The sequence below is a fragment of the Papio anubis genome, chromosome 16 (genome assembly GCF_008728515.1).
Source record: "Papio anubis isolate 15944 chromosome 16, Panubis1.0, whole genome shotgun sequence".
In the NCBI taxonomy this organism is placed as follows: domain Eukaryota; kingdom Metazoa; phylum Chordata; class Mammalia; order Primates; family Cercopithecidae; genus Papio; species Papio anubis.
In genome coordinates, this window is record NC_044991.1 from 5,812,075 (window position 1) to 5,954,064 (window position 141,990).

At 52.0% G+C, this 141,990-nt stretch overlaps 2 protein-coding genes across 9 annotated transcripts in view; both read right to left on the reverse strand.

Annotated features, from left to right (window-relative positions):
- Positions 1-15,560: 15,560 nt before the first annotated feature.
- Positions 15,561-109,770, reverse strand: ARHGAP8 (Rho GTPase activating protein 8). Of its 5 annotated transcripts, XM_009217478.4 has the most exons (13): positions 86,994-87,791; positions 86,774-86,882; positions 81,051-81,197; positions 67,185-67,272; positions 61,101-61,232; positions 57,233-57,319; positions 49,649-49,747; positions 46,555-46,665; positions 28,374-28,447; positions 25,686-25,763; positions 24,719-24,847; positions 18,176-18,279; positions 15,561-16,019 (listed from the first exon to the last, which is right to left on the reverse strand). In XM_009217478.4, the coding sequence occupies exons 3-13, from the start codon at positions 81,127-81,129 to the stop codon at positions 15,699-15,701; spliced, it is 1,302 nt and encodes a 433-aa protein (XP_009215742.2). In that variant the 5' UTR covers positions 81,130-81,197; positions 86,774-86,882; positions 86,994-87,791; the 3' UTR covers positions 15,561-15,698. The 5 variants fall into 5 exon arrangements, with proteins under 5 accessions (XP_009215742.2, XP_009215743.2, XP_021777354.2 ...); XM_009217479.3 differs by lacking the exons at positions 86,774-86,882; positions 86,994-87,791 and adding an exon at positions 108,757-109,770; XM_021921662.2 differs by lacking the exon at positions 49,649-49,747 and having other exon boundaries at positions 86,994-87,792.
- Positions 109,771-124,282: 14,512 nt separating this feature from the next.
- PRR5 (proline rich 5) overlaps positions 124,283-141,990 on the reverse strand; it is a 67,296-nt gene continuing 49,588 nt past the window's right edge. For all 4 annotated transcript variants that reach the window (XM_031656213.1, XM_009217474.3, XM_009217475.3 and 1 more), the window contains 6 exons: positions 137,624-137,672; positions 134,626-134,683; positions 129,603-129,694; positions 129,027-129,167; positions 126,803-126,938; positions 124,283-125,198 (listed from right to left, as the gene is read on the reverse strand). In XM_031656213.1, the coding sequence (XP_031512073.1) occupies positions 124,723-125,198; positions 126,803-126,938; positions 129,027-129,167; positions 129,603-129,694; positions 134,626-134,683; positions 137,624-137,672 (952 nt within the window). In that variant the 3' untranslated portion in view covers positions 124,283-124,722. The remainder of the gene's footprint in view (positions 125,199-126,802; positions 126,939-129,026; positions 129,168-129,602; positions 129,695-134,625; positions 134,684-137,623; positions 137,673-141,990) is intronic.

The window sequence follows — 141,990 nt, forward strand, 5'->3', positions numbered from 1 at the left end:
TTTTAATAAGCTCCTGCTCTAAACCTTGCCTCCTCGGTCCTCAGTCTCCCACTTATCCTTACGCCCCTCAGTTGAACTCATTCTTTTCCTTTTTTTTTTTTTTTTTGAGACAGAGTCTCGCTCTGTTGCCAGGCTGGAGTGCAGTGGCGCCACCTCGGCTCACCGCAACCTCTGCCTCCCGGGTTCACGCCATTCTCCTGCCTTGGCCTCCTGACTGGGTGGTGTCATGCGCGTCCGTGTGAAGAGACCACCAAACAGGCTGGGTGTGAGCAATAAAGCTTTTTCATCACCTGGGTGCAGGCGGGCTGAGTCGGAAAAGAGTGGGCGAAGGGAGATAAGGGTGGGGCGGTTTTATAGGATTTGGGTAGGTAAAGGAAAATTCTAGTCAAAGGGGGGTTGTTCTCCGGCGGGCAGGAGTGGAAGTCACAAGGTGCTCAGTGGGGGAGCTTTTTGAGCCAGGATGAGCCAGGCACAAGACAACGTCATCGCTTAAGGCAAGGACCGGCCATTTTCACTTCTTTTGTGGTGGAATGTTAAGGCGGGGCAGGGCATTTTCACTTCTTTTGTGATTCTTCAGTTAGTCCATCTGGGCATATACATGCAAGTCACAGGGGATGCGATGGCTTGGCTTGGGCTCAGAGGCCTGACATTCTTGCCGCCTTATATTAATAAGAAAAATAAAACAGTGAAGTGTTGGGGCGGTGAAAATTTTTGGGGGGTGGTATGGAGAGAGAGAATGGACGATGTTTCTCAGGGCTGCTTCAAGCGGGATTAGGGGTGGCGTGGGAACCTAGAGTGAGAGGAAAACTAAACGGAGGACACAAGGTCTGTATAAGAGAAGGAGAAAAAACAGGTATTAAAAGACTAAGAATTGGGAGGACCTAGGACATCTAATTAGAGCCCAAGGGGGTTCAGCATCATTACTTGCTTGGTTGGTGGGTTTCTAGGCTCTAAGTTTTTGGGGTGCAGTTCAAGTTGGTCTGGTGTCTGGAATGAGACTGGGACCTAATAAAAAGGAGTGTCCGCACAGGAGCTCAAATGGGCTGTAACCTGTAGCATTCCGAGGACAGGCCTGAATTCTGAGAAGGGAAAGTGGTAAAAGTATTGTCTAGTCCTTTAAGTTGGTGGCTGAGCTTGGTGAGGTGTGTTTTTAAAAGACCATTAGTCCGTTCTGCCTTTCCTGAAGATTGAGGACGGTAAAGAATATAAAGGTGTCACTGAATACCAAGAGCCTGAGAAACTGCTTGGGTGATTTGACTAATAAAGGCCGGTCTGATATCAGACTGTATAGTGTTAGGAAGGCCAAACCGAGGAATTATGGCTGACAGAAGGGAAGAAATGACCGCGGTGGCCTTCTCAGACCCTGTGGGAAAGGCCTCTGCTTATCCAGTGAAAGTGTGTACCTAGACCAAGAGGTATTTTAGTTTTCTGACATGTGAGTAAAGTCAATTTGCAAGTCCTGGGCTGGGGCAAGTCCTTGAGCTTGATATGTAGGAAAGGGAGGGGCCTGCACAATCCCTGAGGGGTAGGAGAATAGCAGATGAACACTGAGAAGTGATCTTGAGGATAGATTTCTAGGATGGAAAGAAAATGAGAGGTTCTAAGAGACAGGCTAGCAGTTTGTAACCTACATGGAAGAGGTTATGAAATGACGACAGAATAGAATGGGCCTGTGAGGCTGGAAGGAGATATTTGCCTTGGTCTAAGAACCATTTGCCTTGTGTGGGAAGAGATTGACAGGGGGAAGTTTCAGCGGGGGAGGAGGTGGGAGTGGCCAATGTGAAGGAGGAAAACTGCCGTGAGGGATAGAAGTTGGAAGCTAGCTGCTTTTTTAGCTAACTCATCAGCATAAGCATTGTCCTGAGTGATGGTTGGGAGAGGAAAATAGATTTTGGAAGTTAGGAAACTGTAGAGAGTTGAGCATAGTTTGTGATTTTTAGGGCCTCTAACAGTATTAAAGCGGTGGCAGCTGCTGCCCGCAGACATGAGGGCTCAGCTAAAACAGTAAAGTCATTAGGACAGAAAGGCTACAGGACGTGGTCCTGGCCCTTGTATAAGAATTCTGTCCGCACTAACCATGCCTAGGAAGGAAAGGAGTTGTTGTTTTGTAGAAGGGATTGGGATTTGGGAGATTAGCCGAACACGATCAGCAGGGAGAGTAAGTGTGTATTTATGAGAATTATGCTGAGATAGGTAACAGATGAGGAAGAAATTTGGGCTTGACTGAAGTAATGGGGGCTGTCCGTGAGGCCTTGCAGCAGTACAGCCTAGGTAATTTGCTGAGCCTGATGGGTGTCAGGGTCAGTCCAAGTGAATGCGAAGAGAGGCTGGGATGAAGGATGTAAAGGAATAGTAAAGAAAGTATGTTTGAGATCCAGAACAGAATACTGGGTTGTGGAGGGAGGTATTGAGGATAGGAGAGTACATGGGTTTGGCACTACGGGGTGGATAGGCAAGACAATTTGGTAGATAAGGTGCAGATCTTGAACTAACCTATAAGCCTTGTCTCGTTTTAGGACAGGTGAAATGGGGGAATTGTAAGGGGAGTTTACAGGCTTTACAAGGCCATGCTGTAGCAGGTGAGTGATAACAGGCTTTAATCCTTTTAAAGCATGCTGCGGGATGGGATATTGGTGTTGAGTGGGGTAAGGGTGATTAGGTTTTAATGAGATGGTAAGGGGTGCATGATCAGTCGCCAAGGAAGGGAGTAGAGGTATCCTATACTTGTGGGTTAAGGTGGGGGGATACGAGGGGAGGATGTGAAGGAGGCTTTGAACTGGGGAAAAGGCGGCAATGAGGTGTGGCTGTAGCCTAGGAATAGTCAGGGAAGCAGATAATTTAGTTAAAATATCTTGGCCTAATAAGGGAACTGGGCAGGTGGGGATAACGAAAAAGGAGTGCATAAAAGAATGTTGTCCAAATTGGCACCAGAGTTCGGCAGTTTTAAGAGGTTTAGAAGCCTGGCCATCAGGCTGGGCGCGACGGCTCACGCCTGTAATCCCAGCACGTTGGGAGGCCGAGGTGGGTGGATCACCTGAGGTCAGGAGTTCGAGACCAGCCTGGCCAACATGGTAAAACCCTGTCTCTACCAAAAATACAAAAAAATAAGCCAAGCGTGGTACCACGTGCCTGTAATCCCAGCTACTCGGAAAGCTGAAGCAGGAGAATAGCTTGAACCTGGGAGGCGGAGGTTGCAGTGAGCTGAGATCTTGCCATTGCACTCCAGCCTGGGCAACAAGAGTGAAACTCCATCTCAAAAAAAAAAAAAAAAAAAAAAAAAAAAGGCCTGGCCATCAATACCCACAACAGTTAAGGAGGCAAGGGAAACAGGCCCTTGAAAAGAAGGTAATGTGGAGTGGGTAGCATCCATATTGATTAAGAAGGGGACAGACTTACCCTCCACTGTAAGAGTTAACCAAAGTGATGGTCCAGGAGGCTTCCGAGGCAATGGAGCAGCGTCAGTCTTCAGCCGCTAAGCCGAGATGATCTGGGAAGGAGTCAGAGAGCCCTGGGCCACAGCTCCAGGGGCTCTGGGAGTGGCTGCTGGGCAAGTTGGACAGTCCGATTTCCAGTGGGGTCCCGCACAGGTGGGACATGGCTTAGGAGGAATCCCGGGCTGCGGGCATTCCTTGGCCCAGTGGCCAGATTTCCAGCACTTGTAGCAAGCTCCTTGGAGAGGAGGTTCTGGAGGAACTCCTGGCAGCTGCGGTTCAGGCGTTTGGAGTTATGTGCTGGAGATGTGGCTGGGGTTTGTCTCACAGTGGAGGCAAGGAATTCCAACTCAGAAATAAGTTGCTACTTGGCTGCCTTTACTCTATTATTGTACACCTTGAAGGTGACGTTCATTAAGTCCTCTCGTGGGGTTTGAGGGCCGGAATTTAATTTTTGGAGCTTTATTTAATGTTGGGAGCAGATTGGGTAATAAAATAAAATGCATATTAAGAATAAGATGGCCTTCTGACCTTTCAGGGTCTAGGGCTGAAAAGCGTCTCAGGGTTGCTGCTAAACGGGCCATGAATTGGGCTGGGTTTTTCATATTTGATGAAAAAGAGCCTAAACACTAACTGATTTGGGAGAGTCGGATAAAGGAAAAGGAGCATTAACCTTGACTATGCCTTTAGTTCTAGCTACTTTAAGAGGAAATTGCTGGGCAGGTGGGGGAGGGCTAGTCGCTGAACGAAACGTAAGCCAGACCGGGTGTGAGGAGGGGAGATGATAAAAGGATTAGAGGGTGGGGGAGCGGAGGCTGAGGAAAATTGGGACCTAGCTTGGCCTGGCCAGGAGGACAGAGGTCAGATGGATCTGTAGAAAGGAAGATTAGAAAGACTCAGCGACGCTTGGGGTTGGGACTGATGGGGACAGGCAGGAGGGAAAGAAGGAAGATTTGGAATGATTGGGAACAGAGACTAGGGAGGGACCGATATGTAAAAGAATGCCTGGACATCAGGCACCTCAGACTGTTTGCCCATTTTACGACAATTTTTAGGTCTTGTAAGATGAAGAAAGCAAAAGTGCTGTTTTCTGGCCATTTAGAGCCACTGTCAAGTTTGTATTGAGGCCAAGCGGTGTTGCAGAAGATAAGGCGTTTAGGTTTTAGGTCAGGTGTGAGTTGAAGAGGTTTTAAGTTCTTGAGCACACAGGCTAAGGGAGATGGAGGAATGGAGGGTGGAAGGTTGCCTACAGGGAAGGAGGCAAGCCCAGAGAAAAGAGAGAGTTAGAGATACAGAGAGAAGGAGTTCGGGGGTTCTTGCCCTCCAGAAAAGCGGGAAAGGGGTCGGGGTGTGGAAATACGGGATTGGGGCACAAAAATAAGAGGTTGGGGTGCAAAAATAAGAGGTCAGGATTCTTGCCCCTCCCCCAGAAAAGCAGAAAAGGGGTAGAGACAAGGAGAGAAGGGGTCAGGGTGCTTGCCTCTTCCCCAGAAAAGTGGGACTTGCCGCTAAGGGTGACGGACCAAGGCAGGCGTCCCTGCAGCGTGGTCAGTCACCTCTGAAACGTGGGTGAGTAACCAGAGAGGCATCCCTGCAATGATTAAACACAGAGGGAAGGCTGCCTTCCCCAGTCCGTGACCGGCGCCAGCATTTTGGGTCCACGGATAAAATGTGTCTCCTTTGTCTCTACCAGAAAATGAAAGGAATTGAAATTAAGAGAAGGGAGAGATTGAAGGGTGGCGCCAAGATTGAAAGGAGAAAGACGTTGAGGGATAGTGAGAGAGGCTGAAGAAGAGAGTAAAAGGAGGCCGCTTACCCAATTTAATATTGGTGAGATGTTCGCGAGATGTTCCTTGGGCTGGTCGGTCTGAGGACCTGAGGTCGTAGGTGGATCTTTCTCACGGAGCAAAGAGCAGGAGGACAGGGGATTGATCTCCCAAGGGAGGTCCTCCAAGCCAAGTCACTGGGATTACAGGTGCGCTCCACCACGCTTGGCTAATTTTTTGTATTTTTAGTAGAGACAGGGTTTCACCATGTTGGCCAGGCTGGTCTCGAACTCCTGACCTCAGGTTGTAGCAGGACAAGCGGCAGACAAAACTCCTCAGACACCGAGTTACAGAAGGAAAGGGGTTTATTTGGCCAGGGGCATCGGCAAGACTTCTGTCTCAAGAACCGAGCTCCCCGAGTGAGCAATTCCTGTCCCTTTTAAGGGCTCACAGCTCTAAGGGGGTGCGTGTGGGAGGGTCGTGATTGAGCAAGCAGGGGGTATGTGACTGGGGGGCTGCATGCACCGGTAATTAGATCAGAACAAAACAAGATAGGGATTTTCACAGTGCATTCCTATACAGTGTCTGTAATCTACAGATAACAGAACCGATTAGGTCAGGGGTCGATCTTTACCAGGCCCAGGGTGTGGCTATGGGCTGTCTGCCTGTGGATTTCGTTTCTGCCTTTTAGTTTTTACTTCCTTTCTTTGGAGGCAGAAATAGGGCATAAGACAATATGAGGGGTGGTCTCCTCCCTTATTCCCCTCGTTTGAGACTCTCATTTTATTAGTGGGAGTTCCCACTTTTATTTCACTACCCATGTCTTCTTGCAAGACAGATCGATAGTGATTTATATAGTACATTTGTGCAGAGGCATTTTGGTGAACTAAGGTAGCGATGAAGCTTTCTGTCATTCGAAGAAGTACAGGCAGCAAACAAGGGAGCAGTAGGCAGGTTCCTATTATTATTATAACTCCTATTATAAGAGTTTTAAATCCTCCTAGCACTAGGAACCATTTTCCAAACATGGGCCCAGGATCAAATCCATGCCACACTTGCATGGGCACATGTGCCAGTTTTGTCATATCTTTGTCTTTAACTACTTGCCCTTGATCATCTATGTGTAAACAGCAATTAGTAAGGTTAAGTTTTCCATAGACTCCTCCTTCAGCTGCTAGCAAGTAGTCAAGAGCCAATCTATTTTGATAGATAGCATTTCTCATCTGAATTTCTTGCCGGGCCAGAATAGTCAAGGCTGTGCCGGTTTTATTAGTGATTATTTCTAAGACAGCTTGTAACCATATGATTCGGTTGATCATGTAAATGGGGGTCTGGTATCCCCATAGCCATCTTGTGCCCGAGTAGCAGGCCCATAATATTGTATGATTCAGGGGGCCATCCACCATCTTCCCAATTTCCTATAGTTGTACTTCTCTTTTTACGGGAAGCATAGACAGGGAAGCCCAGGAGTTCGCCTGTTTTTATGGGCAATAGGAAGAAAGATGGTTTAATAGTGCCAGTAACAAGCTGGGCGCGGTGGCTCATGCCTGTAATCCCAGCACTTTGGGAGGCCGAGGCGGGCGGATCACAAGGTCAGGAGTTCGAGACCACGGTGAAACCCCGTCTCTACTAAAAATACAAAAAAATTAGCCGGGCGCAGTGGCGGGCGCCTGTAGTCCCAGCTACTTGGGAGGCTGAGGCAGGAGAATGGCAGGAACCCGGGAGGCGGAGCTTGCAGTGAGCCGAGAACGCGCCACTGCACTCCAGCCAGGGGAACAGAGCGAGACTCCGTCTCAAAAAAAAAAAAAAAAAATCGTGCCAGTAACACAACTACCTGCCCACTGCTCAGGTAATTTGGCATAAGCTGTATGCCCACATATCCAGTACAATCCAGTGAGGACTGTCCAGTCCCGGTGGGACTCCGGGTGGGTCCACACGGTTTGTAACTTTGGGAATTTGCGAAATGGATTCCTCTCTGTGTGATTTGAACTCTACCAAGTGACTGTTTTTGTGGTACCGTTATACAGTTTCTGTCCCAGACAGCTAAGTCGTCCTACAGGGTGAGTGAATTCTTTTCCTTCTCTAGCAATGCAATATTGTCCAATAATTGAGGCTTTTAGGACCCAGAAATTAGGGTGATTCTTTGGAGCTGGGAATTCATCAGGAGCTGGGTCTATAGGCACTAATTCTCGGGCTTCCTATGGCCATTGATCTCCCGTTACAATTCCTCTACATACATAACATGAAGTGACATTGAGAGACTGGGCTACATGCTCGGCTAATTGCAAAACAAATTTCTTGTATTTCCTGGAATTTCTGGTACTGGTACATTTAGTTCATCATAGAAAGTTTGAAACACTGGCTCAGGTAAGCATTTGTAAACTTCTTCTCAAACCAAGATACTTATTCGAGGATCCAGTCTGGCCCTGTCAATTCCTAAGGTCACACACTCCTCTTTTTTTCCAGCAAGGATCAAGGGGATTGGTTATTACTAGCTCTAAGGGGTCACATTGTCCCTTAGTACAGGAAGCGCCATTTTTTCCTTTCTGAAGGTGGACTGGATCCTTTTCATCTTTTTTTTTTTTCTTTTTTAAATCCAAGTGGCCTAAATGACACAAAACCAATATTTACATTTATTTCCACACAGTCCTAATTTATGACAGATATACTTATTTTCTGCCATATAGCCTCTTTTCTAATTAAGAGAACCACACCTTATTCCTAACTTCTTACTATTAATGACAGCACAGGCATCAAATTTTAAGGTGACCTGTTTGGGCACCCTTTTTTTCTTCTGTTTTAGCTAACACTTTACTCATATCATTTATGAGCTCCCACCAGTCCTTTGTTCTTAATTTTATTTTAAGAACTGTGGTCATGGGAGGCTCAGATGGGTCACAATACACATCAGGTTGGTCATTTCCTGGGCTACATACCTTGTATAGAATAACATTATACAAACAAGTTCTTTTTAGAGTTCCAATATACTTACAATAACCGTAAAATAATAGGACCTTAGCAACCTTTTGTCCTACCTCAGTGACTTGATGTATACACTGGGAACAGCCCTCAGTCTGAGGAAGGTCAGTGGAAGTCCTTACTGTACAAGTCCAAATTTTAAGGAAAATGAGTCCCGCGATGAGTTTCCTCATGCTTCAGCCGTGCGTGGACCAGTCAGCTTCCGGGTGTGACTGAAGCAGGGCTTGTCATCTTCTTCAGAGTCACTTTGCAGGGGTTGGCGAAGTGCTCCCATCCATGTACCGCTTACAGTCTACTGATGTTTAAGGATGGTCTCGGAGGTAGGGCCTGCTGGAATAAACTGAGTCCAACACCTCTACACAGTTATGTTCAACTGGACTGTCTGAGACTGGGAACAAGGTGGTGGGGTTTAGGGTTTTGCAAACTTCAGTGGTTATGTGGGGATTTTCACACAGCAAGCTTTGGTACTTGGTTATTCCAGCATTTGTTAACCATTGATGTCCTTTGGTATTTATTAAAGTTCCCACAGCATGGGGGGCCTTTATATTCAGGTTTTGCCTAAGGGTTAGTTTACCTGCTTCTTGTGCTAACAGGGCCTTTGCTGTTAGGGCCATTAGACCTGGGGGCCGGCCTTTGGAAACCCTGTCTAGTTGTTTTGAGAGATAGGCCACTGGCCTTGGCCAGGACCCCACAGTCTGGGTTTAAACTCCAACTGCCATTTTTTCTCTTTCTGACACACAGAGTGTAAAGAGTTTTGTCAGGTCAGGTAGCCTCAGGGCTCGGGCCAACATGAGTTTTTCTTTTAACTCATGAAAAGCTCATTGCTGTTGGTTGTAATAGATGTAGTTTATCTAATCTACATTTTTATTAACTGTCACCTACTAAGACATTGACTTAAATCCTGCAGCTATTTGATTTCAAGCTTTAAATGGATCTGGTATTCCTCGTGGGACTCCAGTTGCGTCTAAATAGACATGAGAGTCAACTCATAAGGGGCTTCTCTCACTTTATGATGTCTTATTTTTTTTCCTTCTGGTGGATGAAATGCCAGGGTGAAAGGGATAGCCAATTGGACTAAAGTACAAGTGCCACTCCAGTTATTCAGCAGAGAGCCCAGTAAAGGTCCACCATAATACTACCACACATTCGCTCAGGGATGAACAAGGGCTGACTGATTGATAAGCTCTTGAAAATTTTTTATTTTATTATTTTTATTATTTTTTATTTTTTTGAGATGGAGTCTCGCTCTGTCGCCCAGGCTGGAGTGCAGTGGCCGGATCTCAGCTCACTGCAAACTCCGCCTCCCAGGTTTATGCCATTCTCCTGCCTCAGCCTCCCGAGTAGCTGGGACTACAGGCGCCTGCCACCTCGCCCGGCTAGTTTTTGTATTTTTTTTTAGTAGAGACGGGGTTTCACCGTGTTAGCCAGGATGGTCTCGATCTCCTGACCTCGTGATCCACCCGTCTCGGCCTCCCAAAGTGCTGGGATTACAGGCTTGAGCCACCACGACCGGCCAAGCTCTTGAAAATTCTTAAACTCACTGCATACTTTCAGGTCTCCAAGGAATGCTAATGCTAAGTTTCCTCCCTGCGGTGAGAGATACGAAGTGAACTTAGCGTTGGGAGACAGAAGCTGGATAGCCCTCGGGGGTTGACCCGCAGGGACTTTGGGATATAGCAGAGAGAGCTTGGCATGACTTATTACTCCAGGCTGTAGAATCCTGGAAAAGAGCTGTCATGCAGCCTACGCCTGGTCGACTGGAGGACCACCTTAGTGGAAGGGGGACAGTCTGGGCCTCTGGCCTGCCATGTGTAAAGCATAACAATTGCTTTTGTTTAATGTGCAGATGGAATATTTGATCCATTTTAACCAGGCATTTGCAGCTTGGTATCCTGTCTTAATTGCTAAAGTTTGTTTTAAGTCTTTAACTTCTATGATCCTCTAGTAAAATGAATGTGTGGTTTTAGGGAAATTACAAAACCAGTTGGGGCAGTCCATTTGCTCTTCAGTGGTCCACAGAACGTTGGACCAACTATGGCATGAAAGCTCTACGTCGGGGGGCAAGACTTCTGGTTGGCACTGGGGTCTTTATCGAAATCTCCCAGGATTAAATGGTCCTAGTTTACTAATGCCCAGTCTGAGGAGTCAGGAGGGACAGAAGTACTTTTCTGAAGTAGAGAGCTGTCTTTGACTTGGCAAGTCCTCACAGGGTATAACAAGGCAAGCATTAAATGCAATAGTTTGAGGCGAAATTGAGTTGGTTATATTAATAACTAGATGGTCAGCAATAGAATGAGGAAAGAAGAAAGAGTAATAGAATAGGTTAAAAGAGTTCAATTTTTCTTAACTTTAGTTTGGTAGGGGTTTCCCCTGGGACTATGGCCCACAATTCTGGAGTGGGTGGCACTTTTCTTGACTCAGGTGTGGCGAGTCCATCCTTTTTTTTTTTGCTGTACGAACAGCAGTCTTGGTGGTTAGCAGCACAAGGTAGGGTCCTTCCCAGGTTGGCTCAAGTTTTTCTTCTTTCCACCTTTCGATGAGAACGTGATCTTCAGGCTGGTGCTGGTTTACCGGAAATTCTAGGGGTGGTACATGTGCTCAAAGACTTTGGTTTTGTTTTGTTTTGTTTCTTTTGCGAGAAAGGAAAGTGGAAGATAAACCACGTATAGAATTTTTTAAAAAATTGACCTTTTGTTTTAAATGTGGGGACCTTGGCAGTGGACTTTATAGTCCTTAGTGCCTTTTTACTGAGAAATTTCCTTTTGCACCTATTTTATTAGTTTTTAAACCAAAGAAAGCCAAATACCATTTTACATTTAACAATGCTTCTCGTATGATTTTTATACCAGATAAGCTAAACTTTATATTAGTGTGTTATTAATGTTAAACCTAATTTTAATAAAACCTTGTAGACATATTTAATTTTTAATGTTTGACCATAAGGTAAGATTTTATAGACTCTTTTTAACCTTTTATAATTTTTGCTGAAGAGCAGTTTGGTGCTTTAAGAAAAACCTGTTATGCTTTTACTTGAATGTCCATTTCACAGAAAAACTGGATGATAACTTCAACTTTAGCTAATATGTTTACACACAGAATGTTCTTTACAATTAACATTTTAAACCTTGCTTAAACCTTCAAAACAGTAATTTGTAACTTTTTAATGTAGGTAAGAATGTACATTCTTATGCTTCTTTATAATCCTTTTACCAAAGGTATATTTTGCTTTTCTTATACACCTTGCACGTAAACTGTTTTTGTTTTTGTTTTCAATAGTTTTACATTCAGGAGGACTAGTTGCTTTTTTTTTTTTTTGAGACGGAGTCTCGCTCTGTCGCCCAGGCTGGAGTGCAGTGGCCGGATCTCTACTCACTGCAAGCTCCGCCTCCCGGGTTCACGCCATTCTCCTGCCTCAGCCTCCCGAGTAGCTGGGACTACAGGCGCCGCCACCACGCCCGGCTAATTTTTGTATTTTTAGTAGAGACAGGGTTTCACTGTGTTAGCCAGGATGGTCTCGATCTCCTGACCTCGTGATCTGCCCGTCTCGGCCTCCCAAAGTGCTGGGATTACAGGCTTGAGCCACCATGCCAGGCCTAGGCCTAGTTACTTTTAAATTATACAACATTTTTTGCATACATTCTTTTTTTTAACAAACTTTTTTTATAACCTTTTTTTCTTTCACGACTTTTACAGGCAATTTTTTTTGACATGCCTTAACTTTCTGACTTATTACAAACATTTCTTTCTTTAAACAACCAGTTAATTTATTTCAGGACAAGAATTTACCATATAACACTCTTTTTATATAAATTCCGCCCCCCCTTTTTTTTTCTTTTTTTTTTCCCAAAGATCATAACCATTCTTTTCCAAAGCGAATCTTTTCTTTTTTTTTTTTTTAAATGCCTGTGGACTAGAATGTCTAAGGCCACAAGATTAGAAGTTACTATAATACATGTTACACTGTTAACTTTTAGCAAACTTTACTTTTGTTGAAAACCTTGTAAGTTTGGGATTTTAATTATCGTTTGCTATTAATAAGACCTTGTTTTGTCCAAATTAGAATTGGTATGATGGCTTTTAAAGGAACAGGGTACACTTTTTTTTTCCTTAACTACTTGTATATCTCTTTCTTTATCTCTTTGACTTTGTCTCTCTCTCTCTCTCTCTGACTTTGCTTTTGCCTCTGTTTCTTCCTCTGTCTCTCTGCCTCTCTCTCTCCTTGACTCCCTCTTTGTCTCTTCTTCTGTCTCTTCCTCTCTCTCTCTTTGCCTCTTTTCCTCCCTGTCTCTTTCCTTTCTCTCTCTCTGCTGGTCTTTCCTTGCCTCTGCCAGCCGCTTATGCTGCTGTTCTCTCAACCACCGTGTGTGGCCGGGGGGAACTAAAACAAGCTGGTCTGGGTTCCCTCGCTTACAGGTTACCTCATGCCATACCTTTGAAACAAGGGACCTGTCAAGGCTTCCTTCTAATGGCCAACCTACCTCTAATGCTGGCCAGTCTATCTTACACAAACTTTTAAGTTTTCCTGCTGTCATAGTACTCCATAGTCTCCCTTAAATCCCCCCCTTTTTTTTTTTTGAAAATTTTCAGCATAGTTCCTAGTGGGGTGGGCTTACTTTGTGCCTCACCCATGTTTCCTCAAGACAAAACACCACGCTCACACCACACGCACACCACAAAACAAAGAACAGGTAAAAAGGGCACACACACACACTTTTGTAGTTTACACCAAACCAAAATCAAAACCAAAATCAGAGTACCCAGAAATCCAAGCCAGGTCAAAAGCAAAACCAAAGTATCAAGCAATGCAAGTCAAGTTAAAAACAGAAACCAAAGTGCTGATGCAGGCACACCGTGGGTGATCAGGCCACGCTTCCACTCAAACAGACTGGGCAAGTTTCAAAGACTAGTCTTAACAAGTTTTAGATGTTCAGACTCCGAGTGCCCGTTCCTTCCCGGTGTTCAGCCACTGCGTTGATCCTGCCACACACTGCTCTGGCGAGGCTTCCCACTGGGGCAAATGCCTACCCGGGAGCGCTCTCAGGATCCACGTCGCTCGGGCTGGTCGGCGTCCCGGCAGGGATGTTCCACAGGGCAGGCTTAAGCCGCCTAAGGAGCTGCCTTGACCATCACCAATCACCTCGCTTCCCGGTCAGAGAACCAAGGAATGTAGCAGGACGAGCAGCCGACAAAACTCCTCAGACACCGAGTTATAGAAGGAAGGGGTTTATAAGTGCCAAGCTCCCCAAGTGAGCAATTCCTGTCCTTTTAAGGGCTCACAGCTTTAAGGGGGTGCGTGTGGGAGGGTCGTGATTGAGCAAGCAGAAGGTACGTGACTGGGGGCTGCATGCACCAGTAATTAGATCGGAACAAAACAGGATAGGGATTTTCACAGTGCATTTCTATACAATGTCTGTAATCTATAGATAACAGAACCGATTAGGTCAGGGGTCGATCTTTAACTACCAGGCCCAGGGTGCGGCGCCGGGCTGTCTGCCTGTGGATTTCATTTCTGCCTTTTAGTTTTTACTTCTTTGGAGACAAATTGGGCATTAGACAATATGAGGGGTAGTCTCCTCCCTTAAGGTGATGCACCTGCCTTGGCCTCCCAAAGTGCTGGGATTATAGGCATGAGTCATCGAGCCCGGCCCAGTGGAACGCTTTCTTCTGAGGAGGCAAAGATAGAGGCTGCTGCAGAACACAGGGATTTGCCATCGGTAACATACCGTGTGACTCACGTGGGTTATGAGCTTGGGCAAAGAGGGGTGTCATTTGGGGACTCCATCCCTAGCTGGGATGGCATGAGGCTTACCGGGGGCGTGACAGGCACTCTGCAACCCTCCCTATCCCCGTCCCCATGCCCGTGACCCTGCACCATCCATGTTCTGAAGGCAGGGCCAGCTCAGCACCCCCCCCCAGCACGGAGCTGCCACTGAGCCTTCCTCTCCCAGAAGAAAAATGGATTCAGCCAGTGGCTCCCACCAGCCTGGTACCCTCGTGACTCAGCCCCATCTCCTCTGCCCAGAAGCAGCTTCAAGAAACTGTAATAGGATCCACGCCCTTGGTAAAGGAATGGCCGGGCCTCAGGGGCGTGGTGCTGCCACCCGGACATCAGACGGAATCGGGGTCGGAGGCTGGTTGGAAGAAGGTTGAACCCTGTCTGGCTTGCAGGCCCAGCTTGCCCTGGAGGGCGAGGTTCCCGCCGTGCACCGAAAGGCGTGGGGGGTCGCTCGGCAGCCACACAGGCCCCTCCTTAAGGATAGCAAGCACTAGCAGGGTAGAAAACACAGCGGCAGACAAGGGGCTGGAGAATAATAGGAAGATGCAAGTGAAAAGGGAGGAGGCCAGTGAGGAGACCTCACCCTCCAAGTTCAGAGCAGAGCCCTGGGCGTGGGTTTGGCCTGGGGCTGCCAGTGATTCCCCCAACCATCTGAACGGGTACGGGGGTCCCCGCGCAACTAGGTCAACACCCCATGCAGGCACGGGGGGGCCGCCACGGGGGCTCTGCGGAGGGGACTCTTGTTTGCTCCCCAGAACCTCCCCCGCTTCTCCCTGCAGCAAGAGCTGGGGAGACGGCAGCGTGGGGCTCGAGGGTAATCCCCTGCAGAGGCTGTCACTCCTCCTCCACTGCCAGGTCTCGGTGGGGCTTCATCCCGGCCCCAGGGTGGGGGGCACAGGACTCAGGCCTAAACTAATCAGAGCTTTCCCTGGCTGCAGCGATGGGTCCAAGGTGAGCATGTGACCTAACCTTGTCCAATCAGGGTAAATCCGGGGCTTTTTTGCGGGGAAGGTGACACTAAGACGTTGTATCCTCTGCCATATTTGATGGACGCACAGGACCCATCTTGCCAGCCCGAGGAGTCAGCCTGCCTGAGATTTGCAGAGTCCTGTCGCACCCCAGAGCCCTTGGGCAGCTTGGCTGCTTTATTCCCAATTCTTCACCCTCCCCATGTCCACCTCTTTGCAGGGTCCTCCCACAGTGACTCTGGCCTTGGCCCCCAGGCTTGCTTTAGCCAGTGGGATGTGAGCATACAGGACGCCAGTCAAAGCATGAAAACTGCAGTAGCGCTTGTGTGTGTGCCTGGGCCTATGTTATGAGAATGTGCCCTTGTTTAGCCATTGGAAGGACTTGGCACACCTGCAGGAGAACAGACCCACCCAGCTGACCCACTGACACATGGGCAATAATGAGGAGCAGCTGCTTTCAGTGACTGGGCTGGGGCGGTGTGTTACCCAGCAGCGTGGCGGCAGCAGCAGGGTGAGCCCCTAGCCCCTCCATTCCCGTTTTCAGTTAAACCGCATTGGGTTACGATTCAAAACATCCATCCTAACAAATGCATTACTCTAGCCCGGTCCACAGCTCAGGAACCATGGAGGAGTCCAGGGACCAGAGGCATGGAGTTTTCATTAGAAGGTTGTGAGTTCATCTAAGGCCGGGTTATTTTTTACAGATGGCAAGTTTACAAAACACAAGTGCACAGACAGGGGTGGGAGGTAGCTTGAAATACACAGAATGTTTGCAACACTAGAGACGTCTTCTGGCCGCCGTCAGGGGACTCGGAGGTAGGGTAGGCGTGGTGAGGCCGGTGGCTCGTGTCCGCGGCACAGCCTCCTGCAAAGGGGCTGCCCTGCTCCCCTGTTGCCGCGGTGCCAGGCTGTGCTCCCCAGATGCCTCCGGGGCGCTGAATATCTTTTCATAGTACTCGATCAGCAGCTCTGTGAACAGGTTCAGGGGCACAAGGGCACTCAGGGACGAGGACCCCTGGGACGGCCAGATCAAATTCAGCCCAAAGACACAGGCCAGGTTAGAGCTGTTCATTTTGTTGAAGAGGCTCTCCTGGGACACCTGGAGGAAACCACAAATGAGAAAAGGGGAGTGAACACCAAGGGCCGTGGGGACCTAGAACTCCCTCCTGAACTTTGGGAGGGGCAGATGTAGAGAGAGAAACACTGGACTGGGAGCCAGCAGCCAGTACAGGGACCCTGTACGGCCACCTGCCCACTCAGAGTTTCAGTTACCCTATCTATGAAAGGAAGGCTTGGCCGCAAGGTCCTGGAGGACCCTCTGGCTGTTGACTTTGTGTGACAGCCTCAACACCCCACCATCTCCTCTTCCACTGCACCATCTGGGGAGATGCACTCTTGGGGACGGGCTGTAGCACAGACGGTGGGAACTAGGGGACCTCTCCGGCCCTCTGCTCTGTAGGTGGCGAACTGGGCATGATGGGGACCAGCCAGCACGTAGGGGCGGCAAGAGTACAAAGAGCTTGCCTCCCCTAAGGGCTCCCTATCCGTCTCGGCCAACACTTATAGCACCCCCAGGAGCGGGAGTCCTTTCTCCAGCTTACAGATGAGGAACCTGGGGTCTGCAGGGCACAGGAGACTTGCCCAAGGTCTTGTGGCCAGCCAGGGGCAGGGGGCCACGTGGGCCAAGGTGCGGCCAGGGTCTGTTCTCTTCTCCTTGCCACCCTCCAAGCTTTGAGATGGGGGGAACCTCAGAGTCAGAAACAGGGGTCATGAGGCTGTGAGTGCCAGGGCAGAGCAGAGAACGGGAGGGGGGCACGGCCAGGGGTCACGCTCACAGATCTGGTGAGAATGCCCAGACTTGCCCAAGCCCTGCTTCAGTGAGACAGCCGGAAGCCTAGGAGGCTTTGCCTGCCTGCCAGTCCCCACAGCCCCTTGCAGGTGTGCACCAGCCAGGCCCACTGCAGGCCACCCCTCCTCCAGCCGAGACTGCAGAGTCCTGATGAGGTCCTTGGATGAGGTCTTTGGTGGCCAGGGAGTGGTATTCCAAGGCCCAAGCAGGGCATGATCCCCCGAGTGCCACTGGGGGGATAACATGCAACACCACGCCTCACCAGGTGCATTCACATCGGTGCCCGTGGAGGAGGCAGCTAGAAAGAGAAATCGGTCTCTCCCAATGAAAAAACTAGGCCAGGTGCGGTGGCTCGCGCCTATAATCCTAGCACTTTTAAGAGGCCGAGGCAGGTGGACCACCTGGGGTCAGGAGTTCAAGATCAGTCTGGCCAACGTGGAGAAATCCCATCTCTACTAAAATTACAAAAATGAGCTGGGCACGGTGGCACTCACCTGTAATCCCAGCTAGTCAGGAGGCTGAAGCAGGAGAGTGCTTGAACCCAGGAGGCGGAGCTTGCAGTGAGCCGAGATCTGGCCACTGCACTCCAGCCTGGGCGACAGAGCAAGACTCCGTCTCAAAAAAGTAAAATTTTGAAAGGAGAGTAAATTTTAGTTTTGGGCTTCTGAGAAATTATATCACACGATAGGGAGAAAAAAAAATTGTTTGCTGTAAAACCAAGAGGTGGCAGGCATTCTCTGACAGACACTGGGATGTGATGGCTGCTCTGCCCAGGCCCTCTCCCCTACAGTGGCCAGTGCCTGCACCCTGCACGGTCTGAGGCAAAGGCCTGGGGAGATGGAGAGGGATAAACATTCAGGGCCGTGGGTCTGGGGGTTGGGGGTGGACCCAGTGGGCCACGTGGAGGCAGAGACTGGAGTGACCAGGAGCTGGGAGAGGCCAGGAAGGGATCCTCCTCTAGAGCCTCCAGTCCACCTTTAGTTCGGACTTCTGGCCTCCAGAAGAGTGACATGGTAAACTCTATTGTTTTAAGCCACCCACTGTGTGGTCACAGGAACCTAATGTACACGGTTCGGGGTGTGTCCCTTCCACAGGAATGGTCAGTTCAGTCCACAGTGAGGGGCTCAGGCTCTGTGCCAGTGGTGGATGCAGCTGCCACCTCCCAGAGACACATGACATGGGGGCAAAGGACTCCAATAAGGAAGGCAATGGCCAAGGGACAGCATGTATGGGAGTGGGTGCCTGACCGGGCCTTAGATGAAGTCCTTGGTGGCCAGGGGAGTGGTCAGGCCCAAGCAGGGCATGACCCCAGACCTGGGGCAAGGAGGGGACTGGTCCAGGCAGGCCTAGCATGGCAGGAGATGCCACTGGGCCTCACCCCAAGCACCCCCCCCTTGCCCACTCACCGTGTGCAGGAAGCCCATCAGGTAACGGAGGACAACGTAGTTGTGCTCTGGAAGGCTCCGTAGGATCTGGCGGCAGCAGGTGACGCGCAGGCTGCTCTCCACACCTGGAACGGCAAGGGGCAACACTACGTCCCGGCCCAGGAGGAGGGCAGCTCTGAGGATGGACTGTCCCACATTTGGGCCTGGGCCCCCCACTTACGTTCCGGCTGTGTGGCTCTACTCAGCAAACCCTCTGTGTGTTTGGCTGTTCTTGCATTGCTATAAAGAAATTCCTGAGATAGGGTCTTTTATAAGAAAAGACGTTTAACTGGCTCATGGTTCTGCAGGCTGTACAAGCATGGTACCAGTCCCTGTTCAGCTTCTGGGGAAGCCTCAGGAGGCTTCCAATTATGGCAGAAGGCAAAAGGGAAGGAGGCGCATCACATGGCAAAAACAGGAGCAAGAGAGTCTGGGGCAGAGGTGCCATATGCTTTTTAAACCAGATCTGGTGAGAACTCACTATCTCGAGGACAGCACCAACCCGTGAGGGATCCGCCCTCATGATCCAGTCCCCACCGCCAATGGTGAGCATTTCAATTCAACATGAGACGTGCTGGGGCCTCAGATCCAAGCCCTATCACTTGAATTCTGCAAGCTCCATTCCGCTGCTTTATCACCCAGTAGCACCACCTTCCAGGAAGCTGCTAAAGCCGAATCACTTTATAAATGGGCGTGATCTAGACCAGGGGTTGGCAAACTACTACAGGTACAGACTCTGTTGCAACTACTCGGCTCTGCCCTGATGAGGCAAAAGCAGCCACAGGTAATGTATAAAGTGGCCGTGGCTGTGTTCCAAGGAAACTTTATTGGCAAATACAGGCAATGGGCCAGATCTAAGCTGAGTAGTTGCAACAGAGACTGCGTCTCCACCCTCCAGGGGCCTGATGCAACTGGCCCACACTCTGAGACCCCCCAGTTACCCTGTCTGTCTTTTGGCTATCTATCTGTGGGGTAACTTGGGATCCTGCAGGACTCTGAGAACATCTCTCGTATCCATGGCCACAAAAAGGCTTATTGGTTCCGAGTCACATTGAATTAGGTACACCTTTGGTTAAAAACAAAACAAAACAAAAAAACAAGGTAAAAAGGACTATTTGGAAATAATCTGGGCAAAGAAAAAAATCTTTAGGGCCTTCTCCTGAAATATTGATAACAACTTTCACCCTCAACAGGTAACCTTAACTTGTATGAAACTATGTATGAAAGTTCTAAGATCGGGCCGGGCGCGGTGGCTCACACCTGTAATCCCAGCACTTTGGGAGGCCGAGACGGGCGGATCATGAGGTCAGGAGATCGAGACCATCCTGGCGAACACAGTGAAACCCCATCTCTACTAAAAATTACAAAAAACTAGCCGGGGGCGGTGGCGGGCGCCTGTAGTCCCAGCTACTCGGGAGGCTGAGGCAGGAGAATGGCGTGAACCCGGGAGGCGGAGCTTGCAGTGAGCCGAGATTGCGCCACTGCGCTCCAGCCTGGGCTACAGAGCGAGACTCCGTCTCAAAAAAAAAAAAAGGAAGTTCTAAGATCTTGGTTTGCGGTCCGGAATAGTGGCTCACGCCTGTCATCCCAGCAATTTGGGAGGCTGAGGTGGGGAGATCACTTGAGTCCAGGAGTTTGAAACCAGCCTGGGCAACATGGTGAGACCCTGTCTTTACAAAAAAATATTTAAAAATTAGCTGGGTGTGGTAGTGTATGCCTCAGCTACTTGAGAGGCTGAGGTGGGAGGATTGCTTGAGCCCAGAGGTCAAGGATGTAGTGAGCCAAGATCAAGCCACTGCACTCCAGCCTGAGTGACAGGAGGAGACCCTGTCTTAAAATTTTTGTTTGTTTATAGATCTACATGTTATGTCTATGCATGCATGTTATGTATACATTAAAATTTTCTCCCTCTGATGGTATTACCAAGTTAATTTATAAAATCCCTTAAAGGAGTTCTATTCAAATTGGCTTAGAGAGACATGAGCATTTAAATAAAATATTTCTAAAATGCTCAGAAATATAGAAACTAAGCCAAATATTCTTTTCAAGTTCATGTGACTTGACTAACTCTGACAAGATTAGTCTGATATCGTTCGTTTATTAAAAACAGCTGTATAGGTTGGGCACGGTGGCTCACGCCCATAATCCCAGCACTTTGGGAGGCCAAGGAGGGCAGATCACCTGAGGTCAGGAGCTCAAGACAAGCCTGGCCAACATGGTGAAACCCCGTCTCTACAAAAATACAAAAATTAGCCAGGCAAGATGGCCGGTGCCTATAATCCCAGCTACTCGGGAGGCAGAGGTGGGAGAATCGCTTGAGGTGGGAGGATTGCTTGAACTCGGGAGTCGGAGGTTGCAGTGAGCTGAGATGGTGCCATTGCACGCTAGCCTGGGTGACAGAGCGAGACTCTGTCTCAAAACAAAAACAAAAACAAAAAAACCAGCTGCATCTTCTGAATTATTCATATTAAGTATAATCCAAGCATACATCTTTATGTAGCTGGGTTTACTAGTGAAGTAGGGTTAAAAATAGATAATAAGGGCCGGGTACAGTGGCTCATGCCTATAATCCCAGCACTTTGCGAGGTTGAGGTGGGCAGATCATTTGAGGTCAGAGTTCGAGACCAGCCTGGATGACATGGTGAAATCCTGTCTCTACTAAAAATATAACAATTAGCTGGGTGTGGCGGCACACACCTGTAATCCCCGCTATTCGGGAGGCTAAGGTAGATGGATTGCTTGAGCATGGGAGGCAGAGGTTGTAATAAGCTGAGATCAGGCCACTGCACTCCAGCCTGGGCCACAAAGCAAGATTCCATCTTGAAAAAAAAAATGAGGGAAATTCCTTGAAATGATGACTAGCCTTATTCAGTGTTATGTATGGCATTACAGTGAGTAAGGAAGGCCACTTCCTGGCAGGCCCAGGAAACTTAAAATATATTGATTGAGAACCTGGAGAAGAGAGAAATTCACTCAAATCTAAGGATACTACAGGCAAAGTCTGATGGCAATTTTTTTTTCTTTTTTCTTTTTTTTTTTTTTTTTGAGATGGAGTCTCGCTGTTGCCCAGGCTGGAGTGCAATGGCGAGATCTCGGCTCACTGCAACCTCCACCTCCCGGGTTTCAAGCGATTCTCCTGCCTCAGCCTCCTGAATAGCTGGGATTATAGGTGTATGCCACCACGCCCGGCTAATTTTGTATTTTTAGTAGAGATGGGATTTCTCCATGTTGGTCAGGCTGGTCTCAAACTCCCGACCTCAGGTGATCCGCCCGCCTCGGTCTCCCAAAGTGCTGGGATTACAGGACTGAGCCACCACACCTGGCCCTGATGGCAAATTTTTGGCTTGGCTTTCTAGCCTCAAGAGGCTTTTAAAAAGTGAATCTGAGATGCCTTATTAAAAGTTCTAACAAGGTAGACTTAAAAAGAGCCTACATACATCAATTCTCATTCTTGCTGCCCTTATGTAAATAATCAGGCCAAATCTAGTGAGACCAGACTTATTTTGTAATTGAGAATCAAAAGAGAAGCAGCTGTACAGAGAAATGATGCTCCAGTGGAAAACTATGGTGCACGCTTGCGAGTTCTCAGTTCCTCTCATTTCCTCCAATATCTGGCTACAATGCTCCAAGCTAACATTTCCAGTTTTGCTCCTGCCCCCTCAGTTGGCATGACAAAGACCTAAAACCTGCCACTTCCCCAAAGCCCGAAAGCTGACGCTGGAAGACTTGATACAAACTTCAAAGAAATCATCACAGCAGACGATGTACAGATAATCCTTGTGCCTCCTGCTGTACAGGCCGCTCAGAAAGTTCACCGGAACACCCAGTGCCATCACCAAAGACATCTAAATTGCACACTATGAAATTCACTGGCCGGCTGCTGCCACTCTCACTCTACCATGAAAAGATACTTCAAGCCAACATCTAGGAATCTTCTCAACTAAATGTTCTCTTGACTGAAAAAACAGAGTTTAGGCCAGACACGGTGGCTCACGCCTGTAATCCCAGCAGTTTGGGAGGCCAAGGCGGGCGGATCACGAGGTCAGGAGCTTGAGACCATCCTGGCTAACACGGTGAAACCCTCTCTCTCCTAAAAATACAAAAATTTAGCTGGGCATGATGCCACACACCTGTAGTCCCAGCTACTCGGGAGGCTGAGGCAGGAGAATTGCTTGAACCTGGGAGGTGGAGGTTGCAGTGAGCCGAGATTGTGCCACTGAACTGCAGCCTGGGTGACAGAGACTCCATCTCAAAAACAAAACAAACAAAAAACAACAACAAAAACCCCGAGAGTTTATGGTTTGTTCAAACCACTGAACTTCACGTTTGTTGACATAGAAAGGCCCCTTATTAACAGGCTGACTTAGGTAGTCACCCTACTCCCACCTCCACCACTACCTTCTGAAATGAGACACAACTGTTTACCTGGAGTGATCTAGTCACAGCACTGACAGAAGGATTCATGCAGCATGAGACAATCTACCAACTATGTTTCTGGACTGTAAAACTTCCTGGGGAAAGTTTCAAACGGGGGAATGCTGGGGTCCAGAACACCATTCCAAATATGGCCCAGCCTCTCAAAGTGCTGGGATTACAGGCATGAGCCACTGTGCCTGGCCCACAACTGCAAGCTTTCTAAAGGAACTGCTGCTCACAGAGGGGTTCCAGGGCCTATCTCCCTGTCACCAGGTTGTGGCTGGAAGAAAAAGTAAGTTCTCCTGGTAGCATTGAGTTTTCTCAAACAGGAACCTACAGAGGCTGGAGTCATCATCCCTCTGCAGGGGCTAATGAAATCAGGAAGCTTCTGGAAGTTTCTCTCTAGGACAGAGCCTGGCACATTCAGGTGATAGAGCATTGTCCATCTTGCCTGCCCTGGGCCCAGCTGGTGGGAGGATGCTGAACGGAGTGCCTCCTTCTCTGTCACCACCAGATAGCTACCTCTACACACATGATCAAATTTGTCTCCATGAGGCTCAGCCTGGCTCTGAACTCTCCCAGGCTTCCCATCCACTAGCCAAAGTCAGTCAGCCCTCAACATCTTTCACAGTCTTCCAGGCTGTAGGAGAGACCTTCTCCATCTCAGACAGGGCCTGGCATCTGGCAGGCACTTAGGAGCACTGCTGAGTAAATGGGTGTACACTTGCCTTTGAGGGGAGTTTGGCGTCCAGTGACCTTGGAGGGATACCTTGTGATTGAAATCAATCTCCAGCCCCCTGCCCTCCGCAGAGGTCAGGCTGGTCTCCCGTGTCTCAAAGCCTGCACCCTCTAACTGTGTAATTGACCTTTCTGGAGTGGCCACCCCCTATCCTGAGTCACCATAAACTATCAGGGCCCCCGAAAAGTAACACAGATAATCCCTGTCCCTTGGGAAACTCCAAGGTTCAGAAGTCACCCCCCAGGGGCCAGGACAAAGGCCAGGCTGCCCTTTGGGTAAAGGTGATTCTTGAATACGTGAATACCCAGTGGGGTAAAAATTTTTTTTTTTTTTTTGAGACAGAGTTTCGCTCTTGTTGCCCAGGCTAGAGTGTAATGGCGCGATCTTGGCTCACAACCTCTGCCTCCCAGGTTCAAGCAATTCTGCTGCCTCAGCCTCCCAAGTAGCTGGGATTACAGGCATGCACCACCACGCCCAGCTAATTTTATATTTTTATAGAGACGGGGTTTCTCCACGTTGAGGCTGGTCTCGAACTCCTGACCTCAGGTGATCCGCCTGCCTCAGCCTCCCAAAGTGCTGGGATAACAGGCGTGAGCCACCACGCCTGGTCAGAAACATTGATTTTAAGATTCAAGATTTGTCTTTAAAATATCTTAACCCAGCTGCTTTAGAATTAACACCAAAACCAGGTTTCCCCCTTTGACTGATAGTGCTCCAAGAAGAAAGGTGGGGGCCGGAGGTAGTCCCATTTGAAAAGACGGTGTTTGATGACTGAGATGAAGGCCTGAGTGGTTTTATGGTGCTTTGGAGGCATCACTTTCCTTAGCATTCGCCAGTATTTTGAGATACTATTATGGAGTTGTTCACGAGTCATCTGTGCTCAGCCACACTGAGCATGTGACCGATCACAAAGCATCTGTAGGATCAGATCCTATAGCTGCTCAGTTCCTATCACATATGCCTGGCATCCTACAATGACTGGGGGAGAAATGCCGAGAGCCCCTTTCTAGATGAGAGAGCTGAGGGTTTGGGGGCTGGGAGGTGGTATAGGCAGGACTTTGACCAGGATGATGAGCCCCAAATCTAGAAAGCCCCCCATCACCCTGCCTCCCGGCCCAGCTGCGCCTGAGAGACGGGCCTGGACAACCCTGACTGACCACACCTGCTCTGCCTTTGGACAGTGTGGCCTGGCTGTCCACGGTGGGGCAGCCCCAACGACCCCCTCTCTTGCCCTGCAGTGCCAGGTGGCAACAGGATGAGGGTGGGGACACACCACCTAGGCCACCCCAGAGCCTGACCCTGGGCCAGCAGCAGGGGGACAGCATCTGAGGACCAAGCCCCCCCACTCCCGCCCCAGGGCAGCTACGCACAAGTGATCCCGAGAATCTGCTCGTAGGCCTGGAAGGTCAGAAGCGGCTGCGGCAGCTCTCGCAGGAAGGTCTTCAGGATCACCGCAGGGATGTGAATGTCCCCGTAGTCGTCAAAGTTCACGGGCTTCCCTGCACACAGAACATGGCACTGCTGAGGTCTGCACCCCGGCCTGGGCACTGCGGCTATAGAACAAGCTCTGAGACAGGGCGTGAGATGTCCGGATGGGAAGTGCCTGATGCTGTCCCCACCTACAAATGGGGTGCTCTGGCCCCATCAGCCCCTACACCGCCCTCACTGCCTCCTCCTGGGCTCCCAGTGGAGGATGGGGTGGGCTGCTGGCTTCTCTGTGGTGTGCTGTTGCTCCCAGCTACAATGCCAGCTCTCTGAGGTCAGGGCCATGGCAGAGATGACACTGCAGGCCCTGGGCCTGAGACAGGCAGTCCTGAGCTCAGCCCAGTGCGGACCCAATGCTCCATTTTTGTGTGATGCACAGCTGGTCGCGGGAGCGAGTGGGATCGAGGGCAAGTCTTGTCAGCGGCTTAGTATCAGTGCGATGCATCCTCAGCTCAGAGGCCACTGCCCCTGCCTGCAGGTTACACATGGCAGTTAAGGAAGCTGTGCTGAGCCAGTTTGGGGGAGCTGCCAGATAAAAAACCAGCTGCCCTGCACTGCAGGGTGTCTCCTGAAAGCACGTGCCCACCTGGTGCAGATGGAGAGCCCCTAAAGGCAAAATGGCATCGTGCGGCCACCATGTCCCAGCAGGGTTGGGGGTCTGGACAAAGGGTCCCTACTCTGGACTACCAGTGGGCCCCTCGATGGCTCCTGGGCAGCTGCCCCCACCCTGAGTGTTTTCTGGGAGTTGGATGGGTTGTGGGGGCGGTGCTTCCCTGCCTCTGCTCTGAGGCCCAGGAGCGCTGTGCTCGCTGGCCAGGCAGCTCGGGGCTCAGGACTGTGGGACAGCCTCACCTTGGTTGTAGAGCCTCTGGATCTCGCGGACGGTCTGCACGCTGGCGGATCTCCGGAACAGGCCCTCGGTGCGCAGGCCTGCAGGAGAGGAGCTTCCAGGCGTCTCACAGGTCCCAGCCCACTGGGCTTCCAGGACGTTATACGACACCCCCTTGCCTATGGCATCACCCACCTGTGGCTGGCCTCCACAAATTCATTTGTTCCTCAGATCTTTCCCATATTCCCCAACCCGCCCGATTTCCCACCTCTGTGGTCCGTGGAAAGGGAAAGCAGAAACAGATTCTAAACTCAGACAGACCTAGGCTCTAGTCCAGCTCTGCCTACCAGCTGTGTGACCTCAGAGAAAACACTCAGCCTCTCTGAGCCTATCTGCCTTGTTTGTCTACAGAGTAAGGCCATGAGCTCCTGTCTCCAAGGGCTGCAGAGAGGACTGGACACGCTGATGCCCAGCACGTGGCCTGGCACCCGGGAGGCCTCCAGACATGTGGCTTCCCACAAGGGCTAGGGCTGAGCTGTCCAGCACGGCAGCCAGTAGCTGCACATGGGGATTGAACTTTAATTAAAATTAAATAAAATTAAAAATCTAGTCACTCAATTGCATGAACCTCATATGACCTGCCCTATTGGGCTACTGCCACAGGGGCTGGTGGCTGCTGTTTAGACAGTGAAGATACAGATGATGTCCAAGTTCGATTAGGCGATTCTGCTAAAGAGGTGATTGCAATCAAAGAAGAAAACTTGTCTCCATGGCCGGTTTATAAAGAGGGTTTTCAGCACTTGTAACTGGTTTATGAAAGCAGCCCTGGGGTGGAGGGAAGGGTTTCCTCCGGCCAGGCCCCTGCTGGCTCCAGAGCCAGGAAGAGAAACAGGCCTGAGCCTACCCTTGGGGGGCCTGCAGTGGATGACAGGGGTACCCCGGAACACCAGGACCTAGGACTGTGGCGCAGGCATCTGGAGATGCAAGTCTTCTTGGGACTTGCAAGGCCTGACCTCCCCTTCTCCTCTCAGCTTCCTCCAAGCCCCACACGCTCCTGCACTCCCACAGCCATGGGCCCCTGCACCTGCTCTCCTCTCTGGGGCCTGTCCCCCGGCATGGCCAGCTTCTCCCCATCCTCAGACGTCAGCTCTACTGCCCTCCCTCAGGGAAGCCCCCCAACAAGGTCAAACCCCCTAACAGGGACCCCGGTCTGGCAGGGCCTCCTCCCTGACGGAGTCAGCATCTGGGTAGCTCTTGGAGGAACAGCTGGTTCTTCCACGTTCCATGTGCTCACTTTCATATGCCCAGAGTCAGGCACGAGGGAGGCACCCAGCAAATGTCTCCTGAGTAAGGGACTGAATGATGGGGCGCGTGAAGAAGGCAGTTCTGTCCGTCAGAGGGGCAGAATTGGAGAGGGCTTACAGAAAGCAGGACCTAACCGGCAGAGGGCAAGGAGGGGCCGTCCAGGCCGGGGACAGGCGGGCCTCTTGGGGTCCCAGTGTGGGGTGCCCCCTGTACCTGCTCACCTGCCAGCTGAGCATCGTGGCTCAGGGAAATACTGGGGCCACAAGGTCTGGCGTGTGAAGGAGATGGCCCCCCATGCCCCCGCCCAGCACACCTGCTCACTGATGCCATCCCCGTGTGCACAGACTCTCGTGCCAAAGCGCATTTCCTGGGCACCCTGTCCTACAGGTGAGGATGGGCTCTCCAGGCCCCGCCTGTCTGAAGCAGGTTTTTCAAAGACCACCCACTGGGCCTGCTCCAAAGAGGAAACCAACCCACTCGCAACCAGAAGGTGCAGGGCCGAGGTGGTGGCTTTCAGAGCCGCTGCATGGGAACTCCCCGCTGGATGGAACATGAGACACGGACCACAGGGTGGTGGGGTCTCGGGGCCCACGGTGCTGCGTCCGTGGCAGAGCTGGGGTCTGCTTTAGGGGCTTTGGCCATGTTGGGGGAATTCCCTGAGGAAGCAACCATTGAGCTGAGCTCTGGAGGCTGGAGGGAGCCAGCCCTGCCTGGGTGGTGGGGATGCGGGAGGCGCTCACTTCCTGTGTGACACCCACAGCTGCACTGCAGCACCCAGGCTGGAGACCACCTGGCCCACCGAGCACACCTGCACCCCTGGTGCCAGATAAGCCTCCCTGGTGCCTGCTCCTCCGTGGGAACCTCTTTACTCCCATTAAGGTAGGAAAGCAGCCTCCACACACCTTCTCCACGGACCTCAGTTCTAGCCTCAGGAGCTGTGGAGAGCCCACAAGGCTCACCCGACTCCAAGTTCCTGACTGCACCCATCCCATTGGCAATGGTGTCTGCAAATCAAAGTTGATCCCATCAGAGGAGCCCCCATTTCCATAGGGCTTCCTACAGACCAGCACTACCCGAAGTGCTTTGCAGCGCTGTCTCATTTAGGGGTCACAACAATCCTGCAAGTCAGGTACTGTTTGTTATTAACCTTACTGGACAGACAAGGGAATGGAGGCCCAGAGACGGTGAGTAACTGGCCCCAGATCACACAGCTAGTACACAGGGGAGACAGAATTCAAACCCAGACCATCCAAGACCAGAGCCCAGACCTGGAGCCACTATGCTTGAGCCCCTCCCTTCCTGGTCACACCCCCTGGCTTATGGGTGCTCAGGATCCAAGACAAACCACCCAGAGAGGTGCACCCAGCAGTCCTCATGTCACCCAGCTGGAGCCAGCCCTGTCTCACCTTTCTCTCTCAGGTATGTCACTGTGAACCTCAGCACGGGGGGGATGAGTTCGCCTTGATTTTTGTCTTTGAGGCTGAGAAAAGAGAAAAGGGGCAGTTTTTACCTGAATTTGATGGGTGATCATAATGAGAAGAGGCGCTGGTCCTCTCCACACCCCTGTGAAAACACAGGACCCAGGCACCATCCAGGAAGACAGAGGCAGGCTCAGCCCTCAGGAAGCAGAAAGTCTGGAGGCCAAATAATAAAATGATAGTGCAGCATTTGAGAACTCCATGAGAGGGATATTTATGATACAGGGAAGACCTGGGGGTTGGGGAGGGCTTCCCCAGGGGGCAACTTCAGAGCTGGGTTTTGAGGGATGAGTAGGAGCCTGCCAGAGGACAAAAGAGAGAAGGGCATTCTAAACAGGGAAGCCACACTGGGAAGTCCCAGCAGTATGAGATGGCTTGGCTGTGAGGGCAGAACATGAAGCCCAGGACTGGATGCCGATTCAGTTAAAAAACATAGTTGACAAAAACCCAGTATGTTATCTGGGTTAACCTGTCTCTTACTGTGCTATTTTGAGACAGAGATTCACGTAAAGAAATGTTGGCCAGGCACAGTGGCACACACCTGTAATCCCAGCAGTTTGGGAGGCCAAGGCAGATGGATCAGTTGAGCCCAGGAGTTCAAGACTAGCTTGGCCAACATGGTGAAATCCTGTCTCTACCAAAAATACAAAAATTAGCCGGGCCTGATGGTGTACACCTGTAATCTCAGCCACTCTCCAGGCTGAGGCAGGGGACTCACTTGAACTCATGAGGTGGAGGTTGCAGTGAGCTGAGATCGTGCCACTGCACTCCAGTCTGGACGATAGAGCAAGACTCATCTCAAAAAATAAAATAAAATAGGCCGGGCGCGGTGGCTCACACCTGTAATCCCAGCATTTTGGGAGGCCGAGGTGGGTGGATCACTTGAGGAGTCAGGAGTTCGAGACCTGCCTGGCCAACATGATGAAACCCTGTCTCTACTAAAAATACAAAAATTAGGTGAGCATGGTGGCGGGCACCTGTAGTTCCAGCTACTTGGGAGGCTGAGGCAGGAGGATTGCTTGAACCCGGGAGGCGGAAACTGCAGTGAGCTGAGATCGTGCCACTGCACTCCAGCCTGGGCAACAGAGCAAGACGTTGTCTCAAAATAAAAAAAAAAGAAAAAACCAATTTACAGATGAGGAAACTGAGGCTCAGGACATGGACAGAACCTGCCCAGGGTCCCACAGTGTGAAGAATCATCACTGGTCACCGTGGTGGGCAGAATAATGGCCCCCAAAGAAATCCATGTCCTAATCCTGCGCACTTATGACAACCTATGGCAAAAGGGATTCTGTAGGTATAATTAAATTGAGGATCTTGTTTTTTAATCTTTTTATTTACTTATTTTTTGAGGCAGGGTTTCCCTATGTTGCCCAGGCACCTCCCTGGGATTATATGTGTGTGTCACCATGCTTAGGTAAACTGAGGCTCCTGAGATGGGAGACTGACCAGGACTATATGGGGAGGCTCAATCCTATGGTCGGAATGTTTAGGCCCCGTCAAATTTCCTAAGTTGAAATTGTAACCCCCAAAGTGATGTCATTAGGAGGTGGGCCTGTGTGAGGGGACTGGGTCACTGAGAATGTGATTAGTGCTCCTTTATTTTTAATTTTTTTTATCTTTTATTTTTTTTTTTGAGATGGAGTCTTGCTCTGTCACCCAGGCTGGAGTGCAGTGGCGCGATCTCTGCTCACTGCAACCTCTGCCTCCTGGGTTCACGCCATTCTCCTGCCTCAGCCTCCTGGGTAGCTGGGACTACAGGCGCCGCCACCATGCCTGGCTAATTTTTTGTATTTTTAGTAGAGATGGGGTTTCATCGTGTTAGCCAGGGTGGTCTCGATCTCTTAACCTCGTGATCCACCTGCCTCCGCCTCCCAAAGTGCCAGATTACAGGCGTGAGCCACTGTGCCCGGCCTAGCGCGCTTTTAAAAGCAACCCCAGAGAGCTTCCCCTTTCTCCACATGAGGATGCGGCTAGGAGGCACCATCTATGAACCAGCAAGCAGGTCCTCATCCTACACCGAATCCTCAGCATGAAAAGGGATGTGCCGGCTTCCTTGAGCGGCGAGCCAACAGCACTGACGAAAATCATTCCAACCAGGCCACACAGAGGCGGTCCACGTCACAGCTGAACAAATGGGCCCAGCGAGCTACAGTTACTTGCCCGAATCTGGTGGCACACAGACTTCCCAGCCTCCAGCTCTATAAGAAATAAATCTCTGTTGTTTATAAGCCACTCCGTTTATGGTACTTTGTCATAGCAACCGGAACAGATTAAGATACCTGACAGGATCACAAAGATCCTTGCAGAGGATCTTGTGAGCAGAAGGGAGAGAGGATGTGACAAGGCAAGCTGGGCCAGAGTGATGCGCTAAGAAAAAGATGGAAGGGAGGGCCGGGAGCCAAGGAGCATAGGTGCCTCTGGAAACTGGAAGATAAACGGATACCCTCCAGAGCCTCCAGAAAAAATGCAGCCCTGCCGAGATTCTGATTTCAGGACTTGCGACCTCTGGAATCACAAGAAAATAAATATATGTTGCTTTAAGCCACTTTGACAGCAGTCACAGGTCCCCAGGACCCTGTCTGGATCAACAGAATTTGACAGAAGCAACGGTTCAGTTTCTGGGCCAGGTCCTTCTCTCCCGTCCTAAAGAGCCTGACTCTTCCCACCTGTGATCTCGGGAACCTTTGTGCTGGAAGCCCCGAGCTGCCCTGGACGAAACGCAGCTATCCTGGGAACGTCACGCTGGGGACACTGCGGGCAGGTGCTCCGGCCAACAGTCCCCACTGAGGCCAGAGGTGCAGGATCATGAGGCATGTCTTGGATGATCCTGGCCAGCCACCAGCTGGACACCACCACGTGCCCTCTGCCAACGCCCCACGGGCAAACTCACCTGGCCGAGTTCTGCCCAAATTCCGCAAACACCAGGAGCCATGTAATGTGGTTGCTGTTGGAAACTGCTAAGTCCTGAGAATCTGTGAAGCGGTAACAGGTAACGGAAGACTCGGTCATGATGGAAAGGGCCCGATTGAAACCCACCGGGCTGAGAGTGAAGCCTTTCCTCCACGTGTGTATCGTCTGCCTCATTTCCACCATCATTTCATGAGCCCAAGTTAGAGATCAGAAGAGGACACTGGGAGAGGCCAGGTGACCAGCTCAAGGTCCCGTAACCGAGGGGTGGCCCGGGGAGGCCAGCCCGGCCTGGGCTTCCATCTCTGCTCCTCCTGCTGCGCTCCACGGCCCCCTGCAAACGTCTCTCTGTCGGAAGATTTTCAGGTGAACGTGGTATCAAGTGTGCTTTAGCTTTATTCCAAGATTTACAGAAGAATCCGCTGATCCACTTAAATGGCGATTAAAACTCTGTCCACAGCCATAAGGCTTCTGCATATCCTAATCTCGATGGATGGTTTGGTTTCACGGCGATTTCACTTTTGCTGAAGCTTCACACTGGGGACACTGAGCAGCAATCCACAGCTCCCCGAGGTGCTGGGGGGCCTGGTGTGGTCTTCAGGAGGTCCTGCTGCTGCAGGAATACAGACCTGGCGCCCCGCCTCTTTCCCATCTTGGTTTCCACTCTGGGAGGGCGAAGGTGTCCTGGAGCCCACAGAGACAGTGTCCCTGGGGAGGGAGGAATGTGGCGGGCAGGTCCTTTTCTCCCAGGATGCGCCAAAGTTACAGGCTCTTTTCCTCCCCTCTGCCTCCTTAAGGAGCCAGACAGACCCTTCCAAGCCCTGGCCCTCCCTGCCCTTAGGAGCTAAATCACCACTGGCCAGTTTCCTTATCCTCTCCAGCCTCAGTTTCTCAAATGGAAAGCAGAGATGCTGGCGCTCTCTCTCCAGGGTCTGCAAATATTAAACGGCAATGGAGGTGCAGGCTTTGCTGAGCTACAAGCCAACGGCACTGACGAAAATCGTCCCAATGCCAGGGGCTGAGCAGCCTCCCAGGCCGCACACAGGTGGTCCGTGTCACAGCTGAACCAAGGGGCCCAGTGAGCTACAGGGACTTATCCGGGTTCACGCAGCTGGAGAGCCCGCATCCACTGATTCCAAAGCCCTGGCTGGCTACTGTTCCCAGGGAGGGGGCCTGAGTCCTGCTGAACAGGCGGGACAATGCACAGTTCTGAGAACGAGTTCCTGAAAGATCCCTTTGCCTACTGCTCTGTCTCTGCACTGTCCTTTAAAAGCAGACTCTCAGGCAGGGAATGGTGGCTCACGCCTACAATCCTGCACTTTGGGAGGCTGGGTGGGTGGATCACTTGAGATCAGGAATTCCAGACCAGCCTGGGCACGATGGAGAAACCCTGTTTCTACCACAAATACAAAAATTAAGGCCGGGCGCGGTGGCTCACGCCTGTAGTCCCAGTACTTTGGGAGGCCGACGCAGCAGATCACGAGGTCAGGAGTTTGAGACCAGCCTGACCAACATGGTGAAACCCCATCTCTGCTAAAAATGCAAAAATTAGCCAGGTATGGTGGCACGTGGCACATGCCTGTAATCCCAGCTACTCAGGAGGCTGAGGCAGGAGAATTGCTTGAACCCAGGAGGCGGAGGTTGCAGTGAGCCGAGATCGTGCCATCGCACTCCAGCCTGGATGACAGAGCAAGACTCCGTCTCACAAAAATAAAAAATTAGCCAGGCATGGTGGCGCACTCCTGTAATCCCAGCTACTTGGGATGCCGAGGCAAGAGAATCATTTGAACCTGGGAGGTGGAGGTTGCAGTGAGCTGAGACTGGAGTCACTGCACTCCAGCCTGGGAAACAGAGCAAGATCCCATCTCAAAATAAATAAATAAATAATAAAATAAAAGACTCTCAGAGCAGGAAGAGACTCTGAGATTATCCAGCCCAACCTCTTCAGGCAGATGAGAAAACAGGTCTCCAAAGAGGAGAGACTTGCCCAGAGCTGCCGCGCTCCCAGCCAAGCGTGTTTTCCGCTGCCTGTGCATTTAAGGAGCACCCACATCTACTCTGAGGCTCTCACAGTTAGCGGAAGAACAGGGCCCCGGCATAAAATGACTACTCTCCATAGAGCAGCAACCCACAGTTTGGGTTTCTCCTCCCCTGCCCATCCCCTACTTGCTGGCTCAGAGAGAGGCTTGTTCAATGGACTGACAGAGTCAGTGCTGTGCATAACAATGACCCCAGGGGACTCTGGTTGGCAGATGTGCTGTTTCCTGGCTGGGCGGGGATGCCCAGGGTGGCAGTGAATCGTATCATAACATGTTCATCTTGTGCATCTCAATGTGTGCAGGCCAGGGTCAGGTCTCAGCAAGGATGCACAAACTGCATTAAACCCACACCATGAACTAAAGTTCCAAGATGCATGCTGGGCAGGAGGACGCAGGAGCACAGTGCACAATTCGCTGGTCAGCACAGTGCTCTGCGGCCAATCACTCCCACCTGGCTTTTCAACATTTGTCCACCCACTGGAGGGCATCGGGGATTCTCAGCACATAATTCTTGCTTGTACCCTTCCCCTCGGGAGATGTGCTTAGAGTAATTCAGAGCATGTTTTTTCTCTGGTTTTGCATGCAAGGAATGCACAAATAAGGAGAAATTGTGACTTTTTAAAAACAGTAGGGGCTGGGTGCAGTGGATCATTCTTGTAATCTCAGCACTTTGGGAGGTCAATGTGGGTGGATCACCTGAGGTCAGGAATTCGACCAGCCTGGCCAATATGGTGAAACCCCATCTCTACCAAAAATACAAAAATTAGCCAGGTATGATGGCACGCACCTGTAGTCCCAGCTACTCAGGAGGCGGGGGCAGGAGAATTGCTTGAACCAGGGAGGTGGATGTTGCAGTGAGCTGAGATCGTGCCACTGCACTCCAACGTGGGTGACAGAGTGAGACTCTGTCTCAAAACAAACAAACGAAAGAAAGAAAAAGAAGGAAGGAAGGAAGGAAGGAAAGAAAGAAAAGAAAAGAAAGAAAAGGGAAGGGGGAGGGAGGAATGACAACCTGAAATTACAGTGATAGCGGGGAGTGCTGAGCAGGCCTGCCTCAGTTGGGCACCCAGGCTTTTCCCAACCCTCTTAGATGGTCATGCATCTTTTTTTTTTTTTTCTTTTGAGATGGAGTCTCGCTGTGTCTCCCAGCTGGAGTGCAGTGGCACGAACTCGGCTCACTGCCAGCTCCGCCTCCTGGGTTCACGCCATTCTCCCGCCTCAGCCTCCGAGTAGCTGGGACTACAGGCGCCCGCCACCACGCCCGGCTAGTTTTTTGTATTTTTAGTAGAGACGGGGTTTCACCATGTTAGCCAGGATGGTCTTGATCTCCTGACCTTGTGATCCACCCGCCTTGCCTCCCAAAGTGCTGGGATTACAGGCCTGAGTCACCGCGCCCGGCCTCATGCATCTTCTAAATGTAACATCTCCCCTCCCAATATTTGAAATGGGATGAATGGCCGCAGCTTGCATCACTGACCTGCAAAGTTCTCAGTCACAGAGTCAGCCAGGGAGGTCCTGGATGCCCACAGAAACGGGCAGTGCATGTGAACGATCACAGTGACCACTGTGTACTGAGGACCTACTGTGTACTGAGGACCTACTGTGTACCACATGCAATACTAAAGCCCACTCACTGCATCACTGTGCCCCCATTTTTATAGAGGACAAAACTGAGGCTCAGGAAAATTATTGTGTCTGGAGTCACACAGCCTAGGGTTGGCTAGAGCCAGGGTTCAAATTAAAATCTGACTTCAAAGTCCTCATTATACCTGGGTTCAAAAGACAAGCAGTGTGGCACACACCTGTAATCCCAGCTACTCAGGAGGCTGAGGCAGGAACATTACTTGGCCCCAAGAGTTTGAAAGAGCCTCGGCAACATAGTGAGATCCTGTCTCCAAAAAAAAAAAAAGGTACAGATCACAGTCTTGTATTTAGAGTTAGGATGTGGTACAAGGTGGAGGTGCTGTGAGGTGAAAGGTGGCAACAAGGCACTGGAATCCTGTAGTCTCACATGTGCAGGGCTGCCTCTCTCTGTAGGTAGATGGGGAAGGAGAAACTGCTTGGCATCCTTAGTGAGGTCAGTCCCCAAAACTAACGGGGTAGAAGTTCTGGCAAGTCAGGTTGGCACACATGGCTCAGAACCAGAGCCGATGGGAGGCCAGTGTCCCACCCTGGAGGCTGATTGCAAAGAGAAGGACAGTGTACTCTCCAGACAGCCACGTGGTACAGGAGGCCGAAGAAGAGCATATCTCAAACACACAGGGAAAAAGAGACTAGAAAAACAGATACTTATCAGTTCTTTTCTAACAAAAGTGAGCCCTGGCTCAGTTAAAACCTTGGCTCTGGGAGATAAGCAAAAACTAAAAGGGCCACATGGTCCTCCTTGATAATAAGATCACCATCAGATCATGTTTCTTCCAGTGGCAAAGAAGGAGTGTTAGAGTGGGGTGGAAGACAACACCCAAAAGTTGTATTCTCTGAAGAGTTTGCAAGTCCCCAATCCTTCTTTTTTTTTTGAGACTGAGTCTCACTCTGTTGCCACGCTGGAGTGCAGTGGTGCGATCTTGGCTCACTGCAACCTTTGCCTCCTGGGTTCAAGTGATTCTCCTGCCTCAGTCTCTTGAGTAGCTGGGACTACAGGTGCCTGCCATCATGCCCAGCTAATTTTTTTGTATTTTTAGTAGAGATGGGGTTTCACCATGTTGGCCAGGATGGTCTCAATCTCTTGACCTTGTGATCCGCCTGCCTCGGCCTCCCAAAGTGCTGGGACTACAGGCATGAGCCACTATGCCCGGCTCCACAATCCTTCTTAATTAGAACTAGATTGTTATAAATTAAGATATAAATTCTAATCCCTAAGGCAACAATTGAGAAAATACTTTAAACATATACATAGCAAAAGAAACAAAAAATTGAAATGGCATGCTAGAAAGTATGTAGTTAACACAAAAGAAGGTATTAATGAAGACAAAGGAACAAAAAAGACATAAGACATATAGAAAACAAATAGCAAAATAGCAGATGTAACTCCTGCCTTATAAGTAATCACATTAAATATAAATGGATTAAATAATAAAGAAGGTGGAATGGGGAAAAACATGAACTAATCATATGCCGCCTGCAAGAGACACATTTTAGCTTCAAAGACACAAATAGGTTGAAAGTAAACCTATTTTCAACCTATATACAAAGATACACCATGCAAACAGTAACTAAAAAGAGCTGTAATGGCTATATTAATATCAGACAAAATAGACTTTAACACAAAAATTGTTACTAGTGGCAAGGAAGGACATTTTTATCATCATGCAAGGATTCATAAGAAAGTAAGAATCATAAAAATTTATGCACCTACCAATACAGCCCCTAAACATATGAAGCCAAAACAGAATTGAAGGGAGAAATAAATCATTTTAAAATAATACTAGAGACTTCAATCCCCTACTTTCAATAATAAATAGAACAACTAGGCAGAACTGACAGAGAAATAGAAGACTGAAAAACACTAAAAACCAAGTAGACTTAACTGACATTTATAGAGCACTCTACCCAACAATAATAGAATGTACATTTTTCTCATGTGTCCACTGAATATTCTCCAGGCTACACCATATGTTATACCATATAACAAGTCTCCATAAATCTAAAGTTAAATCATACAAAGTAAGTTATCTAATTATAATAAAATAAAACTAAAAATCAATACAGATATGTGAAAATTTAACAGACTCCTAGAAACCAATGAATCAAAGAAAAAAATTACAAGAGAAATTAGAAAATATTTTAAGATTAAAATGGTGGAAATAATACACTAACAGATATACCTATTGCAGGACTTAAAGAGAGAAACTTATAGCCATAAATGCTTACATTGCAAAAAGAAAGATTCCAAAATAATAAACATTGCACCTTAAAAAACTGGAAAAAGAAAATGAACTAAATCTGACACAGGCAGAAGGAAGAAAACAGTAGAGATTAGAGTAGAAATAAATAGAAAATAGGAAAATAATAGAGAACACCATCAAAACCAAAAGTTGCCTCCTTGAAAAGATCAACAAATTGACAAGTTTTTAGCTAGACTGACCAAGAAAAAAAAGGGTGAAGATTCAAATTACTAAAATCAGGAATGAAAGAGGAAACATTACTAGTGACATTATACAAATAAAAGGATTATGAAGAAGTACTATAAACAATTACACGCCAACTAATTAGAAAACCTAGAGGAAATGAACAAATTCCTGGAAAGACACAAACTATCAAAATTGACTCAAGAAGAAATATAAAATATGAATAAATACAACAAGCAAAGAGGTTACATTAGTAATTTTAAAACTTCCCACAAAGTAAAGCCTAAGATCAGATAGCTTCAGTGGTGAATTCTGTCAAATGTTTAACAAATTAACTCTAATATAGTGCAAATTCTTCCAAAAAATAGAAGAGGAGGAAACACTTCCCAACTCATTCTAAGGCCAGTATCACCAAAACCAGACAAAGATATCATAAGACAAGAAAATGACAAACGAATATTTCTTATAAATACAAAATCCTCAACAAAATACAAGCAAAGCAAATCCAGTAATACATGAAAAATATTATACACCATGAACACAAATTATTTATCCCAGGAATACAAGGTTTATTCAACATATAAAAATCAATCAATATAATATACCATATCAATAATATAAAGGACAAAAGCCATGTGATTATCTCAACGGTGATGAAAAGCATTTGACAAAACCTAACACCTTTACATGAACAAACAAACCAACCACTCAACAAACTAGAAACAGAAATGATGTTCCCAGCCTGGGCAACATAATGAGACCCTGTCTCTACAAAACAAATGTAAAAATTAACCAGGTGTGGTGGTATATACCTATAGTACCAGCTACTTGGGAAACTGACACAGGAGAATCACTGCAGCCCAGGAGTTTGAGGTTGCACTGATCTATATAATTGCACCACTGCACTCCAGCCTAGGCCACAGAGGGAGACTCTATCTCAAAATAAATAAACAAATAAATAAAAACTAAAAAAAAAAAAAAAAAAAGAAAGAAAAGAAAAAAGTTCTCTTTTTTTTTTTTTTGAGGCAGAGTCTCTCTCTGTCTCCCAGGCTGCAGTGCAGTGGCCGGATCTCAGCTCACTGCAAGCTCCGCCCCCTGGGTTCACACCATTCTCCTGCCTCAGCCTCCCGAGTAACTGGGACTACAGGTGCCCGCCACCACACCTGGCTAATTTTTTGTATTTTTTAGTAGAGACGGGGTTTCACCGTGCTAGCCAGGATGGTCTCGATCTCCTGACCTCGTGATCCGCCCACCTCAGCCTCCCAAAGTGCTGGGATTACAGGCGTGTGCCACCGCGCCCAGCCAAAAAGATGTTTCTTAACCTGATAAAGGGCATCTATGAAAAGCACACAGCTAACATTATACTTAGTAGTGAAGGACTAACTGTTGATTCTTTTTTTGTTGTTGTTGTTTTTTAATAGACACAGAGTCTTGCTATGTTGCCCATGCTAGTCTTGAGCTCATGGCCTCAAGCAATCCTTCCACCTCAGTCTCCCAAATAGCTGGGATTATAGGTACATGCTGCTCAGCCCAGCTTAACTGCTGATTCTTAAGATCAGGAATAAGACAAGGATGTCTGCTGTCATCATTTTTATTCAACAATGTATTGGAGGTTACAGTCAGGCATAATTAGGCAATAAAAGGCATTAGGTTGAAAAGGAAGAAAGCCATCTCTATTTGCAGATGACATGATCCTGGATATAGAAAATTCTAAAAAATCCACACACACAAAAATATTAGAACTAATAAACAAGTTCAGTAGGGTTGCAGGACACAAGATCAATATATTTTAAAAATGTATTTCTAGAAACTAGCAATCAGTAACAAAAAGATAGATTAAAAATTACATTGATGGCCAGGTGTAGTGGCTCACATCTGTAATCCCAGCATTTTGGGAGGCCGATGCAGGCAGATCACCAGAGGTCAGGAGTTTGAGACCAGCCTGGCCAAGATGGTGAAACCCCATCTCTACTAAAAATACAAAATTAGCTGGGTGTGGTGGCTACAGGTGACTATACCTGTAGTCCCAGCTACTGGGGAGGCTTAGGCAGGAGAATCACTTGAACCCAGGAGGCAGAGGTTGTAGTGAGCCAAGATCGCACCACTGCACTCCAGCCTAGGCAACAGGGCAAGACTCTGTCTCAAAAAAAAAAAAAAAAAAAAAAAAATTACATTGACAATAGCATCACAAATCAAAAAAAAAAAAAATTTAACAAAAAAGTTCAAAAACCTGGTACAGTGAAAACTATAAAATGCCATTGAAAAAAAGTTAAAAGACCTAAATAAATAGACATCCCATGTTCATGGATTGGAAGACTACTATTAAGATGGCAATACCCTCAAAATTGGTCTACACTCACAGCACAAGCCCTATTGAAATCCCAGCTGCCTTTTACAGAAATGAACAAGCTGATACTAAAATGAATATGGAAATTAAAGAGATGCAGAATAGCCAAAACAATCTTGAAAAAAAAGTTGGAGGGCTCACAATTCCCAATTTCAAAACTTACTACAAAGCTACAGTAATCAAGATTGTGTGGCGCTGGCATAAAGATAAACATACAAACCAACAGACAAGAATTAGAGTGCCCAGAAATAAACTCTCATGTTTACTGGTTTTTGACAAGGTACCAAGACAAGTGAATGGGGAAAAGAAAAGTATTTTCTTTTCTTTTTTTGGAGATGGAGTTTTTTTTTTTTTTTTTGAGATGGAGTCTCGCTGTGTCGCCCAGGCTGGAGTGCAGTGGACGGATCTCAGCTCACTGCAAGCTCCGCCTCCTGGGTTTACGCCATTCTCCTGCCTCAGCCTCCTGAGTAGCTGGGACTACAGGCGCCCGCCACCTCGCCCGGCTAGTTTTTTGTATTTTTAGTAGAGACGGGGTTTCACCGTGTTAGCCAAGATGGTCTCGATCTCCTGACCTCGTGATCCGCCTGTCTTGGCCTCCAAAAGTGCTGGGATTACAGGCTTGAGCCACCGCGCCCGGCCGGAGATGGAGTTTTGCTCTTGTCACCCAGGCTGGAGTGCAATGGCACAATCTCGGCTCACTGCAACCTCCGCCTCCCAGATTCAAGTGATTCTCCTGTCTCAGCCCCCCGAGTAGCTGGGATTACAGGAGCCCGCCACCACGCCCAGCAAATTTTTTTGTATTATTAGTAGAGACATTAGTTTCACCATGTTGGTCAGGCTGGTCTCGAACTCCTGACCTCAGGTGATCGACCCGCCTCAGCCTACCAAAGTGCTGGGATTACAGGCATGAGCCACCCTGCCTGGCCAGGAAAAGTCTTTTCAAAAAATGGTGCTGTAACAACATGCAAAGAAGCAAATCAGACCTCACGTCACAACATATAGAAAAATCTACTCAAAACGTTATCAAAGACCCAAATCTAACAGCTAAATGGTAAAACTCTTGGAAGAAAACATACGCATGAATTGTCATGGCCTTGGATTTGGCAATGATTTCTTAGATAAAACACCAAAAGCACAAGTGACAAAAGAAAAAAATAGATAAACTGGACTTCATCAAAATGTAACTTTTATGCTTCAGAAGATACCATCAAAAGGTGTAGAGACAACACATAGGATGGAAGAAAACACTGGCAAACCATACATCTGACAAGGGCCTAGGATCTAGCATATATCAACAAATCTTTACAACAATGAAAAGACAGTTCAAACAAAAAATAGGCAAAGGATCTAGTGAATACACATTTCTCCAAAGAAGGTAAACAAAGGGCCAATAAGCACATGAAAAGATGCTTAACAGCATTAGGCATCAGTGAAATGTGAAACAAAGCTATAATGAACTACACTTGACACCTACTAGGATGGCTATGATGAAAAATAAAAAACAGGCCAGGCTCGGTGGCTCATACCTGTAATCCCAGCATTTTGGGAGACCAAGATGGGTGGATTACCTGAAGTCAGGAGTTCGAGACCAGCCTGGCCAATATGGTGAAAGCTCGTCTCTATTAAAAATACAAAAAAATTCGCTGGGCGTGGTGGTACATGCCTGTAGTCCCATATCCTCGGGAGCGTGAGACAGGAGAATCGCTTGAATGCAGGACGTGGAGGTTGCAGTGAGCCAAGATCATGTCATTGCACTCCAGCCTGGGTGACAGAGCAAGACTTTGTCTCAAAAAACAAAAAACAAACCAAAAAAATTAGCTGGGTATGGTGGCAGGTACCTGCAATCCCAGCTACTCAGGAGGCTGAGGCAGGAGAATCATCTGAACTGGAAGGCAGAGGTTGCAGTGAGCCAGATTGCACCTCTGCACTCCAGCCTGGGCAATGGAGCAAGACTCCACCTAAAAAAAAAAAAAAACAAACAAACAGTAACAGCCAGGTGCAGTGGCTCATGCTTGTAATCCCAGCATTTTGGGAAGCTGAGGAGGGTGGATCACCTGAGGTCAGGAGTTTGCGACCAGCCTGGCCAACATGGCAAAACCCCATCTCTACTAAAAATACAAAACAGCTGGGCATGGTAGCGTGCACCTGTAGTCCCAGTTACTCGGGAGGCTGAGACAGGAGAATCGCTTGAACCCAGGAGGCAGAGTTTGCAGTGAGCAGAGATCACGCTGCAGCACTCCAGCCTGGGCAACAGAGCGAGACTCCCTCCCAAAAAAAAAGAAAAAAGAAAAAAAATGCCAGAGTTCAGCCATGACCTGCTCCACCCAGGCCTAAGGACACCTCAAGCTCTGCCCTGTGCCCACCTCCCCCAGCTGCCCACACAGGCCTCAGGTTTCCATTTTTCCTCTTCAGGGATGGCAAGCAAAGACCTCTTGAATCTTTGACTTCCCTTTAATATATTAACTTAATTAGCTCATTCTAAGGTGATAGCTTTCTGCTGTATGCTTTTGAACTTAACTCGGCAAATTAACATTTGTGAACAGGATTCAGTTATGAATTTTAATGACTTTCATTCATTCACAGTCCAAATAAATTACATATCTAGTGCTTCCTTTAAAATGTTTATTGCCATTTTATTATAATCATTGGCAATGAAACCACATATTAATTTAAAGAGGCAACTGCACGGATTCTCTCTCCAAGCGGCACGCGCAGTGTGGCCCACTGTCCCAAAAGCAGCTAAGGACTGGACTTTTACGGTTACAACTGGCCCTGGAGAGGGATGGACTATGGCAAGGTGACAGTTAAAGCCAACGGCCCTGCATTAGTACGTTCTGAAAGGCACCTGCTCAGAATGCAGCGTATCTCTTGGTGGCCTTCTAGGAGTTGAGGCCTACAGCCATGGCTAACCATTTTCCCACACTTCACTCAGGTAGATGGCTTTTGAAGTCTGTGAGCTGTGCTTGTTTTTTCTTTTTGTTTTTCTTTCTTTTTTTTTTAAAGAGGGAGTCTCTCTCTGTCTCCCGGGCTGGAGTGCAATGGCAACGTCTCGGCTCACTGCAACCTCTGCCTCCCGGGTTCAAGCAATTCTCCTGCCTTAGCCTCCCGAGTAGCTGGGATTATAGGCGTGCGGCACCAAGCCCGGCAAATTTTTTTTTTTTTTTGTATTTTTAGTAGAGACGGGGTTTCACCATACTGGCCAGGCTGGTCTTAAACTCCTGACCTCAGGTGATCAACCTGCCTCGGCCTCCCAAAGCCAGGTGTCCTAACCTTTGTTTTTCCTTTCCAAGTTTTGTTAGATGATAAGAAGAGAGAAGTGACTCTGAACAATAAAATAAGAGTTGAGAAAGGCATGACTGGAGTCTCCCAGCTAAGGACCCACCCCTAGGCCCCTGTGTGTCAGAGCACATGGAAGCAGTAGGAAGCAGTATCAGCCCAGCAGAGCCCCAGTAATGGGCTGCGACACGAACTTCAGAACATGGGGAAAGCGGTCATCTGATGGCTGGAAAATCCTGGCTTGGGCCAGGTGTGGTGGCTCCACCTGTAATCCCAGTAGAAGGCCGAGGCAGGTGGATCACTTGAGGTCAGGAGTTCGAGACCAGCCTGGCCAACATGGTGAATCCCATACTAAAGTACAAAATTAGCTGGGTGTGGTGGCGTCGCCTGTGAGGTCCAGCTACTCCAGGGAGCTGAGGCAGGAGAATTGCTTAAATCCAGGCAGAGGTTGCAGGGAGCCAAAGATCACTGCTGCCTCAACCTGGGCATTTGGAGTGCTCCCATCTCAAAAAAAAAAAAAAAAAAGTCTCAAAAAAAAAAAAAAAAAAAAAATTCTGGTCGGCTGGCTCAGCCTGCTCAAGGGCTGAGTTTTCACCAGCGCCCCCAGGAGGAGCCTGAGGTCACTGCAGGTGCCTGCCCAGCCCAGCATTCCTGGGCGGCCCCTAAGGGGTGGTGAGAGCTGAAGAGTGGTTCATACCTGCACATTCTCACAAAGTCTGAAAAAGGAAAAGGAAGTACTATTTGGTAGTCAACTATGTGTTCCAGATATACTTGGGGCGAATATTCTATTTCAACATATATTCTCTTGCTCATTTACTGGCACAGTGCTTATAAAATGTCTAAGTGGCAACCCCTTGTGCGTGTGCCTAGTTGGGGAAGGCGAGGGTGAAACAGAGCTGTGCTGTGCAGTACAACTGTCAAAGTCACTTGCGACGGTTCTAGTGATGGTTAAAATGAAATACAATTAGAAATTCAGCATTTGCACCAGCTGCGCAAGCGGCTGCAGGGCGCGGGGCCGGTTCATCTGACTTGGTTTCATGAACGAGGCCGCGGAATGCAGGGGCGCTGAAACAGGCGGACTCGGCAGTGGAGACTACGTTTGCACTCCAGGCCCAGCCCTCTCCTGGGCTCAAGCACCCTGGAAGCAACCTTCACTGGTTCTGGAAACAAGACACACTTCCTCCCTAGACTCTGTCCGCCACCACTCACTACCACCTGCTTTATTTTCTTTTTTTTTTTTTTTGAGCCGAGGTCTGTCGCCCAGGCTAGAGTGCAGTGGCGGGATCTCAGCTCACTACTGGCTCACTGCCTCCCGGGTTCTCCTGCCTCGCTGCTGCTGGATCCTGGCATACCACCGCCCGGCTAGTTTTTGTTTTTTTAGTAGAGCGGGGTTTGGGACAAGCCAGGATGGTCTCAATCTCCTGACCTTGATCATGGATCTACGGCCTCCCAAAGTGCTGGGATTACAGGCTTGAGCCACGCTTCAGCCTCACCTGCTTTATTTTCATGTGGCCCCAGTAACCAATTACCGTCAACTCGGTGGCTTAAAACAACACAAATGGGCCAGGCGAGGTGGCTCACACCTGTAATCCTGGCACTTTGGGAGGCCAAGGCAGGTGGATCACCTGAGGTCACGAGTTCAAGACCAGCCACAGCCAACATGGTGGAAACCCATCTCTATCAAAATACAAAAAGAGCCAGGCGTGGCAGTGGACATATAATCCCAGCTTGCGGGAGGCTGAGGCAGGAGAATTGCTTGAACTTTCGGGGAGCAGGAGGTTGCAGTGACTGAGGTCCTGCAGGCTGCATCAGCCTGGGGGACAGGCCGAGACTCGTCTCAAAAAAAAAAAAAAAAAGCAAAACGAACAAACAAACAAAACACCCAAATGTATTATCTCATATCCTGGAGGTGTCAGGAGTCAAAAAGGGGTTGACCCGACCGTGCTCCACCTGGAGGCTCCGGGGAGAATGCGTTCCTTGCCTTTTTCAGTTTCTAGAGGTGCCTGAGTACCTTGGCTTCTGGCCCCGCACCTCTCTGGCCTCTGCTTCTGCTGCCACATCTCCTCTGACTCTGACCCTCCTGCCTCTCTCTTGTAAAGATGCTGGCGATTGTTTTGGGCCCACCAGAGAACCCAGAATAACCCCCCATCCCAAGATCCTTCACTTAATCATTTCTGCAAAGCCCCTTTTGCCACGTAAGGTGACCTAATCACAGGTTCTGGGAATGAGGGTATGGACTTCATTGGGGTCCATGACTCTGCCTCCCTCCCTATCCTCCCTTAGCTCCACCACTCTCGGCCAAGAAAGAAACAGGCAAGTCCCCAGGGCCGAATCCACTCCCCTCTAACCCCAGGAATGCCCTTGCCCACATGGCTCAGAAAGGGCGGGTGACCGACGCATCTCCTCCCCTGGCCCAGATGCCACCCAGAGCCTCCTCAGTTCTCAAAACCTTTCAAAATGTTTCAAAATCTACCCTGGGTGGTCAGGTGCAGTGGCTCACGCCTGTAATCCTGGCACTTTGGGAGGCTAAGGTGAGTGGATCACTTGAGGTCAGGAGTTCGAGACCAGCCAGGCAACATGACCAAACTCTCTCTACTAAAAATACAAAAAAAAATAGCCAGACATGGTGGCAGGCGTCTATAACCCCAGCTACTCAGGAGGCTGAGGCAGGAGAATAGCTTGAACCCAGGAGGCGGAGGTTGCAGTGAGCTGAGATGGAGCTACTGTACTCCAGCCTGAGAGGCAGAGCAAGACACTGCTCCCGCCAGCCCAAAAAAGATTGTATACCAGAAAAAAGGAAATAAGCTGAGAGAAGAGGTGAGTTTGAGGTCATGCGGCTGATAAAGGGTATTAGGGAGGACAGGTTATGCTGCAGTAACAAGGACCCCTAAATCTCAGTGGCTGAGTCCAGCACAAGCCTGTCTTCTCTATGCCTGTGTCCAGCCTGGGTGTTAGCAGGGTGCACGGTGATGCGGGGATCAGGGATGCAGAGTGACCAGGCACCATCTCTGCCTCACCCAGGCCTGTACGTGACCATGAGAGGCAGCTGCCCACTGGCTCCGGAAGCTTCTTCCGAGCACGACACGCCCCACATCCACACCTAAGCACATTCCGTGACCACGCCCTCCTTGAAGGTGGTGGGAAGTGTATGCCCAGAGGGCAGCAGTGACAGAAGCTGGGGTGGGAACCCCAGAGACTCCCATCCGCTACCCACTGCCGGTCCCCCCACCAGGCACAGAGCAGCGAGCACGCCCCCCGCCATCAGGCACAGAGCAGCGAGCACACAATCCCCCACCAGGCACCAAGCATCAAGCCGCAGCCTCAATGAGGAGCTCAGGCTTTATCTTTCCTGCAGGGTTAAGCTTGGCTGCTGGAGACAAAAGTCTGGGGAAAATGTCTCTGGACTCTGAAGCGCCCCACATCTCCCAGGGTCTAGGGCATAGGAGCAGGCACATCCCTGGCTCACTTACTATTGCAGACTGACGCCAAACTGCTGGGTGGGCAGCGGGGGCCGCGGGGGCGGCGTCTTGGTGGGAGGCGGCATCCGGCCCTCGTGCAGGCTCTGGAGCTTCTCATCATACCTGCAGACACAACAGAGGCCGGGCTCTCACCTGGCAGGGGCAGCTGGCATCCATGGAGGCGCTGGGTGGAGCTGGCTACCCTACAAACACCTGCAGGACACCTGGGCGTCCCCTCCCTCGGGGCACACACACCATGCTGCCAGCTCACACACATTCACATTCACGCGGTCACAATCCCCCACTGCTGTCGGCTATTCTTGCAACAGGCAGTAGCCTAGTCCCCAGCAAGTGTCCATTCTCTCCTGCGACCCCTGGCCAGCGGGCCTACCCTGGCCGGTAGAGCGGCCTCACTCGCTTGCCATGCGGCCAGCCCCGAGGTGGGCGTGACCACCCTCAGCTCTCCTGAGTGTCTGAAATTAAGACAAACACTGGCTTGTAATGCTAAAGGGGACTTGTCCCTTTTGTTAATTACTTTGTCCCCAGTGTCTGGAAAGGGCTTGCTGCCTAGTAGATGCTCAATTAAAATATTTGTTGAATGAATGAAGAAAGCCATGAACAGCTGGACTCTGAAGAGGATGGATAAATTCTGAAGGAAGCTTAATGTTAAAGCCTTCCAGTAAAAAGAACCTCTGTGCTGGGTGCGGTGGCTCATGCCTGTAATCCCGCACTTTGGGAGGCCAAGGCAGGCGTTTCACTTGAGGTTAGGAGTTCAAGACCAGACTGGACAACATGATGAAACCCCGGTCTCTACCAAAATTACAAAAATTAGCTGGGCATGGTTGTGCACGCCTGTTATCCTAGCTATTTGGGAGGCTGAGGCAGGAGAATCACTTGAACCCAGGAGGTGCAGGTTGCAGTGAGCCAAGATCGTGCCATTGCAGCCTGGGCGACAGAGCAAGACTCTACCTCAAAAAAGAAAAGAGCCTCTGTGCAGCAGGTAACAGTCCTCCCTTAACACAGTCCTCCCTTAACACAGGCAAATACATATTGAGGCCCTACTATGTGCCGGGCACTGTGCATACAGCAATAACCTGGCCACAGGATGGGGGGAGAACATGATCATTAGTCAGCAGTTCGGGAGCAAGGCAGTCAGTGACACAAGACGGTGCAGGCACACGTCGCAGAGGCACCCGGCACGCAGGGAAGGTCTGCAGAGAAGGCGGCACACTGGACTGAGCCTGGCCAGCCAAGCAGGTGTGAGCCGCTGCCATGTGCGGTTGGGTTGTCCTTTGTGAGTTAATCACAGCGCTCTGTGTCCCGAGTGGCTCCCCAGAGGTCTTTGTCCCTCATGAGGGGCCTACCATGAAAGGGTTATTTTGTGTACTTTACAGATTGGGAAACTGAGGCTTGTCAAGGTCTGGGGACTTGCCTCAGGTCACAAGCTGGGACGCCAGCCAGGATTCAGGACCCCAAGGCCCTGCCCTGCTGCTTTGCCAGTGGGTCTCAGCCTCCGGTCCTCGCAGCACCCACCAGGAAGTGTGTGGGGGTGGATAAAATCCAGACTTAGCCCCCAAGTCTAGTAGATGCTCAATTAAAAGCATCAGGATTGGACGTGTCCTCTGGGGTTCTGCTGCACGGCTATGGAACAGGGGTACCGGCTCCCTACAGAGTAAGTTCAGGAGCTCCCAATGCCCAAGCCCACGCCCCTCTCCCAAACCTTGCCCCTCTGACTCACAGGACCCTGCACCCTCAGTGTTGCCAGCCACCTGCACATTCCAGAGGCCCTAGATTGCACCCAGTAGCCATTCAGAAGCCGGAGCTGGGTGTTTCAGATGCCGTCCATTTCATCCCCAAATTACTCTCCCACGCGGGAGGATGTGAAGCTACCCTTTGTCACCAGATCAAATCACTTCCACCACAGAGCTACTAAAAATACATCTTCTGAGCCGTCTCCATGGACTCCCCGGGTCACTCTAGTGAGGTCTGGGAGTGGAGTCTTGCCAGGGCCCACGGCAGACCAAGGATTCCCATCATCCTCCCATGGCCTCTGGGTCCATTTCACTCTCCTCTGCTCGGCACCAAGGACTCCCAGCCCAAGGTGACCTCCAGCTTCACGTTCACCAACTTCTGCTTGATCACTTGGGACTTCTTGCTGCCTCCAGATCTCCCAATATTTCACCCACATGTTTGCAGGAGGGCTTCCCTGGCCTCTTGATCTAGCCAACTGTCCCTGTGAAACTCACTTTAAGAGCCACCTCCTCCTGGAAGTCTTCCTGGATTACCCCCACATATCAGTCCCCTCCCCAGCTGGGTTCAATGCCTCCTCTGGCCCCTGTCATCACTGATTTGTGGCCCTCACTAGCCTGAGCGTGTCACGAGAGCAGGGACCACACTCTCTAAACACCTCTATATCCCAGCACCTGCCACATGACTTGGCATCTGGAGAGAAGTTATTATCTCCATTGCCCCTGCAAAGCTACCAATTTCACCTGCATGTACTTTGGCAAGAGCCTACTCCTTTAAAGGAGCCCCTCAGAGAGGGAGACAGGGGCAGAGGGAACCCAGGCTGGGGGTCCAGAGACCCAGGCTGGATCTGCACACTCTGTACTGGCTGCATGGCACGCATCTTCCTGGGCAGCCTCTATTCATCTGGGCCTACGTTTAAGCCTCGTAGCGGATACACCAATCAAGCTTTCAGCATCCAGCAGACAGGTCGTTTCCTAGAGCGCCCGCGACATCCCTGAGAACATTTCATTCTGTACACAGCGTTATCCACACGCCTGGAAAATTCCCCCAATTTTCTGCTCAAAAGCAAAAACGGTAAACACCAAGGCAACAAACGGCCAGTGCCCGGCTAGGGCTTATTTTTTAAATCAGTTCTGCAGTGGTGGGCGAGGTAAACAGCCCGTCCTGCACACAACCTTTGCAATCTCATTTCTCTGAGTCAGCAGCTGCAGATCTTTGTCGACGCCGCAGATTTCTGAGCCAAAGCTAGCCAAGCACACATTTGGAAACGAAGCCTTAAACATTCATGGATCGAACCAAGCCCTTTGGAAGCATGAAGAGGTACTGATGTGGCTTCTGGGGTCTAACCGGCACTCACCGCAGAACTTCGGGAGGGATTATCAGCTGGTCATATTTAAGGTGTTCATGGAGCTCGCTCAGGTAGTTGAAATAGGTGACTTTTTTCCCAAACTTGTGACTAAGCAGAAGCAAGAGAATAAAGAAACCATTAGGTGCCAGCAGAGAGGCCGAGGGTTGCAGGGAGGGAGGGGGAGCTGGCGGCAGACCAACGCAGGCATTTTTCATATTAAGAAAATGTAAACGCTGACACGACTTAAAACCCGAACAAGCAGCGCACGCCGGGAGCTATTTTGCTTTCACGAGATCTCCAATGCACCAAACACTCTGGAGTGGCTCATCTGCATAAAAATAAATATCTGCCTCCAATTTACATCTGCCCTGAATTTGCATAGATATAGGAGATAGTGCGGAAGTGCCAAGAAGCGCTCTTGGGGGATGCAGGTTAGGCAGGGGGCACTAAGGCACTGGCACAGACAACCTCTGAGGTTGACGCCTGCCCCAGGGCAGCCTCAGCTGCTGGTGGTTTTGGGGTCAGTGGTGGCTTCACATTTGGCCACCTCTTCTAAGGACGGGGATAAAAGAGGTTCTCCAGCTTTGTCTCCAGGACAGTCTCTGGGACCCCAGGGCGTAGCGCAGCCAGAAGGCCAGACATGCCCTGGCCTGGCGCAGCAACTCCGTTTCCTCCCTCCCCTTGTGCCCCAGGGCAATTCACTCCCTCTCAGGGCCTGGATCTGAAAGTGGGGGTTCCTCCTCCTAAGTGAGGGCAGAAGACAATGCAAGGCTATTTGCACGTCTAGTCCGCTGCCTGATGTCTGGTGGACATGCTTGCTGCGATGACTGCTATTAGTAACAAGGCTCAGCATGAATTGCAAAGTGGGGATCATTGACAGATAGATGTGAGCATGCCTTTATACAGAAGCCTGTAATCCTCCCCTTCTTTATGACAGTCTAGGTTTGGTTTTTGTCATACATGTATCATTTGAGTTTTATTTTGTAGGACACTATTATTTCCTTATTGTATATGTTTAAGATATACAACTTTCCCCCTCCCCCCGAGATGGAGTCTCGCTCTGTCACGCAAGCTGGAGTGCAGTGGTGTGATCTCGGCTCACTGCAGCCTCTGACTCCTGGGTTCAAGTGATTCTCCTGCCTCAGCCTCCCGAGTAGATGGGATTACAGGTGCACACCACCACTCCTGACTAATTTTTGTATTTTTAGTAGAGACAGGGTTTCTCCATGTTGGCCAGGCTGATCTTGAACTCCTGACCTCATAATCCGGCCAGTTCGGCCTCCCAGAGTGCTGGGATTACAGGCATGAGCCACTGTGCCCAGCCAGGATATACAACTATTAATGTGGGTAAAGAATTATACTGTTACTGGAAAAGGCAAGTTATGTATTCGGCCAAACCGAAGATATTTTATGTTATTTTATGACAATTTGAAAGTCTTAAAATAAGTATTCATGTATTTTCAATGTTATTTTGTGAAATCAAAATAATTCAAGTTACCATTGCAAAAATAAAAAATACGGAGATCATCACAGGTAGGAGGATCCAAAGGGACAGCGCCAGCCCAACGCTCAGCCCAGTGCCAGCGCCAGGTTCCCAAAGGAGCCCCAGGGAGGCCGAGCTGTGTGTATTGGCTCCCCCTAGTGGACGAGAAAGAATCGGACCTGGGGGCCGGGGGAGTGGGGTGGGGACTGACAGGTTTCTGCATTCAAGGACGCTGCCAGGTAGGAGGCCAGGGAACCCGGGCTGACGGCTAGGGCTCCAGAATAGTCACCAAAGTGCAGTGTGCCCCTCACACCAAAGACAAGGGGAGGGAGGAAAGCGGGGCCTGCCTTAGTCCTCGCACCCCAGCCCCCAGGGGGAAGGGGCTGGTGGGACCCCTGCGGGAGTGTCCTCACCGCCTGCCCATTTAGACTCCACGGGACTCGGGGACAGTCTGGTCTCTGCCGGAAGGCTGCCAGAGGCTCTTCCCGGGGCTGTAAAGTGCTGTCAACGTCCTGTGTGATGGGCGGAAGGAACCCACTAAGGGCCAAGGGAGCCTTGCCCCTCTGCAGTAACCATTCTCAAGGACAGAGGTGCCCGCTTCAGAGCTGCAGGGAGGCCTCCCCTGCCCAGCCCCTCACCTTCCTCTCTGCAGCCTCCCTGACCCCTCCTGCAGGCCAGGCTCTGCCGAACATGGACTCGGGGGCAGGCGCAGCCAGAGCCCTACCACTTGCCTCTCCCTCTCGGGAAAGGGCCCACAAGCCAGCTCAGCCAGGGACTCCCAACACAGCGGGCGGCAGTCACTGGGGTTCTGGTTAGAGTCGCAGCCACAGGCACCACCTGCGGGGGTGTGAGTCGGGAGGTCTGGGCCAGACCCAGGGCTCTTTTGTGTGTGGGCGTTTGAGAGCCTCAGAGGTCCTCCACTTCCTTCATTTACGAATGAAGACTTGGGGAAGAGAGATTATGTGGCTGCCCAAGACCTCACAGGCAACGGGCAGCGGAGCCCAGTCTGGGCTCCAGAGTCCCAGCCCAATTCCTGTGGTCCTCTCCTGGTAGCTGCTTATGTCCAGGCACGAGGCAGGATGAGGGGCAGAGTCACACAGGCTCGGGTTGGATCCCAGCCCACGCCCCTCCTCCTGGTGCGACCCTGGGTGTAACCTCTCTGAGAATCAACCTCTTCTTCTTTGAAATGGGGAAAATGTGGCTGATTTCACAGTACTATTTTGCGGTGCCTGGCACATAAGGTGCATAAGATATTGGAATCAAATTAATACAAAAGGGTAGTTTAAAAAGGTTTTTTTTCCTTTTTTTGAGGAGTTTCACTCTTGTTGCCCAGGCTGGAGTACAATGGCACGATCTCGGCTCACTGCAACCTCCGTCTCCTGGGTTCAAGCGATTCTCCTGGCTCAGCCTGCTGAGTAGCTGGGATTACAGGTGCCCGCCACCACGCGCTGCTAATTTTTTGTATTTTTAAGAGAGACAGGGTTTCGCCATATTGGCCAGGTCGGTCTCGAACTCCTGACCTCAGGTAATCTGCCCACCTCGGCCTCCCAAAGTGCTGGGATTAAGGGGTGAACCACTGCTCCCAGCCAGCTTAAAAACATTTTAAAACAGGGCCAGGTGAGGTGGCTCATGCCTATAATCCTAGCACTTTGGGAGGCCAAGGCTGAAGGATTGCTTGAGCTAAGGAATTCAAAATGAGCCTGGGTAACATGGCAAAACCCTGTCTCTACTAAAAATACAAAATTTAGCTGGGCATAGTGGCATGCCTGTAGACCCAGCTACGTGGAAGGCTGAGTCCAGGAGTTCAAGGCTACAGTGAGCTGTGATGGCACCACTGCACTCCAACCTGGGCAACAGACTGAGACCCTGTCTCAAAGCAATGAAACTAAACAAAACGACGACAACAAACAAAAAACACAGTACTAGCAACTAACACTGAGTATTTGCTAGTGCCTGGCAGGCCCTGTTCTAAACAGTCAACATGGCTTACTCCTATAATCCCAGCACTTTGAGAGGCTGAGAAAGGAGGCCAGGAGTTCCAGTCCAGACTGGGCAACATAGCAAGACCCTGTCTCAACAAAAAAATTGTTTTAGACTAGCTGGGCATAGTGGTGCGCACCTGTAATCCTGGCTATGTGAGAGGCTGAGGTAGGAGGACCACCTGAGCCCAGGAGGTTAAGGCTGCAGTGAGCCATGATTGCACCACTGCACTCCAGCCTGGGTGATGGAGCAACACCCTATGAAAAAAAGAGAGAGAGATAAAAGGAAGGAAGGAAGGAAGAAAAGTAAAATAAACACTGTATATGTATTAAGTCAGTGAATTATTGTGACAATGGAATGACTTAAGTAGCCTTGTCAGCCACATGGGGAAACTGAGGCAGAGAAGGGTTGCCTCTCTTGTTGAGGGTAATGGATGGCAAGGGTCAGAGCAGTCAAGCCCAGGCAGTCTGACGCCATCACCACCATGCCGTCCAGGCTGCCACGTGGAAAACAAGAGGAGAAGGTGAACTTTTTTTTTTTTTTTTGAGACAGTCTCGCTCTTGTTGCCCAGGCTGGAGTGCAATGGTGCAGTCTCAGCTCACCACAATCTCTGCCTCCCGGATTCAAGTGATTTTCCTGCCTCAGCCTCCCAGGTAGGTGAGATTACAGGCAGGCACCACCATATCCGGCTGATGTTTGGATTTTTAGTAGAGATGGGGTTTCACCATGTTGGTCAGGCTTGCCATGAATTCCCGACCTCAAGTGATCCGCCCATCTCAGCCTCCCAAAGTGCTGGGATTACAGGTGCCCGGCCAAGCAGGTGAACTTTTTTCCCAAGAACCTTAGAGGTTTCCAGAGCTCCAAGTGCAACAAAGTCGGACTCTGTCACCCAGGCTGCAGTGCAGTGGCGCTATCTCAGTTCACTGCAATCTCTGCCTCTTGAACTCAAGCAATCCTCCCACCTCAGCCTCCTGAGTAGCTGGGACTAAGGTACGCGCCACCACGCCTGGCTGATTTTTGTCTGTTTTGTAGAGGCGAGGTTCCACCATGTTATCCAGGCTGGTCTTGAACTCCTGGGCTCACGTGATCCACTTGCCTTGGCCTCCCAAAGTGTTGGGATTACAGGCGTGAGTCACCATGCCTTGCCCTCTAAGGATTTTTCTTTTTTCTTTTTCGAGACGGAATTTAGCTCTTGTTGCCCAGGCTGGAGTGCAATGGCGCGATCGTGGCTCACTGCAACCTCTGCCTCCAGGGTTCAAGTGATTCTCCTGCCTCAGCTTCCCGAGTAGCTGGGATTACAGGTGCCCAACACCATGCCCGGCTAATTTTTTGTATTTTTAGTAGAGACGGGGTTTTGCCATGTTGAGCAGGCCGGTCTTGAACTACTTACCTCAGGTGATCCGCCTGCCTCAGCCTCCCAAAGTGTTGAGATTAAAGGGGTGAGCCACCGCGCCCGGCCCCTCTAAGGACTTTTCTAAGGTAAATGACAGGACTAGCTTCTTTGCTATGTCAAATATGTCACATGTCACATAGGGCACAAGGGTGCTGGGCCTGGTTAAACACAAACAAAACCTCACCTTCCGATAGGGGAATGTGTGCGGCACAGGCCACTAGGTGAGAAAAACTGTCAGGAAATTCTAGTGACACGAAAGGAGCTCTTTGGCCACAAAAATCTCTCCGTAGATTAAGCAGGAACTGACTCAAGCCTGCTGCTCCGCCAGTTCTCCCAGTGGGCCTCGGGGCCACATAATTCAGTCCCTGGAATGACAGCTCTGGTAGCTGATAAGAAAAGAAGGCCAGGCGCGGTGGCTCATACCTGTAATCCCAGCACTTTGGGAGGCGGCGGGTAGATCACCTGAGGTCAGGAGCTTGAGACCAGCCTGGCCAACATGGTGAAACCCAGTCTCTGCTAAAAATACAAAAATTAGCCGGGCATGGTGGCAGGTGCCTGTAATCCCAGCTACTTGGGAGGCTGAGGCAGGAGAATCGCTTGAACCCGGGAGGAGGAGGCTGCAGTGAGCAAAGATCGCACCATTGCACTCCAGTCTAGGGGACAAGAGCAAGAGTTTGTCTCAAAAAAAAAAAAAAAGAAAGAAAGAAAAGAAAGGCTCCAAGCTGCCTGAAAGGGCAGTTCTCTCTCTTTTTTTTTTTTTCTGCAGCCTTGAAATCCTGGGCTCAAGCAATCCTCCTGCTTCAGCCTCCCATGTAGCTGGGACCACAGGCGCATGCTACCACATCTGGCTAATTTTTAAATTTTTTATAGAGGTGGGGCTCACCTTCTTGCCCAGGTCAAACTCCTGGGCTCAAGTGAGCCTCCTGCCTTGGCCCCCCAAAGTGCTTGATTACTGGCATGAGCCACTGTGTCTGGCTGCAGAGTAGCTCCCGATGTGCCCCAAGGACCAGTGCTTGCCAATATTCCTCTGAGTGCCAGTCACAGTAAGAGACAAAGGGACACAGGGACAAGGGTGGGACGGGGCAGCGTAGCCCTTGGGGCGGCAGCTGGCTGGTGGGGAGACAGGCAGGTGCCTGAGAGCCTGAGCTGTCCATGCTCCTTGGGGGCCAAGATGCTTCCCAGGGATGGATGGGAAATGGGAAGGAGAGAGTGTGGACTCCGAGGTCCCAGCTGGCATTCCAGCTCTGTCCGAGTGCTCCCTTTACACTGAGTGTCACACCCACTTGCACGGTGTCTGTGGGGCGTGAGGAAGAGACCTATGTCAGCAGCAGCCTCAGAGCCACGTGGGTGGGCTCCAACAGGTGGAAGGAGCTGAGAGGGGAGCTGGCAAAGGTCTGTGAGATTCGAACCTCTGGGGAAGAATGACGACCCCTCCAGGGATGTGCCTCCCTGTGCCCAAAGGCTTCTTCCCAGGGAGGCCCTCCAGGAGTCCTCCCGCCCCCTCGCAGAGGCAATCACCTCACCCGAATATCCTGACGCATCTGGTGCACACCGGGGCCCTCCTGCTCTGAGCCCCTCCCTCGCCTGCAGAAGTCACCCAGGCAGGGCCAGAGCCACCGCGCCAGGACAACATCTGTCAGCCTCTTCCCCACCCCACCCCCGTCATGTGGCTCCGTGCACACAGTTTGTGCCTGATGCATACAGCCCAAACGGAAGAAAATACAGGACGCCCAAGCGACCCAGGCAGAGACCCCCAGCCCTCACCAGCCCCTTGAGCTCCTGCTTCCCAATACTGAGGCAGAAATCCTTCAGCAGCAACAAGCCTAAATATGGAAGAAGCTGACTGAAGTCGCCACATTTCCGGGCTGTGGCTGCCTCTCTTTAGGCCGCTTATTTGGGTTGCTATGCAATAAAAGCTTAACTCAGCAGGCTTGGGGTGTCCAAGCCCTGCCCATTCCAAAGAGATGCCTGGCCATGGGCGACCTGCTCCTGGGTGGAAACCTCTCGGCCCTTGGAAGAGTCAGCCTGGTCATGTCTTTGTACACTGGAGGCCTTGGGCCAACACCACAGAGTTTGTGCCAAAATGTGATTGAGGGTGGGGGCCTTGGGCTGTATTCATCTCATCTCAGGAGGGGCTGGCGACCGAGTGACTGAGGTCAGCCAGGTGGATACTCCGTGCCTACATGACTGATCTGCAACAAAAACGCTGGGCACCAAGGCTCGGTGAGCTTCCCTGGCCAGCCATGCTCCCTCCTCCTCCACACGTTCTTGCTGGGAGAGTGGAGCACTGTCTGTATGAAACCGCCTGGAAAGAACAGCTGGGAGCTTGCACTTGGACCTCCTGGACTCAGCCCTGTGTGCCTTTTACCTTTGCTGACTTAAATCTGTGCCCTGTCTCTGTAACAGACCACACCAGTGAAGCTAACAGCTTTCCTGAGATCTGTGAGTCCCTCTGGAAATTCACGGAACCCGAGGGTGGTCGCACAGTGTGGGGGCTCAGGTCAAGGCAGGGGGCTAAACACCAGGTGCAAACCCCACAGGTGTCAAAGGCCAGCACTCCTGTCCATGACCTGGGCCGGCCTTGTGACCCCCCGCAGACCCCCAAGCGGGTGGGGAGCCCCAGATCCACAGGCATCCTGGAGACAGGCCCTCCATGGCACGTGGATAGGGAAGGCCTTCCCACGGACACTGAGGGACCTCCAACCCCAGCGGGATCCTCTCCCACAGTCACACACACCTGATGAGCGGCTTGAAGATGTTCCACAGGACCTTGATGAAGCTGGTGGGGTGCACCACGTAGAGGGACTTCAAGTTCTTCTTGTATCTGGGGAGGGAAACGGGAGATGACTTCAGGCTGCCAGGCTCTGAGAAACACCCCACGCCCAATAGCCCAAAAAAAGCTGCCTCCACTGTGAGTCTCAGAATGTTACTTCTCTCAACGGGATCAATTTCAGGGCATCAAACAAAGAATGAAATAAACTCAGCGAAAATCAGGACCCCTCACCCACTGCCCCCGCCAGGCACGCCTGCAGCCCTTTACAGTTCGCAGAGGCACACGTGCAGGTCGGAGCCCTGTTTATAGGCACTCACTCACACCAGGGTGGGGTGGGGGTCTGGAGCACAACCTGGGGGCAATCTGGCAACAGCTCTCAGAATTAAAACCGCACAGAGCCTCTCGGCCAGCACCTCCCCTGCCAGGAGCTCACCCGGACCAGAAGGAGCTCGCCATGTTGGTTATGATGGCAAAAAAACCCGGCAATAACCTAAACGTCAGCCGGCCAGAGGCTGGTTCAATGCAACAGCCGCCCACACAATGGAACACCAGGTGAGCTTCCCTCTCTCCCTCTTCCCAGTCCCAACACTTCCTTCTTGAATATTTCAGCCCAAAACCATCAGGTTGGGCAAGAAAGGTACCTCTAGCGACGGGGAACTCACCACCCCTGGAGACACTCCACTTTTGGGTAGTTTAATGTCTAGAGTGTCCCTCCTTTTTGCTTCTACTGAGCCAAGATCTGTAACGTTAACCCTAACCCCCACCCCTATCCACCCTCCTGGGGAGTGGGAGAGTCACACAGAACAAGTCCGCCTCTTTCATCTGATGACTTGAAGGCCACGGATGTCACGTTCCTCTCTTCCCTGCCTAGTCCCCTTTGGCCAAGGTTAAATGATCGCCGATTGGAAGTCACTGCTTCAAGTCTCCCCACCTGCGTGGCTCCGCTTATCAATGCCCTTCAATGTGGGAGCCCTGACAGCCTCCCCAGGCTGCGGCAAGGCCGGCCTCCTTCCCCGGGCTGGTGCTTTGTCACTGTTCACAAGTCCCTGCTGGCAACACAGATTCCAACTCGCCAGCCAGATTTCATACATCGACCACCGGCACATCTTACCTGGATGTTAAGGAATTCTGCTGCTGTCTCTCAAGCAGGAATGACCCATTCCTGATGTGCGAACCGGCAGCCCCCTCAAGAAAGGGAAGGGAAACCACCTGGGCTGATTTCGGGTTTGTTTCTCTGAGCTGATTTCTGGCAACTGAGAAGTGGGGAAGGCACCTCAAGGAATCTGGGGTGCATCTTCGATTGTCACATGGGGAAGTGCAGAAGGCAAAACCTTCAGCTGCTTTAGCTCAAGACAGGGCTACCGTGCACATCCTGCTGTGTCAGCCTGAGCCTCCTGAAAGGGCTGCTTTAAACACATCACTCACCTCTCCTCAAGCACCTGCCATGGCTCCCTGCTGCCTCTTAAACACAGTCCAGCATCCTCTGTGCCCCTCCCTCCTTTGCTGCCTTCCTCCAAGGCTCCCCACCCTACAGTCCAGCCCCCCACCAACTGCACCAAAGTCCACCCTGCTCTTTCTTGCACTTGGCCATACCTCGTACCAGAAACAAAATCCAGTGATTGCCACTTCGTGACACCCTACCCACCACTCCACAGGCAGCTCAAAGGCTGCCTCCTCCATGCAGCCTTCCTGATTATGCTGGCTGGAACCTTGGTACTTCCTGCCAGTACCACTTCACTCCTCCATCCTCCCATCTAATGCTTATTAAAAGCCTGCCAGCCGGACACACTGGCTCACGCCTGTAATCCCAGCACTTTGGGATGCCCAGGCAGGCGGATCATGAGGTCAGGAATTCGAGACCAGCCTGGCCAACATAGTGAAACCCCATCTCTACTAAAAATACAAAAATTAGCCGGGCATGGTGGCTCACGCTTGTAGTCCCAACTACTTGGGAGGCTGAGGCAGGAGAATCACTTGAACCTGGGAGGCAGAGGTTGTGGTGAGCCGAGATCTCGCCACTGTACTCCAGCCTGGGCAACTGGATGAGACTCTGTCTCAAAAAAAAAAAAAAAAAAAAAGCCGCCTACCATATGCAGACCCTTTCCCACCTGCAAGGGATGCAGAGACAGGTCAGGGGTCACAGCCTAGTGAAGGAGGCAGACCCATTCACAAACCCCTAAGTGTTAGGATTGGTGCCTGCTCAGGGACAGTGAGGCTGCAGGGGAGGGGCTATTGATTCTCCCAGGACAACCCAGGAAGGCTTCCTGGAGGAGGACATGAGCTGGGGCTAGGCCATCTCCAGCTTATACAGGTGCCCACTAAATGACTACAAAATGCAGCAACAATTCTTTGCCTAAGACATGGGACAGGGAACCAAGAAGTCCCTCCAAAGGTCCTATTGATAATGACAGCAGGACCCAAAAGGCAATTGGAGGAAGGACTTCTGGGACAATCAGGTGCTGCCTCCCACTGTCCCACTGACTCAGGTATCTGTGAAGCAGATTTCTGTTACAGTTTTGAAAGGACTTCGAAGAAGGAAAACCCAGAGGAATCTAGGATATCCATATCAACGCCCACCGCCGCAGTCTACAAGCCAGATATACTGCAAAGTTGATTGCTAGGCAGGACGTCCCTCAGGAAAAGTCCGCCGACTCCAGGCCATGGCCGAGTGGTGAGTAGCATGGGGTAGGGGAGGGAGGCGGGGGCCTGGGGTGGGGTCCTGCCCTACCACACCCAAGCTGAGTGACCACAGGTAAGTCACTTGCTCTCTGGGGCCTGTGTGCTCATCTGTAAAATGGAACTGCCCATCCTACCAATAGTAGGCATCGGAATGCCCCTTGCAAGCTATAAAGGGCTGTGCAGGCAGGAAGGGGGGTTAGTGAAGAAACAGTCACGCAGTTGGTTTCTTTGCCCGTAATTCACTGGACCAGGGGTGGGCGAAAGGGCACACAGGACGAACCCGGCCTGCTTCCTGCTTCAGTACAGCCTGCAAGCTAAAAATGGCTTTTTGTGTTTTTAAGTGGTTGAAAAAGAAACAGAAGATTTCATGACACATGAAAATGACATGAAATTCACATTTCAGTGTCCACAGCGTTTCACTGGAACACGGTCCAGCAGAGTTGTTGCAATAGAGTGACTGGCCTGCAAAGCTAAAATACTGACTGACTGGCCCTTTAAGAGCAAGGGTGTCAGCTTGGTGTGGTGGCTCACGCCTGTAATCCCAGTACTTCTGGAGGCTGAGGTGGGAGGATCGCTTGAGCCTGGAGTTCGAGACCAGCCTGGGCCACACAGTGAGATCCCCATCTCTACAAAAAAATACAAAAACTAGCTGGGTGTGGTGGTGCGTACCTGTAGTCCCAGCTACTCAGGTGGCTGAAGCAAGAGGATTGCTAGGGCCCACTGAACTCCAGCCTGGGTGACAGGGCGAAACTGTCTCTCTTTTTATTTTATTTTATTTATTTTTGTATTTTTAGTAGAGATGGGGTTTCACCATGTTGGCCAGCCTGGTCTGGAACTCCTGACCTCAGGTGACCTACCCACCTTGGTTTCCCAAAGTGTTGGGATTACAGGCATGAGCCATGGTGCCTGGCCGAGACCGTCTCTTAAAAAAATAAATAAAAATAAAGGAAAAGAAAGAATCCTCTGCCCGGGATTCCAAAGTCTTAGCCCAGAGGGGAGGTGAACCCCCACTGCCCCAGGTTTGCTCACTCCCTACCCTCCACCCTTCCAGGCCCCTTCCCCACTGCATACTCTGTGAGCACTTGTGGCCACAATGCCTCCTCCTGCCACACCTAGCCCACACCCATGTCCCTGAAGGCTTGCGGGCACGCACTTCCTGTCGAACTCCTTGTATGCGCTCTGGAGCCAGCCCAGGGACGGCTTGTTCCGGCTGTTCAGCCCGTAGTGGAAATAGACGATGGTATAATCGTTCTCGACGTACTGGTCCAGCATGTACTTCAAATACCTGGCATAACACAGAAGATTCAGTTATGAAAATCACCCGGCCGGGCGCGGTGGCTCAAGCCTGTAATCCCAGCACTTTGGGAGGCCGAGACGGGCGGATCACGAGGTCAGGAGATCGAGACCATCCCGGCTAACACGGTGAAACCCCGTCTCTACTAAAAAATATAAAAAACTAGCCAGGCGAGGTGGCAGACGCCTGTAGTCCCAGCTACTCGGGAGGCTGAGGCAGGAGAATGGCGGGAACCCGGGAGGCGGAGCTTGCAGTGAGCCGAGATCCGGCCACCGCACTCCAGCCTGGGTGACAGAGTGAGACTCCATCTCCAAAAAAAAAAAAAAAGAAAAGAAAATCACCTGCTCATTATTGAAATCCAACGTTTCCTACAACGGCAGCTGTGGTCACCCAGTGGGTGCCAGCACTGGGCCACACGGAGACTCTATGCACCGTGGGCCCTGGTCCTCATTTCCCAGATGACCTCTGAGGCTGAGGCGTTAAGTGACTCACCTAAGGTCACACAACTAGTAAGGGGATGTGGTAGGTGAAAATATGGGCCGAGGAAAGAAATCTTTATCAAATCCATGGAACCTGAGAATATGACCTTATCTGGGAAAAAGGTCTTTGCAGGTGCAATTAAATTTAGGACCTTGAGAAGAGGGGCTCATCCTGGACTACCCAGGCGGACCTTCGGTGCAACCACATGCATCCCTCTAAGGCAGACGTGAAGATGAGAAGTCAGAGGGGAGAAGGTCGCGTGAAGACAGAGGCAAAGCAGAGCAGAGCGTGACGTGGCCACCAGCCCTGGAAGGCCCAGGACTGCCGACTGCCTTTATGGGCTGGACAGGCAAGGAAGGGATTCTCCCTCCGCAGGGAGCACGGCCCTGCCCACACCTTGATTGTGAACTTCCGGCCTCCAGAACGGTGAGAGAATACGCTTCTTGTTTTACGCCACCACATTTGTGGTCATGGTTACGGCAGCCCCGGGAAATGTGCAAGGAGGATGAGCTGGGATTCGAACCCAGGAATGCTTGACTGCTCAGCCCTTGCCGTTAACCCCAATACCACAGGCCCTTCCACCTCAGACGCCCTGCTGCTTGCTGCATTTCTAAGGCAAGCAATTCCCTCTTTCCAGGTGAGCTTCTAACATTTTGCTTTTCATTATAAAGTGAGAGTCTTGACACTGCTCTGCGTCTGTCACCTGCCACCCCCTATGGTGTAGGCTCTACCCACTTCCCATGGACCACGTTCCATCCTGCCCTGCTGCACTGAGGAAGCATTGTCTTCATGTCACCTGTGGGAAAGGGCTTGCCCTGCCATCTGCAGGAGGAAGGGCTGCAGAAGGACCTCCTAACCCTCCATCAGCACTCTGCAGGGCCTGACACTGAGCCAGTCAGGCCATGATCCCTCAGCTCAGATTGTCCAGGTTCTCACCTGGAGCACATCTTGTAATTAATCCACCCAGGTGGTCCCGCTCTCTGAGGCTGTGGGCGAGGTGCTCTGCAGACAGATGCCCCCAGAACTGCCTCAGGAGAAGGCCCCAGCTGCCTGTGCCCATCTGCAGATGCTCGGCTGGTCTTGCACTGCCCGGAAGCCTGGAGACCAAGGATGCCAGCTTCTCCTTTGTGCATCTGATTTATAAGCAACGTCAGAGTGCCCTCTGTCAAAAGCCCAAACCACCTGAACTGCAGGCCTTCTACACATTCAGTTCTCTCAATGACCTTAGCAGGCAGGTACTATTATTTCCATTTTATAGACAAGTCAACTGAGGCTCACAGAGGTGAGGCAGTAAGGGGCAGAGCTGGGCTTCAAACCAAGCAGCTTGGCTCCAGCGTCCACACACTCAGCGTCTCTGAGAGCCATGGGCTGCCATCCACGCCTGCTCCCATCCCATTGTCTGCTTTGATGTGGAGAAATCACGCACATCTGACCTCACACCATGCGTGATTTCAGATCACCCGTGGTGGAAGTAACTTCAACACCCATCTTCCAGCGCATTGCCTGTCTTGAACGCCATGTGGGCTAAGCCACTGGGGCACACTTCGCCAAGGTCATCCTTTACTGAGTCACTGTCTCAGAAGACCAGGTCGAGACTTCCACCTGAACACAGAGGGATGGAAGAGTCCCCGAGCCACTGAGAATGTCTCACTCCTCCTCACTTCTCAGGGTAGTCACTTTCGCATTTCGCAAATGACTTTTTCGAGAAAAGGAAACTGAGGCCAGTGTCTCTGCACAGCTCATCTTCCCACTCTGGACGCCTCCTCGTAAAAGCAGGAACCCTTCCTCTGGCCCCAGTGCTGGGCTCCTCCGGGTGCCTTCTGTTCAGTGTGCTAAAATCCTCTGGGTGTCAACGCATCTGCCCACGTGCTCAGCACAGGAAGTCATTAACTAAATTACCAGTTGAGTTTCAAAGACAGACTCGTTTCTTCATCCACTTCAAAAATAGGAGCATGCATCTGGCCACAGAAAAGCCATCCGGTTGAAATGGATAGGGAGGATAATGTACGGAGTGTTTTTTTCATAAAGGCTGCAGAGAAGGCTAAGCCTGATGGCTCTTATCAAGGCCAAGAAGCCCACAGAGCACCTTTAAATGAGTTAGAAAAAGATGCGTTTTCCTCTGGGAAGATGCTTGTCCCACACTGAGTGAAAAGAGTACCAGCTGATGGTAGCTTCTCATCTGGTTAGCCTTGTGCAGTGAACAACCTATACAACTGTTCAAGGAAGCCATGCTTACCACTTCCACCTAATAGTAAAGGAATCTTGAATAAGCACATAAAAGAACACAAGGTACCAATTTGTTGTCGGGGTGCTTTTTGTCCAATGGAGTTGAAATTCACATAATATAAATTAACCATTTTAAAGTGAACAATCCAGTGGCATTTAGTGTATTCACAAAGTTGTGCAATTACCTCTCTATGGTTCTGAAATATTGTTATCAACCCAAAAGAAAACCGAGACCTCTTAAACAGTCCTTCTCCCCATCACTCCTCCAAGCCCTGGCAGCCACCAATTCGCAGTCTTCGAAGGCACTTTTGTCTTTATAAGAACAGCAAATCCTGAGCTCCCTCCTGGCCCAGCAGCAGCCCCGTGGGGAGAGCTGACCCACAGGTCACGGGTCTTTCCGTGCCTAAATGACCTGACAAGGGAATGCGTCCTCTCAAGACGATCCCAGGATACGAACTTTTCCTGAATCTGGCATCCGTCTCTCCCTGTGTGCCTGGTGAACACCAAGAGTAGGCAGCAGGCTGGCATCACCTCCTCACTGGAGTGAGCACCCTCTGGGGAAAGCCAGCCTCACTGTCTGGGGTAACCAGCCCCAGGATCCCAGCTCGCCCCATGCATCCTGCAGGTCTCACCATGCAGCAGCAGCACCGGTGGAAGGTGCTCCTGGCACCTGCTCCCCGAGAGGTCTCTGCCTTTGCCACTGCAGTTTCAGCTGTGGTCGGAAGATTAACAGACCAGATAGGATGCATCTATCGGGGGGACTCTCACGAAGCAACCAGCCCAAAGTCTTCTGGCTGCTTCTACGATCCGATCGTGCCTTTGTTCATCTTGCGTTGGGGGTTCCAGGTCACATCCTACTCCCCGAGTTCCTTGGCTTTAGCAGTTAGATGATGGCATCTGGAAATGGCGGAAGGCACAGCCTTCCCGCCAGGGTCATGTCCTGAGCTGTCCCCAGCAGTGAGGGAGTCCGTGGCAGGCCAGGTGCCGTGCTCCCTGTCCTCACAAGGGCACAATAAATGTTTCCAGGGACACCCAGAGATGAGTCAGGGCTCGGCCTCGGGAATGAAGCTCAACCAGTTCACTGCCAGGGAGCAAATTCCAGGGCCTGAACCTAGCTTCCTCCCGCACAGGACGGAGGCTGCCCTGGGCCTACAGGGAGCTCTCTCACCTGGGCAGAGATTAGCAGAGAGCTGAAGATGCATATTTTACCAACTCTTCCCCAGCAACAACTCTCTCTAGGCCGAGGGAGGTTTCACCAGGGAGGCTCAGTGTGCTCAAAGCAGTCACGGCCAGCGAACCAACAAAGGGACAGATGAAGGTGACAAACGCCGCGGAAACCGCTGAGGGCGAGGTGCTGAGCAATGGGAAACGGCCAGTGCAGAGGAGTGCAGGCAGAGGTAATGAAAGCACAAAGAGAGAAGGAAACAGACAAGGGCGGAGAATGAACCAGACAACAGGTTGGAGAGGATCGACCTAAGTCATGTAAATGCTTAACTGAAGAGGGCCCATGGAGTCAGTAGTTTAGGTGCTTTCACTCTGAACACCTGGTCTGTGCTGAGGCAGCCAGCAGAGTGGAGTAAGGAGGGAGGTGTGTGCAGGGGAGGGGTGTGTGCACCGGGAGGGGTGGTGCATGAGGGAGGGAGGGGTGTGGGCATGGGAGGGGGTGTGTGCGCGGGAGGGGATGTATGTAGGGGAGGGGGTGTGGGCATGTGGGGAGGGGTGCTGATGCGGGGAGGGTGGGTGCGGGGAGGAGGGTGTGTGCGGGAGGGTGTGTGGGGAGGAATGTAAACATAAAGATGGAATAGGAAGGCAAGGAATGCAGGCTGCAGAAGAGATGTAATGCAGGGGAGAGATGTGTGCATGGTGGTTAGGGTGTAGAGGACAGCCAGTGGGGGGTGAAGGCGAGGTGAACATGAGGGGACAAGGGGGATGTGTTTGGGGTGCATGCAGGAGTGCAGGCCAGGAGGGAGGTTTCAGGTCTGGGGTGTCGGCCTTGGTGGCTATGAGGACCCCTGGGCTCATCCCTTCAGAGGGTTCTGCTCAGTGCAGTAAAAGTTTCCTTGACCAAGTCAGTTGGAAACGGCCTGAGACCTCCCCTTCTCAATGCTCCTGATGCTTGTTGGTATGGCAAACCAACAACCACCTGGATTTTCTATGGCCCCCACCCCATACCAGCTGTGGAGCCCATGCGCACCTGGGTAGCGCTGGGTGTATACAAGGTACATGGGGTCCAGGCACCCCTCACTCAGCCCCTTCCATGTCCCACTACCTTGTGTCTCAGAGTCATCTCCTGGCCTCAGTTCTCCCAAACCACAATGTTGATTTCCTCAGTTCACAGGTGGGCCCTGATACAGTGACTATCCAATGCCTCACATACAGTAGGTGCTCAATAGATGCCTGCTGAGCCAATGACAGCAGCAGCAGCAGGCCCTTGTCTTCTGTCCTGGGTTTGAATGGCACCCCCCAAAATTCCACCCAGAACCTCAGAGTGTGACCTAATTCGGAAATAGGGTCTTTGCTGGTGTAATTCGTTCAGATGAGGAGCTATGGGATTAGGGTGGCCCTAGTCCAGTGGCTGGTGTTCTTATGAGATGGGAAGACACAGAGGCAAAAAGGCCACGTAAAGACTGAGGCAAAGAAGGGAATGACACGGCCACCAGTCATCCGGGACCCCCTGGAGCTGGAAGAGGCCAGAAGCTCCCCCGCAGCCTCCAGGGGGAGTGCAGCCCTGCCGCCGCCCTGACCTTGGAGACTGGTGCCCTCCAGAACCAAGGAAGGTCCACTCAGCATTTTAAGCTGCCAAGCATGTGGTCTTTTGTGGCAGCCACAGGAAACTCACACAGCTCCGAAGGTGTTCCCAGAGAGAGGCCCAGAGAGGTTTTAAAGGGACAGTGTGTGGGAGAGGCCTGGCACTTGGCAGCCATGTCATCTGCAAGGTTGGTCTACACCTAGGACCAGGGGACTGTCCCTAACTCCAAAGGGAGGCACCCACAGCTTGGGTGGCTAAAAGGAAACCAAACCTGGCTCCCACTGTGCTAATAAATGGTGCACGAAAGCCCAGGGACCGGGGCTGGCCACAGATGGCCCTCCAGTAGGCTTATGAGCGCAAGAGCTCTGCACACCAACAAGTTCACAAAGGAGGCCCCAGAGCAGGTGACTCACAGGGAGATGGGGTGAAGGGATGGGTACAAGCAACATGGAAAGACAGGGACAGAAAGAGAGGAGCAGGACACTCACTCCAGCAGCCGCTGGTGGTCCAGCTCATGGGAGGGTGGCATCCGGCAGCAGCTGAACGTGACAACGCGTCTTCCAAAGCGGTCGTCCCCTGGAAGAGCAGACACAGGTGAGCCTCTGTGCCACCTTCTCCTAGAAAACCCTCGGGCACTTAGCAAAAAGCAGCCTCCTTGGCCAGCCCAGCCTGAGCTGGGAGGCACAGGCAGCAGCATTCCTCGAAGGTGACACCTGCTGAGTGAGCGTCCACCAACTGTGGCTTTACACACATGGCCCAAGTTCATCTTCACGACCAGCCATACCCTGGAAATAATCCCCCCACTTTATAGATAGAAAACTGAGGCCCAGGCCGGGCGCGGTGGCTCAAGCTTGTAATCCCAGCACTTTGGGAGGCCGAGACGGGCGGATCACGAGGTCAGGAGATCGAGACTATCCTGGCTAACACGGTGAAACCCCGCCTCTACTAAAAAATACAAAAAAACTAGCCGGGCGAGGTGGCGGGCGCCTGTAGTCCCAGCTACTCCGGAGGCTGAGGCAGGAGAATGGCGTAAACCCGGGAGGCAGAGCTTGCAGTGAGCTGAGATCCGGCCACAGCACTCTAGCCTGGGCGACAGAGCCAGACTCCGTCTCAAAAAAAAAGAAAACTGAGGCCCAGCAGGGTTAAGTCATCAGTGCAAAGCCAGCCGGCAGGCTGCACCAAAGACTTAAAATGAGACACACCTGACTTAAAAGGCAGGATGTAGCTATTCTGCCGCCTCCTCCCACCCCCAACCCCAGGACTCTGGGCCATGGTGGAGGCCAGCGTGGCCTGGGGGACAGTGGCTCTTGGGCATGATCTCATGTCGGGGATACAGGAGCCCTCTCAGGAGTACAGATGCTCAGTCCTACCCTCCATCATGGCCTGGGCTACCCTGTGTCTCTTGACACATCTGTGTCCCCAAAATGGACAGCTGCGGGGAAGGGCACCCCCCACACATGGACAGCTGTGGGGAGGGGCGCCCTCCACACATGGACAGCTGCGGGGAGGGGCGCCCTCCACACATGGACAGCTGCGGGGAGGGGTGCCCTCCACACATGGACAGCTGCGGGGAGGGGTACCCCCCCCACATGGACAGCTTTGGGGAGGGGTGCCCCCGACACATGGACAGCTGCGGGGAGGGGTACCCCTTGAGACCTGGGACTGGGTCTGCTTATCTCTGTCCTCAAAATCCAAGCTCAAGGCCAGGCGCTTAGTGAGATAAAAAGACAGCACAGGCCGGGTGCAGTGGCTCATGTCTATAATCCCAGTATTTTGGGAAGCCGAAGCAGGCAGATCATTTGAGGTCAGGAGTGTGAGACCAGCCTGGTTATCATAGTGAAAGCCCATCTATACTAAAAACACAAAAAAATTAGCCAGGCATGGTGGCACATGTCTGCATTCACAGCTACCTGGGAGGCTGAGGCAGGAGAATGGCTTGAATATGGAAGGCAGAGGTTGCACTGAGCCGAGATCGCGTCATTGCACTCTAGCCTGGATGACAGAGCAAGACTTTGTCTCAAAGAAAAGATAGAACAGACTCCTAAAGGAGAGGGCCCTGCAGACCATCCTCCGTGCCTGCAGACACAGCTGCCCCTCCCCTCCCAGCCCCGACCCCGCCTTGCCCCACCCCACAAATGGCCAGAGGAGGTTAGAGACCTCATGGTTCAGACCTTCCTCCTCTCTCTGCCCAGGTCCCTGAAAAAGAGGACCCCCTGCGTGCAGGACACCCTCGGGAAGGCCCTGACAGTGACTCAAGTGTAGTCTGATGTCACCCCCCACCCCCCGGATTCCCCGCACTTTCTCATTCCAGGGCCACAGCTCAGGCACACGGAGAACGGATGGGCTGCCCCACTTCCCAGCGCCCACAGCTTCTTCATTACAATTAAACACACAAGGACACAGGTAAGAACAGCCTGTGGCACAACACACGCCAAGGGTGAAAATGTGGCAAAGGGGTGCAGGCAGTGGGGAGGGAGTCCAAACCCACACCGGGCTGTCGTCAGGAGTGGGGAACATGGAGATCCCTCCACTCTGGTCCACGAGGCCCCCACTGGCCGCCTCTCTGCCCCTGAGGACCTGGCCCAGCAGCCTTCCTTCAATTCTTCAAGGGCATCCTCCTGCCCGAGCTTCCACCTGGAATGCTCTGCCGCCTCCTTCCCGACTCTACACCGCTTCCCACTAAACCCCACCTCTGCAGGAAAACTGTTGCCCCCATCCACAATGCCCTCGGGCCGGTCTGTGGACATGCTGTTGCATATGGGAGCAGCTCCTCTGGCCATGAGCACAGAGACAGGGGCTCCAACCCCAGTGGTGCGGGCCCAGGAGGGGTAATGTACAGGGAGAGGCCACACACAGCCTTGGTGGCTTTGAGGGCCCCTGGGGTTGTCCCTTCACAGGGCTCTGAACGCAGTAAACGGTTCGTTGGCCAAGGTTCCAGGTCCGGCACAGGTGCTGGGGGCTGTGCAAAGGGGCCCAGGCCCTGGCTTCTATGAGGGTGCCCATCTTCTAGGAGACCTTGGGGCACCGAGGGTGGGGGCTGGGGATGGGAAGCCTGGAGCAGGCTGCAGCCCCTCCTCCCAGCACTTTCTGCTCCCTCTTCCTTTCCTCACACAGGAGTGGGAGGACCCAAATCTGCACCTTCCAGGACAAGAGCATTTGCATTTTTAAAAGTCCAGTTCCTCAGTGGCACCCGCCACATTTCAGGTGTCCAGCAGTCACGCGCAGTGGGGGCTGCCCTGGACAAGGCAGGGATGGAGTGTGTCCAGCATACAGAACATTCCACTGGGCGGCGCTGACCTCGAGGGTGCAGACTAGGGTGTAGACCTCAGGGAAGGGGCTATGGGACCGCTCAGTCCGCCTCTAACCCTGTGTAGTAGGGGAAGTGTCCCAGCCCAGCCCAAAAGAACACACAAGTCCCCCTGGACCCTCAGAATGTGACGCTGGAAACAGGGTCACCGCAGATCTAATTAGCTAAGCATCAAGATAAGATTATCCTGGATTTAGGGTAGGCTTCAAATCTAATGACTGGCAGGGCACAGTAGTTCACACCTGCAATCCCAGCACTTTGGGGGCCAAGGTGGGAGGATCACTTGAGCCCAGGAGTTCGAGACCAGCCTGGGCAACATAATGAGACCTTCCTTGTCTCTGAAAAAAATTTTTTTGGCCAGGTGCGGTGGCTCCCTTTTGTAATTCCAGCACTTTGGGAGGCTGAGGTGGGCAGATCACCCTAGGTCAGGAGTTCAAGACCTGCCTGGCTAATATGGTGAAACCCCCTCTCTACTAAATATAAAAAATTAGCTGGGCGTGGTGGTGCACACCGGTAGTCCCAGCTACTCAGGAAGCTGAGGCAGGAGAACCTCTTGAACTCGGGAGGCAGAGGTTGCAGTGACCGAGATTGCACCAATGCACTCTAGCCTGGGCAACACAGTGAGACTTCGTCTCAAAAAAAAAAAAACAAAAAACAAAAACAAAAAAAACAAAAAACTTATTGGCCGGGTGCGGTCGCTCACACCTATAATCCCAGCACTCTGGGAGGCCAAGGCGGGTGGATCACAAAATCAGGAGTTTGAGACCAGCCTGGCCAATATGGTAAAACCCCATCTCTACTAAAAATACAAAAAAATAGCCAGGTGTGGTGGGGGGACGTCTATAGTCCCAGCTACTCGGGAGGCTGAGGCAGGAGAATCACTTGAACCCGGGAGACAGAGGGTGCAGTGAGCCAAGATCTCGCCCCTGTACTCCAGCCTGGGCGACAGAGCGAGACTGTCTCAAAAACAAACAAAAACTACGAATTGTTTAAATTAGCCAGTTGTGGTGACATGCGCCTGTAGTCCCAGCTACTCAGGAGGCTGAGGTGGAAGGATCACTTGAGCCTGGGAGGTCCAGGTTGCAGTGAGCTGTGATCGCGCCACTGCACTCCAGCCTCGGTGACATGGCAAGACCCTATATCAAGAAGAAAAAAAAGTCATTACAACTGTTCTCAGAGTGTGTCCTTGGAATGAGAAGGGATGGCAGTGAGCTTTCTCGCCCCTCAGCTATGAAAGGTCATGAATCAAGATTCCACACTTGGCTAGGTGCGGTGGCTCACGCCTGTAATCCCAGCTCTTTGGGAGGCTGAGGTGGAGGGCTCACTTGAGCTCAGGAATTTGAGGCTGCAGTGAGCTAGGACCATGCCACTACACTACAGCCTGGGCAACAGAGTGAGACCCTGTCTCATGAAAAAATTTTTTAAAAAAAGTACACACCTGCGTGCATGCATGTACCCACACGCACACTGGCATGAGTGCACACACACGCACACGCACAGCGTGCGAACTCTGATGTCCCCGTCCTGGCTGCCTGGCCAGGGGACTGTTTTTTATTTAGGCCACGCATCTGATTCTTCCCAGGAGCCTGGAAGCTACTCTGAGGTTTGGAATCCTAGAGCAATTTCACAGCTTCCAAATACAGCATCCTCTTCATTTCACAGTTCCTTACGAATTCTGGTCACGCTTCCCATTTGTTTAGCAAGCTTCTGTTTTAAAGGGTTGCACTGTAAGCCACGCTTTTATTTGCTTCCCTTGCCAAGTGGGAGTTTTCAGGCAGAAAATCTTCAATGGCCACCCCTGAAAGTACAGTGTTTTCCAGACAAAGTGTCTGCCACCGCGGAGGCCAGGGTTCCATGGCTGACCCGGAGCCTGTGCCCGCCTCCTGTGGGATAAAAGCGGAAAGAACTTTGCTCCTAAAGTGATGAATCATTTATATGGCTACTGAAGAAACAAGGAGTCAAATCAATGCCTTTAGGGTTGAAAGAGAAAGATAACATCAGGATAAAAAATTTTAAAAAAAGCTGAGTAGCATTATCATCTCTGGAATCAGAGCAAGTGCAAAAGTCTTGGGGGATGTGCTAGATAATTGGACCAATGGAAGATCAGCTCAACCAGCATTTGTTGGGGGCCTGCTGTGCACTCAGCTCTGGAGAGAGACACAGCCCCTGCCAGGCCCCAGGGCCCAGAGGAAAGGGATCGGGGGAAGTGGCAGGTCCACGCCCAGCCCCACAAGCACCTCTCTGGGAACCGTGGGAGCCCTGACAGCCACACCCATCACCTACGTCTGCAACGGCTTTTATCTGGGCTCAGACCACCCTTCACAGGTTGAGGGCACCCGCACGAGAATGCTACCCACGCGTCTGGCCAGCTGGCTACAAATCTAGGGGTTCCCACAATCCCTCCCTGTTTGCTAATTTGCTAGAATGACTTGGAAAGCTCAGGAAGGCACTACACTAACAATTAGTTTTATCACAAACGACGCAATTCAGGACCAGCCACAGGAAGAGACGCGCAGGGTGAGATCTGGGAGCGTCCTGGCCACAGAGCGTCTGTGACTTCTCTCCCGTGGAGTCAGGAGGCCTCCCCTTTGTGCCCATCGTCATAGCATCACCAACCGGTGATGGCCGAGGGGCCAACGGAACCTCTGGAAATCCAGGGCCCCCACTGAAGCTTCATTTCGTCAGTGGGACTGATGGAATCACAGGCCACAGAGTGAACTCAGCCTCCAGCCCTTCCCTTCCTGGAGGTCTTAGAGCCCCACCCCATGAATAACAAAGATACTCCTTTCACTTGAGAAATTCCAAAGACTTAGAGTTACCGTGCGGGAACTGTGGACGGAAGAGGGCCAGCCCCATTCCGAAAGATACAGCATCGGCCCACCCCGCACCCCCGCCCACCATCGGCTGCCCCAGAGGAGCACACCGTGGGGGCCTCCACCCACCGGGCAGACACGCAGCAGATGCTGGTCTCCAGCAACAGCAGAGGCAGCAGAAGCCGGGGCGGCGGGCAGTGGCTTTGTGTTCAGCTCCAGGTCATTCCGGGGAGCACAGCAGCGTCTGCTCTGGGACCCCTGGTCACTGAGGAACCGCAGGGGGTGTTCACAGGTCACAGATGTGCCTCCCTGAGCTACTGGGACCCAAATGGGAGGGAGGATCAAGGTCGCTGGGGCAAGGACTGAGGTTTGACTTTCTCTATGGAGCCTGGGAAGCCGGTGAGGAGGGGTGGGGACAGCCTGCAGCAAGGCCAGCAGAGCCTGCGGACGTGGAAAGGAGTGCAGATCCCAGGGACAGCGGCAAGGCCACTTACAGGGGAGGAGACACAGGAGGAGAAGCTGTCTGTGCTTGTGTGGGCAAGTGGGGCTGCGGGGAGGGGCTGTGATGCCACCTGGGGTCGGGGAGGGGCTGGGAGGCTTGTGGGAGGAGCAGCCCGCCAGGCTGGGTGGGTCCCGGGAGGTGTCCTAGGAGGCCTGGTGAGAGAACTCGGCTCAGACCTGGTGTCCAAGAAAGAGAACCCTGTGGGCCACAATGGGCCACCACAGGTCTTAGGCAGCTATTCTGCAGGTCCCAGCACCCTCCTTCTCATACCTCCAGGCCCATCCCAAACCAGGGGGCTCCCCTCCGCCTCCCTCGTCTGGTTTGCAGGTGGTGGGGAGGGGAGGGCTCGTGGCCTGCCAGTGCACTGGTGCCTATCGCTGGTGAGGGGGTTTGTGCTGGCTGGGGTGGTGTGGGGAAGGGACCCGTGGCTCTGGTCAGCTGGCCCAGAGGGTAGAGAGGGGTGTAGGGATGAAGCCAAGATAGGCAGGTAAGGATGAATTCCCACCTGAGGAGCTTGAACTCAGTTGAGCCAGCCACAGGGCCCGAGGTACTCAACCACACCATGAGCCCCCGTCCACTCTGCCATCTGCAATGAGGGTAAGAGGGTCCCAGGGCAGAGTATGGTACATGCAAAGGGACCCCAGCCCAGAGCCCACACTGGGTCATGTCCCTGCTCCTCATAAGCACCCTGCTTGCATACGGTGCTGACTCATTCACTCAGTAAACACCTATTAAACACCTACTGTTTGCAGAGCCCATGGCCTTGCATGATACTGAGCTCTCTGAAAGTAAGCTGCTATTGAAGGCTTTTTACTCCCTCCCAAACCAGAAGGGCAACTAATTTGGTACTTTGTTTTCATATCAACAGATTTCTTTTCTTTTTTCTTTTTTCAAGAGACAGAGTTTGGCTGTGTCACCCAGGCAGGAGTGCAGTGGCATGAGCGTAACTCACTGCAGCCTTGATCTCCTGGGCTCAAACGATCCTCTCGTCTCAGCCTCCCAAGTAGCTGGGATTACAGGCACGAGCCACAGCATCTGGCTCATATCAATATTTTTTTTTTTTTTTTTTTTTGAGATGGAGTCACCGCTCTGTAGCCCAGGCTGGGTACAGTGGCACAATCTCAGCTCACTGCAGAGTTCCTGCCTGCCTCCCAGTTCAGCATCCTCCCTGCCTCAGCCTCCCAGCAGTTGGGACTACAATTGCGCTCCTGCGCCGGCCCCTAAATTTTTGTGTTATTTTTTAGTACAGGCGGGGTTTTGGCCGTGTTAGCCAGGATGGTCTCGATCTCTGACCTCATTGATCACGCCCACCTCCGCCTCCCAAAGTGCTGGGATTACAGGCGTGAGCCACTGTGCCTGGCCAATGAAAAGGTTTAAAAAGAAAGAGAGAGAGAAAAAGCAAGAGCTGTACCCAGCCTGCCAGAGTAGAATCTCTTCCTCTGCCCAGTCCCTGGCTGGGCTGGGCTGGAGCCTCTTTGGTCATCTGCAATATGGAAATACTAATGAAACTGACTTGGAGGGGTTACAGGAAGGATTAAATCAATAACCTGCAGGAAATCTTGGCCCAGCCCCAGAACACAGTAAGTGCATTGTGAGCTGTTACTACGGACCAGGTAGGATGCTGGGTGCTCCCAGGAGTGCTGTGTCTCATCTCTTCTTTTACAGGTGAGAAAACTGAGGCCCAGAGGCCAAGTAAGCATAAGGATGGGTTGACATGGGCACCTGGCCGAGGCTGACTCCCAGCCAAGCCTCCGCAGCTTCCTCTGACCTGTGCACGTCCCACACTGAGGCCGGCCTTCCTCACTCCCTCGGTCTCCCCAGCAGCTGAGAGGAATCCCCAGAACTTTCAACCTTCCCACTTATTAAGCCGTCAATGCTGCGTCTGTGTTGATGCCATCAGTCAATATGAGTAAATACCCTTCGCTGTTCTCTGGGAACACAGGCCAGCACATCAAAATCAGACTTCAATATGATATAATATGGAAGGAAATGAAAACTATCAATAAAATGCAAATTCTGCAAGGCATCAGATGAATTCACGACCCCTGTTTCTCCCCTCGCTTGTTACAACACCACATCACTCACTGTCTCTGCAATGGGAGAAGCCTGGTTTATGAATAAAGAAACGATTCCCAGAGCCGTTACCCACAGGATGCGCGGGGCGATTCATCATTCTCTCCCAGTGGAGGGCGATTAAAACACATCATAAAGCCAGCAGCAATCTATCGGGAGGGAGTCACAAGTTTGCTACGGTTTTTGTTTGAAGTTGCTAACCATTTTTGCAAAAGTGGAAGGAGAGCTGAACTCCCTTCAGGCCTGTGTGCTGCAGGAAAGCCCAGCCGGCCATGGAGTGGGTTATGTGCCGGAAGATCCGAACCGACGGCGGTGGACGTGTGTCGTCCTGCAGGGTCAGGTCCGGCGTGGACTTATCTTTCTCTCCCCTGCCATTCACCACCCTCCACGTCTCTGAGCGTCTACCTCCGCCTCTACTGGTCCTCAGACCTGGAACCTTCCATTCCCCACCCTGCTTCACACCACCTGATGGATCTCCACTCTGAGCTCCCAGTCTCAGCCCCAGACCAGAGCCTCAGACCCCAAAACACTTGCTCAGCCCCACGATGACCACCTCTTAAAATACTGAATTCAACTTTATTCACAAAACACTATTCTGGCCAAGTGCGGTGGCTCATGCCTATAATCCCAACATTTGGGGAGGCTGAGGTGGGAGGATCCCTTGAGGTCAGGAGTCCGAATCCAGCCTGGCCAACATGATTAAACTCTATCTCTACTAAAAATACAAAAATTAGCTGGGCGTGGTGGCAGGCACCTGTAATCCCAGCTACTCAGGAGGCTGAGGCAGGGGAATCGCTTGAACCTGGGAGACGGAGGTAGCAGTGAGCCGAGATCATGCAACAGCACTCCGGCCTGGGCAACAAAGTAAGACTTCGTTTCAAAAAAACATAACAAAACAAAAACAAAAAAACCACTATTGTTGGTGTCAAAATTCTACAAAGCTTCCATTTAGCTAAGTATATAGTCACTCAAGCAGGGAGAGATCATTCAAAATTCCGTTTGACAGAAATCTGGTTTCTGGCTGGTTTCTAGATGTTGGTCATGGGGGAAGCGGCACCTGGGACAGAAAAATTGAGAAACGCGTTGGTGGGGAGTGACATCTGGTGACACCTCAAGAACGCAGGAGAGCCCTCGGCCTAAGAAGTCCTGGAGGGGTCCATGCCACGACCTGGAGGAGCAGGAGGGAAGGGGGTTCCTGGTCCTGAACTGTCCCCCTGGGCCCACAGGAAACTCAGGTGCATGAACTGCAGTTAGGGGACGATGGAACAAAGCTGATGCCAAGGTGAGGCCCAGGAAGGGGAGGCCTCTGTTCTGCCAAGAACAGTCCTCAGTGAGCAGCCATCTGAGGGAGTTCTCTGCTGGTTGTCCCAATTGAAAAAGCCACTGGAGGCCAGGTGCGGTGGCTCACGCCTGTAACCCCAGCACTTTGGGAGGCCGAGGCAGGTGGATCACAAGGTCAGGAGTTCAAGACCAGCCTGACCAACATGGTGAAACCCCACGTCTACTAAAAATACAAAAATTAGCCGGGCATGGTGGCAGGTGCCTGTAATCCCAGCTACTCGGGAGGCTGAGGCAGAGAATTGCTTGAACCTGGGAAGTGGAGGTTGCAGTGAGCTGAGATCACACCACTGCACTCCAGCCGGGGCAACAGCGAGAGTCCGTCTAAAAAAAAAAAACACAAACAAGAAAAAGAAAAAAGAAAGAAAAAGCCACTGGCAATTGGAAGTTTTGCTCTAATTTTCTCTGTCTGTATCCATCAATGCATCTACAATGGAATGTTTAGATTTTTCTTGCTTTGGCGCTTGGACTATAAACTATTTCACTGATCTGATCTCGGCCTCTGCCCTGCCTCCCAAAGTGCTGGTCATAGCCTGAGCCAACGCTACCGCCTTGTTTAGATTTTTCTTGTTTCTATGCTTGGACTATAAACTATTTCACCAGAGAGGAGAGTGACTGCCACTCAGCTCTTCTCTGTGGCACTCCCCACTTTGTTGTTCCTTGATGACTTTGTTAAGGCCAGCATCTTTTCAGGATGGCCGAGGCCCTCAAATGGTCTCTTGATATGGTTAAATTTCTCAAGAAGCTGGGGGTATTTTTGTTTGTTTGTTGAGATGGAGTTTTGCTCTTGTTACCCAGGCCTGAGTGCAATGATGTAATCTTCACTCACTGCAACCTCCGCATCGTGGGTTCAAGGCATTCTCCTGTCTCAGCCTCCCGAGTAGCTGGGATTACAGGTGCCCACCATCACGCCCAGCTATTTTGTGTATTTTTAGTACAGACGGGGTTTCACCATATTGGTCAGGCTGGTCTCAAACTCCTGACATCAAGTGATCCACTCGACTCATCCTCCCAAAGTGCTGGGATTACAGGCATGAGCCACTGCGCCCAGAGAAGCTGGGTTGTAAATAAGTGAAAACTCTGCTCCAACACAAGAGAACTATCTAAAAGCTGTGCCATCATCTCCCAAGGAAGTCTGCAGACCCTGGCTCAAGTGTCGACTCTGAAAACTTCATACGCTCCCCGGGAGGAGCACACAACCCCAGCACAGCCCACAGCCCCCTAATGACACGGAAGGACCCACAGTACACTGCACTGAAATCCCACAACATCCCTCCAAGGCTGAACCCTGGCAGGTCCTCCTGTTCCAATTAGTTTTCTTTTTGCTGGGAGAAGGATGAATAATCTGGAAGGTTCCCAGCTCCCGGGATACCCACCAGGAGAGCAGGTGGAGGGAGGCACGTTGAAGAACAAGGCCATGTTCTGGGTGCAGTGGCTCAAGCCTGTAATCCTAGCACTTTGGGAGGCCGATGCGGGTAGACTGCCTGAGCTCAGGAGTTCGAGACGAGGCAACACAGTGAAACCCCATCTCTACTAAAATACAAAAAAATTAGCTGGGCATGGCGGCATGTGCCTGTAATCCCAGCTACTCAGGAGGCTGAGGCAGGAGAATGGCTTCAACCCAGGAGGCAGAGGTTGCAGTGAGCCAAGATCACACCACTGCATTCCAGCCTGGGAGACAGAGTGAGACTCTGTCTCCAAAAAGAAGAAGAAGAAGAAGAAGAAGAAGGCCAAGTTACTTCCCAGGGCTCCCCCTTCTCTTTTTTTTTTTCCAGACAGAGTTTTGCTCTTGTTATCCAGGCTGGAGTGCAATGGTGCGATCTCAGCTCACTGCAACCTCCATCTCGTGGGTTCAAGTGATTCTCCTGTTTCAGTCTCCCAAGTAGCTGGGATTATAGGTGTATGCCTCCATGCCCAGGTAATTTTTGTATTTTTAGTAAAGACGGGGCTTCACCATGTTGGCCAGGCTGGTCTTGAACTCCTGACCTCAGGGGATCCACCCACCTTGGGCTTCCAAAGTGCTGGAATTACAGGCATGAGTCATGGCCTGTAGGTGGCCTGGCCGTCTCTTCTCTTAAACTCTTCCTTTACACCCCTGGAAACCGTCATCCCATGTGGCAACCCCCACCACCCCCAGTTTTTGGTTTCAGCTAGGCCACCAGCTGGACATTTTAAAAAACATCTCTCAGATCCATGCCCTCCTCTGCATCCCACTGCCACGACATTAACTCAAACCTCTATGCTTGCTCTTACTGGCCTCCCTGACTCCAATAGCTGCCGTCATCATTCTCCACCCCCAAAGAGACTTCTAAATTATACATCTGATTACATCCGACCTCTGTTTAATGTGCCCTAGAGCCACCATGACCAAGTGCAAACTCCTCTGCTGACCCTCCCAGGCTTTGACAATGTGATTTCTGCTATGTGGCCATCTTGCAATTAAAGCTTTTAAAAAATGCTTAGTGATAAGCTGTCTATAACAGATGCACTTTGTGTGCAGACTGAGACAGATTGAACAGTAAAAGGATGGAAGAGGCACACGTTACCAACACCAGTGATGAGGAAGCTGGTATAGCTGTCGTGGCTATATTAGTATCAGAAAAATCAGACTTTAACACAAGCAGTATCACCAGACATAAAGAAGGCCATTTAATAATGGTAAAAAGCATACCTATAATCCCAGCACTTTGGGAGGCCAAGACAGGCCGATTACTTTAGTCCAGGAGTTCAAAACCGGCCTGGGCAACATGACAAAATCCTGTCTCTACAAGAAACAAGAAAATTAGCCAGGCATGGTGGCTTGTGCCTGTAGTCCCAGCTACTCGGGAAGCTGAGGTGGGAGGACTGCCTGAGCCCAGGGAGATAGAGGCTGCAGTGAGCCAAGATAGCGCCACTGCACAGCCTGGGCAACAAAGTGAGACCTTGTCTCATAAAAAGGTCAATACATCAAGAAGACATAACAATCCTAAGTATATATGCTCCTAGTAACAAAGCATCGGCCGGGCGTGTGGCTCACATCTGTAATCCCAGCACTTTGGGAGACCAAGATAGGGGGAATCACCTGAGGTCAGGAGTTTGAGATCAGCCTGACCAACATGGCAAAAGCCCGTCTCTACTAAAAATACAAAAATTAGCTGAGCGTGGTGGTGGGTGCTTGTAATCCCAGCTACTCGGGAGGCTGAGGCAGGAGAATCTCTTGAACCAGAGTGGCAGAGGTTGCAGTGAGCTAGGATTGCACCACTGTACTCCAGCCTGGGCAACAGAGCAAAACCCTGTCTCAAAACAAAACAAAACAAAGCAATGCAAGATGTTTTCCTCCGACCAACTGCTGAGCATGGAGTAGTTTGTTGTCTACATTTTTGCAGATGTTTGTTGCTTTGGATGAGACATAACAGTGCCCTTGATTAATGAAACAATTCATTAAATTTCAGCCTCTGCTCTTTAAACACTAGCAGGACACTGCCCGTTGGCTTCTCAGAGCACCTGGGCAATGCTTTGACAAGCGTACAATTTATTTCCCAAAACACATTAGCAGGCCCTCCTTTTCCAGTTACTTTTACTTCTTCTTCTTTTTTTTTTTTTTTCCCAAGACAGGGTCTCAGTCTGTCACCCAGGCTGGAGTGCAGTGGTGTGATCTTGGCTCACTGCAACCTCCACCTCCCGGGCTGAAGCAATCTTCCCACCTCAGCCCCACAAGTAGCTGAGAATACAGGCATGCAACACCATGCCCGGCTGATTTTTTTTTTTTTTTTTTTTTTTATTTTTTTTTAAAGAGATGGGGTCGGCCGGGCGCGGTGGCTCAAGCCTGTAATCCCAGCACTTTGGGAGGCCGAGGTGGGTGGATCACGAGGTCAGGAGATCGAGACCATCCTGGCTAACATGGTGAAACCCCGTCTCTACTAAAAATACAAAAAACTAGCCGGGCGTGGTGGCGGGCGCCTGTAGTCCCAGCTACTCGGAGGCTGAGGCGGGAGAATGGCGTGAACCCGGGAGGTGGAGCTTGCAGTGAGCCGAGATCGCGCCACCGCACTCCAGCCTGGGCGACAGAGCTAGACTCCGTCTCAAAAAAAAAAAAAAAAGAGATGGGGTCTCACTACGTTGACCAGGCTGGTCTCAAATTCCTGGGCTGAAGCAATCTGCTCACCTTGGCCTCCCAAAGTGCTAGGATTAAAGGTATGAGCCACTGCACCTGGCTCCAGTTACTTTTCAATCTTGCCCAGCTGCAGTGAGGCAGCCCCCGCCAAGCCCACTTTGTCCCAAAGTTGCCGAGAGGAAGGCCGCCCTGCCCACGGCCCTGTGGACTGCCCAGCTGGGGCCCTACCTGCCACCTGCAGAATACCATGTCTGGCCACGTCGTAGAACGGGTGACTCGTGCTCAGCGTGGGGTCCTGGCCAGCCATGGGCACCACCGAGGGCCTCCTCCTCACTGCACCCAGCACAGCAGCCGCCGCCTCGTCTCTCTGCAGCTCTGCGGCAGACAATGAAGATGAAAGGAAGTCAGTGCGTTCTCCAGTAAGGAGGGGAGTGAGGGAGCCTCCTGATGCCTTTCATAAGACAGTTACCCACCTCTGCTGCACACACACTATGCACGCTACCTCAGCTGAGCACCCACTATGCACCCTACCTCAGCTGAGCACCCACTATGTGCCCTACCTCAGCTGAGCACCCACTATGTGCCCTACCTCAGCCATGTACTCACTAAGCATTCTCTCAGCCGTGCACCCACTGTGTACCCTACCTCAGTTGTGTACCCACTATGTGCCCATCTAGTGTCCAGCATCATGGAGGGAGAAAAATAAGATTTAAGGGTCAGATACTGTCCACATTGACAGGGGTGCAACTAAGGCTCAGAGAGGGAGGTGTGAAGGCTGAGTATAATCGCAGGGGGTGCTTACAAGAATGAGGCATGAAGGGCTGAGTCAAGGAAGCAGTCATGACCGTAGGTGGAGGCAGAGAGAATGATGGGGAGAGGCTCTGCGGGGCTGGGCTGGAGGCGGGAGAGCCCAGGAAAGTGGGCGGGCGGCAAAGGGCAGGAAACAAAGCCTCCAGAAGCACGCCCGGCCGCCAACGCGTTGACCTCAGCCCAGGAGACACCTTTCCGACAGGCGGGGAAGCTAAGTTCTCTGCCATTTGTGCCGCTGACGGGGTGGGGACATGCTGCGGCAGCCACTGGAAGCTTGCACAGCCCTGGCCTCAGGGATGCCCGTTATAGTGGGGAAGGGTGGAGCAGAGGCATGACCAGGGGAAGGAAAGAGACCTAGGGGAGGTGAGTGCAGGAGGTGGGCCTCCAGGGACCTTCACCCCAAGTGTGACAGAGCTGCTGGGCGTCCTGAGTTGGGGGTGGTCTGCCCTGCCTGACGGGGCTTCTGGGATCCCTCTGGCTGCAGGGAATGGGGAGCGGGAGGCTGGTGGGGGCCGAGCTCTTCAATGACAAGCCCTGGGTGGGGGTCCTGGCTGGTGCTGGCCCTGAGTGGCAGTGAAATGAACAGCCCGCCTGCCTGTGTGCGCAGCTCGGGGATGGACTGGTGAGGGGGCTGGGAGGGGCAATCAGGGAGTGGCACTCAGGGAGTGGCAAAGCCCTGCAGGCAGGGGTGGGCCTCCAAGGTCAGCGTGGCTGGGGTAGAGCCGGGTCAGACCATGGAACCTTGAACCTAGAGAGGACTTGTGCTTCATGCAAGGTCAGGAGTTCAATACCAGCCTGGCCAATGTCGTGAAACCTCCTGGGCCCTGAGAAGATTAAGCAGAAAGATGGAGTGGGGCAGCCTGGCCCAGAGGGAGGGAGGGGAGCATGTGTATCAGGCTGGAGCTGGGCTGGCCCAGGACCACTGCAGGCACCTGTCTGGAAACCCCCGTGGCCCTACATATCAGCCATGTGGACACCCCCCATCACTACACGGTGGATGCCTCCTGATGTTTCAGTGCTAAACTGTGCAGTGGAAAACAGTGTGGCAGTTCCCCAGAAAGCCAAAACTAGGACCCAGCAGTTTCACTCCCAGGGAGAAGTCCAGGAAAGCTGGAGACAGGGACTGAGCTAGAGACAGGCACACACATGCTCAGAGCAGCACCGCTCACAACAGCCAAAGGCTGGCAACGGCCCAAATGTCCACCAGTGGATGGATGCATGAGCCACATGCGGTCCAGCCATATGGTGGAATATCACTCAGCCGTAACAGGATAAAGTTCTGGCCTATGACCCAACACGGAAGAAGTTGAAACCGCTCTGCTCAGTGAAAGAAGGCAGGCACTAAAAAGCACACACAGTGGGATTCCATTTACATGAAGTGTCCCGAATAGGCAAATGAATGGAGACAGAAGGCAGATGGGTGGATGCCAGGAATCGGGGGAGGGAGGGCAGAGGACTGTCTGCTTAATGGGAGTTTCCCACTGGGGTGCTGAAAACGTTCTGGAACTAACTAGCAGCGGTGGGTACACAGCACTGTGAGTGGACTCAACACCCCTGAATTGTGTGCTTTAAAGTGGTTTTTTTTTAGTTACTTTTTCTCTTTTGAGATAGAGTCTCGCTCTGTCCCCCAGGCTGGAGTACAGTGGCATGATCTCGGCTCACTGCAACCTCTGCCTCTTGGGTTCAAGCCATTCTCCTGTCTTAGCCTCCCAAGTAGCTGGGACTACAAGCATACAGGTGCATGCCACCACGCCCAGCTAATTTTTTTGTATTTTTAGTAGAGACAGGCTTCACTACGTTGGCCAGGCTAGTCTCGAACTCCTGACCTCAAGTGAACTGCCCGCCTCGGCCTCCCAAAGTGCTAGGATTATAGGTGTGAGTCACCACACCTGGCCCTAAAGTGGTTAATTTAATGTCACGTGAATTTCACTGCAATTAAAAAACAAAGGGCCACCCGTGGTGGTGCATGTCTGTAATCCCAGCTACTCAGGAGGCTGAAGTGGGAGGATCAACTGAGCCCAGGAGGTCAGGGCTGCAGTGAGCCAATTTCACGTTACTGCACTCCAGCCTGGGCAACACAGCAAGATCCTGTCTCTAAAAATAAAATTAAAATAAATAAAATAGGCCAGGTGCAGTGGCTCACGCCTGTAATCCCAGCACTTTGGAAGGCTGAGGCCGGCAGATCACCTGAGGTCAGGAGTTCAAGACCAGCCTGGCTAACATGGGGAATCCCTGTTTCTACTAAAAATACAAAACATTAGCTGGGTGTGGTGGCGGGCGTCTGTAATCTCAGCTACTCAGGAGGCTGAGGCAGGAGAATCGCTTGAACCTGGGAGGCGGAGGTTGCAGTGAGCTGAGATCGTGCCATTGCACTTCGGCTTGGGTAACAAGAGTGAAACTGCATCTCAAAAATAAATAGACTGGGCACGGTGGCTCATGCCTGTAATCCCAGCATTTTGGGAGGCTGAGGCAGGAAGACTGCTTGAGTCCAGGAGTTTTGAGACCAGCCTGGGCAACGTGGTGAAACCCTGTATCTACAAAAAAAATACAAAAATTAGCCGGGTATGGTGGCATGCACCTGTAATCCCAGCTACTTGGGAGGCTGAGGTGGGAGGATTACCTGAGCCCGGGAAATGGAGGCTGCAGTGATCACGCCACTGTGCTCCAGCCTGGGTGATAGAGTGAAACTGTCTCAATAAAAATAAAAAAACCAAAACCACAAAAGACATGTGCTCTGAGCAGCACTATTAAAAGCTCCATGGCCAGGTGCAGTGGCTCACGCCTGTAATCTCAGCACTTTGGAAGGCAGAGGTGGGTGGATCACAAGGCCAGGAGTTCGAGACCAGCTTGGACAACATGGTGAAACCCCATCTCTACTAAAAATACAAAAATTAGCCAGGCATGGTGGCTCATGGCTCACACCTGTAATCCCAGCTACTCGGGAGACTGAGGCAGAAGAACTGCTTCAACCCGGTAGGCAGAGGTTGCAGTGAGCCGAGATCACCCCACTGTACTCCAGCCTGGGTGACAGAGCAATAATCCACCTCAAAAAAAAAAAAAAATCCCCACCCTGGAAACCGCCCATGTAAATCTCCACAGCAGGCAAAGGAGATGTAAATGGCAGATGTCCTACAGTGGGATGTTATATGCCATGTGAACAGGCCACTACAGACACGCATACAGACGTGAGTGGTCTTACAATATGTTTAACAAAAAGTCAGACACCGACCAGGTACGGTGGCTCATGCCTGTTATTCCAGCACTTTGGGAGGCTGAGGCAGGTGAAACACCTGAGGTCAGGAGTTCGAGACTAGCCTGGCCAACATGGAAACCTCATCTCTAATAAAAATACAAAAACTAGCCAGGCATGGATGGCAGGCACCTGTAATCCCAGCTACTAGGGAGGCTGAGGCAGGAGAATCGCTTGAACCCGACAGGTGGAGGTTGCAGTGAGCCGAGATCACGCCACTGCACTCCAGCCTGGGCGACAGAGTGACTTTGTCATAAAAGAAAAAAAAAAAAAAGTCAGAGACCAAAAAGTCACTGTGCAATTCCACTTTCTGCCTTTCGTTACGTATCTATTCCAATATTCCTGATCTATTTGTGGTGTGTTTTGCAGACCGTCTTTTGAACTAATGGTAGCCGCTGCCTAGTTCACTCATTATGGGTGAACGAAAATCATTAACATGTTGGTTTTATTATCTGTGTGAGAGTTCTGATTTTCCATTTCCTGGAAGTTACCTTTTAACATGGGGTTAGAGAGAGAGGAGGGCTGACCATTAGAACTGAGGGCAGAAATCAGTCAAGGTGAGGCCATTATTTCTGCTGCTTCGCTATCATCCTCAGGGCACAGAAAATTGATTTTAGCCTGACCATGTGAAGAAGTTACAGAAGGAAGAATGGCCATAATCAAAAAATCATAAAATAATAGATGTTGGCGTGGCTGTAAACAGGGAACACTTCTACACCGCTGGTGGGAGTGTAAACTAACACAACCACTATGGAAAACAGTGGGGAGATTCCCTAAAGAACTAAAAGTAGAACTACCATGTGATCCAGCAATCCCACAACTGGGTATCTACCCAGAGGAAAATACGTCATTATACAAAAAAGATCCTCGCACACGCATGTTTACAGCGGCACAATTCGTAAACGCAAAAATGTGGAACCAGCCCAAATGCCCATCAACCAACGAGAGAATAAAGAAATTGTGACATATACATACAATGGAATACTACTCAGCCATAAAAACGAATGAATGAATGGCGTTCATAGCAACTTGGATGAGACTGGAGACTATTATTCTAAGTGAAGTAACTCAGGAATGGAAAACCAAACATCGTTATGTTCTCATAAGTGGGAGCTAAGTTATGAGGATGCAAACGCATAAGAAAAACACAGTAGACTTTGGGGAGTTGGGGGAAAGGGTAGGAAGGGGGTGAGGGGTCAAAGACTACACACTGGGTGCAGTGTATACTGCTCAACTGATGGATGCACCCAAATCTCACAAATCAGTACCAAAGAACTTACTCATGTAGCCACACCACCTGTTCCCAATAACCTATGGAAATAAAAATAAATAAATAAATAAAATAGGCCAGGTGCAGCAGCTCACGCCTGTAATCCCAGCACTTTGGGAGGCTGAGGCAGGTGGATCACGTGAGGTCAGGAGTTTGAGACCAGCCTGGCCAACATGGTGAAACCCCGTCTCCACTAAAAATACAAAAATTAGCTGGGCATGGTGGCAGGCACCTATGATCCCAGCTACTCGAGAGGGTCGGGCAGGAGAATCGCTTGAACCGCGGAGGCGGAGGTTGCAGTGAGCCAAGATTACGCCATTACACTCCAGCCTGGGTGACGAGAGCAAAACTCTGTCTCAAAATTAACTAAATAAAGCAAAACAATCACCACTGGGTGGGCTCAAATACAAGTTAAGAATTCAGAAGGGGGGAAAAAAGAAGCTGCAGAAGGAATGCACACGGGGTGTCTGAGAGCAGCTGTTAAATGGGTAACGAGTGGTAGGGAGGAGACTTCGGGCCTGCTCAGGGGTGGCCCAGAGTGGCCCTGTTCAGGGGTGAAAGTCTTTGAATTTCTGCCAAGAGAAAAGTGTTTAAAGCAGCCTTTTAATGACATGAACCTACCTGGCTGGTGGGAAAAGGGCTACTACATTCTGATCATGAGATTTTATGGTTGGGAATGATTTGCCAGGACCTTCTCCAAGCAGAAGAACTCAGGGATTTCATTAAAAAACTGTTGGGAGAAACGTTTAAAATTGAGATGAACGTTTTTAAGCATCACACGGGGAGTCAGCCGCCAGGGTCTGAGCCCAGCCCCGGTCCCTAGCGTGAGACAGGCACGTACCATGACAGAGGCTGCTCCAACTGTGCCCAGCGGGAGGCGGTAGAGGATGCCTGTTGAACAGCAGAGTGTCACGGGAGTGGAATAATTCAGACTTGAGGGACACGAGCTAGGGAGACACAGCAGGTTCTTGAGCAGAGGAGTGCCTGAGAACAGCAGAGGCTTCTAGAACCTACAATAGCTCAGGAGCCTGAGGGCAAAAAGCCCGTCCCAGAAATAGCAGGAGCAGCACTGCAGGAGGAGCAGGTGCACGGGACATGTCCTGAGCTGCATGGATGGCGAGGGTGATGGACAGACGGGGCAGGGCACAGCGGGCCTTGAGGCAGGGGGGATACAGGGAGAGGCTCCCAGCGGGAGGAGGGGTGACTTACAAGCAACAGCAAACACCTCATCCATGCACCCCTACCCCCGCCACTGTAGGTGGCGGGGTACACCTACAGTGCGCAGCGACATTAATTCTGCTCTGACACCGCCCGCTGAAGCAAGCCCTTCAGTTAATCGCCAAGTCCTCCCGGAGTGCCCGGTGCTGAGAACCAGCAAGTGAAGCCTCAGTAACTCAGAATAAAGGGCGACATGGGGAGGACCCATTTACATTAATGAAAATTCTGAACTACAGGAGCCTATTAAGGAGACAAGGTTTTATGACTCTCAAACAAGGCAGGTGGCACTTCAGGAGATGCTGCTTACCACAGGCCTCACCACAGTGGAGAGACAGGAATAATTTTAACAAGTACAAGGATGCCTGCATTTTTGTTTGTTTGGTTTTTGGTTTTTTTGAGACGGAGTTTCACTCTTTTTGTCCAGGCTGGAGTACAATGGCACGACCTTGGCTCACTGCAACCTCTGCCTCCCAGGTTCAAGGGATTCTCCTGCCTCTGCCTCCTGGGTAGTTGGGATTACAGGCACCTGCCACCATGCTTGGCTAATTTTTTGTATTTTTACTAGAGACTGGGTTTCACCATTTTGGTCAGGTTGGTCTCGAACTCCTGACCTCAGGTGATCCACCCACCTTGGCCTCCAAAAGTGCTGAGATTACAGGTGTGAGCCACTGCGCCTGGCCGGATGCCTACATATTAATGAGGGTTACAGAAGCCTCTGGAAGCAGCTTGTACTTGTGACATCTTCAGGGGATGGGAAATGCCTTGAAATTTCAGACTACAACTTGGTAGCTGGCACCTGAAATCTGGACGTGACCCACTCGTTTCTGACTTACTCACCTGGGAGCAGAGGACTCACTCCATGAGCGGCCAGAACCAGCAAGGCTACTGGTTTCTGAATGAGGCAAAGCTCGAGTTGAAACATCAAGCAAATTTGGAAATGTGGGCCAATCTAGGTGACTGAAGGAGTCCAAGGAAGCTAATTTTTCCAAAATGCTAAGTAGCTACCTAATACAGATAAACTGATTAAAAATGAGATGTGACTTGTGCTAAAAAATAGAATTCAGGTACTAAAAATTTCCCTTAAAGAGTTATGGGCCGGGCATGGTGGCTCACGCCTGTAATCCCAGCACTTTGGGAGGCCGATGTGGGTGGATCACCTGAGATCAGGAGTTTGAGACCAGCCTGGCCAACATGATGAAACCCCATCTCTACTAATAATACAAAAAAATTAGCCGGGCATGGTGGCACATGCCTGTAATCTCAGCTACTTGGGAGGATGAGGCAGGAGAATCGCTTGAACCCGGGAGGCGGAGGTTGTGGTCGCACCATCGCACTCTAGCCTACGCGACAAGAGCGAAACTCTGTCTCAAAAAAAAAAAAGAAAGAGTTATGTCCCCTCAGGGTTGTGATAGCCCTACCGGAGGTGTTCACAGGTCACGGAAAGGTTGCCTGCAGATGGCCAAGCTGTGGGCAGTGGCCCAGCTACCACCCAGGAAGCCATGAGGGGAAAAGCAGCCAAGTCCACCAGAGGCTGATATCCGGACAGCCGGACTCTCACCACCTCTGCTGACCCATGGGCCCAGGCCAACCATATGGTACATAAAACGCTGGTGCTGAGTAAGAAAAATTCACAGCACTCCTTCTCCCTTCAGTTCATGTGTTGTCCCGCCCAGGAAACCTCTGCCTCTTGGAATTTCTATTAAAAAATATTCCCCAAGGCTGCACACCGTGGCTCGGGCCTATAATCCCAGCATTTTGGGAGGCCGAGGCAGGTGGATCAACTGAAGTCAGGAGTTCGAGACCAGCCTGGCCAAAATGGCAAAATCCTGTCTCTACTAAAAATACAAAAAATTAGCCAGGCGTGGTGGCAAGTGCCTGTAGTCCCAGCTACTCGGGAGGCTGAGGTAGGAGAATTGCTTGAACCCAGGAAGCAGAGGTTGCAGTGAGCCACGATTGCTCCACTGCACTCCAGCCCGGGCAACAGAGCAAGACTCCATCCGCCCCTCAATTCCCCAAAAAGAGGCCGGGCACGGTGGCTCACGCCTGTAATTCCAACACTTTGGGAGGCCGAAGTGGATGGAGTACCTGAGGTCAGGAGTTCAAGACCAGCCTGGCCAACATGGTAAAACCCTGTCTCTACTAAAAACACAAAAATTAGCCAGTAGTGGTGGCACATGCCTGTAATCCCAGCTACTTGGGAGGCTGAGGCAGGAGAATCACTTGAATCTGGGAGGCAGAGGCTGCAGTGAGCCGAGACCATGCCATTGCAGCCTGGGCAACAAGAGCGAAACTTCATCTCAAAAATAAATAAATAAATAAATAATAAAGGCTGGGCATGTTGGCTCACGCCTGTAATCCCAGCACTTTAGGAGGCCGAGACGGGCAGATCACGAGGTCAGGAGATCAAGACCATCCTGGCTAACATGGTGAAACCCCGTCTCTACTAAAACATAGAAAAAAATCAGCCAGGCGTGGTGGCAGGCGCCTGTAGTCCCAGCTACTCGGGAGGCTGAGGCAGGAGAATGGCGTGAACCCAGGAGGTGGAGTTTGCAGTGAGTCAAGATCACACCACTGCACTCCAGCTTGGGCGACAGAGCAAGACTCCATCTCAAAAATAAAAAATAAATAAAAATAACATAAAATAAAATCCCCCAAAGAAATACCAATAAACAAGAAAACAGCCAAATGTCATACAGTTCCTGCGACCGTAAAGACACTACATTATAAAGGCATTTTTTGTTGATGTTATTGGTTGGATAAATTCTATTCAAACTACAACGTCTATCACTGCAGCTGTGTCAGCCTCTGCCCAGACATCAGCAGTGACAGGACACTCACCACCTTCTCAGGAAGTTCACTTCATCTTGTCTCGGGAATGACTGCTAAAACGTTCTTCCTCTCGCCAAGACTAAAATCCATCTCTATTAACACTGTCCATCCTTAACTCTAACCCTGTGGCTGTTGAAAACCAGCCTGGTGTGGAAGGAAAGGCATAAGACTTGGAGTTAGAAAGGCATGAATTTAAGTCCCTAGAGCAGAATGAGTGAGCATCCTGTAGCCAGACTACCTGAAGAGCCTCTGGCACCTGTCTCAACCCTGTATCTCCATTTCTTACCTTGTAAAATATAGACAACAACAGCACCTTCCTCACAGAGAGCATAGAAGGACTTAGATAATGCAGTCAATTGCCCAGCATAGTACCTGGCATGTGATTGGTATGCAGTAAATGTTCACAGCCATCATCATTACAGTGTAAAGGGTGTGTTAGTAATTCTACATTTTGCTGGGTGTGGTGGGTCATGCCTGCAATCCCAGCACTTTGGGAGGCTGACGAGGGTGGATCATTTGAGGCCAGGAGTTCAAGACCAGGCTGGGCAACATGACAAAACCCCATCTCTACTAAAAATACAAAAATTAGCTGGGTGTGGTGATATGCACCTTTAGTCCCAGCTATTTGGGAGATTGAGGCAGGAGAATCACTTGAGTCGGGGAGACGGAAGCTGCAGTGAGCCAAGATCGTGCCATTGCACCCCAGCCTGGGCAACAGGAATGAAACCCTGTCTCAAGGAAAAAGAAAGAGAAAAAAGAAAAATTCTACATTTCACATAGTTTTACAAATGCCATACTATCCTGGTGTCATAAAACATCTGTCCTGTGAAGTATGTTAATATTCTGCTGACACATAGTGTAATTAGTAAAACCCAAGCTGTCCGGGCGCGGTGGCTCATGCCTGTAATCCCAGCACTGAGCACAGACGCTGACCACGAGGTCAGAGATCGAGACCATCCTGGCTAACATGGTGAAACCCCTGTCTCTACTAAAATACAAAAATCCAGTCGGGCAAGGTGGCGGCACCTATAGTCCCAGCTACTCCGGGAGGCTGGAGGCAGGAGAATGGCTGAACCCGGGAGGCGGAGCTGCAGTGAGCTGAGATCTGGCCACTGCACTCCAGCCTGGTGATAGAGCGAGACTCGCCCAAAAAAAAAAAAAAAAAACCAAGCTATTTGGGGTCTTTGGGGAAACATGTTATTACTATAAAAATGCATGCATGTTTCTATTCACCAATCAGAACATGGTAAAGTTTACAAAGTAAATGTCTTAAAGTGCAAAGGTGAAGCTAAATCTACATCTTGAGACAGGAGACATCACTACACATACTACAGACATTAAAAGAATAATGAGGGAATATTACAAATGCCCTTATGCTAATACATTCAACAATCTAGATAAACTTGACACAATTCCTGAAAGACACAAGCTACCAAAGCTCACTCAAGAAGAAACTGATAACCTGAATAACCCACTATCTAGTACGTAAGTCAAATGTGTTAAGAAAAGCTTCCTGGCCAGGCTTGGTGACTCACACCTATAATCCCAGCATTTTGGGAAGCCAAGGCAGGAGGGTCACTTAAGCCCAGAGGTTTAAGACCAGTCTGGGCAACAGATGAGATCTCATATCTACAAAAAATAAAGATTAACTGTGCATGGTAGTGCACACCTGTAGTCCCAATTACTTGGGAGGCTGAAGTAGGAGGACCGCTTGAACCCAGGAGGTCACGGCCGCAATAAGACATGATTGCACCACGGCACAATCACGGGAGACTCGGGAGACAGGAAGAGACCCCGTCTCAGAAAAAAGAGAGAAAACAAATGCAAGGAAAACTCTGGTGCTACATGTGAATTCTACCACATGTACATTAGAAATAATACCAGTTCTCCACTAACTCTGCCAGAAAACAGAAGATAAGGAAATACTTCCTAACTTATTTTATGAGGCCAGCATTACCCTTATGCCCAAACCAAAGACAATACAAGAAAAGAAAGCTTCATCTCCCTTAGGAACATAGATAGAAACAATCTTAACAAAATATTAACAAATCAAACCCAGCAATATATAAAAAGTACAACCTATCATGACCAAGAAGGGTTTCAGCTTTGCAAAGTTGTTTTAATATTCAAAAATCAGCCAGCACTTTGGGAAGCCGAGGTGGGTGGATCATTTGAGGTCAGGAGTTCGAGACCAGCCTGGCCAACACGGCAAAACCCTGTCTCTACTAAAAAAAAAAAAAAAAAAAATTCAATCAGTGTAGTTTGCAGTGAGCCAAGATCGTGCCACTGCACTCCAGCCTGGGCAACAGAGACTCTGTCTCAGAAAAAAAGAAAAAGTAAAACAGTAGTAAAACAGAAACATAAAAACATAGTAAAACAGAAAAGGAAAAAAACGAGGATCTCAATAGATGCAGAAAAAGGAAAAAAGGATTTCACAACATTCGAGACTCACTCATAATAAAACTTAGCAAAATAAGAACAGAAGAAAACTTCCTAAACCAGGTAGAGAGCAACTACAAAAAATCTACAGCTAACATCATACAGAACAGTGAAAGACTGAAAGCGCTCAGAACAATGACCAGTGACAGCCCTTCTCAGCACCTCTATTCAACAGTATAGAGGGCGCGGTGGCTCACGCCTGTAATCCCAGCACTTTGGGAGGCCCAGGTGGGCAGATCATCTGAGGTCAGGAGTTCAAGATCAGCCTGACCAAAATGGTGAAACCCCATCTCTACTAAAAATATAAAAATTAGCCAGGTGTGGTGGTGGGTGCCTGTAATCCCACCTCCTCAGGAGTCTGAGGCAGGAGAATCGCTTGAACCTGGAAGGTGGAGGCTGCAGTGAGCCAAGATCACGCCATTGCACTGCAGCCTGGGGGACAAGAGCAAGACTTTGTCTCAAAGAGAAAAAAAAAAAAAGGCCACGTGGGGTGTCTCATGCCTGTAATCCCAGCACTTTGGGAGGCCGAGGCAGGCGGATCACCTGAGGTCAGGAGTTCGAGACCAGCCTGATCAACATGGTGAAACCCCATCTCTACTAAAAATACAAAAATTAGCCAGGCATGGTGGCAGGCGCCTGTAGTCCCAGCTATTTGGGAGGCTGAGGCAGGAGAATCGCTTGAACCAGGAGGTGGAGGTTGCAGTGAGCCAACATCATGACATTGCACTCCAGCCTGGCTGATAGAGCAAGAATCTGTCTCAAAAAAAAAAAAAAAAAAAAAAAAAAAATTTCCTTGCAAACTACATGATCATCTAAAGAAAAATCCTAAGGAATCTACCAAGGAACTACTAGAACCAATAAACAAAATTAGCAGTTTTGAAAAAACTTTATACAAAAATCAATTCTATTTCCATATGTCAGCAAAGAACGAACTGAAAATTAAAACTTAATCCATCAGCAACAGTGAAACTGCCTTTGCCAAAATTGTAACAGTGAAAAAATTATGACAGTGAAAGAGATTTAATCTGACCAACTCCATCTTGCCTTTAACTTCCAAACTGCCTTTGGTCGTTCCTGGGCATGGGCCAAGCTAACTTTGGAAGAAGTTTATAGTTTAAATGATAATATCCCTTCCCAAAACTAAATCATCTTTATAAAACTAATAAAAGGCTACAAGGTGAGGATTCATGAGAGGGGTCTGAATTCTGCAAAGACCTAGGCGTAGTTACCAGCCATTGTTCCGGAGGTCACAAGATTTGCATCTTCCCCAGTTACTCCCACAGATAACATCACTACTGTAGAATCCAAGATTAGGCCGGGCACAGTGGCTCAGGCCTGCAATCCCAGCACTTTGGGAGGCCAACGTGGGTGGACCACCTGAGGTCAGGAGTTTAAGACCAGCCTGGACCTCATGGTAAAACCCGGTTTCTACTAAAAATACAAAAATTAGCCAGGCATGGTGGCAGGCATCTGTAATCCTAGCTACTCAGGAGGCTGAGGCAGGAGGATTGCTTGAACCCAGGAGGTAGAAGGTGCAATGAGCCGAGATGGCATCACTGCACTCCAGCCTGGGCGACAGAGTGAGGCACTGTCTCAAAATGAAAAAAAAAGAATCGGCCGGGCGCGGTGGCTCAAGCCTGTAATCCCTGCACTTTGGGAGGCCGAGACGGGCGGATCACAAGGTCAGGAGATCGAGACCATCCTGGCTAACACGGTGAAACCCCGTCTCTACTAAAAAATACAAAAAACTAGCCGGGCGAGGTGGCGGGCGCCTGTAGTCCCAGCTACTCTGGAGGCTGAGGCAGGAGAATGGCGTGAACCCGGGAGGCGGAGCTTGCAGTGAGCTGAGATCCGGCCACTGCACTCCAGCCTGGGCGACAGAGCGAGACTCCGTCTCAAAAAAAAAAAAAAAAAAAAAAAAAAAGAAAAAAAAAGAATCAAAGATTGGCCTTTGGCAATTCCTGGCAGATGACTCCACCTGCACCCAAGACTCATGACTCTAGTCCTGTAGTCCCCATCCAGAATTGGACTCAGTAGACAAGGAGAATTTTATTTTTTATCTTTTGAGATGGAGTCTCGCTCTGTTGCCAAGGCTAGAGTGCGGTGGCACGATCTCGGCTCACTGTATCCTCCACCTCCCGGGTTCAAGAAATTCTTCTGCCTCAGCCTCCTGAGTAACTGGGACAACAGGTTCATGCCACCATGCCTGGCTAAGTTTTGTGTTTTTAGTAGAGACGGGGTTTCACCATGTTGGCCAGGATGGTCTCGAACTTCTGATCTCGTGATCTACCCGCCTCGGCCTCCCAAAGTTCTGGGGTTACAGGCGTGAGCCACGGCGCCTGGCCAAGGATCATTTTCTACAGCCCTGTGATTGCATCCTCAACCAATCAACAGCACCCATTCCCTAGCCCTCTGTCTTCCAAAATATCCTTGAAAAAGCCTAGCCTCTGAATTTTCAAGGAGACTGATTTGAGTAATAACTCCCGTTCTCCTGTGTGGGTTGGCCTTGAATCAATGAAACTGTTTCTTTACTGCAATCCTGCAGTCTCAGTGAATTGGTTTTTCCGTGTAGCGGGCAGGAAGAACCCATCAGATAATTACAATAGCACCAATAATTACAAAATACTCAGAGAACAAAAGAGGTGCCTAATCTCTACACATAAAACTACAAAACATTGTTGGAAAAAAGTAAAGGGACCTAAGGATACGGGGAAATATATCACACTCCTGGATTAAAAGACACAATATTGTTACGACATTAATTCTTTTCAAATCCATTTATAGATTCAAACAATCCCAACCAAAATCCCAGCAGGCTTTTTCACAGAAATTAATAAACTGTTTCCAAAATGTATTTGAAACTAATAAGGGCCCAGAATGGCAAAAACAATTTCAAAAAAGAAGAAAGTTGGAAGAAGTTTTGATCTTGAGACCTATTATAAAGCTACACTAATCAAGACAGTGTGGGGTTGGCACAGAGAGACACACAGGTCAGGGGAACAGGACAGAAAGTCTCGAATAGACCACATGTATGTTCAGCTGATTTTCAGGAAGTGTTTCAGGCCAAGATGGCGGGTGGATGATGCAGCCGCAGGTGCAAGATGATGGAGAACAGGACGACGCTCACCAAAACCCAGGGCTGCTCAAAGGGAAAAGCATGGCCCGGCGCAGTGGCTTAGGCCAGGCATGGTGGCTCACGCCTGTAATCCCAGCACTTTGGTAGGCCGAGGCAGGCGGATTGCCTGAGGTCAGGATTTCAAGACCAGCCTGGCCAACATGGTGAAACCACATCTCTACTAAAAATACAAAAATTAGCCAGGCATGGTGGTGCACCAATCCCAGCTACTCGGGAGGCTGAGGCAGGAGAATCACTTGGACCCAGGAGAAGCAGGTTGTGGTGAGCCGAGATCATGCCATTGCACACCAACCTGGGCAACAGAGACTCTGTCTCAAAAAAAAATACAGAGAAAAACACACCTCCATGACAGGGACTCTGGCAGCCACCACCTCAGCCGAGCAGCTCATCTAGAGTCATGACAGCAGGGCGACCTGATGTCACACCTTCTTGCAATAGGAAGGACCCACAGCTGTGAAGAACTCGTGCCCAAAAAGTTTCATCTGAATCCAATTAAGCCTTCGGTGCTAATGTTCAATTTACAGGAAATACCTCTAGGTCCAAGAACAAGAGAAAAGACATCAAAGCCAGGTGTGGTGGCTCATGCCTGTAATCCCAGTGCTTTGGGAGGCTGAGGCGGGAGAAGTGCTTGACCCCAGGAGTTAGAGACCAGCCTGGGTAATGCAGCAACACCTCTGTCTCTGCAAGATAAAAAAAAAAATTAGCCAGATGCGGTGGTGTACACCTGTAGTCTCAGCTACTCAGGAAGCTGAGGTGGGAGGAGCACTTGAGCCCAGGAGGTTGAGGCTGGTTGCATCACTGCCCTCCAGCCTGGGTGAAAGAGCGAGACGCTGTCTCAAAAACAAAAAAAGAAATGAGGCTGGGTGCGGTGGCTCACGCCTGTAATCCCAGCACTTTGGGAGGCTGGAGGGCGGTGGATCATGAGGTCAGGGGTCTTAGCGACCAGCCTGACCAACATGGTGAAACCCTGTCTCTACGAAAAATCCATAAATTAGCCAGGCATGGTGGCGTGCACCTGTAATCCCAGTTACTCAGGAGGCTGAGGCAAGAGAATTACTCGAATCTGGGAGGTGGATGTTGCAGTGAGCCGAGATCGTGCCACTGCATTCCAGCCTAGGTGACAGAGCAAGACTCCGCCTCACAAAAAAAAAAAGACATCATGCAGGGAGGAAATCTGACAAATCTAGGAGAGACATTCTACAGGACAATTGGCCTGGTCGCTTTAAATGTTGATGTCATTTTTTTTTTTTTTGAGATGGGGTCTCACCTTGTTGCCCAGGTTGGAGTGCAGTGGCTTGGTCTCGGTTCACTGCAACCTCTATCTCCTGGGTTCAAGTGATTCTCCTGCCTCAGCCTCCCAAGTAGCTGGAACTACAGGCGTGCACCTCCATGCCTGGCTAATTTTTGTTTTTAGTAAAGATGGGGTTTCACCATGTTGGCCAGGCTGGGATGTCAGTTTTTAAAAAGAGGGAGGCTGTAGCAGGCTGTTTTCCAATGGAAAGAAGCCCAAGACACACAACAGTTAAAGGCAGCGTGGGAGCCTTGGTGGGTTCAGGTTTATGAAAGAGCACTGCAACCATGCCGGGGACAACTGTGGGATTTGAATGTGACCTGCGTAGTCGATGACATTAAGGAACTGCTGGTAATTTTCTTAGTGTGATAATGGTATCAGGCTATACGGGAGAATGTCTTTCTGTTCAGGAGGGGTAGCTAATATGTTCAGCAGGGACTGCCAGGGGTCTACAGCTTCCTCTCCAATAGTTCAGCTAAAAGAGAGAGAGAGGGGAAGAAAGAGCATCTGTAATAAACAATACCAACTTCTGAATCAAGATAAGGAGTGTGTGTGTGTTCTCGGCAATATTTCTGGAACGTTTCTGTGGTCAGGGGAAAGCGGGAAGGAGGGAGGGAGGAAGCAGAGAAGGAAGGAAACCCTTGCACAGCTCCATTATCTTCATGTATCCAACTTCCCCACTTATCGGAGAAGCAAACAGAGGCCGGTGAGGTACAGACATTTGTTCAAGGGCAGGCACTTGCTCGAGGTCACACAGCAAACCAGCCTGAGGATGGCTCCTGTAACTCCTGCCTCTGCATTTTCTTTTACCTTAACACAGGTAAGCCCAGACTTTTTGGTTTTGAAGCCAAGCAGTGGCTGTTTTCCCAGACTTGATATTCAGTTTCAGACAGACTCCTCCCTCCACCTCCTGCGGCAGTCCCACCCCCGTCCCCAAGAGCCTCCCCAAGCCCCTGTCATCTGCTCCCTCAGGCTATACTCTGCTGCCAGACTGCTATGGGGCCTTGGCCAGGAGTTTTGCTCTCTCTGGGCTGTCAGATGGAGCAAGAACCCTGCCCCACTACTCACTGACTTGCTGCCAAGCACCTGAGGGATGCCGGAGCATTGCCGGAGCCCAAGACCAGGGAGAGGAAGGAGGAAAGGGCAGCAAAGACCCCTAGAGAGAGCCCCCGATGGCCGGGCGCGGTGGCTCAAGCCTGTAATCCCAGCACTTTGGGAGGCCGAGACGGGCGGATCATGAGGTCAGGAGATCGAGACCATCCTGGCTAACACAGTGAAACCCCGTCTCTACTAAAAATACAAAAAATTAGCCGGGCGTGGTGGCGGCGCCTGTAGTCCCAGCTACTCGGGAGGCTGAGGCAGGAGAATGGCGGGAACCCGGGAGGCGGAGCTTGCAGTGAGCTGAGATCCGGCCACTGCACTCCAGCCTGGGCGACAGAGCAAGACTCTGCCTCAAAAAAAAAAAAGAGAGAGCCCCCGGGAGGGTCCCCAGGAAGACAGGCAGGCGAGGTCTTGGCATCATATGCGTACTTCCCACATCTCACACAGACACGCATTCGCATACATGCACACAGACACGCATGCCCACATGCAGACACATGCACACAGACATGCAGAGACACACACGTGCATACATGCACACACGCATGTCCACATGCACACACCTGCAGACACGCACACACAAACATGCAGACAGAGACATGCATACACACGTGCACACATGTGTGCATAGATACACATGTGCCCACACAAGCTCTGACTCCTCCACACCTGCAGTTCTGGGCCGTCAGACTCTAGCAAGTTCCTCGTGGACACTCCTTTCTCCTTCCTACTCCAGTACAGACAACTGATTCCAGAGCACCCTCCAAGGACGCACAACCTCACACACCAGGGACATGACCTGCTGCCAGCCCCGCCCCACAGCCTCCCCTGGGCTTTGGTCCTCTGTGTTTTTCCATAATCACCTGATCCCAGAGACCACACCACAGTTTTCGAGGGCAGGAGGCAGATGGGTGGAGGTGGTGGAGCCAGCTGGCAGGGCCCGGGTACAGACCCAGGATCAGGTTGGACTCCCTGGCAGGGTGCAGGAGCCCGGGTGCCAGGCAGGGGAGGCCCAGCATGCCCAGCCGAGGCCCCTGGGCCTGCCTTCTCCAGGCGGAGCCCCAGTGCCTCTTCCCAGTCCTCCCCAGGCCGGGGAGCAGCTTGCTAGGGACTGGAGAGGGGCATAGGAGAGACCCAGGCTGGGACTCTGTGTTCATACCCTTCAGCGAGCTGCCCCTTGCCTGCTGTGAAAGTGAGAAAAGAAACTCAATCATCTACACCCACAGCTCCGGCCAAACCGCAGGCAGCTGGTCAGGAAGAAGGGCTGCCTGGCGAGCTGAGGACTTGGTGCATCCAGTCATGTGTGCCTCGGCCGCCCAACAAACCCTGGCTTCCAGATGCAGCGGTGACAAGGGCTGCTCCTGCCCTTGGCCCGTGGGGACTCCCTGCCACCTTGTCATGTCACTCAAACCTCACGACAGGCAGGAGGGGCTCCTGATGCTTGATGATGGGAGGAGGGCAGGTTCCAGCCGGGGACAGACCTGACCTGTCCCCACTCCCACAGCTTGGACCTCACAGCAGCCCAGGCTTCAGGCCCCTCCAGCTCTGTCCCATCCTTCCCCAAGGCCCCCAGGGTCCCGATTACACCCCCCTTGTGGGCTAGCCTGGAAACCCGGCCCTCACTAGCGACACAGCCTCTATGACAAACCTGTTACAAGCCAAGCAAACAGCTGGGAAGCAAACTTCTGGGGGCACCAGGTCCCACCTGGACACGTCCCCCTCCCTGGCAATGCAGGGGCACCTTCTAAGGTACCCACCCCTCCCAGGGCACAGGGACACAGCTACAGCATCCTTGCTTCAAAGCCTTGCAGGAGACAGTGACACCAGATGGAACAGCCAAAATGGCCCTGGGCCTCTTCTTCCCTGTCCTCTGGGAACAGGCCTCCCTGCTACATGCAAACCCCACTGCAGGCCCCGGGCCAGCTGCGGCCCCAGCGCCACTCACAGGTCACAGGGCTGAGGAGCCTGCCCAGAGCCCAGCGCCTCTGAAGCCACGAAGCCTTTGTTTTTGCCTCCAGCCTCTGCATCATCCAACCAAGGACAAAGCCTTTTACCCCTTCCCCTATCTCAAAAAACACCAACAGGAGGATTTGTTTTGAAGTTTGCTCACTCAGTGTGAATGCCACATAATCCGGGCCTTGTGTAGCAACAGCCAGGAGGGGAGTGTGCCGGGGTGAGCCCTGGGAACCCCTCTGCCCTCCCGCAGTTCCTATAGTTGACAGCACTCTCAGCTCCCTCTCGCAGGGGTGTGTGTGAAAACACACACGCACACACACACACGTGCACACTTAACTGCTATTGATTCTGTTGGCCTGGAATGGAGAACCCTGACTCACGCAGGCCTTTTCCACACACTCAGGTTTCTCTTTCCCGTGAACTGCCAGAATCCCAGACAGTGGCGCCAGGACCTCCCCAGCGAGCATCCTGTGTCGTCAACCGACAATGAAAAGCAGGAAAACAGAGGCCCAGAGAGGGTGAGGGCTTGCCCAAAGGCACACAGCAAGTTGGCAGAGGGCCGCGTCTGCAGCCCAGGTCTCTTGGCTCCAGCCAAGAACCCGAATGACTCAGAACACGCAGGAAATGTCAAACACACGAAGGCATGTGAGTAGGAAGAATCACGTCGCGCGTGCCACCACCCCAGCCCACCGCAGCCGACTCTTTCCTGCCTTTCGAGGAGCCGCTCTGTGTGGCACCAGGACGTGGCTGTCACTCTCAGGCCTGTCTTTGCCATGGGACCCCCTCTCCTCTTCCTCATCGGTTGTCTTGAGCTATTATTTAGATCTCATGCCACCAACCCATTTTTCCAGCATTTGCTACCAGTCTCTGCAGGGGCATCCTTGTACTTGCAGTGATAAATGTGGGCCTCAACGGAACACGCTTGCATCAGGAAGACCAGGGAATGCTCCTCCAGGTTCTCCGACTCTGACTCTTTGGGAGTTGTTTTACAACTCTGCGAGCTATGGATAACTTACAGCAGTGAAAATCATCCTCGCCCATAAACACCCAGATTCTGTCTTGTCTGGTAGAAGCGCAATTGCCTTCTCTCCCTTCCTCCCTTCTCCTGCCAAAACTCCCCAAATCTGCCTCCATTTGCACTTGCATTTGAATACTCCCTGGTCTACAAATGCCCTGTGTCCTTCTGATTCCCTTTTCAGTCACTAATATCTGCCTGATTCTCTCATGAGCTAAATAAAATCTTCAATGCGTTCGTTTTTACATCTATATGACAGCCATGGTTTTACCCTTTTCTGAAAAGTATCTTTTTTTTTTTTTTGGAGACAGTCTCTCGCTTTGTCACCCAGGCTGGAGGGCAATGGCGTGATCTGGGTGCAACCTCTACCTCCTGGGTTCAAGTGATTCTCGTGTCTCGGCCTCCTGAGTAGCTGTGATTACGGGCATGCACCACTACGCCTGGCTGATTTTTGTATTTTTAGTAGAGATGGGGTTTCACCACGTTGGCCAGGTTGGTCTCGAACTCCTGGCCTCAAGTGATCCACCCGCCTCAGCCTCCCAAAATGCTGGAATTACAGGTGTGAGCCACCGCACCCGGCCTGAAGATTATCTGTGGCTGTAAGTTTACTCTGAGCACCTAGCTCATTGAATGAGCTGGCACTGAATAAAGGAAAGTCATGTTTCTCCCCACCTTCCCAACCAGCATGAAAACAGGCCCTTAGCCTTGTTGTTCACAATTTTGACCCAAGTTTTGTTACGTAGACGTGACTGGATACATCACTGGCCATTGGTGATCCACTCACACTCCAGTCTCTCTCCCCTCCCCAAAGGTTGTGAGGGACTGATAGCTCCAACCTTCAAACACATGGCTGATTCCTCTGGGACAGCCCCCATCCTGAAGCTATTTACAGTACAAACCCAAGTATGGTCAAGAGAGCTTGTAATCGATGGGCACAGTGGCTCATTCCTGTAATCCCAGCACTTTGGGAGGCTGAGGCAGGTGGATCACCTGAGGTCAGGAGTTTGAGACCAACCTGGCCACCATGGTGAGACCCCGTCTCTAACAAAAATACAAAAATTAGCCAGGCGGGGTGGTGGGCACCTGTAATCCCAGCTACTCAGGAGGCTGAGGCAGTCGAATTGCTTGAACCCGGGAGGTGGAGGCTGCAGTGAGCCAAGATCGTGCCACTGCACTGCAGCTTGGGTGACAGAGTGAGACTCCATCTCAAAAAAAAAAAAAAAGAGAACTCATAGTGAAAAACAAAAGATGCTCTTCCAAGGGTTTTAGGAGCTCTGCCAGGAACCAGGGACAAAGACCTAATGAAGATTTTTTTGTTTTAGAGATGGGGTCTCATGCTGTTGCCCAGGTTGGAGTGCAGTGGTATGATCATAGTTCATTACAGCCTTAAACTCCCAGGCTCAAGCGATCTTCCCGCCTCAGCCTCCGAGTAGCTGAGACTACAGGTGCACAGCACCGTACCTGGCTTTGTCCCCTATTTTGTGCACACTGGGTCTCACCATATTGCCCAAACTGGTCTCAAACTCCTGGCCTCAAGTGATCCTCCCACCTCAGCCTTCCAGGTCACTGGGATCACAGGCGTGAACCACTGTGCTCAGCTAAGATTCATCACACCACAGCCCCCACCTGCAGGTCAGCTCCTATCTGTCCTTCTGACCTCTGTTAAGTCAATTCTCTGATATGGTTTGGCTGTGTCCCCACCCAAATCTCATCTTGAATTGCAGCTCCCATAATTCCCACGTGTTATGGGAGGGGCCTGGTGGGAGGTAACTGAATTATGAGGGCGGGTTCCCCCACACTGTTCTCATGGTAGTGAATAAGTATCACGAGACCTGATGGTTTTATAAGGGGAACTCCCTTTTGCTTGGTTCTCATTCTCTTTGCCAGCTGCCATGTAAGACGTCCCTTTGTTCTTCCTTCACTTCCACCAGGATTGTGAAGCCTCCCCAGCCACATGGAACTGTAAGTGAATTAAACCTCTTTCCTTTATCAATTACCCAGTCTCGGGTATGTCTATCAGTGGCGTAAAAATTAATATATTCTCTCTTTTCAAACAGGAGCATGGCAGGCCCCTCTCCATATACTCTTAGCTCCCTGTATCCATTACTCATAGCTCTCAACCAGGTGCAAGTTTACAGATGTCCCTTGGGGAATTCATTCCAGGACTCCTGGCAGATACAAAAATCCGCAGATGCTCAAGCCCCTGCTGTAATATGGTGTAGTATTTGCATATAATGTATGCACATCCTCCTGTATGCTGTGAATCACCTCTAGATTACCTGTAATACTTAACACAATATAAATGCCTGTAAATAGTTCTTACATTGTGTTGTTTAGGGAATAAGGAGAAAAGTCTGTATAAATTCAATACAGACACAACCATTTATTTTCTTTTCCCAATACATTAAATCCATGGTTGGTTGAATCCACAGATGAGGAAACCATAATACGGAGTCCATGGATACAGAGTCCACAGTTACAGAGGCCACAGATGTGGAGCCCACGAATACAAAGGACACAGATGTGGAGCCCACGAATACAAAGGTCACAGATGTGGAGCCCACGGATACAGAGGCCACCGATATGGAAGGCTGACCGCACTTATTTCCGTGATCCGTTTGCTAATGTTAACATGGGCCTCTCTGCAGATCAAAGTTTCATGAGGACTAAGCCCATGCCTGGACTTGCTCAAACAGTAAACATGGTACCTAGTACAGGGCCTGGCACATGCAGGTCCTTCATAATCATCAAAACGAAGTGAAAATAAACCAGACATTACAAGTGGGCCCTTTCTCCTGCCCAGTGGGCTTCAGAGCAGAAGCTCCATCCCCCAAAGCCTGCCTCGCCCTGCATGTGAGTCTGCACACACCTCAACTCCCTCCCGACCCTCCCTGCCAAGCCCTTTCTCTTGGAGCCTCCCCCAGGGTGGGGGACAAGAGCACATAGGAACCATCAGCATCTGTGGGGCTGGGCTGGCTGCAGCCCTTCATTAGAGACGTGGACCCGAACAGGCGTGCTGGCAGAGTGGATGTTATGCAAAGGAGATTTCAAATCACCCAACTGTTCTATTTATAATTCACAGCAAAATGGTTTGTTGCTGTAAAAATATATTTGCACATGACACAAATAGACCCTCACAGCAATTATCTTAATGCTGTATCTACAAATTAACACCTACTTACCTCAGGCAAATTAGCACCAAATTTAATTTGAGCGGCACGTCCAATGTGCAGGGCATACAGAGGAAGAGCTCGCTGTGGTATGTGCACAATGCAGGCTCTCGTTTTGGAACTGGGGGTTCTGATCAAGGGCTCTTGGGAGGAGGAGGCGATGGGTCTGACGCCACCCAGGCCTAAGCTTCCAAGACCCAGAGACAAAGAAGCTTGCACAGAGTCATACCTGAGGCAGACACTGGCCAGTGACTCCTGGGAAAGTCCGGGGACGATGGGGGCAGGAGCTCTTGCTCATGGCTGAATGGGGGTCACTACTGAGCTGGGATTCCAGGGTCCCCCAGTGGGATCCCATAAAAAGTAACTTCCACTCTTTTGTCTCAGGTATGCACAAATTGGTTAATACAGACCCTCACTACCCAGTCTTCATCACCACCACCACTGCGTCCCCAACATTGGCAAGACGGCATGTGCAAGGCCATCTGTTCAGGCAGACACATGAGACCCCCAAAAGTGGCAGCAGCAAAGTCCAAACAAGCTGTGACCTGCATCAAGACCTTGTCAGAAGCTGCCCACAAACCCAGGGAACTTCAGCACCCTGAAAGAGCAAGGGGGTCTCTAAAGGGCTGCTGGGGCCACCCCCTCTCCTGTGGGTCAACACTCAGAGCTCCTCACGCAGCCTTTAGGGGATGCCAAGCATCTCTGTTGCCCTGCGCAAGGGCACCCAGGTCATCATTCAGGTGCGCAACTCTCACCTGCACACCCTCCAGCTGCAAGAGGTGGGGCTGTCCCACCTCCCAGGGCCTGCCCAATTAGGCTAAGAGTAATCGTATCTCCCTTTTCAAAGGTTAATTCAGGAACCCAAGTCAGAGCTAATCAGTACAAGGCAATCTCCCTGACCACAGGAATCTGTTCCTTCAGGCCCCTGAGTATCCCAGGTGCTTCTGAGACAGAAGATCCTGTTTCTCAATAGAGAACCACTGTGGGAGTCTCTCCATGCAGCTGGGTATGCAGATGAGACCTGGGGGACTGCAGCCCCTCTGCAGACCCAGCAGCCCACAGAGAATGAAGGGAATAGCCAACCCCTGATCAAGCCATACCTGATCTCCACACTATCCCCAGACTTTTGCAGCTACAGGGGCCAATGCATCCCCCTCGACTTTGGGCCAGTTCAGAGTTGTGTTTTCTGTTAATTACAGCCAAAAGCATCCTGATGCTCCAGGTGCCCTGCCTACCCCAGATTGGGACAGGGGCTTCCTGTGGGCTCTGGCAGCCCTCAGGTCCATCCCAGCCCTCATCAGTCTGCATCATGTACCTGAATGCTCTTCTTGACCCATCACTGCATGTGCCCTGACAGCAGGGCCACGTCTGACTCACGTCTGAGTCTCCGCGCTCAGCCAGCCCAGAGTTGGGGACATGAGCAGGGACTTGGGAGGTCTGTTGAATAAAAGAACAAGCAGAGGGCTTGGGACAGAGCCCAGGATCCAAGGCCCGGCCTGGTTCCACTCACACTCCAGGGTCACCCCCACCATCCACCTTGTTCACCTCTTTCTGTCATTCCAGGTTGTCCCTGAAGTGGACGCAGCTGGGGCCTCTGCCACGATCCCCACCATCCACACTTGGGCCTATCGGGGGGACCCTGGGCTCTCTCTTCTCCTCCCTAAAAAACGGTAAATCCGTGTCCTCCACTCCCAAACCAGGATCTCAGGACCGACCTCTCTTCCAACTCAGACTTGAATAACCAAACTGCCTACTCAGCGCTTCCCATGACAACCGTCTGTCAAGGACTTTCTGTCATTCTTGGAGTAACATTCAAACCCCTGCACAAGCCTGAAAGAGCCTGTGGTTTGAACCTGCTGCCCTCCAGAGCTCATGTCATTCACTCCCACCCCATTCCCTTTGCCCTGGCACACCGGCCTCCTGGCTGCCCCTCAAATACACCCCCACTGCCACCTCACGGCCTTTGCACACGCCATGTTCCCCCACCTCTCCACTACCTGGAGCGCACGAAGTAAGTGATCCACAGATGGTTTCTATTATCATCATTGGCTAAAGTCCAATTCAATGACTCAGTCTCAATTCAAATCTACCGCCTCACCGGCCTCCTGGGAAATTAAAGTGGGATTCACGGAGCCCCCAAACACCCAACCTTGGCCTTCAGATGCTTTTTTTTTTTTTTTTGAGACAGAATCTTGTTCTGTCACCCAGGCTGGAGTGCAGTGGCATGATCTTGGTTCACTGCAACCTCTGCCACCTGGGTTCAAGTGATTCTCCTGCCTTGGCCTCCCAAGTAGCTGGGATTACAGGTGCACACAGGTGCACACCACAACTGACTAACTGTTGTTGGCCAGGATGGTCTCAATCTCCTGACCTCGTGATCCGAGCGCCTCGGCCTCCCAAAGTATTGGGATTACAGGTGTAAGCCATTGCGCCCGGCCTCAGATGACTCTTTACAGAAAGATCTGGTTACGCTTTAGCCAGCCCAAAGAGACCTGCCCTCCCTGCAGCCAGAGAGGAAACTGCCACGGGTCCCTGGAGAACTTCAGGCAGCCCTGTGCCTTCCACCTGTTCCAACTCCCTCTGTGACCCCATGCAGGGATCTCCCTCTGTGCCTCCGAGGTGGAGGCCACTGGCTCCTATGAAAAAGCAGCACAGGCTGGGGGCAGTGGGTCACACCTGTAATCCCTGCACTTTGGGAGGCCAAGGTGGACAGATCACTTGAGGTCAGGAGTTCGAAACTAGCCTGGCCAACATGAAACCCTCTCTCTACTAAAAATGCAAAAAAAAAAAAAAAAAAAAAAATAGCCAGGTGTGGTGACAGGCACCTGTAACTCCAGCTACTCTGGAGGCTGAGGCACAAGAATCGTTTGAGCCCAGGAGGCGGAGGTTGCAGTGAGCTGAGATCAGGCCACTGCACTGCAGCCTGGGTGACAGAGTGAGACTCCATCTCAAAAACAAAACAACAAAACATTCTGAAGGAGTAGGGGTTAAAGTTTGGAAGGAATTTAAAAGATCAAAGGGCCAGGCATGGTGGCTCACGCCTGTAATCCCAGCACTTTGGGACGCCAAGGTGGGCACATCACCTGAGGTCAGGAGTTTGAGACCAGCATGGTCAATATGGTGAAACCTTGTCTCTACTAAAAATGCAAAACTAGCCAGGCATGGTGGTGCATGCCTATAATCCCAGTTACTTGGGAGGCTGAGACAGGAGAATCGCTTGAACCTGGGAGGCAGAGGTTGTGGTGAGCCGAGGTCGAGCCATTGCACTCCAGCCTGGGCAACAAGAGCGAAACTGTCTCAAAAAAAAAAAAAACAAAAAAACCAACAATTAAATATTTAAGGCAATTGAGAAATTCAATACTGACTGAGCATTGGCTGATATTAAGAATTTGTTGCTGCCAGGCGCAGTGGCTCACACCTGTAATCCCAACATTTTGGGAGGCCAAGATGGGGGGACTGCTTGAGCCCAGGAGCTCAAGACCAGCCTGGGCAACAAAGCAAGACCTCGTCTCTACAAAAATTTAAAAACAAACCAGGCAGGGTAGTGTGAACCTGTCATCTGAGTTACTTGGGAGACTCACGTGGGAGGATCCCTTAAGCCCAGGAGTTTGAGGCTGCAGTGAGCTATAATCACACTCTAGTCTGACCAACAGAGCAAGACCCTGTCTCGAAAAAAGGAAAAAATAAAAAATTGTTGCTAATCGTTTTAAATATGAATAGTACGGCAGTAATGCGGGAAAAAAAGTGGCAGGGGGTGTTCAGGCTTGATCTAACATATCACAATGCATTCATATATCAAAACATCACATTGATCACTGTAAGTGTGCACTAGTTTTGTTTGCCAATTATGCCTAAATAAAGCTGGAGGAAAAAATTTTTTAGAAAAAGGATTCACCTTGCAGTATTTATGGAGTGTGAGGTCTGGGAGCTGCTGTAAAATGATATGGGGAATAGGGAGGGGAGGGAAGGGAAGGGGTGAGAGGGTGGAAGGGTGAGTTGGAGGAAGGGCGGGGGTAGGTGTATGGGGTGGGTGGGGTGAGTTGGAGGAAGGGTGGGGGTAGGTGTACAGGGCAGGGGGCGGGGTGGGGTTAGCACAGGCCAGGGTGGTTGCAGGGTGGCTATGGTTGACGCTGGGAGATGGCGGCTCATTGCACATCCTTTGAATGTCTAAAATTCTCCACAAATAAAAATAACAAACGAAAAAATAAACCCTCTTATAAAAAACACAAGGAAGTACAACAGCATGGGGTCTGCTTTGGAGAGTCAGGTGGGAGTCCCAGCTGCAGGGGCCTCAGAGCCTCCCACCCCAGCCGAGAGCCACAAATCTGCAGCCCAGACAAACCCACTGCAGCCCAGACAAACCCACTGCCCTTTGCTTGTTTTCATTTTATGGCCAGGTAGGGGAAGGCAGTGGGGAGCTACCCAGGAGTTTCAGGAATTCAGACCTACCCAACCAGTTCCTTCTGGACAGTCACCGGCTCCACTCTCCTCCCCTGGAAAGCCACTGCTCTGTCCAGGCCACTGAAGAACGAACGGCTTGGCCCTGGCCTTCAGCGTGGAAAGAGCAGGCTCTAAACAAAGCTCATTCTTCTCTCGTCTCCCCAGGCAAGACCTTCCCCCAAGGTCAGGAGACAGAACCAAGACCACTAAACAGGAACACCTGCGCTTCGCATGCATTAACTCATTTAGTTATCCCAATGGCCCTATGAGTCAGTCGATAATGACGTGGCCCCTATTTTGCAGATGAGGAAACCAAGCACAGTGGCCAGCAACTGACTCCAGGTCAAGGGAGTGAAAGGCAGGCCCCATCATGGTTGTTGAGCAGTGCAGTGCCTGCCTCTCCTGAGCCCTGACATGATCCCCACCCCCGACTTCCCCAGCCTCAAGACAAACTGAAGGTTTATGACACTCATCTGAGAGGTGAGAAAACGGGGGCCCAAAGACCTAACTTGGAGAGACAGTCACTCAGCCAGGTCCTCTGCCTCCCAGGGACACAGAAATCTGGACACAACAGGCTGCCAGAAGCTCCAGGGAGACTCCCCGTGAAGGCAGGTGGGGCAGGACTCCGGAGCAGTGCACTCCCCTGCAGCTAAGCCCCACACATGCTCCTGCAAGGGCATCCTCACCCACAGCGCAGGGCCCAGAGGGTCTCCCCTCAAACGCACCCCAGGGAGGCCAACCAAAGGACATCGACTTCTGAAACGGCTGAGTCTTAAGTGCTGAGTTCCCAGCCGGACAAATGTCAACACTGTTCACAGGCAAGCGAGGGAGGGCACAGAGCCCTCTGGAATCCACATAGCCTCTGCCACAAAAGCCTGAAGCCGGTGGCCAAGGCCCTGTCCCCATCCCGCCAAACAATCCCGCCCTCCTTCCCGGTGGACTCTGCGGTTCCTTCTCCGGGGCCTTCACACTCCTCCCAAGGCTCCTGGGAAATTTCCAAGCCAGGGTGTGACAGAGCCCCAGGGATTCTCAGGAGCCCCCCCCACCCCACCCCACACTGAGGGACAGTGAAAGGCAGGGCCTCTCCGCCTTCCTGACGACCTCCGAGGCTGCTAGCGGATTAGTTTCAACTTTGGGCTTTTAGGCAGGGCCCGGGGGCTCTCGTTGGTAATCCCAGCACTTTGGGAGGCCCAGGCGGGCGGATCGCCTGAGGTCAGGAGTTCAGCCTGGCCAACATGGCGAAATCCTGTCTCTGCTAAAAATGCAAAAATTAGCTGGGCGTGGTGTCAGTGCCTGTAATCCCAACTACTCTGGAGGCTGAGGCACAAGAATCGCGTGAACCCAGGAGGAGAGATCGCGCCACTGCAATCCAGCCTGGCGACACAGCGAGACTCAGTGTCAAAACAACAACAACAAAAGTTTCTGCTTTTAACTCCTGGGGGTTCCACCCACTGTGTGTTGAACCGACCAGACACCCAACCGCTGAGATTGAATCAGCGCAGCACCTGCCCCAGCCTCCGTTTTCTCATCTGTGAAACCAGAATGACCTCACCCACCTTGTAGGTTTGGTGGGGGGAGGGGGTGCCTCCCCTAGGCGCTGACCCGGCCTAACCCGAGACCCCATGACAGAAGCAAAAAGGGAACGTTTGAGCTGACACCGTCCTGCCAGACCAGACCAAATCCCAGGCAGAGAGAGGCGAGGGCGGGGGAGGCTGTGCGGCGTGAGACGGAATAGGATAGGGGAAAAAGCAGAGAAGGGGACGGTGGGGGGCGGGGAAGAAAGGAGGTGAAGGGAGAAGGAGTCTGGAGCCCAAGGGGAACTGGAGGCTGCGCGCCGGCCGGAGGGGCTCCCCAAGGCCGCACGTGACGTCGCGCCCGCCTGGGCGTCCCTACCTGGCCAGCGGCCCCTTGTCCCCGCGCACGCCCTGAGAGCCCCCGCGGCGCCCCCCCCGGAGCACGGCCCCTCCCTGCACGCTCCCTCCCGCCGCCGCCCGCCTTAACTAGCCACGGACCCCGCCGGCCCCCACCTGCGTTCCGGGTCCACCGCTCACCTGGCCCCTCCCCGGACGTGGCTCCCGGGCAGGCTCCGCCCCCCGCCCCCCCGCCCCCTCGCCCCTGCTACCGGGCGGGAGCGATTTCCCAGGTGCACGAGCTGACACTGGGTCCACCTGTGTGTAGGGGGAGGGGGACAGGGCGGGGTCGGGCGGAGCACGCGCACTCAGGGACCCCTCGCACATCGCACCCTGGGCGCCCCGATTCCCGCCTGGGCCGCGTCCCCGTCCCGCACAGCACCCATGCCTGGGGTGGGCACTTTCTTGCTGATCCATTTCCCCATTTCTTATTTTATTTATTCATTATTTTACTTTATTTATTTTTTTTTTTTGAGACAGAATCTCGCGCTGTCGCCCAGGCTGGAGTGCAGTGGCGATCTTGGCTCACTGCAACCTTCACCTCCTGGGTTCAAGCAATTCTCCTGCCTCGGCCTCCCAAGTAGCTGGGATTACAGGGACCCGCCACCATGCTCAGCTAATTTTTTGTATTTTTAGTACAGACGGGGTTTCACCATGTTTGCCAGGCTAGTCTTGAACTCCTGACCTCAAGTGATCCACCTACCTCGGCCTCCCAAAGTGCTGGGATTACAGGTGTGAGGTACCGCACCCGGCCGTGGGCCATGGTTTAAAGGCATTTTGTTCCTGACTCACTGCCTCAGCCATTATCTGCATATTCGTGCAACTTGTGCTACAGAGAACAATGTGTAGCCCATCAACAACTTATTTTTATTTCAGATTCAGGGGGCACATGTGCAGGTTTGTTAGGGAATATATTGGGTGACACTGAGATTTGGTTTTCTGTTGATCTCCTTACCCAGGTAGCGAGCACAGTACCCAATAGGAAGTTTTTCAGCCCTTGCCCTACTCCCCTCGCCCTTTTGGAGTCCCCAGTGTCTCTTGTTCCCATCTTTATATCTGTGGGTAACCAAGGTTTAGCTTCCCCTTAGAAGTAAGACATGTCATCTTTGGTTTTCTGTTTCTGCATGAATTCACTTAGGATAATGGCTTCCAGCTGCATCCATGTTGCTGCAAAGGATATGATTTCATTCTTTTTCATGACTGCATAGTATTCCATGTTGGATACGTACCACATTTTCTTTATCCAATCCACTGTTGATGGGTACCTCAGCTGACTCCGTATCTAACCTATTGTGAATGGTGCTGCTATGCACATATGAGTGCAGGTGACTTTTTGGTAGAATGAGTTATTTTCTTTTGGGTGTATACCCACTAATGGGATTGCTGGGTTGAACGGTAATTCTATTTCAAGTTCTTTCAGAAATCTCCAAGCTGCTTTCCACAGTGGCTGAACTAATTTACATTCCCACCAACAGTGTATAAGTATTCCCCATTCTTTGCAGCCTCACCAATATCTATTATTTTTTGACTTTTTAATAACAGCCATTCTGTCCAAAATCAAGATGCTGGCAGAAAATAATAATAATAATAGCCATTCTGACTGATGTGAAATGGTTTCTCCTTGTGGTTTTGATTTGCACTTCTCTGATGATTAGTGAGGCTGAGCATTTTTTCATGTTTGTTGGCTGCTTGTATGCATGTATGTCTTCTTTTGAGAAGTGTGTCTGTTCACGTCTTTTGTCTTTTTGGTTTTTTTTTTGAGACAGAGTCTTGCTCTGTCACCTAGGCTGGAGTGCAGTGGCGCCACCTCGGCTCACTGCAACCTCCTCCCTTGGGTTCAAGCAATTCTCCCGCCTCAGGCTTCCAAGTGGCTGTGATTACAAACACATGGTACCATTAATTTTTGTACTTTCAGTAGAAATAGGGTTTACCATGTTGGCCAGGCTGGTCTCAAACTTCTGACCTCAAGGGATCCGCCTGTCTCGGCTTCCCAAAGTGCTAGGATTACAGGCACAAGCCACCGTGCCTGGCCCCTTGACCACTTTTTAATAGGATTATTTTATTCTTGTTGATTCGTTTAAGTTCCTTATTGTTTCTGGATATTAGTCCTTTGTCAGATGCATAGTTTGCAAAGATTTTCTCTCATTGTCTGTTTATTCTGTTGATAATTTCTTTTTGCTATGCAGAAGCTCTATAGAACAATTTACTTTTTTTTTTTTTTTTGAGACAGAGTTTCGCTCTTGTCGCCCAGGCTGGAGTGCAATGGCGCAATCTCCGCTCACTGCAACCTCTGCCTCCCAGGTTCAAGCAATTCTCCTGCCTCAGTCTCTCAAGTAGCTGGGATTACAGGCACCTGCCACCATGCTCGGCTAATTTTGTAGTTTTAGTAGAGACAGGGTTTCACCATGTTATCCAGACTGGTCTTGAACTCCTGACCTCAGGTGATCCACCCACCCTGGCCTCCCAAACTGCTGGGATTACAGGTGTGAGTCACTGCACCCTGCCAATTTATGTTATTTTAATGTAAATTCTTGGTAAACAATTTACCTTCTTTTCCTTTAAAAACCTACTTGTAACTGTTACTAATCAAAGTGAATATTCAGGGCAACTTGAATGTATACTCCCAGGTTGCAGTCCTCAAACCTGACCCAAATATACTTTTTTTTTTTTGAGACAGAGTTTCGCTCTTGTTGCCCAGGCTGGAGTGCAATGGTGTGATCTCTGCTCACTACAACCTCTGCCTCCCAGGTTCAAGCAATTCTCCTGCCTCAGTCTCCCAAGTAGCTGGGATTACAGGCATGCGCCACCACGCCCAGCTAATTTTGTACTTTTGGTAGAGATGGGGTTTCTCCATGTTGGTTAGGCTGGTCTCCAACTCCCGACCTCAGGTTATGTGCCCGCCTGGGCCTCCCAAAGTGCTGGGATTACAGGCGTGAGCCACCGTGCCCAGCCCCCAAATATACTCTTACTTATATTAATTTTGCCTCCGTTTTTTCCTTTAGGTCAACGACTCCCTGCCACAATGATTATTTCAGGTTCTGGAAGGAACGGGGCCTGCGCCAATCAACACAGGCCTTCCTCCAGCCACAGTGAGCAGTTCAGGCCAGAGTAACTATACTTTGCCTGGATGGTTGGGGCTTATCGTGCCCCCCCTTTCTCTCTCCCCAAGCCCTGATGACAGAGCCTGGCACACAGGGAGTGCTTGTGTTGGGGATAAAAAGAGATCTTTTCCTCAACCATGGCTCGGTTCATGGCTGAGGCCCCTATAACAAAAGACAGATTTACAAGAGAAAAACCTACACACGTGTTTAATGTAAGGTTTATTTTGACATAGGAACTTTCATAAGGAAATGAAGATCCAAAGCAACAGAACAGTGTGTATTTCTACGCTTCGGTTTGATGAAAACTGGACAGTTGTGGAGGAGTCTGATTAGAGGACGTGTTAGTCCATTCTCACGCTGCTGATAAAGACGTACCCTCCATGAAGTTGGGACCCGCCCACCCCCCCAGCACCCCTGCCGCCCACCCCCCCCCAGCACCCCTGCCGCCCACCAAGCCTTTCCAGAGGCTCTTGGCAGTGGTTTCTCCTTCATTTCAGAAGAGATTAGAATGATCCAAGCTGGCCGGGCGCGATGGCTCTCACCTGTAATCCTAGCACTTTGGGAGGCTGAGGTGGGTGGATCACCTGAGGTCAGGAGTTTGGGAGCAGCCTGGCCAACAAGGTGAAACCCCATCTCTACTAAAAATGCAAAAATTAGCTGAGCATGGTGGTGGGTGCCTGTAATCCCAGCTACTCGGGAGGCTGAGGCAGGAGGATCCCAGCTACTTGGGACTCTGAGGGAGGCAAAAGGGGTGGATTATCTATGGGTTTTCCAGGAAAGGGACAGGCAATTCCTGGGACTGAGAGTCCACCCTTTTTTAGATCATATTGGGCAACTTCCTGCTGTTGCTATGGCGTTTGTAAACTGTTATGGCACTGGTGGGAGTGTCTTTTAGCATGCTAATGAATTATACTTGGCGTATAATGAGCAGTAAGGACGACCAGAGGTCACTTTCATCGCCATCTTGGTTTTGGTGGGATTTGGCCAGCTTCTTTATCAGCTATTTTTTTTTTTTTTTTTTTTGAGATAGAGTCTTGCTCTGTCACCCAGGCTGGAGTGCAGTGTCACCATCTCGGCTCACTGCCACCTCCACCTCCCAGGTTCAAGTGATTCTCCTGCCTCAGCCTCCCGAGTAGCTGGGATTACAGGTGCACTGCCACCACACCCAGCTAATTTTTGTATTTTTAGTAGAGCCGGGGTTTCACCATGTTGGCCAGGCTGGTCTCGAACTCCTGACTTCAGGTGATCCACTCATGTCGGCTTGTTAAAGTGCTGGGATCACAGGTGTGAGCCACCGTGCCCGGCCCAGCATGCTATCTTATCAGCAAGGTCTTTGTGATCTACAGCTTGTGCTGACCTCCTATCTCATCCTGTGACTAAGAATGCCTAACCTCCTGGGAATGCAGCCCAGTAGGTCTCAGCCTAATTCTCCCCAGCCCCTATTCAAGATGGAGTCCCTCTGGTTCAAACCCCTCTGACAATATGAACGGACAACCTCCATTTCATTCTCTCAACACCTAAGCAGCTGCCTTCTTCTTGTGCAAAGAATTCGTAACCATCCTAGCCTGCGGCCTGTTCAACGAACACAACACAATTTGTGTGTTATTATTTTATACTTTCCTGGCGCTTGAAGGACTCGACGTGGTAAGAAAGTGTGGTGCTGTCTACCTTCTAATGAACATAGATAGCTGAGCCTCTGGGCAGATCAGAAGTGCAGCCTATTTCTAGGTCAAACACAGGAAGTGTGTTTGAGAGCAATGAATGCTCGCAAAACATGACAAGCGAGTGACAATGTCTTATTCCAGCAACGTACACACACTTGATCGTTTTCATCTGGCACTGGGTGCAGGGTTCTCTTTTCCTGTTGTGGAATGTAAACATTTTTTATATTACCATGTAAGCTCCGGCCCTCATGAAAGAAGGGCAATTTGCAGGGTTTCTGTTTTAAAAAGCGACTTTGGACAGGCGTAAGGGAAACCACCCCCCTAGTCGGCCTACGGCTGGCAGAATAATTTTACAGCATTAAGAGATGTCAGGGGGAAAACCACCCTCCTTGCATTTGTGTTTTGTGAAAATCTCATACAAATTTCACCACCATAGCTTAGCGATATTAACATACATACAATAAAGCAACAATGCTGAATGATTGTGTGGCGAAGAATGCAGGTGTGCTCTGCCATTCATAATCAAAGGAAAAAGAAATATAAAAGAACTGTACAACCCAGGCCGGTTCCCTTTTCAAGTTCTTTCTTCTGTTTTTCCCCCAAGCACTGTTTAATCAGTAATCAACCAGTTAGCCATTTCCTTTTGTTGCTATCACAATAACTCCTTGCATTTCAAATGCCTTGCAATAGCAAAGAAGGAATAATCATGCAAAGTAAAGGAATTACATCTGAATGGTATTATTCTCGGCTTTATTAAATTTGCTCTTACAAATGTTTCTGAAGTCGCAGAGTTGGTTCTCCTCCAAGCAGCAAGTTCCACATAAATAAATGCCTGGGGATGGAGAATTTCAAGGAAGAGGGAATAAAAGATCTATGTCCAAGGTCTTAGGCTTCCCATTTGTTTTCTCCCAAATTTTTTTTTTTTTTTCTTTTTGTGAGACGGAGTCTCACTCTGTCGCCCAGGCTGAAGTACAATGGCCGGATCTCAGCTCACTGCAAGCTCCGCCTCCCGGGTTCACGCCATTCTCCTGCCTCAGCCTCCCGAGTAGCTGGGACTTGTAGCCCGCCACCTCGCCCGGCTAGTTTTTTTGTATTTTTTAGTAGAGATGGGGTTTCACCGGATTAGCCAGGATGGTCTCGATCTCCTGACCTTGTGATCCACCCATCTCGGCCTCCCAAAGTGCTGGGATTACAGGCTTGAGCCACCGCGCCCGGCCCTTCTCCCAAATTAACTCAGCCTGCCAGCTGCTTGAGCTAAGACTTGGCCTGCTTTTAACCTTATTAAAACCACGAAGCCAACACTGCCCCCCGATTTGGGTGTATGACTGCCAGGTTAGGGCAAAAGGGATAAAGGGATGTGGAAGATCATCTTCCAACCCTCTCCCTTTATGGGCCAGGATCCTGGGATTCAGTCGCTTAAGGGGCCTGCTTTATCCCTGTGTAGCCTGGCCCAGAAACCCAGGCAGGTTCCCTGACCCCTGCCCGTCTAATTCGTGCCCTGGACCCGTGTCAGAGCAAATGCGTTGTGTGGTTAGTGCTGCTGGCACACTGAAGGTGTGTGCACTCTCCACTGTGTTTTTTGGGATCTTTGGGTCTAATAATGGAAACCCTTCTGATTTGCAGCTGAGGTGGCCGTGCTCCGGCTGCCCTGGTTGACAGCAGGGTGGACGCTGAGCTTGTGTACCGACCTGCCCACCCCTCAAATGCCTTTACCATATTGGCACTCAAGACCTTACAGACATCTCACAGCCCCAAGGTGGCCTGACAACGGGTTTACCCGGTCCCTTTGCCACCAGGGCCCAGACAGTGACAGGCTGCACCATTGTGATGTCCACCATGAGAGAGGAGGCTGCCCTAGAATTCATAATCCTGAAGAGGGTGTCCCCAACAATGCCCAGCTTGGGTGGTGAGGGAGGGCACAGTGGCTACAAAGTGGAGTGCCTGGAACATAATGGGTATCGGCGCTGGTGGCAGTTGGGTTTGGTCCAGTGTAACTGGGGCATCTCTGTGTGTGGGGAGCATCTGTGCAGCAGGAGTATCCCCATACGATGGGCGCCTCTCTGTGTGCTGGGAGCATCTGTGCAGTGGGAGCCTCCCTATGTGATGGGAGCCTCTCAGTGTGTGGGGAGCATCTATGCAATGGGAGTATCTGTGCTGTGGGATCATCCCCATATGATGGGAGCCTCGCTGCTCTGTGGGAGCGTCTGTGCAGCGGATCGGGCCCCCGTGATGATGGGAGCCCGCTGCTGTGGGATGCTCAGTGCTGGCCTGGGTTCCCCGTGATGATGGGAGCTCCTGGCCATGCCTGTGGGAGCTGTCTGCAGTGGCCTCCCCTCAGATGATGGGAGCCTGTGCTGTGGGAGCCGCCTGTGCAGTGACCGCCCCCAGATCATGGGGAGAGTCACCTCGCTTGTGCTGTGGGAGCTGCCTCCAGGCAGTGGCCTGTCCTCTATGATGGAGCCTCGCTGCTCCAGGGAGCCTCCTGTGCAGTGGGATCGTCCCCATATCATGAGAGCCTCGCTGTGCTGAGGGAGCATCTGGCAGTGGGAGCCTCCCCATATGCGTTGGGAGCCTTCCCTGTGAGGTGGCTGCAATGCTGCCGGTTTCCCATCAGGCCCACTGTCGTGTGGGGTGATTTGGGACACTGTTCCTGGAAGTGGGCTTGGCTCATCCACCTCATGACAGCTCTAGGAGCTCGCAACATTCTTCAGTAAACTCCTTCTCTGCATGATCATTGGCATCTGCCTCGGCTGCTTGCAAATAAGAGCCCGCCTGATCCCACATCCTCATATTTGATGCTCCCCTGGCCTCTTCCCCCACCAAACACAGGCTGACATGAATCCCCATAATGAGGAGAGAAATGTCAGCATGAGAAATTCCTCTTGCAGATGATGTCGATGATAGTTTACATTTTTATAGCTTTTTACAGCCTGTGAGAGCAGTTCTGAGCTCTCTGCAAACACATCAGTCAATGAGGAGAAGGGTTCTTGGGGGTAAAAACATCCGTTTATTATTAAGCCATTATCACCTTCAGGTCAAAAACCATTAAGTGGGCGTCTGCCCGATGCTTGTCACCTGCACAGAGCTCCTTTGTCAGAAGTGTCTGGGTCTGGAGTTTACAATCTAATAGCCCTGCTCTTCATGTGAGTCCACCTTGCACAGACAGGCAAAGAAACAGCACCGGTCACTGATTTCATAGCTGGGGAAGATCCCGGCTATAGATCAGGAAACTGAGGACAGGGTGACCTGCCCAATGTCACACAGTGCCCAACTTAGGATCAGACCCTGGAGGTCCTGGCTCTGCCCATGAGGGGTGTATAACATACATAAATATATACAACAAAATATCCCATGCCAGCCTTCTCCCCACTCACGGACTGTGTGATTCTAGAGTACTGGGAAAAAGGGTGTAGCGTCAAGTCAAACCTGGTTGTGCCAAGCAACAAGCATCTCCCAATCACAGGGGCCTCCACCACCGTAGCCATGCCGCACGTCTGCCTGCTGGAGCAGGCTTGCCTGGGACACTGCCAACCACTGTGGCAGAGGGAAGGACAGTCCTGGAGGGGTCTCTGTCTGGCAATGAAATACTCCAGCTCTAGAGTGCCCTGCATCACTTCCACTTAGAACTCACTGGCCAGGGCTGGTCACATCGCCATGCCCAACTACACAGGGGCCAGGAAGAGCATCATGGTTCTTAGGGGCTCATCTCCAGTCTGTGCCAGTTGCATCCCTGAGGCTCCTGTGCCTCAGCGGCCTCCCTACTCCTCCCAGCATTTCTGAGGCTACTGCCTGCTTTACCGCTGGACAGCCCTGGAGTTGGGGACCACGGTCCCCCTGATGGAGTGCTGTGTCCCTCCACTCCAGTCTCAGTAGAGAGACCAAGACGATCAGTTCATGCTCCCGAGGAAAGCAGCTACAGGGGACTGCAAGGAAGGAAGGAGTCTTCCTCTCCCCTTTCCTTCCTTCTCTATCTTTCCTTCTTTCCTTTTCTTTTCTCCTTCCTCCCTCCCTTCCTTCTCTCCCTTTCCCTTCCTTTCCCTCCCTTCCTTCTCTCCCTTTCCCTTCCTTTCCCTCCCTTCCTCCTTCCCTTCCTTCTCTCCCTTTCCCTTCCTTTCCCTCCCTTCCTCCCTCCTTCCCTTCCTTATTAAAAAAAATTAGCCAGGTGTGGTGGCACGTGTCTGCAGTCCCAACTTCTCTGGAGGCTGAGGTGGGAGGATCGCGGAATCCCGGGAGGTTGAGGCTGCAGTGAGCCGTGATTGTGATTATGCCACCACTGCACTGTAGCCTGGGCAACAGAGAGAGACCCTGTCCCCACCAAAAAAAAAAAAAATTGACCTATAAATAAGACTTCTGGGTCAGCCGGGCAGGTGGCTCACGCCTGTATCCCCAGCACTTTGGGAGGCCTAGGCAGGTGGATCACGAGGTCAAGAGATTGAGACCATCCTGGCCAACATGGTGAAACCCTGTCTCTACTAAAAATACAAAAATTAGCTGGGTGTGGTGGCAGGCGCCTACAGTCCCAGCTACTTGGGAGGCTGAGGCAGGAGAATCGCTTGAACCCGGGAGGTGGAGGCTGCAGTGAGCTGAGATGGCGGCTCTGCACTCCAGCCTGGGCGACAAAGTGAGACTCTTATCTCAAAAAAAAAAAAAAAAAGGCTTCTGGGTCTATACCTAAAAGAATTGGAAGCAGGATCTCAAAGAGATATTTGCACACTCGTGTTCATAGCAACATTCTTCACAACAGTCAAAAGGTGGAAGCTAGCTTCCTGCCCTCCCTTCCCTCCTTTGCTCCCCTCTCCTCCTTTTCCTTGCGTGTTTACTGTGGTAAAATACACACAAACAAATGTGCAGTTCAGTAGTGTTAAGTAACATTCATGTTGCTGTGCAATCTCCAGAACTCTATTTATCTTGCAAAATTAAACTCGAATCCCATCAACGACTCCTTAAACCCCCCTCCAGGGCCTGCCGACCACCACTCTACTTTCTGTCCCTACGGATTTGCTTATTCTGAACATTTTGGAATGGAATCATCCAGGATGTGGTCTTTGCTGGCTGGCTTCTTTCACGTCACATCAGGTTTTTAAGTCTTATTCATGTTGTAGCATGTATCAGGACTTCATTCTTTGAGGCTGAGGAATATTCGCTTGCGTGGATGACCACATTGCGTATCCATTCAGCTCACGATGGACCTTTGGTAGCTTCCACCTTTTTGTGGTTGTGAAGAACGTCGCTACAAACAACACGGGTGTGCAAATATCTCTTTGAGATCCTGCTTCCAAGTTTTTGGGTGTAGACCCAGAAGTAGTAATTATAGGCTTTTTTTTTTTTTTTTTTTTGCAGGGACAGGGTCTCGCTCTGTTAGCCAGGCTGCGGTGCAGTGGTGTGGTCATAGTTCACCACAGCCCACCCCGTGTGCCCTCCCAGACTCATGTGATCCTTCCACATTGGCCTCGAGTACTGGGATTACAGGAACGTGCCACCACACTTGGCTAATTTTACAATTTTTTTAAAGAGACAGAGTTTCACCCTGTTGCCCAGGCTGATTTCCAACTCCTGAGCTCAAGCAATCCACCCACCTTACCCTCTTAAAGTGCTAGGTCTACAGGTGTGAGCCACCGTGCCTGGCTTTAAGCTATTACTTTCATGGTCAAACGGAAAATGACAAATGGGTCCACGCTTATTGTGGGCACCCCTTTAGCCTACACGCTTCCCAGTCCCTCTCTCTTCTTCGGAAGTCTTCCCTCCTCTGGGAGGGGCTTCGGCTGCGGGCCTCTCCACCTTTGGGACTCCTCCTCTTCCTCTCCCCAGGGCTGCCACATCCAGAGAGCACGTTTGCCCCCTACCTTGTGATTCCTGGGCCACAGCCCACCCAGCAGCACCTTCCTGAAACGGCGCTAGTCCTTCTAGAGATGAACACCATGGGGTGCAAAGTGAGTGCTTGAGAGGACACACGGGGTGGGCATCAGCACTCCAATGGACCCACCTCTGAGACCTCCTGCCAGGGCTTAGCTGCTGTGTGGTGTATACTTGCACACACAGACACACATGCACACACATACACACCCACCCACTCATGCACACACACACACCACACCCCTACCCAAACACTTGCACACACACATACACACACACACACACACCCACCCAAGCAAATCTGAGCTCTCAGCAGGGGTGCAGTCAGGGTCTCCAGGAAGGCTATCGTGACCCACCCTGGGTTTTCCTAAGTGCCACCTCCCCCCAGACCCTGTCACAGTGCGGGTGAGGCTCCCATGTCCCGGCAAGCCCACGGACCCCAAAGCGGGGCTGAAATGCAGATTCAGGGTCAGCAGATGCGGCCAGGGCTTGAGATTGTGCATTTGAGAGGTCGGGGGTAGAGTGTTCATGAGAATCCTGCGCAAAACTTACAACAAACACACAAAAGACGAAAACGATAAAGCAGTTTCTAGAACCCCAGCCCTGGAGATGCAGAGGAATCCACCCCACTGGGGACATCCCTGGAGACACCCATGGTAGACCAACCACTAATTAGCCAGCGATTTCACTCTTTTAACAAACCTTAGGGTGTGGGAGACAGAGCAGCAAATATAAGAAGCCATCTGCTCATTTCGGTTGTCAACATAATGTCACCAAGCCCTGACTCTGTGACAAGGCGCAGCTCTCCAGGGGGATGCCTTGAAGACCAGACAGGATGGAGCGCACGATTCCCCATGCCTCTTCCCTGAGTCACTCTATTCCTTAAAAGATAAACAGGGGCAGGGTGCAGCAGTTCATGTTTGTAATTCCAGCACTTTGGGAGGCTGAAGTGGGTGGATCACCTGAGGTCAGGAGTTCAAGAACAGCCTGGTCAACATGGTGAAACCCCGTGTCTACTAAAAATACAAAAATTAGCTGGGTGTGGTGATGCATGCCTGTAGTCCCAGATACTTGGGAGGCTGAGGCAGGAGAATCGCTTGAACCTAGGAGGCAGAGGTTGCAGTGAGATGAGATTGCACCACTGCACTCCAGCCTGGGTGACAGAGCGAGACTCTGTTGGGATTACAGGTGACCAATTTCTAAGATGTCTGAATGCAAATCACCTCTGACATCTTTGGGAGCAAGGCTGGGACACACACACCCCCCCTCGTGGTGGGCTGCTGCTTTACAGGGCTGGGAGTGCAGCCTCGTCACCTCCTTGGTGTCCCCACTGAGCCCCCTGGGCTGCTGCAGGGCCCAGGCCCAGCACCTACCTCCTGGGCTGCAGCTCCCCCATCTATGGTTAGGGATGCTGCTGGCTGCTGCCCAGGGGCCTCCTCTCCTGCCCCGGGGAGGGAGGACAGAGAGCTCAGGGATCGCCTTGCCATGGGCCCAAGTGCCAGCCAGCAGGGGCCACCAGTGCCTGGGCCACCCTAGGCCCTGTAGCGTCCAGGATGCTTGACCCCCCATGATGGGGCCCCCACCACTCGGGGGCAGAATAGAGGATCTAGTACCCTAGTGAAGACAGAGCCCAGACAGCAACTCCCTGCCACGGCTTCTGGTCATTGGTCCTCCTGCCTTGAGATGACTGCTGGTAACCCTGCTGCTAATGGTCACCCACTACTCCCCAAGCCAGGCCACCTCTGGCTCCATGATGGAGCTGGGAGCCAGAGCTTGGTTCAGGGATTTCGGCCTCGTCAGCCTGGCCTAGTGGTTCTCAGACCAGGTTCTGGTTTCCTGTTCAATGACCACCTGCCCCCAGGCCTGGGACCTGAGGCCGCTCTTGCTCCTCTCCTTGCCCAGCTGAGCCCTGCCTGGGGCTATTACCCATTCCGAGCAGCTTCAGAGAGCTCCACGGGGTTGGCATATCACAGATGACAAAACTGAGGTTCAGCAGAGTCAGAAAGCCGGAGCTCCCCCCGCCCCCACCCCTACACCCTCCTATCCTGAGCTGAAGCAGGGGTGACAGGTCTGCTTTTCCCACCAGAGAGGGAAACTCCTCCATCTCGAAGGCTCTGCTGGCAGACAGCCTGGGCCAGCTCTGGCCATGACTCAGAGGTCAGGTGATGGCCGCCTCCTGCTCACGCCCGGCTCACACCCACCCAGTTCCCCTGCCCTGGGCCTTTCTTTTGCTCAGCACTCCTTCCCCACCTTGAGAAAATCAACGCCACAAGAGGCGAGTGCGTGGAAGGCTGCTGGGGTGGCGGATCAGCAGGTGAACGCGGTGTGGAAAGATGCCCGCCATCAGAGACCCCCACACCCCTCCCCATGGAGGCCACGCTGACCCGATGCTTAAAAAGGGCGGGGTTGGCCAGGGAAGCCTACCTCAAGCTCAGCTCCTGCCCTGAAAGTCAGAGTGCCCGTGGTGCTGGGCTGGCCTCTGGCTCTCAGTAACATTTGGGCCTCACTGAGGGGCGTACAGGGAGCAGGCCCTGCCTGCTGTGGCTGAGGGGGGAATCCTGACCACCTGGGGACTCGGGAAAACCTGTCTGAGGCTGCAGGGGAGGTGAGAGCAGGTGCTAGCTTGTCCTTCCCAGGCCAGGTGGCCTTCAGCAGGTCACCACCACCCCCCAGGCCCCCTGGGCGCTTCTGTAGCACGGGAGGAGCTGGCAGATCCCGCCCCCACCCCTCCTTCCCTCCCTCAAAGGCTTCAGTGATTCCTTCCCTGCTAAGGCCGGGGCAAAGTCAGGGCCAGTCCCACTCCCGAGCATCCCAGCCCTTCCGTCCACAATCTCCCGATCCTGCCATCAGTGACAGGGATGGTGGAGCAGTAGGGAGGCCTGGACAACAGGCACAGGTCGGCCCCCACCACGCAGACCCTGGGAACCTGTGCTCCCTAGAAAGCAGCAAAGGCCTGAGGGTGAGCACCCTGAAGGGGCGTCCCCAGGGCAGGCACCGCAGACATGAGCTGGGTCGACAGGTTTTATTCCACCCCTTTCCATCCCCATGGCCACCCCAGGCAGGAAGAGACAGGTGTACTGGAGTCTGGTCACTCTGGGGCCCGGCGTGGGCAGACCCCACCAGATTCACATTCTCTGCGGGCAGGTGTGGACGCCAGAGGGCTGGGGCAGGAGGAGCGTGGGAGCGAGCGGCCGACCCCTGTCCCTGACCCAGGCCCCCAGGTAATGCTGACTCATCCGCCTGACACAGACCTGGGCTGAGCCTAGGAGGCTGATGGTATTTCCAACCAAGACAGAAACACAAAGCGACTGAGGCCAGTGAGGAGGTCACCAGGGCTGGCGGGACGGCACAGAGTAAAAAAGTCTCACGCAAACACACACACACGCCACGTGGACACCTCCGCACATGGGGACGTGTCAGTAAAAACTCAAGGCCAGCTGTGAGGCCTCACACGACACTCTGCCGGCCACCAGAGCCCTCCAAGTTGGACATGCCAGAGCCCCGGCCCCGGCCAAAGTCAATGAAAATCCCTTCAGAATCTGAGTCCACGGACTCCAGGATCTGGTCCACCAGGTTCTCCGGGCTGGCGTGGGGCAGGGAGCTGCGGGTGGGATCCAAGCCCTGCTCAGGGGGCTGGGTCGTGGGGTAGAGTCTGCTGGGGCAGGGCCCTGAGTGGGGTGCTGGGGAGGACCTGAAGGCCCCGGCAGAGCCCTGGCCGGGCGGGTCGGAGAAGCCCTGGGGCTCGGGGCAGGACGTCATCTCCGACACGGAGTGCCTGCGGATGCTGGGGCCGCCGGCCGCCGCGCCCTCCGCCTCGTGCTCCTGCACGGGGTTCAGCAGCGGCGTGTTGTAGCTCTTGGAGCGCACCACCGGGTTCTTGGCCAGCACGTCCCCTGAGCGGGAGCGGCGGAGGAGGCGCTTGTCTGGGGAGAGACATGGGCACCGTCACACCAGAGGCTACCTGTGTCCCCGCCTACCTCGGCACGTGCTGCTCACTGCACACTGGGTCCTCGTGCAGGGGCAGCTGCGGGGAAGGCCCAGCCCACGCTGATCCCAGGCCCGGCCCAGCAGGTCCTGCCACCACAAGCTCTGACGCTAGCGCAGGTTCTGGTCTCTCTTCTCCAGCCTAGGCCCAGCCTGGACACACAGGACCTCAAGTCAAATGCCTGGGTTTGAACCTGCACCCTGCCAGCAACCTGTGTTTGACCCTAGGTCAGTTACCTAACCCCCGTGCCTCAGTTTCTCCACTTGTGGAAGTGTATGGACTTTGGCACCTGCTGGACGTCTACACTTTCCTAGGCAGGTACAGCCCCTGCCCCACTGGAGCTGATGTCCAAGGGGATGAAGCGGGGGGCGGCAAGAAGTCCACGCAGGCGAGCCATGGGGCCAGGTTGTGGGGCTATGATGGGGGCAGATGGGGACAGGCCCTCCACGTAAGGTCAAGGCGGGGATTCCATCCTGGGGATGCAGGGAGCCTGTGGTCAGGCAGTTGTAAATGGGCCTCACTGGCCGCAGCATGGAGAGTAATAGACTGTGGGGGCCGAGGGCAGACATGGGGACTCGAGGAGGAGGCCCCTTGGGTCATCTGGGCAGGAGGCAGTGGCACTGGTGGCTGAGGCTGGTGACAGGGCAGGGTTCGGGCTCTCATTTGGGACCCTGCAGTCCAAAGAGTGGCCACCAGGTGGCAGGCGACACACACGAGCGGCTCAGGGGCCTTTCCCGGACCAGGGGAAGAAGGTCCCATCAGGCACGGGCTGAGGTCCTGCCACCCAGGGCTACACCGAGCCTGAGTGGCTCAAAGTTCTCCAGCGGCCAGGGCACCACCTGAGCTGAGACACACCGGTAGGCAGGTTTTACACCAGCAGGTGGGGATGGGGAGCCCCTCTGGATGAGGAGGGCATAGTCCCAAGTGGGCCTTGCCCCAGCTCTGTTCCCTCTGCCTGGGATGCTCCCAGCCTCCAGCTAATGGTGGGACACGGAGGGGACTCACTGGTCGGCTTCCCCCGCTGGAGGGGAGGGGCGTGGCCTCGGGCTGATGCACAGCAGGTACTCAGAGGACACTGCTGCAGGATCGCAGAGGCTCTCCGTCAAGGGAGCAACGTGGCCAGCTGTGCTGGACGCACCAGGTAGCCCCGGGACGCCGCCCACCCCCAGACCTCGTCCCTCCCAGCCTCAGTTCCCTAACTGAGCCAGGAATCCTCAGGCTTCAGCATGTGCATGTTCTGAGCACTCCGCCGGACCCATTTCTGACTTTCAAGACTGTCCATGAATGTGGCCTCCTGGGGAACGCAGAGCCCTGGTGGGACTCTCCAAGGTGTCACCACATTACTGCTCATGGTGTTAGCCCACCGTCACGGATCCCCAGGTCCAGGCCAGCACACGGCAGGCTGGGGGCTGCTGCCCGGCTGAGAACCAGTCTGGAGTCAGATCCTGGTTCCGCCATGGGGCCTCGGCTTGCCCATCTGTTCACAATGGACAGGGCCCATGGTCACCCCTACCCCAGCCCAAGGCCCAGGCAGACCCCTACCCAGGATGCAGGAATGGGTGAAGGGCCCCTCGCTGGAGTGGAGGCCGTAGGTGCCCAGGTATGGCGACACCACCTTCTGAACCAGCATCTCCAGGCGCAGGTAGTCCTCGGTCACGCCCCTGGACTCATGTACCCCCTGCAGGAGAGTGGGGTGGGGGGTAGGGGGGGTCATGCACCTGAGCTTGGTGGCCCCAGGCTCTCAACCGTATGTCCCACCCACCAGAGAGCCTGTCCTCTGCCTCCCGCCTCCCATTCCCATGGGCTCTCTGTCCCCATGGCAGGGCCCACAGTGGTCTCCCAGCCCCTCTCAGAGCATGTGGCCTGAGTCACTCTGCTGCTCACAGCAGCATCATGACCTGGGAGACCACGGTGTGCCCTGGAAAAAGGCTGTGGCCAGATGAGATGGGCGTTCTGCACCTTCCACCCCTCGGAGGGGCCCTGTACTCAAGAGTCCTAGAGGCTTTGGGCAGTCTCTCCAGAGACACTGGCTGACCCCACCCAGGGAGGGCCAAGATGCTCACCTGGGGCTCCCTGCCCCACAGGGCCAGGTGCAGGCCCCATCCATCAGACACCTCCTCACAAGCCCCTCTCTTCTTCCCATCCCTGGCTCAGGCCACCTCCCCTCATCCGGAGCTCTGAAGAGCTCACCGCTACCTCCAGGCGTATTCGAGCCACGGCCTGGGAGATGAGGCTGCTCACCCAGCTGTGTGCTGAGCGGGGACAAAAGCTCTGTGACCCCAGCACCCCACACAGAGGGCTGGGAGAAAGCTGACATATAGCGAGTGCTTGCCCTCATTAAATGAGTGAATGAATGAATGAGTGAATCCATGAATAATGGAAGACAGCAGGCCTCAAGGGGCTGTCAGGTGGTTCAGGCACAAGATACACGGGGGTAGAATTATTTTTTTCTTGAGACAAGAGTCTCACTGTGTTGCCAAGTTGGACTGCAGTGGTGCGATCTCACCTCACTACAACCTCTGCCTCCCAGGTTCAAGCAATTCTCCTGCCTCAGCCTCCCGAGTAGCCGGAATTACAGGCATGCGCCACCACGCCCAGCTAATTTTTGTTTTAGACGGAGTCTCCCTGTGTCGCCCAGGCTGGGGTGCAGTGGCGCGATCTCGGCTCACTGCAAGCTCCGCTTCCTGGGTTCACACCATTCTCCTGCCTCAGCCTCCGAGTAGCTGGGACTACAGGCGCCCGCCACCACGCCCGGCTAGTTTTTTTGTATTTTTAGTAGAGACGGGGTTTCACCGTGTTAGCCAGGGATGGTCTCGATCTCCTGACCTCGTGATCCACCCGCCTCGGCCTCCCAAAGTGCTGGGATTACAGGCTTGAGCCACCGCACCCGGCCAATTTTTGTATTTTTAGTAGAGACAGGGTTTCGCCATGTTGGCCAGGACGGTCTTGATCTCCTGACCTTGTGATCTGCCCGCCTTGGCCTCCCAAAGTGCTGGGAGTGTCCCCACAGACCCTAATTTTAAAAGATCTTCACGGGAATTCAGAACGATAAAGAGGGCTTTGCACCTGCGAGACCTGGGGTGTGGCTGGGCTCCTGCCCTTGTTAGCTCCCAGCAAGCAGGACTTGAGTCTCCTACCTGTAAAATGGGGTGGCCGGCAGTGCCTGTGCGGTCCTGCAACAGCGCTATGAGCTGGCCAATCGCGAAGTGTGGTGCCTGGGAAGGGCAGTGTGCGGAAACCCCCGGCTTGCGGTAGATGCCACTGGGGGCCCCACTCCTTTCTGGGGCAGGTACCCTCTCCCCACCTGCTGTGAGGGGGCTAACAGCTCTCAGAATGTCTTCCCCAGAGCTGACCCACTGACGAAAGACCTCTGGACAGAAATGACTGGGCCACTGTGCGTGCGTGTGCATCCGCGCATGTGTGTACTAAGTGCACATGCACGTGTAGTGTGTGCAAGCATGCATGTGTATAGTATGTGCATGTGCATGTGTGTGTTGGAGGTGGCTACAACCCCAGGCTGGCCGACGCAGGGTATAAAGGCCCAGCCTTGTGCCTAGGAGGAACAGGTCTGCGGCTTGAGCTCTCCTGAACCCACAGCTCCAACCGGCTGCTCCCTGGTCCCAGGTCCTGACAGGCTTCTCCTCTGATCGGGCCCTTCCTTAAATCTCGTGCCCCTAAATCCTCGTCTCATGCTCTGCCTGTGGGCATCTGAGCCCAATTATTGCCCTACGGTCCCCATGCCCGACGCCGTGCCCACTGCACCCACCTGCAGCACCAGCAGCATCTGCACGATGGCAGGGGGCACGCGGGCATGGGCCCGGGCCAGCGCATCCTCTAGCTTCACACTGAGGGTGATGGCGTTCCGGAAGTGCAGCAGGGCCAGCTGGCGCACCGACGGCTCCTTGCCCTGTGGAGGGAAGGCACCCCACCCCACCAGCTGCGGTCACAGGCGTCCTCATCTCCCCTCTCCCGGCCCTGGGACCCCAAAGGGGGAAAAGACCTGCTGACCCTCAGGCCCCTCCACCCGTTCTCCTCAGATGACCCTATCCCAAGGATAGAGGGTCCCTTCAGTTTCCTCTGGCAGTGAAAGGGTTACTGTCACAGAGCCCCCTACTCTGTGCCTCGCTGCTGCTGCTGGGGGACTCACGGGGAGGGAGGCGTCCATATCTGCAGCTTGAGCAGGTGGAAACAGGCTCCGAGCAACTCAGAAAGCCCAAGGAGAGCAGCACAGAGCAGAGCAGGTGTGTGCATCCCCCAGCCCGGCAGCCCCCCTCTGTAGAGTGAGGCCAGGGTGGGCACGGCAGGGGCACTGGGCTTCCCTCCCCAGGGCTGGGCCGCCCACCTGCACCGGGTAGAAGATGGCCTGCAGCATGGGCAGCACGTCACTGAAGAAGAAGTCCCAGGTCTCTGCCAGCGAGTCCAGCAGCTTCTGTCCTGTGGGCAGGGGGGCCGTCACCACTGGGCCTGGCTGGCTCTGGCAGATGCCTCCACTCACCCACGATGGGTTGTCGGAGGATGCGGGAGTGGAGGGCCTGGGCTCAGGCCCCTGGAGGCACCTGCCCAAGGTCGACGTCCAGCTCCACAGCTCAGCTGTTCTGTGGCCCTGGGCCCACTGCTTAACCTCTGTCTTCCATTTATAAAATGGGGCTAAGGGATCAGCCTCCCAGAGCTGAGGGCATGAAATGAGAACAGGGAACTTGGCTCAGGGTCTGCTCCTGGCAGATGACAGCTACCAATTCCCAGGCCTTTGTCACATACCAGACCCACACAAGTGAGAGCCACAGAGGTATACATCTGGCACAGGTGAGACCCACACAGGTACACCCGGCACAGGTGAGAACCGCATAGGGGAGATCTGCACAGGCAAGACCCACACAGGTACACCCGGCACAGGTGAGACCCACACAGGTGTGATTGGCACAGCGGTTTCAGCTCACATCCTAGTCTCATCAGATCCTCCTAATAACCCAGTTAAGCAGTTGATCTCACCTACCCACAGACCTCCTCCCTCCTCCCCCTACACTGCCTGCCCCTCCAGCAAACATTTACAGAACACCTACTCTGTGTTAGCCCTGATACTGGGCACTGGGGACGCAGCTGAGCCCCAAACAGCCACTGATCCATCACATGGCAGGGAAGTGGGACACTGAGCAGGATCATAAGGGCAGTGGCTAGCAGTGACTGACCCCCACCAAGCAGACAGAGGCTGAGCCTCCGAGGAAAGGGTGCAACACAGTCAGTCGCCCGGAGGACCCAGGGCCAGGCCAGCTCAGGCTGCCTGTGGTCAGGTCTGGGGAGCCACGGAGACCACTTCCAATAGCAGCACCAAGTCCAAGGGAGGAGAGGGTGCAGAGGGTCAGGCAGGGAGGGCTTCCTGGAGGAGGGGCGATCCAAGCTGGGCTTGCCAGACTTAGTGGTATGGGGACACATCTTAACAGGTGAGCCTCTGAAGCAGATACATAGGTAGCAGACATCGGGACCAGCTCTGCAGGATTTCTGCTGGCCCTGGGAGGAACGGTGCCATTCACTGGGTGAGTGACCCTTGTGGGATGGGGACAGCCACCCAAGCTGGCTCTGAGCTCCGGTGGGAAGGGCAATGTGTAGGACCCTTGGCCTTTCTGCCCGGACTGAGCGGCGCTGGGATGAGGGCTGCTGGGTCCAGGGATGCACAGTCCAAGGGTGTGTCCCCAAGGCCTCTGCTGTCCACCGGAAGCCAGACGAGCAACTGGCGAGAGAGATCTTGGTGTGGCCGCCTCTGAGTGAAGAGAAAAGCGTCGCCGGCTGTCTCTGAGGCTGCAGCCCCGGCCAGAACTGCTTTGAAGTTTCCATGGGAACGTGGAGGCTGAACAGGGACCTTTGCCTCTTTTCCGCACTCTCTGGGCCCTGCCCCTACTCCTGGAAGCCCCCAGGTTCATGTAGGTTCGAGGGCACTAGGAGTGGGACACAGCCAGGAGCAGCCCCGGGGGCTGGGGGCGAGCTGTACTGGTCCCCATCTTCGGCTCCCGGCCTGGTGGCCAGCCCTCTGCCCTCCCGGGTAGCCCACGCCTGGCTCCGAGGGCGACGGGGGCCAGCAGGAATGCCCCGGACGGGCGGATGCTCACCGCCCGCCAAACCGTGCCCGCACACAAAGTCCCTTCAGTTCCCCTCTGCCGCGGCAGGAAGAAAGGCGGCTCAGTTCCCAGGCCAGCCGGGGGGTGGCTCTGGGCACCGGCCAGGCCCGCGTTCTGCTGAGCGCAGGCCGTTCTCCAGCCCACGGGGCGGAAATACTGCGGAAAGCAGATGTTGTAAAACAGAATCCAGGCCCCAGCTGGAGCCACACGGTGACAAGAGGCCAGGAAGGGCAGCCTCGTGGCTGGTGGGGCCCCTCTGTGGGGCAGTAGGGTTAGTCAGAGGCAGGCACGGGGCGACCCCAGGAAGTTCCTCCAGGCGGACTCAGTGGCATCCTCTATGAAAGGGGTGACACACGTCCCCACGTGGGCAGGTGGAAAGTGGAGATTAAACAGCACTGGGCATCTGCTGCCGGCAGGACGGGGCCGGGGTGCGCGCGCGCCGTGCCTTGACTCCAGCCCAGCAGTAGCAGGGGCTGATGCAGTCGAGCGGCCCTGCAGTAGCTCCACGCTGGCTCCCACCCTGCGGTTCTCACTGTGGGCGCAGGCCGGGGTCTTTCCTTTGTCTGAGTGCTGAGGGCCTTGTGCAGGCCCTGGAAATGAACAACCCTGTCTCAGTCCCTGTCGGGAGAGCCAGGAACAGGAAGGAGCACAGGGCAGTGTGAAAAACTATGCGCTGGGTGGACCAGGTCAAGGGCGTCTGGCATGGGGACGGCCGAGGCACAGGCATGGAGGCAAGTGTGTAAAGCAGCACAGCTGGATAACGTGACCCACACTGGGTTTGGATTCCCTGGTGGACGAGTGATGGCAGATCCCAGGGCCCGGCAGAGGACCAGGAGCTCCTGCCCAGAGGTCCCAAGTTTCAGGTTGCCAAGGAGTTGCCCGGCTGCAGCTGGAGCCGATTCCCTTAAGCCACACAGAGGCCATCGAACAACCACCCTGGCTTCGGTCCAGCCTTCCTCCCCTTCCTAGGGAGGGAGCCCTCCACCTCAAGGCCGCTCCTCCAGGCTCTCTGCTTCCAGGTCCCGCTCTGCCCAGGGGCTGAAGTCCAAGGCCTCCTTGGAGGCAGAGAAGGGGCAGGGGGCAAGGTCCTGGGGCTGCCCCACAGGAGGCCATCACCACCCTCCGGCAGAGTTGCAAGCTCTGTAGGGACAGCTCCCACTGGAACTCAAGCAGGGGTCGGGGGCAGGAAGGGGGAGGCCCCTGAGGCCACCCATCTGGGTGTGGACTTGGCTATGCCCCCATTGCATGGGGCCGAAAGGGACCAGACATTCCCCTGAACAGACCACACTTTGAGGCCCTACTCAAGGGCCACTGCCTCCATGCAGCCCTCTGACTGTCAAGGTAGAATGAACCCTTTCTTCTCCAGGACACTCCTTCACATTGACATTCATCACACTGGACCGTCACCCTCTGGTCCGTGTCTCTGTCCCCAATTGGGCTGTGAGTCCCTGCAGGGCAGGGCCAGGGTCTCCTCCATCTCTGGGGCCCCAGAGGTCACCTGGGCCTGACATGGAGAGAACACTCAAGTGGACAGACTCTGTTCAAACCCACATTGCTAAGACAGGGGTGCTGAGGCCGGAGAGGAAACCCTGTGTCTGCAACTTCGTGGGAACTGGAGGCCAGGGCCTTGGACTCCCAGCTTAGAACCCAGTGCCTGTCCCTGAGGCCTGGGGAGACCAGGCAGGGTTGGCGAGGTGGAAGAGGATGCTGGGCCCCTAGGTGGGGCCTCTCAGGGCTGCCCTCTGCCCCTTCTGCTGGGCAGGCACCACTGCTGGGAGGCTGCTCCGGACAAAGCTCCACTCAAGCCACACAAAACTCCCTTCTCCGAGAGCCCCAGCTCCCCTGGGCTAGACCTGGTGGGAGGCACAGGCACTACTGGAATGTGCCGCATCAGGCAAGGGGCGTGGGCGGGCATCTTCCTCAGGTGCCAAATGCTCACAGCTCTGTCCTGCCAGCCTAGATGCTGCCTCCTCCAGGAAGCCTTCCCAGAACCCCCGTGTCTCCCCCACAGTCTGATGGTTCTCATAGCCTCTCTTCGTGTTCCTGTCTTGGCTGGACCCACCCAACATGTGCATTGGAGGTGAGGAAGGACCATGACACGCAGCTCCAAGGTCCCCTGAACATGCCAGGCCTCTGGGCCTGTGTCCTCCTCTGTGGAACGGGCTAATAACTCTTTTTCCCAGGGTCAGAAGGAGGCCTGGAGGAGGAGCCTGGGGCAGTAGAGTGAAGAGTATGGGTTTGGGAGCCGGTGGCCTGCTTGGCACCCTGCCTCTGTCACGGAGCAGCTGTGTAGCCTGGGAGGGACACCGTGCCTCACTTTCCCCATGTTCAGTGCTAACAATGGTGGCTTCTTCACAGGGTTGTGGAAATCAAATGAGTTAGTAGATGTGAAACACTCGGGACAGTCTAGCAGGGAGGGACGCAGACGCCCAGTGCCTGGTGCACAGGTGCTCAACACACAGGTACAGCGCAGGCCCGATCCCAGCACAGGGCCGGGTGCTCAGCACGGCCTGAGCAAAGCAGCATCCGTGGGAACTGAGTGGCCCCCGTCAGCTGACCCCGCTCCCAGGGCAGCTCGCTCCTGCAAGGTTGCACACGCTTCTGCTGCTACCCGAGGCTCTCCGCCACAGGGAGCCCCATCCTGCACAGTGAAACCAGCGGGGACCTCGCCCTCTGCCATGAGAAGGGTAAAGGGTGTGTGCCCTAAAGTCAGGCAGACCTGGGTTCGAGTCCCGCCTCCGCCCCGATGTGCACGGTAGATGTAGGCAAATCACCTCTCATCACTGTGCTCTCCCACTCAGGAACAAGAACTTGAAGGTCCCCGTGGGTGGCTGGGAGCCTCGACAGAGAAAACTCAGCTGAGCCCTGGACCCTGTCCCCTCCTCTGTGAGTATCGGCGACCTCAGCCCTAACCCACTTCTCCTCTGACTGCAAAGACGGGGACAGGGGTTCTTCCAGGCTGCGGGAACAGAACTCACCAGGCCCGGAAAGCCCCGTGGGCAGGGAGGGGAAGCAGGGCTTTTCCCTGATGTCTCGTAGCCCTCCTTGGCTCCAGCAAGTTCGGGGGGGCAGACCCTCTCCCAGGGTCCCCTCTGGGTAGGGATCTCGGCCCTGCTGCCCCAAGGCTGTATGTGGTCCTTCCAAGCCCTCCGGACCAGAGAGCCACACCTCACACCGAGACGCCCCAGCGTGAGGCCCCGCAGCCAGCCAGCACCCAGCACGGTCCAGAGTGGCCGCCATGGGGACCACACTCACCCTCGTAGAAGCGGATCTTGTCCCGAAGGATCACCATGCCTTTTGTCAGCAGCTGATTCTGAAGGTAAACACAGAGGGGGTGTCACCGCCCTTGTGGATGCCTTGGGGTGTCCTGGCCAGCAGGGCCCCCGAGAGTCCATCCACCAGGGAGCAGCCGAGGCTTAAAGGGGGAGGAGACTCACCGAGGTCCCACAGTCCACCTGCTGCAGGGCCTGAGCATCGGTTCTCTCAGGGGGCAACTGACCCAACCCTGGGTTGTCACGAGACAGGGGGTGGTCACACGGACATCCCGAGAAATGGGCAGGGCCTACAGCCCCTTGCACTGGGCTTAGCTGGGCAGGCAGAAGCCTGGCATGTCCCACAGTGACAAAAGGACTTTGCAAGGACTTTGCAGCAAGAGGGGGCTCTCATTACCAAAGGTGGGGCCTGTCAGCTGCCACCCTACCTCAGGGACCCTGCACGCATTGCCTGAGGTGGCTTGGCTGAGAAGCATGCTGTGTGGTCTCAGCAACCCAAGTGTCTGCCAACGAAAGAATGGACCACAAAATGTGGCCCATCCACACAAAGAAATGAAGCACTGACTTGCGCTCCAATGAGAAAAACCTGATGCTGACAGAAAGAGTCCAGACAAAAGACTCCACACGCTCGTGTGATGCCACTGATACGAAATGTACAGAATCGGCCGGGCGCGGTGGCTTACGCCTGTAATCCCAGCACTTTGGGAGGCTGAGGCGGGAAGGTCACCTGAGGTCGGGAGTTCGAGACCAGCCTGACCAACATGGAGAAACCCCATCTCTACTAAAAATACAAAATTAGCCAGGCGTGGTGGCACATGCCTATAATCCCAGCTACTCAGGAGGCTGAGGCAGGAAAATCGCTTGAACCTGGGAGGCGGAGGTTGCGGTGAGCAGAGATCATACCACTACACTCCAGCCTGGGCAACAAGAGCAAAACTCTGTCTCAAAAAAAAAAAAAAAAAAAAAGAAGAAGAAGAAATGTACAGAATCGGCAAATCCAGAGACACATGGTTGCCTCATACTGGGGAGGGCTTGGCGGGGGGAGGGATTACCAATGGGTACAGGGTTTCTTTCTGGCGTGATGAAAAACTCCCAGAATTAGATGGGGTGAGGTTGTATACTTTTGTGAATATACTAAAAACTCACTGGGTGCAGTGGCTTACACCTGTAATCCCAGCACCTTGTGAGGCTACGACAGGAGGATCGCTTGAGCCCAGGAGTTCAAGACCAGACTCTGGACAACAGAGCAAGACCCCATCTCTACAAAAAATTAAAAAATTAGCCAGGTGGCGTGTGCCTGTGGTCCCAGATACTCAGGAGGCTGAAATGGGAGGATCTCTTGAGCCTGGGAGGTTGAGGCTGCAATGAGCCATCATCACACCACTGTACTGCAGCCTGTGCAACAGAGTGAGACCCTGTCTCAAAACACACATGTAAACACCATTAAACTGTACACTTTAAAAGGGTGAATCGTATAGCATGTGAATTATACCTCAATAAAGCTGTTAAATAACAATTTTTTTTAAACCCCTAAAACAACATGATGCGAGGGACCACGGGTTCATCCTCAACTCTACTCACTTGGCAAGGTGGGTGCCTCGCTCCCAGCCTGCATGAGACGCGCCTGCACTGAGCAGGGCCCTGGGCACCGCAGCAGCCCTGGAAGCTACAGGGGCACCAGGCCAGGCCTCGCTGGCTGCCCTCCCTCCCTGTGTGACCTCAGGCAGGTCGTTTCACCTCTCTAAGCGGCAAGTTCCACCATATCGCACACGTGTGCATCCTCGGTGCAGGCCTATTGGCCAGAGAAGGTGCAGCAAAGGTGAAATGCTGCAGTACCTGGGACAGACACTGGGTGATGCTGATGGCGCAGCCACCATCGCCACTGTGCAGCTCAGTGGGGCCACGCACACCCCAAACCTCTGCGGACATCCCAGGAGTTTGAAGGGAGGGAGAAAATGACAACACTTAGAGTTGATCACGTGCCAGGCACAGCGCTAAGAATTCACCGCGTCTTGGCCGGGTGCAATGGCTCTCCTGTAATCCCAGTACTTTGGGAGGCTGAGACGGGACAGATCACCTTGAGGTCAGGAGTTCGAGACCAGCCTAGCCAACATGGTGAAACCTTGTCTCTATAAAAATACAAAAATTAGCCGGGCATGATGGCAGGTAACTGTAATCCCAGCTCCCAGGGAGGCTAAGACAGGGGAATCGCTTGGACCCGGGAGGCAGAGGTTGCAGTGAGCTGAGATTGTGCCACTGCACTCTGGCCTGGACAACAGAGCAAGACTCTGTCTCAACAACAACAACCAAAAGACAAAAGAACAAAAATTAGCCAGGCGTGGTGGTGGACGCCTGTAATCCCCAGCTACTCAGGAGGCTAAGGTGTGAGAATCGCTTGAACCCGGAGACAGAGGTTGCGGTGAGCTGAGATCATGCCATTGCACTCCCAGGCTGAAGCGACAGAGGACACTGTCTCAAAAAGAATTAGCCTCCTTTTTATCGGTAATCCCATGGGCAGGAGCCTGGTGTCTCAAGCCCTGTAATCCCAGCACTTTGGGAGGCGAGAGGCAGGCCCGAATCACGAGTCAGGAGATCAAGACCATCCTGGCTAACAGTGAAACCGTCTCTACTAAAATACCAAAAAAAAACTAGCAGGCGAGTGGCAGGCGTCTGTAGTCTAGCTACTCGGGAGGCTGAGGCAGGAGAATAAGTGAACCGGCGAAGTGGAGCTTGCAGTGAGAGCTGAGATCCGGCCCTGCACTCCCAGCCTGAAGTGACAGAGGCGAGACTCCATCTCATAAAAAAAAAAAAAAAAAAAAGAAATCTCACAACAATCCACGTGGCTAGATAAGGAAGGAGGCAGGTTCTTGGAACCGCAGGCAGACGGTGGAGGAGCGGGTGCCCCACACCCCCGGGGGCAGGTGAGCCCCTGTGCTTTCTCATGAGGCAGGCCCAGCCTGGCTGGAGCAAGACCCACCTACCTGCAGGTACTCTGTGAAGAAGGACCCCAGCTCCGTCTTCAGTAGCTGCCTGTGGGTGGGAGGGGAGACAAGAGTGAGTCCCAGACCACATGGCACTGGCGTGGGGGACCCAGGGACTGGGGTGGGGCCTCCTGGGCAGCAGGAGACCAGCATGCTTAGCCCAAAAACATGGGGAGTGGACAAGTCCCACCCATCCAGACCGGCAGGGGCTGGGTCGGCCTCACGTCTGGGGCCTCCACGGTCCACGGTGGCGGCTCTTCAACTAGATCCCTGTGCTCATGTCACAGTAGAAGAGGCCAAGGGGTCCTCAGAGGGAAGACAGTGGCCTCTGCGTCTTACACCTTCTGGAGAGACACCCGGCAGGGCTGGGCCTGCGCTGCTTGGTTTGCTCCTGCCTTCTACCTGCCCAAATCCCGGATGCCACGGGCTCCTCCTCTCTCCCCGTGCAGAGCTTCTTCCCAAGTGTTTCCTCTCTACTCCAGAGAAGCTCATTCAGTCTTCACCAACCCAGCTGCAGGCATTCACCGGGGCTCCCCTTTTATTACAAGGGAGGCAAGAGAGGCTCGCAGAGATCAAGACACCAGACCAGGGCCACGTGGGACACGCCAGAGCTGAGATCTGAACCTCGTCCTTGGCACTCAACGCTGACAATTCCTCCTTCCCTCCCTACACACCTCCAGGGCCTGAGAGAATGGGAACGTCACATTCCACACCAGCCAGGCTGAAAGCACATAGGCACTGTCAGCGCTGAGGCCCAAGATATGACCTGCCAACAGTCTTCTGAACCAAATACATCAGAAATCTTACTTTTTAGGTTGCTATTCCCATTAGGAAAACTTTTTTTTTTTTTTTTGGAGACAGAGTCTCACTCTGTCCCCCAGGCTGGAGTGCAGTGGTGTGATCTTGACTCACTGCAACCTCCACCTCCCAGGTTCAAGCGATTCTCCCACCTCAGCCTCCCAAGTAGCTGGGACTACAGGCCTGCACCACCAACAGGGCCAGCTAATTTTCGTATTTTTAGTAGAGACGGGGTTTCATCATGTTGGCCAGGCTGGTCTCGAACTCCTGACCTCAAGGGATCCACCCGCCTTGGCCTCCCAAAGTGAAGGGATTACAGGTATGAGCCACTGCACCCGGCCTAGGAAACTTTCTAATCAGTCCTGAATTACAGGCAGTTCTCACTTTGCATGGTTCTGATACATACAAGTTTCAGTTATCCTGGTTAAGTTAAGTAACAGCAGTCACCCAACCATATGGTTCAAATTTCGGTTCTTGGCACATTAACTGAGTAACTGCATAAAGTACAAGCTCTGTGGCTGCTCTCCAGTCCACAAATCAAAATGTAGGTAACAGATGTGTACAACGATCACTGACCAATTGCAACACTTCTTTCAAAGTCAGTCTGTGATTGGTCCCTGAGTATCTGTCAGCAGTTCATGCACAGACAGCAAAGGTGTGACCTGTGCTGCCTCCTTGTCTCCCAGTGTGAAACCCATGTGGCGTTCTGTAAAAATGGATACAAGAAAGAGCAACTGGCCAACACAGATAAAAGTTCAGCAAATCAACGAAAACTGATCATGTTCTGAACAGGTAAACACTGCTCAAACTACTATGTTCCCACTATTTTTTATTTATTTTTATTTTTTACAGAGTTTTGCTCTTTTTGCCCAGGCTGGAGTGCAATGGTACGATCTCGGCTCACCACAACCTCTGCCTCCCAGGTTCAAGTGATTCTCCTGCCTCAACCTCCCAAGTAGCTGGGATTACAGGCATGCACCACCACGCATGGCTAATTTTGTATTTTTTAGTACAGACAGGGTTTCTCCATGTTGGCCAGGCTGGTCTCGAACTCCCGACCTCAGGTGATCTGCCTGCCTTGGCCTCCCAAAGTGCTGGGATGACAGGCGTGAGCCACCATGCGTGGCTTATTTTTTATTTATATTTTTGGAGATGGAGTCTCACACTGTCGCCCAGGCTGCAGTACAGTGGTGCAATCTCTGCTCACTGCAACCTCCACCTCCCAGGTTCAAGTGATTCTCCTGCCTCAGCCTCCCCAGTAGCTGCGATTACAGGCACATACCATCACGCCTGGCTAATTTTTGTATTTTTAGTAGAGAAGGGGTTTCACCATATTAGACAGGCTGGTCTTGAACTCCTGACCTGAGGTAATACACCTGCCTTGGCCTCCCAAAGTGCTGAGATTACAGGCATGAGCCAATGCGCCTGGCCCCAATGTTTTAAATTATAGTGCACTAAATATTAATTTTACTGTACAATCTTTTTCATTTCTCTATATGGTTACAACCAAACATTAAAACATGTTGGTTACGTTTATAACCAATAGTAAAACAGCTTTCAACGTTCTGACAAGTTTCGGCCGGGTGTAGTAGGTCATGCCTGTAATCCCAGCACTTTGGGAGGCCGAGATGAGCAGACCACCTGAGGTCCAGAGTTCGAAACCAGCCTGACCAACATGGTGAAACCCCGTCTCTACTAAAAATGCAAAAATCAGCCGGGCATGTGGTGTGCGCCTGTAATCCCAGCTACTCAGGAGTCTGAGACAGGAGAATCGCTTTAACTGGGGAGGCGGAGGTTGCAGTGAGCCAGGATCGCATCACTGCACTCCAACCTGGGTGACAGAGCGAGTCTCCGTCTCAAAAAAAAAAAAAAAAAAGTTTGTAAAGATTATGGAACAATTGTCATTTTCCCCGTGGTTTACTAAGATCGCACAGTTTCAACGTGTAGTCATTTTGGGAGCCCTGCACTGTGGTTCAGAGAGAGGACTGGCTGAAGTTTTCAAAAGCAACGTGCTGGGGAAAAAAGCCCAAATAAGGCTTGCTTCCTGCAAGCTGCCTACCCTTTTCACTGTGCCCCTGGCCACCAGGAGTCGGAGGGTGACAAAGTCTACTGTTTCTGCTCCGGTCAGCTCTCTTAACCCTGGATCTGTGGGGGCTAGTGGAGGTGCAATAAACACAGCTTCCCCCATACACAGTGAGTGCGTGCTCTAGTCCTTTTCAGGTGGTTGTACTTTATATTCCTGGAGACGCTGTAAGCTAGACACCAGTTCAGGGCTGGCTTCCCTGACCATGCCATGGGGTCTGGGATCTGGGAGCTAAGGGAAGCCCAGAGAGGTGGCCTGGACTGAGGTGATCAGCAGGTGCTGATGACCAGGTGCTGGGATGGAGGTGGCTCCTGCACCCGGTCATCACTAGAGCTCGGGGCTTGGCGCAGTACTGCAGGTGCATGGAAGCACAGGGCAAAATACTAATGCTCCTGCACAACTCCGTGGGCAGTGCTGAGGCGGGCCAGTCACAGGCCTCTGTTCACAGCCACCTGACAGGTGATGTTAGTGTCCCCATTTTATGGATGGGGAAGCTGAGGTTCAGGCTAACAGAGCAGCTGAGTGGTGCCAGCCCTGGAGTCTGGCCCTGTGCCTGGCCAGCAGCTTCTCTTAGTAGCAGGACTGGCTTTGAGGCCCAACATCCTCCCTTGCACAACTGTGAAATCAGCGCAGTGGCATTAACAAGGCCGAGGTTCACCCTGTGATCACAGACAGTGGTGCCCCCAGTGACCCTGGGCAGGCAGCCCCCACCCCAGCAGTCCCCCCAACCTTCTCCCACTGTCCCCAGGACCTGTCCCCTGGTCCCCCAAGGACCAAGCTGTGACCTCAGCCTCATGGAGTGATCCCCATGTCCACGCAGCATCTGTCTCAGTTACCGCAGGCATTACTTGCAGGGCCACTTTGGGTGATGCCAGAGAGCAGGGCACCAGGTGAGAAGGGAGGGTCTTCACAGAAGGCACAAAGCTGAGCCCGAGGGTGTCTGCTCAGCAAGTCTGGGCTGGAGGGCAGGCCCCAGGGCTTGCTAGCACGCCATGTGACTCTGGAAGAGACCCTTCCCCTGTCTGGGCCTCTGCACCATTGTCTGTGGCCTGAGATCCACGTGAACACAGAGCAGGAGGGGAGGCAGGAGAGTAGGGTCTGGAGGCAGGGAACCTAAGGCCAATTTACACTGACTTCCTAGAACTAAATCCAAAGGAACACCCCAGCATTCCATGCCCAAGTAACAAAAGGACCAGAGGCTACTTCCTTTGCAACCCCTATCATTTCTGCACGGCAGATGAAAAACTGCAAGTACCCCCTACCACAACTGGTTGGGCCAAGTCTTCAACTGCATAGGAGTGTAACTTTGTAACCTCAGCTTCTGACTGATCACTTTCCACAACCAATCGGACATTTGCATAGGGTGCTTCACGTCAGCTTCTGATTGGTCGCTTTCCACAACCAATCGGACTGACTGTGGGCCAGTACTTCATTTACATAGGGCGTACACCAAGTAACCAATGGGAAACCTCTAGAGGGTACTTAA

Coding starts and splice junctions, on each gene's coding strand:
- ARHGAP8 (XM_009217479.3), bottom strand. CDS start 81,129: ATGGCTGGCCAGGACCCCACGCTGAGCACGAGTCACCCGTTCTACGAC. Junction 57,320..61,100: donor TACAAGGAGTTCGACAGGAA/GTGCGTGCCCGC, acceptor TTCCCTCCCCAG/ATACAAGAAGAACTTGAAGT. Junction 24,848..25,685: donor CCAGAGGCTCTACAACCAAG/GTGAGGCTGTCC, acceptor TTCTGTGTGCAG/GGAAGCCCGTGAACTTTGAC.